This window comes from Pomacea canaliculata, linkage group LG5, assembly GCF_003073045.1.
Source record: "Pomacea canaliculata isolate SZHN2017 linkage group LG5, ASM307304v1, whole genome shotgun sequence".
Lineage (NCBI taxonomy): Eukaryota > Metazoa > Mollusca > Gastropoda > Architaenioglossa > Ampullariidae > Pomacea > Pomacea canaliculata.
In genome coordinates, this window is record NC_037594.1 from 28,599,522 (window position 1) to 28,717,878 (window position 118,357).

Here is a 118,357-nt window from a genome sequence, read left to right on the forward strand (position 1 = left end):
CAAAACAGTGAAGTCGCACTAGAAATAAAACTGTATCAGCATATCAATGTCTTGAAAACATTTCATGTAGTTGAAAATATTTCAGGGAGAAAAGCATTTGAGTTTAATTCACTACCAGTGTGATCGAACGTATAACAATAACGATAACAATAACAACCAAATTTATTAGTCCCAATGGGCAATTTAAATTAAATTGAATTTTAATTAAATTAAAATTAAAGTTTACTGTCTGCTTGTACAACAAAGTTTGATGCAAAAATCGTCAGACGTTTTCTCACACATCTGATAGCAAGGTACAGTCCTCTGGCCAAGAATGGATGGCGAGTGAAAACATGTCCCCGATTTTACCACATTATAATGATGATAAATCGTGCAACACCCATGAAGACGAATTGAAGCTGCAGAATTGATAATGTTGCTCTCATTTCTAGATACACTGTATTTCAATACTGCTCTGTGGTACATGGATAAATAAACCAATGAGTTTTTTTTTTGTGTCGAAAAGTCAACTACACTTTTCTGATCTCTCTCTCTCTCACACACACACACATAGATACTAGTACCTGATATATTTATGATGTGGGGTGAATATTTTCTGGGATGGTGGAGGTAGGCTTTATTTTTTCTGTTTTTCCCAAGCTTCTTTCATTGACCAGGTCAGTCCCCCAAAGAGTCGTATTTATCCCCAGGCTATCGATCTTGTCCTGAATCCTTTTGACAGTGTCACAAAGCCGTCATAAAATAACCGTCCTGGGACTCAAAAAAAGTACCAGGTAAACATGAAACAACAGAAAACCTGACACCTACAATTTGACACCACGATGAAGTTGTTTGCGAAGGGTCTGACAAACCGCCTTTGAAAGGAACAATCCACTCTCATTCGTCCTGGCAACGCTCCACCCCGCGCGCGCATGCACGCACGTTGACCAACACACGCACGCACAAACAAGCACACGTGGGAATAGAATGATTCAGTCTCTTGTTGTCTCTCATTGAAATATTGATAATGCACAACACAAGCGGCGGGAAGAACTTCGCGGTTCGATGGCGCGACAGGCAACCGCAGCCGGTCACGCAGCGCATGCGCAGCAACGTCCAGCAGACAGGTTCTGGCTGGCCTCAAGTGTGAAGTCATGTGTGACGACTTCCACACACCTCGCATGTCCCACCGCCAACGGCTCAGTCGACGACCCATCGACGATGTTCTGTTTCATCACGCAGGTGTAGTCATGTGCTTGGTTGTGAGAACGATGATGGGAGACAGAAATTATCGTCGATGCTTTCGCGTGAAAGTTATCGTCAGAGATCTGAGGATCGGGATGACAGGACATGAAACAGAAGAGACTGCAGGAAAGAGTGCATAAAAAATGAGAAGGTTTAACACGTCAGATGGAGAGATAGTTCGCTAAACTGATAAATAATCAGTTTTCAGTTTGGTAAAAAATTAAGTATGAAAATATGAATGTGCGTGTTGCGTGAGAAAAACACACATGCAAACGTGCGCGCGCACACACACACACACGCACTTACTTTCGAGGCATACACGCACACATACAGACACACCCAGAGAGCAATGTGTTGATTGATTGATCAAAAACCTTCACAATGCAATACACAATTAACTTGACCAGTTATTGAAAATAATAGGCAAATTAAATCTGTACAGTATCTGTTTATAACAAAAATAAATAGCAAGATTTGAACACACACATTCAAAATACTCTGCAAATGAAAATTACACTTTGCAGTATGCCATGGTGGTCGTCACGTGGTCGTCACGTGCAGAACCTGCTTACTATCGTCCAGAGCAGACATGAGTGGTGGACCTTGTCAGCTGTCCATCTTGTGCTCCCCCTCAGCAACTAGTACCTGTGAAGAAACGAATGACTACATCAGAAAGAATTCAATTTACTGCCTAAGATTTACATTAGAAAGAGAGAGAGAAGCATAAAGATACCTACTTTGTTTTATTCCTTCCATCTACATCACAAAGAGATGGAGCGAACGAGAGATTGGGGTCTTGTACAATAGGCCAGCCAGTGCACTTTACTAAGCAGTATTGAGTACTTATGTTTCCTGAAGCAGACATAAAACCATCCAATTACCAGCAGAATACCAAAATCGCCTTAATCTGAATGCGGCACACTGGGGTTAATAACTTCCAATTTACACCTGTAAATCATACAATCCCTCCCACCATTCTCCTTTACAGAAATACTGGCGACCGCGCGTGTGTGTGAGTGCGTGTACTTGCATGCATTCATCATTCTACTTCTTGAGTTTGAAAAATTGCAATATATCAGAGAGGTCAGTGGTGGATGTGAGCTTTATAGTTCAGTAAAGACAGTTTAGCCACATGTCTGTAAGGTCTTACCTGAGGACGAGAACAAATCGCTGTTTTACTTCTCACGAGGGGCAGAGCTGAAGACCGACAACAGAGAGACAGATGTTAATGAAATCCTAATTAGTACCTAGAATAATGCAGCATCTCTTAAGGTTAAAAAAGAAACTAAGATACCCAAAAATGTCTTAGAGCCAGATGATGCCCCATACTGATACCATAGTCCCTCCACCTTTCTTCTGATCTTTCACGAAACCAGTGCTTCATTCACTTTGAAGATTTACCAGAGTAGTTTGTTCAGATCACAATGCTGAGCTCATACAAATTCCAAAATGTTTCTCTCGGCCACCTCTCTCTTCCATTTTTGAGATGCAGCAGAGCAGAAGTATAATCATTGACGTTACAAATGTCCGTCAAAAAAAGTTTAATTAAATGTTCTCTAAGGTCTTCCATTGGCTGTAGGCGTAAACTATTGACATCTTTCTTCCTGTGTCAAAGAACACAAGTTCTAGTGAAGCTTCCTCGCGTGAAGGTTTTGGTCTGTGGTGGTGCAGCGGACATGGGCATGGTGCTGTAAGGAGTTATCTTCGCCTTAACGTAGAGACTGAACAAGTTTCCCCTTTCTGTCTGCACGAGAGTTAACACGCTTTGGTAACGAAAAATATCATCGTATTCGGCATCACTTTCGTCGGAAAGCAAAGTTAACATGATCTGGGATGTCCTCTGAGGTGTCCAGTCTGATGTCTGACCGGTAGGTCAAAGAATGTCCTTTCAACATCATTCTTCGACGGCTTCAGCTATTTTTGACTAAAGGAAATTAAAATTTTTAAAAATGGAATGTCTGGCGGTTTTGCATTACCATGGGTACCTAAGAGTGCATCTGTCGGGAGAAAGGTCACACGAAGTTCGACAAAGTAGACAGACGTTATGTCGAAAACACTGTCGGAGCTCTTGTTGGGTGAAGTCTCGGAGGTCTATATTTGCATGTGAATGTCCGAGTCGTGTCGGGGCTAACACATTTTTTTTTCACCTTTTAATCAATACACTTGTTCGAGATCTCATTGTGTGTGTGTGTGGCTGTGTGTGTCTGTGCGTGTGTCTGTGCGTGTGTGTGTTTGTGTGTGTGCGTGCGCGTTTGCGTGCATGCAATGTCTTCAACTCTGCTTCCAGATGCACAGGTCACGCAGAGACCTCGACCTTCTAAGGTAAACATAAAGACAATACAGGGTAAGCAGTTCATTAAGAAACAATGTCTTAAATTTTCTATTACTTTTTAACTCTTGCCTGCAGAGCGCAACTTCTTGTTCTCTTGACAGATGAAAATTATTTATTTCTTCTAAATACTAAATACTACTACTACTACGGCTGCTGGTACTGGTGCTGGTGCTGCTGCTGCTGCTAATAATAATAATAATAATAATAATAATAATAATAATCATCATCTATTTCTCTCGTCAGTTCCTCGCTGGTATTATGTGATTAAGTCTAGTTGTTCTTATAGGCTTCTAAGAACAGTGAAGGGGTGAGAAGGGTGAAGGGTCACTTACGCAGATTCCTGACAATTCATTCTGATTATGTTCCATGGCTTCTACTTTATTTGTGTTTGGATGTTTTTCCCTCAGACCCGATGCAGCATTCTACACACACTTCAATGACTTACAACTTTAATGCGTGTCGTCGGAAAATGAAACTATGTGTAGGGTTAGCTACAGTGTTGCACCAGCAATATATCATGCTTCGAATTTGCATAAGTGCCACACAGGATTATGAGCGTGGAGATTGTTTTGCATTTTTTTGTGGGGAACAAAAGCCACGATTTTTATTGTAGTTTTTATTTTGTTATGCATTTCTTTTCTTTTTTGTACGTCCTCGGATTATTTTGGTTTTTCTTGCGCGGGGAAGGGAGTGGTGGAGCAGGAAATATTTTTTGGAAAACATAAAGTAAGAGATTTTACAGGTCTGAAGGGAGATCTTGGAAAGCCGGTGAGGTTGACGAGGTGTTAACAACATTCCACAAACACGGACGTCCGTGTGCACACACCAGCGCGACTGCCGTCCGCGTATCCAAGAGACGAGTCTCTAAGGAGCATCGTCAGCGGCAATGCTGGCGAGAACTCACGAGAATGTGCGCGACAACTTCATTATCGCGAGAACTCTAAGGTTGTACCACGAACTTGTATTACTGGACTGCTGGCAGACGATTTTTTTTCCAGTTAACTAGATGTGTACAAAGCTTCCGGTTTAGTCACATTCATTGTTTAGGCTCGCCGAGACTAACAGCGGAGAACTTTCTATGAGGCGTTGGTCTCGTCAGACAGACAGCAGTCCACCTATACACGTCCATGATTGTACTGTTTCATTAGAGAAGTTGCCTGCAACTGTGAACAGTTAGCTTAATCGACACCACACTTACTAAGTTATGATTTTCCTCGCTGACCTAAAATTAAATTAGTTTCAGTTCACCGATCTAGAACTAGTTTCAGGTCAGTGGTTCAGCTACCTGGAAGATATTCGTAGGTTTTCTTGTCTGCCTGCTTCACCCGACAGAGTATGTTATTTCATCTGGTGTATTATTTAATTGTAAACATTATAGGTGTGTTCATTGGCCGTTAGCAGCATGTTTTCGTCCAGCAAAAACGATATCTGGGCCTGCGTCTCATTAGGGCTAGCGGACAACACCTGCGCAGACATTATTTGTTTAAAAATTTTTAATTTTCCCGGCATAATAGCTAGATACAGACTTCCACCTCCCTCTCTCTCTCTCACACACAACCACTGTAAACTTCAATGTTGTCTACAAAATTGCTACTGAGAACTCTAACAAGTTTCTGTGAAATTGCTATTGAGAAGCTGCGTACGTGGATGCATGGCCTTAGGTTACAAAGTTACACACCAGACCCTTGTCCGTGTTCTGGTTTGGATCACAGTCGCGCTTGAAATCAGGTGAGAGTGAGCAGAGAATTCCCCTGTAACGGTCGTTTAAATAATTATTTCCAGTCCTTGACATGCAGTCGGTTGGGTCGCAACAACCCGGCATGAACTATCTTCCGGTTGACCAAGCCCTTCGGGATGGGTATCCGACTCAGATGAGTGTTCGGGAAGGTAAGACAGCGCGTCGGAGAGATGTGAATCAACCCCAGAAAAAGATTAGGGTAAAACATTTATCTTGTTTATGTTTGTGTGCCTGCATGTAGCTGACAGGGACAGGCACACAAAAAAAATCTTGCAAACCCCAGGCTTACAACACTTGTAAACTTCTAAGTTAGCATATGAAATGCATTATTCCTATCGTTTAATCAGCATCGTATCCTTTAAGCGGTTTTTTTTTTTGTAATCAGTTTTGCTTTCTATAGCTGTTTAATTCTTGGTGACGGTTTGTCAAAGTGTAGAATTTCCGGTTCACCCATCTTGTTGCGATGGCAGTGCCTGATTGTGTCAATCTTAGATGACCCCAAGAGAGAATCCCGTTGAAACAATATAAAAAAAAATAAATCCAGAAAGTCGTGCAGTTAAAAGAAACCAATTTTATTTTTACGGCGATCACCGTGGAGTGACATGAAAGATCACATTGACTAGCTCGGTTGTGCGTGATCAAGTGGGTGATATGTAGAGGAGAGATTGCGCGCGCATGTCGTGTTTCTGTGTTCTTTAGTGTGCATGCATTCGTTAAAAAACAAAACAACAAAAACAAACAATTAAAAAAAAACCAAAAAACCCCTGACATGCACTATATTCTAAAGATAAAGTAAGAAGAAAGGAAGGTAGGAACAATAAAGGTCCACAGGAAGAAGGGAACAACAAATGAAAAGAGTTTATGTCTTGTGGGGATACACACAACTCTTCAATAAGATGGCAAAAATGGAGGAAGGCAGCTGAACATGTACCCCTAACCCATCCATAGAAGGCCTTTCTACCATGTACCTAAGTCATCTCTTTCATAGTTTTAGAGAACTAACACGAAAAGTCTTCATCTTTGCTCCTTTGCAGACACATGCAAAAACAATGCTACAGATATTGATCTTGAAAGGAACAAAGCAGTTTTAAGAGAATCAGTTGTAAATGAGGACATAGAAGGCCACCAGATGTTCAAGATGCAGGAGATAAATTTATTGGAGGTACAGCTCAGGTCAGACACAAAAATATGGTGATCATATTTATCAGTGAATGAGATGGTCAGTGTGATCATGGTTATTAGGAAACAAGACAGCCAGTGGAAGCATGGTTATTACTGAACACCAGGTGAAAGTGACACCTCTGGCAGGTGAAAGTGATCAAATAATGATTTCTTCCATCATAAACAACTTTGTTCTATGTGGGCAATACAGTGAAGCTGCATATCTTCATGCATACTTTGCATCACCATACTGGACAAACTACATCATATACAACACTCACATCCTACCATTCCATCATGCTAAACTCATTAACCTTTTTTAGCAGCAGTGTGAAAATTGCCATAACTGAAACACCAAAGAATATGGCACACAACATGGGAAAATTAAAAAAACTGTTTTCATTCTATTGCTATCAAATGAAAACACATCAGAAAACAATACATATCAATGACATGAAGTTACATGCATGACGCTGTGCCAGTCTCAAAGGTTTTTTGCATCCGAAAAAAGTGTCGGAAACCAATAAAGTCGTTCATTTCCAGCCTGGTCATCTACCCAAGCCATTCCTTCCTTGACTAGAAACTCCTGCCATAAAGAAATAACCAGTCATACATCTCATTTATAGCAAGAATAATAATATTATTTGAATGTTCCTTAATGCATTCTACAGGCTCTGTACAAAAATAGAAACAAACTGAAACACACAAATACAGAATCAATATAAACACAGCTCACATACATAGACAAAAACAAAGAGAAATATACAGACACAATAACACAGCATCAAAAGTGAAATCTTGTAGCCAAGATGAGGTGGAAAAAGGTTAATCTGAACACTTTGTCTGATATTTATTTTGAATGAATTTCTAGGAGCAACACAGTTCTACAATACTTTAACAATAAAATTACCTACAAAATACTTGCAAATTACCTAGCAATGATAACATTCAAAAGCTAATAAAATTCAGATGTACAAAAGAAAAGAATGTGTAAGGAAACCCAATGCTACACAGATGCAAAATTCTATAGAATATCTGAAAGTTTTACCAAGGCACGATGAGACCTCTCCTCTTCCCATTTCAGGTCTTTCATTACTTGTGACTTGCTTACATAACCTGATTTCTGAAATACAGTGGACAGTACATTAACTTCTCTTATGAGGTGCAAATGTTTAAATTAAAAAAGTAAATAGATCACTGAAACTCTATAAATGTTTTTTTTTAAATATCATGAAGGTAAAGACTGCATGACAATATATGGACTACCTGTGCCAGCTGCAAAATATTTGTGTGATCCATGGTTAGCTCCCCTGGCACAGACTGCACCAAAAGTGTGTTCCCCACTGTAAGCACTGTAAAGCCATTGCCTAAAATCCGCAATTTTTTGATAGCTCGTAGCAGATCATCACTGAAAATCCAAACAAAGCACATGATGATTGTGATGTACATGTGAAAATTTGCCAATACAAGTAATTAAAGTGTAAAGTGCACATTTAAATCATAAATATAAAAATCTCTTTAAAACTTATGATAATTGAAAGGATAAATTATGAATTTTTCTGCACACCAAAAATCCTTCTTTTTTAAAGTATTTTTGGGTAAGAACTGGAGAAATAAAGATTCAAGGAAAAAGCTAGTGGATATATTATTTTAGCAAACATGAATGCTGGCACCTGCAGACACTTACATACTGATGTCTTGGGAGTTTCGTCCTCTAGATGCCACAACCCTGTCTCTTAACTCATCTATGCTTATCAGACCTGAGGTGACAAGCAGCAATATGTAAGATATGTATACATGAAGAACCACTGTGTCAAAAATGGACTAACTATTTAGAAAATAAATGAATTATAGTCCTGAGAGGAAAAATGGCTTTATAAGAATCAACATGAGTTCTTTAAATACATAATATTATTGTCTTTATTAAAAAAAGAAGAATCTTACAGTAAAATTTCAAGTGCAATGTTCCTTTCTAATGAGTTTACGTTCACGGCTGAAAATTGTGACGGAGATAAAATAATATTTTTACTGAAATGAAAGTAATTAAGTTAACAATGAAAATTAAAATGTGTGAAATATGGTTATATGGTTAGTTTTTCTGTGCCTCTTACCTCCATTTCGATGGCTACTAGCAAGGCATACTTCAACAATCTGCACTCCAAGCTCATAGTAAAAGTCTCCAACTCCTAGCATTTCAGACCAGAAGCCCTTGCTTGCTGGTACAAATATGAAAAAAAAGATAAGATTACTGAAAGTGTTGACTCCTTTGCTGTACCTGTAAGAAGTCTAAACTTTGTCTGATCTTACATAAGATAAAGTGTCATTCAGGACACTGATACAAATGCTCTCTTTCAGCACAGGGTAAATATAGTTGGTAAGAGAAGCTGATTTAAACCAAAAAGCATTTTTTTTTAACTTTTAAATTCAGAAATCATATCCTGTGGTTATCCTGTGATTATCTGTGCCTTATAATAGCAAGGTTAAGCTTCAGGAATGCTAGACCTACAATTACAGAATACAGGCTAAGCAATAATATGCAGTTCCAACTCACTGTCGCTAACTGTTGATTTTCATCTAAATATTTTTTAATATATAAATAGTGAAAGCAAGTGTAAATACTAGCATTTATTCTACTAGATTTTAAACTGCTGCTTTAATCTAATCTGCCATTGAGTAAAGGTATAGGGTATCCAAAATTTGATTCTGTTGTAAATTCAAACATTCTGAATAAACAAAAGACTTAAAAAAACATTTCAGAGGAAATATTACAATCACACAATCACTGTCAAGTACAGTTTTAGGTATGAAAGCTTTAAAGAAGTCAACTATAATTATAAAAATTGAAAATAAATTGCTCACATGCCAGAGGATCAACACCAATTGAAGCACACATCTCTTGAAACTGAAGTCTGAACTGAGGATCCTTACGAATGTCATCTTTGTGTTTGGCAGCAAAGTCTTCAAGATTTGTTTTAAAAATTTCCATTTGCTTAGCCATCTGTCAAAAATAAATGAATAAACAAATATACAGCATGTCATCAAAAACGTAAATGTTCTTGAAAGTTACTAAAAATGTTTTTCATTGAAATGATAACATAGACACTGTGTACTTTCATTTTCAAAGTAAACAACATTTAAAACTTGCAGGTACTTACATGTGCAAATTGATCTTCTGCAATTTCAGTGCCTTTGTCTTTGTAACGTGCCTGAAAATGAAATGCATTAGTCAAAACTTTACCAATTATAATAATATCAAGTACATATTTTTATGATATTGCCCAGGTCTCTATTAAAATGATGACAAGCTGTTCAAGTAAAAACAGAAGAAGCATCTATGTCGATAAAACTGATGAAAGAAATAAACAGAAAACTGGTTGGATGATTAGATAGCTGACTTTTTAGTTGGCTGATTTGAAAAGGAAGAAGTTTAAGTTGTGAAACAATTAAGCATCCTCCAGTTTTTAACTACTGCTACAATGCAATAATATTAATGAGGATCGACTTGTAAGTAGTTATTTTTGCTTCTCTGACTGGACACTTGACATTTCTTTACCTCTTCGGGTTTTCAGAAAAACAATGAGGCAGAATGACTTCTTTTAATGAAATGTCATTTAATGCAACTAACGACGCGGACAACGTCCAGCGATTAAGTCCCACTGCCAGCTTCGATTACCATTATTATGTTGACATAGTAACCAGGCATTTCTTACTATTCCATAACAATAATGATTAAAATATCCATACTTGAGCTAGATTTTTGTTTTTAATTGCAGCTATTCCAGGTCCTCTTCTCATTTTGAGATGTGAGATGGGAAGCACTTGCTGAAAACAACTTAGAGGCACTGTCTTCCGGAAGTGGCGACATCGAAATTCAGGGGAGTCTACTGAGAAAACTAAAATAAGGTGCAAGTGAATGATTGCTTCCCTTGAATCATGGTACTCCATAAAGAGCGCTAACAACTCGGGGCCACTGAGGTGTAGTCGTTAGAACACTCGCTTGTCACCACTGCAGTGAGCGGCTCAGGGTTCAGATCTCGTCTCGGGACACTTTCTGTATGTGACATCTGTTTGGAGGGCTGGATGTTGGGGGTTTTCTCCGGTTTCCTTCCCCTTCCCTCTTCTTCCCCCATAGTGCGACATCGCCGCAAGGTGTAAGCACTTTCCTGCTAAATCTACAAACCGACTCGAGACGTAGACATCTTTGACGGTAACAGGCCGTTCGTGAGTTACACCTGTAAGAAAGGCAGTATTTAATTAACGCAGCTTGATAAAGTATCTGTGTGTTAGTTCCTTCTCTATGCTGCATTCATAAAGAAGGGATATTATATTGACTTTGATACTTGTAGCCGCAAGTAAATTCAGATAATAGGACTTGCATGGTTCAAACTGAGAGGAGGGAAAAACCACTTCCGCTTGATTTATTCGTTCACTCTTGCTTTGTAATGAATCGTCTCTTCAAGTCAGTATCTTTCAGGTGTCTTCAGTATTCACACACTCGATCATCTTTCTTTATGGCGTTATGGTCGGCTCAGTACGTTTCACAAACAGCACATTTTCATTTTATTTTAGAAACTAGAAAGCCATTTATAAAGAAAAATTCAGTAAAACCTACACACCAATCAATTTCTGGTAAAAGGCAAAACTTTTAGATCTATAGGTGTAGAAATTCACTATTTTTTCTGGTAGGCGTTTTCTAAACCTCAAACAGCTTTGCGCGCGGAAACCATTTTTAGAGTTTAGAAGGGTAATTAAAATGGTTACTATGCGATATTAAATTATTTGTTACTCTCTCTCTCTCTCTCACACACACACACACACACACGCACGTGCGTATTATGTTGTAGATAGAGAGGGAGAGATTTTCATGTCACGTGCAGACATTCACATGCAGCTTCAGTTCACACCAGTTTTTAAGTTCATGAACAATTCAATGCAGGGCTCGGCTGTTCACTAAAACTTTTTCCAATTAATATCAACAGTCAAACATGCGTGTGTGTGTGTGTGGTGTGTGTGTGTGTGTGTGTGTGTGTGTGTTTGATATCCCCTAAAGCTTCCTGACAATACAGAAAGTTACAAAGATGTAACCAAAATAAACCAAAATGACGGTCTATGTATTCAGATACATTGCTTCTGAAAAATACATTCATCGTAGGACTGTCATTTTCGTCTCATAAAGATATTTATTGCTTTTGTAAGTTTTAGGCTGTAGCAATGCTAGTCACAGTGATTGGGATTCTCATCTGTTCATGATGATGACGATGTTAGATCGAGTAGTCAGTTTAGTGTGGCTTGGCAGTGTTGACTGGAGCGGGTCTTTCGCAGGTTAAGCATCAGATAAAAACTCATCCTTCCTGTCTGTCGAGACTTCTCTGCTGCAGATGTCGTTGCCTGAGACATCGCTTACACAACTAGGCCCACATAGCTGCTCGATTTTGAGAAGAAGATTGCGGTTAACTTCCCGCTGGTTGTCAAGGTGATTGCGAGAGGTGCGCACGAGCTCCATCAGAGTGGCAAGGTCTGAGGCCAACGACCTCCGCTGGACACAAAGGGCTCCAAGCATGCGCTGTTTGCTCTCCGTCACGTGACGCAGGGTGTCAGCTGAAGAAGCAAGCAGACACGCACAAGACAACATATATATTAGTGCTGTTCTGTGGTAGTGATAGAATTTTAAATCTTCAATTTCTTCTATGCCTAGGTAAAGATAAAGAATCCCACAGTGAGTGGTTCACTGTCACTAGCTTACTACATGTTGAAGGCTGAGCTTAGCTCAGTCCTCTCCTTCCGCTGCCTTCACCTCCCCTGATAAGTCAGGTGCCCATTTCACACGAGCAGCTGCCCAGTGGTTCTTCAGCCGCAGATTTTAAATGTTAAAAATATATTTTAATTAATATAATTCGATGTTAAGCAAGAATTAAGTCATTGTCAGTCACCTTTCATTTTATATCGCATGAGGGATTTCAGCATGGTAGAATGAGAGTGATATTTCAGTAGTAGCTTTTTCTTGTTAGGAGACGATTCTTTTGTTTGCTTGACTTTAGTCAGCGAGTTCTCCTCCCACCCGTCAAGGCCCAGCATCTCGGAGCGAACTTCAGTGGTTTTGTCAGCGCGCCGGTCTGCTAGACACAGTTATAAGGACTTCATTGTTCATTGTTGGAGACCTGTACCTGACTTGCAGAACAGATATAGGCTCTAGAAAAAAACATCGTTTTTTCGACACTTCTTGAGCACACAATCTTTGCTACGCGATATACCTTAGAGTGACTGAATGAAAATGAGATAGGAAAGAGAGAGGAAGAGAGAGGAGAGGATAGATGAGAGGAGGTGTCGAGATGTACTGGGGACACCCTGGCAATCTCTCTTCATTTTCTAGCTTACTTCGACTGTTTTCAGGAGTTTTTTTGGAGAAGGGTTCAGGGTAGGTTTCCGTAACTCTCCAGAATATCGAACTTTCAATCTGTGTCGTGGTCGATAGACCAGTCTCTGAGTAAAATACCTTGTCGCCGTCTACCTCACCAGAAGAGAGGCTAATCAGGCATACATACTGCGAAAATTGGGCTTAGTATCCATCTCAAAGTCATGGTGTGAGAAAAAAAAACCATCATCAGTACCTAATCCCATCGTGTCTTGACGTTTGTTGTCTTTCTGGGAAGCTTGCAGTTGGGAGTCTCCGTCCTCGCTGGTAGGGGGATCTCGAGCTGTTTGGGAAAGCTTTATCTTTTTTTCGTCGCTTTGAATGTCAGCGAGACGGAGGACGTAATCAGCGACGAAGTTCACGCAAGAAGTCTTGCACTGAGAAGAGCGCGCGTTGGGGTCAAGCAGGTCAGGCCAATGACGTAGAACACAACCAACAAGCATCAGGCTGACGAGGACCTCATCAAGTCCCTTCACAGACAACCAAAGGACTACGCATGAGACAGTTCCTCATAAGTCATCACAATAGCCAAATATCAAGATTCTCCTCTCCCAAATGGCCCATGGGAAGTAAATTACGCAAAATCCTTTTGCCCACAATGGCCAGAATAAATAAAATTCTGATCTGGCACAATTTTATGTGTTCACTAATTTTTATCTTTTTACATTTTTCAATAGTAGACTACACCAGCATTACTATGTCAATATAATGATGCATCAAAATGGTAGTTACACGATAACGATTATCTTGAGGCATGAAACGATGTGACTTGGTTACTATAAATGCCAATTTTTAAAATGAATGTCAGAGATGATCTGTGCATGGTGTACAAGATGGGATGGACACAGGAAGTCCTGGTAGATTGTTTGGCACGGAAATGTACTCACAAAACCAGTGGAAGGCAATGGAGAATTCCAGAGGACAGGTTCGATTTCTGTGATCTGTGAGTCTGGCACTTCACTTGTATCGTCGCTTGTGGGACTGGAAAAGCTGGGTATGAATAACAAAGAAGATGCTTGCATTAATGACACTCAGCAGGACCCTATTGAAAAAGGATCTAACCAACCATCCAATACTAAAACAGAGCTTCACACTTACTGAAGACAAGAAACACACACAAGAAAGAAAGAAAATCACTGACTTCTCTGTCGCTTTCAGTTTGACGTAAAGGTAGCATAAGAGATGCTTAGCAAAGACTGCCAGGGAGAGAATCTGAAGCAAGTTAAATATTCTACCGCTGAGTTTCAGTAATCGCCCCTTTCTGTCTGACTCAGATCTGCTCACGTGCATGGCTGCTACTGCTGCTTCTGCTGACTTTTCGTCTAACTTTCTCTAACCGTGTCGCCATTTTAACCGCGCAGACGATCGATGAGAATGTAACAACGATATGACGTGTACACACACACGTCTACACACACACACAAACACAAAAAAACACATTTGACGTCAAAAGAGTCGTCACGTCATTAAATGACGTCACTGAGAGCTGCGTTGTCGTCACTGGTTGTCTGTTGACACAGACGACGACTTCACTTCCACCAGCGGCAGCAACATGTTGCCACAACGCAGCTGACCGCTGTTTTGACCGATGATGGCCAGCGAGGAGAAGAACGAGACAGCTGACGACGTGAGGCAATCGTTGTCTGACGGGGACTGGGTCACCCGACGTCAGCGAGGACAATGGCAGTGTCAGGACCTCCGGCCGGATGCCGCTGGGGTCGCAGTGGAGATGCAAAAGGACTGTGGGGGCGCACGTGGAGAGTTCGATACCCGTGATGGAGAAAGCATAGCGACAAGGTCTAAAGTGGATGCTGAGCTACTTGGTGAAGAATACGATTCGAAACGTAATGTATTTTGGTGAATTTTAAATCGAAAATACTGATTTCCGTCAACGGTTTCCTGTTCTGTCCAATCCTAGGACTGTATTCAGAATAGGTTTTAGGAATTAGTTGACATGAAAGTATTCTTGTATCTTTTGTTTTGTCGTATTTTATTGGAAAGGAAATGATCTTAGACAATCCGTTCGTAAAATTTTTTGACAACAAAGATAAACACTTATATGAAATGAAAGAATAAGTATAAATTACAAGTAGAGCTTCATTTTTAGCATATCAATACTTTTGTTAGGAAATTGTCGCCAATAATATTAAATTATATGGGTTGGTTTTGTTTTTTTTTTTTTTTTTTTTTTTTTTTTTTTTTGCCATATTCGACGATAAAGTAGGTTATTCCATTATGCATTGAAGCATCATTTTTTTCTCAGATAATTTTAAAATAGAATAATATTAATGTTAAACAAATGACCATTTTGTGGCTTAGTATGAAGAAGACCCTGATGTCAATGCACTGTACTGCAGAGCTGGACGCAAAGCTAATAAAGGGGTCATCAGCTGTGGACAACGAGAAGTTCACAACGCAAGATTCGAACTCCAATGCCTCCCCACGGTGCAAACTATCAAGGCGAACAACAACTTCTGCACCAGAGGAGAAAGAAAGGTATAAGGAGACAAACATCAATAGTTGCTACATTAAACAACTAAATACCCACTGCAACCTTGTTATTTTTTAATGGCAAAGTAGGCAAACGCTTGTTTTAAGCAATTGCTACATTGTGTTGCTACTGAACCCTGTCTCCAGGCAGCTGTTAGAAGCAGTGTTCACACCCTCTGCTTTGTCCCAGGTTACTAGTGTAGCCGCATTTAAAAAGCGAAATGAGTCGATTGGACAACGATCGTAAGTAGATAAAAGGGTGGGTCAGAATAAAAATTATTCTCCTTTTTCTGTTGTATTTTTTTCAGCCAATAGCAGACCAGTAAGTTTCTAGTAACTCAGATGAAAAATAAGAAACAATAACTTACGCTTACTTAAGACCAAACATTAGAGAAAAATAATGATAATAGTTTTGCTATTTTTCATTGGCCATTGGTTTGTATGAACCGAATGCAGCTATGCGCAATCTGTAGCAGCCAGGTGAAGGTGGATGGTCATGGCGGGGACAAGACGGAGACCGTCGCCATCGCGGTGATTGCCTGCATCGTCCTCTTCCCCTACGTCATGCTGTGGTGGTCCAGCCCCGACACCGCCTGGCCGGCCCTGGAGGTCCTCTGGGTAAGTGCATGTATATAAACTGAAACACAGTCTTCTGCAGTCTTCACCTACACGTACGTCTGTGCAAGCCAGTTGGAAATCGTTGTTTTCGTTATCATCTTCTTTATTATCCCTTACTCGTACTCACGACAAATGAGTATGTTGTTATTAATAATACAAATACATATAATTTGTATAACGTCATCTCCTGGTATTATGGACAGCCTCATGGCGCTTTACCAAAAAAAAAAAAAAAAAAACACGAAACAGCAACACATACCCCAAAAAAAGACACGAACGGACGCAACATATCATGCAACATTGTTGTTTCGAAAAAGCCAGATAATATGAATGATATCTAGCAAGAATATGATTAGGGATTAATAAATGTCATATGTTGTAACATTGTGGGCTGTCTGGTGCTCGTAGACCATCAATCGTGTCATAGAATATAGTGTAAATGTGTGTTTGCTCGAGTTTCGGGGAGTAAGGGGGATAAAAGAGTGAGAATATGGAGTGAGAGAGAGAGAGAGCGGATATTTATTATTTATGAATGCCATTATTCTTATAAGAAGCTAGGTGGTGTCTGCCCACGATGCCATATTGAGTTCCTGGCCATCTGTTCTTTCCACAGAGACTGGCATTTCAAAGCATAGCAGTTGCTTTTGCCACTGGACTAACGCTGATCGGACTTCAAGGTGAGTCCCATGCCTCTCAACAAAATCGTGACTTCTAGGATTTCTTTTGTCTACTAGAGAGAATGCTAGCGGGTACATCTGTGGGCATAACGCGAGTGCCATCGTATTTTGTTCTGTTTGTTTGTTTGTTTGTTTGTTTTTTGTTGTTTTTTTACTTTAGTGCATGATCATTGCATGCTGCTTGGTTGATGAAACCCGAATGAGAACCCACAACATGGGAGCCACACTGTCTTCATAACACTCCGCTTATCACTGCGCCAATGAACTATCCGACATGCACACATCAATACATTAATATCCATAAATAAATAATTGCAGTGTAAACACTTACACAAAACTAGCACAACAGATATGCACGCACACAATCTCTTTTTCTCTCTTTGCCTCTCTGTTTCTCCTCTCTTTGTTTCTCCATCTATCTTGGCTTATTTTGCTTATTCCCCTTCATTGTTAGCTTGTTAGTGATTTTTTTCGCTTGTAATATCTCAAACCATCCATACAAAATTCACGACTAAACAAAAAAGTCTACAGTATGTATTAAGTTTTTCATTGTTGTTGTTTGATGGTATTGTTGAACTGTTTGTTTACTCTTTCTGTTACTCCGCCTTGATGACAGTCTCTTATCCACATATCTGTAAAGCTCTCTCTCCTTCCCAGTTTTCAGTACTGTTCCCCTGGAAGCGTATACTGCTATCATTCAAAAGTGTGTTGCAATATTTGCTGACAGTGCATTTTTCAGGCCTTTTCTTCAGACGCTGGGTGGCCTGGTTCTTTCAGCTGAAGATAGATGCCGACAGTCACATCCCCGATGATGTCGCTGAGGCAAAAGCTGACATGTCCAGCCCTGACAAAATTACAGAAGTTGTTGGCGGGAATGTCAGTCCAGCAGGGCGGGATAACATGATGGATGCGTGCACGGTGAATTCTACTCACTCTGCCGCTTCTCAGACAGAGCCTGCTGACAGCACGCCACCCAAGACGGGCAATCGAGAGAAGAGCTACAAAAAGGCGATAAAAAAGCTTTACAGAAAGTTTCTGCTCATCCGCAGAAAGTGTCAGTCAGAGAGTAAGTTTGCCTCATTTTCAAGAATTAAAAAAAATATTAATTGCTGTTTTTGAGGAATGAATGCTGTAAGGTGGAATAGTATTAGACTGCTACGGTCAGTTTACAAATATGTATGTAAAATTGTTTTTGCGAAAGGAAGTTACTGACCAGTAAACTTTAGGGTGCCAGAGATTACGGCAGATGGTGATGATACACCATACATCCATGTACCCGTAAGACTTTGAAAAAACTATAATTAGTTCACAAACAGTCGGAGGGAAAGCAGTATGTATATGTAGTCGTAGGAAATCTATTCTAATTCGTACATCTATGAGGTTGTATAGCAATATGAAGCGATATACATCTATTCTAACCATAACAACATGGCTGTATGTCCTTCACGTCGCTGGGACGTTGACAGTGGTGGGGCTACGGCGCACGGACCGTGAGGCCAGCGACTTCCTGTCACGTGTACAGATGGCGCTGCCGGGGCTGGAGCGAGACAAGCAGGCGCTGCTAGCCGAGCTGGAGGCCATCGAGAAGCAGTACGAGGAGGAGAAGAGGCGCAACCACGACCTTCTGAGTCGCCTGCAGCGTCTGCTCAACCAGCACTTCCAGCGCATCGGCCAGTCGCAGCCTGCCGCAGCCTTGCAGGACCAGCAGCAGATGATGCAGAACAAGCAGCGCCAGCAACAGCAGCAGCAACAACAACAGCAGCAGCAGCAGTATCAACAGATGCAGCAGCTAAAAGATCTGCAGCAGCAACAACAACCGTGTAAACAGCAGCCACAACAGCAGTACGCACATTGGCAGGTAGAGTGCAGATATTATGTTTGTTGTTATCCGGAGCAACAAGACCATATCCTTCGTGTGGTGTCTTTGTATTCTTTTTAAGCGAGAAAATCTGCTTATCAACCTATCTGAAAATTTTTCTGGTTCCTGTGCTAGATGATGATTAGTAGGATGGACTGGCTTGTGGTGTGGACTGGACGCGACTGATAGATTTCAGCTGGTTGATAATTTAAAGGAAAGACAATAAACTCACAGATGAACCAAAAATCTATTTAAAAAAAATGAAGTGAATTTGTATACAGCAATTTCTGTAACACTTAATTCAGGCATGCTTTACTTGTAAAAAAAGCTTACAGACCTAAAATTTACCCTGGGCAGCTTGCAGCCAATCCCCAGAAATCGCAATATCCAAGCTCTCCTTCATCGCCCCCGTTGCCATGGCGACCCAGCAGCATCCTTCTGCGCTACAGGCGCAGAGCTTCTTGCAGGTGCAGGCGACAAGAACTCAGCAGCATTTTCCGCACCTGCAAGCCATCTCCCTCGTCCAGTCGCCAGGTGGGCCCAACGTCTGAGCGAAAGTGTTAACTAATTGAGTCACCTGACTGGTTAAGCTGATTAGGATTGCTTGCTTTCAAAGTTTAACATATATTTGTACAGCTACGTGTCAGTAAATAACATGTAACCATATTAGCTAGCTTGACCTCTAGATACAAATACTGCCATGATGATGCTAGACGATGATGATAACGCTCTTCTCTTGTATGTTTATATTGCAGTCGTACAGACCGCACCGCCACAGCAGCAGCAGCAGCAACAGCAAAAGACGCAGGCGTCGGTGCAAGTCAAGTGCCGCAACGGTACGCAGCTTGTCGGCCAGTCACCTGCACTCAGACCGGCACCGCCGCAGCCCAAGTGATGCGTTGGGCGGCTGCAGCCTGTGCTGTCTGCATCCTGGCGTGCAGCATGTGTTTTTTCTGATTGATCACTGTGGCTCGGTGTCTTGCTAATGGACGTAGTATCATGCAATTCCACCGCTTTGACCTCTATTTGCGCGTGTGCAAAATGTCTGTAGGTAAATTGTGTGTATGTGATTTTAAAAAATTTTTAGTCTATATATATCTCTCTATGTCTCCATGTAGGTAGGTAGTGAACGTTTAATTAAGGTGGGTGAAGTTGCTGACGAATCAGAGCACAGGAGATGCGAGATGAATCGAAACAAAGAAAGGAGTAATAATATATATATGCATAATCTTTAGAAGTAGGCTAGTAAATTCCAGCAATTGTATTTTTTTAACGTTTTTTTGTTTGTTTGTTTGTTTGTTTCTGGAGTTCTTTTGGAAACAGAATGAATGATGGATGCTTTGCGTGAAGTCGCGCCTGTGGATTATTCTGACAGCGTTCCTACAATTTCACGTTACGTCTTTACTACGTCCTTTTACTCTGCACTTGTCGGTGCATAATGAGCTTAGCACTTTATTAAGTAAAATAAATTATTTTTTTATTATTATGGTGTGGATATTTCATATTTAGAGCCCAGTGCTTGAATATTACTGATTGAAAGAAGTCGATTTTTAAGCGATTAATAATTTTGTAGCGCTTTTCCAATAATTAGCTTAAAGCGCTTTGACAGAAACGATATACAGAAGTAAACTGAACCACCAACAAACATGCATCCATATTTATAGGTATAACAGACATGCTCACTTCTACAACAGAAATATATACCCGCTTATACACGAAATAAATACAGACATTATATATGCTCGTGGTCAGGACAGGGTTGCAGTAAAGTCGGTGTTCTGAAAGTATATGTATCACTCAATTAAATATTCTATATATATATACTGAAAGTATATTTGTACATGATAAGAATTGATTAAATCTCTGCTTTTTCACGCTTGCTTTATTTCCGAAGATTTTCTTTTGTTTCTTTGTTCTCTCGATCCTATATGTCTGATGCAACATGTTGTTGAAGATGCAGTGCGCGAGTACTACAATATTGGTGCGTTTGTACTCTGAGGTTACGAATGTTGCAGCATTAATTATTGATATAGTAATGAAAAAGTTACTGTGCTGTTCCTACTGAAATCCTTATTTACTGACACATTTAAAACCTTGGAAAAGTCCCTATGCACTCCTTCCCTCCCGCTCCCCACGTTGTACAAACGTACATGTGACCCCACGTGAACTGTGACCCCACGTGACGGAACTGTACTGTAGGCAACTCCCGCGGTGTATTGTAACCCCGAGGTCATGGAATCCAGACAAGAGTTCACAAAGTCTGCCTGAGGTCGTCGTTGCTCACTGGGTGAAGGCCGAACTGTGGCAGTGTCGCTGTCGCAAAACATGTCATGACCCGTGTCAGAACATTTATTCGAAAAATCCGGAACGTTGACCCACTTCTTGCCGCGCAGCCGCTGCACAGCCGACATTTGCACACACGTCACAGCTGGCTACACACGTGACGCGCGTGTCGTGCTGTGTGGCTGCGTTGTGCACGAGGCGCGTTGCGTCAGCTGTCGAGCGCTGTGCGGCGAGAGTACACGTGCTACGTCACGCAGGTCTTTCGATTGCATCAGGACAACAGGGTAAACATATCGCAGGTATGTCAACAAGACACGCCAACCGTTGCTTCTCGCATCTGTAAGGTCAGTGACCAGACATCGTGCGATCCGTTTTTCATTCTCTCTTTCTGTCTTTTGCTTATGTCTTCTCTGTACATGTTTAGACTAGTCATGTAAGCATGCGACTGTACATTACCATCGGTATATCAAAGCGAGTGATGATGTGTGTGAGGTGACAAGTAATAAGAATGAACAGCCTGCAGGACAACAGGGTTCAGAAGTGTTAGTCGACGTGTGAACACACCATGAACATGGTGACAACAAGTGTTAGCTAAAGTGCACGCGGTCAGAATTACATAATTCAGGAAAGTGTTGGCTGATGTGTATGTTGTGAATCGTTCACTGTAATATCGTTAAATAAAACTTACATTGTCTGCTTTGTCTCTCATCTCAGTCACTTTGTTATCCACGTCATCGATGTTCGATTCTATAATTAAACTACCGACCAGCAGTTCCGACATATCCCCGTCCCCTGTACCCTGTATTCTAACCCGGATACAAATTAATCCATTTTCTAATTTGCATCTAGCGAAGATACTAAAATTATGATCCTGTACAATACTAGGAAAGCTCTTATGGTTCACCATAATGTATTGAGATTAGGAAGTGAATGATGCCGCCCTAGGTATGGATTGAATAATTGAATAAATACGAGATTTAAAATTCGTTGTTCTTCCCACAAGGCTTAGGGGCATTCCTAACCAGATTGGTCTTGAATATTTACACATTAATTTACATAATTATTTTTATAATTGTTCATACTATCATCATGTAAAAAATGCCATGGTCACATTTTGAAGAATATCTGTCTTGTTAAGGTATTCAGAGAGGTGTTGCTAGTTTACTCTCATTGTTGAGGTTACATTTACAAGTACAATGAGCAAGCACTCACCTGCCACCCCAGAAAACACTTCTACCGTCCCATAAAGAGCTTGGCCCATAAAACCCTCACTACTGTTTGTTTAAAAAAAAAATCTAGATAAGCGCGAAGCACCTTGAGTAAACTTTGTAACACGTACGCACACAATACAGACAGTCTCGAGTAATCAGAGTTCGCTTCTCGCAACTACTTCCTTTGTCAGCCGACTGACAGTCACTCGCAAACCTTGTGGTAACACCCTTCGGCACTCTACTTACTTACCTTCCACTTCGTTGGAAATTTGTGAAGGTCGGTGGCTCATTAATGCTTCTTCCTTGTAGGAAGCACTGGATTGTGGACAGAACGTATCACGTGTATCTGACCGGTAATGGCCACATTGAAACATAATAACACGAAGTGAGTTAATTGTCGCCTGGAAGTAGTTCCTTTTGGATTGTATAGAAAGAGTTATGTTTCAACGAAGACTTATCTCCAAGGGAAGCGACCATCGGTGGAGTCATGCCACCCGCAGGCTGTCATTCCATCATTTTGTAGCAAAATGCAACAAGATTGAAAAAAATACCTAATCTAAGACAATGCATAAACAAACTATTGTTGTAATAACTATTAAGAACATTGGGAGTGATAGTACATCAGGCGTTCATTCTCAAGCAGTTAGACGCATATTTCGCACATGTAGACGTATACAAGTATGTCTATATATTTGTATCGGTCTTTCTATAGACATATATGGAGTTGAAAGAGAGATATGTAGTGCAAGAGAGTGAAAGAAAGAAGGGGATAGACAAAGTTGGGTTTGTGCTCTCGTGTCAGATCTTTTTTTTTTTTTAATTTCTTATGCCCCACTCACCTCAACCATCTCACAACTATTGTTCAGCTCTGGTTGAGGGTCAGATCACAACATCTGGCTCAGACCTGAATTTTATCGTTCGTCCCCCGCACATCCAGCCCTGAGGTCACTGCTCTGACAGGCAGTTATCTTTCTTCCTCACCCAGCCCTCAGCCTCCTCCACAGAACAACCTCACCTCGTTTCTACATCTTAGTCTGAATTTCCTTTGTTCTTACAGTTATCCGCAGTTTTTTACCTGGGGACCTACTGTCGGTGGTTCTTGTTGCTCGGCCACAGACGACCCTTGGATTCGGCGTGAGGTGCCCTCAACCCATCCCACCCTACCTCTAACTTGTGCAGACCAGCCATGTGCGGCATCTGGGCCGTGTTTGGAAGCGATGACGACGTCTCCGTGCAGTGCAACGCCGTCCACCACATCGCGCATCGGGGGCCAGACGCCTTCCGAATCGAGAACATCAACCACCTCCGCAACTGCTGCCTGGGCTTCCACCGCCTCGCCATCGTGGACGACATCAGGGGCATGCAGCCAATGCGCCTCTACACCCTGCCCCACATCTGGCTCATCTACAACGGCGAGATCTACAACCACACGGGGGTCAGTTCTACACTGGGCCGTAATTAGGAAAGTCCAGGGGCCGTAATTATCTTTGTACCTCAGGATTTTATCCTGTAAATACCATTCAGTTAGAACAATGCATTTTAGTGGGCTACATGTTATTCTTCATTTCTTTTCAAGCAATCAGCTACAGAGTTATGTGCTAACAGGAGATAATACCTAGCTGCTTTCAGTTAGACATCCAGAACTTTCTGTGCACCTACCCAGACCCACTTCCTTGCTGTCTTTGCGACCTGTTGAAGTCCGTCATCCGTGTCGCAGCTGGACAAGCAGTTCGACCTGTCTGTCAGCACGGAGTGCGATGGCGAGCCCATCATCCACCTGTACTCCATGCTGGGAGCGGAGGAGATGGCCAAGCAGCTGGACGGAGTCTTCGCCTTCTGCATCCTGGACACCGCCAACCGTCGGGTGGTGCTGGGGCGCGACACCTTCGGGGTCAGACCTCTCTTCCGTCTGCACACGGACCTCGGCTTCCTCGCCGTCTGCTCTGAGGCCAAAGGTTAGAGAGAATGACAAGAGTTTATCGACGAAGGGTGGATTCTCGATCGTTCTGCTGTTTGTTTGTTTGTTTGTTTGTTTGTTTGTTTGTTTGTTTGTTTGTTTGTTTGTTTGTTTGTTTGTTTGTTTGTTTGTTTGTTTGTTTGTTTTTTATGTTTGTTTGTTTGTTTGTTTGTTTGTTTGTTTGTTTGTTTGTTTGTTTGTTTACTTTTTCGTCTCTTGTTTCCTTATTTCGTTTCTTTCTTTTTTTCGTTCTTTCCTTTTGTCGTGTTTTCGATTCTGAATTTTCCTTCTTTATTCATGAATAGTTCCTTCTTTTTACTTACTCTGTACTAACAAACATGCGTTCTACTGTGGTGAAGTGGAACATATTATCACTTGTATCGCCCTCTTGTTCATCCTCTATGAAAACGCTTGTCTTGCAAACACGCAGGGGACAAAATGTAGGCGCACGTGCTGTTATCTGTTCTGCTGCCAGACTACGAAAACATTTTTTAATGCCTTTAAGAGTTCAGGAGATCACTACAGACCTGATAAAGATGGCTGTTTCACACTGTCAGGTGTACTTTTATACCCTGGATGTTATCTTTGTCGCTTTCTAACATTAAGTTTAATCTATTTTTTTTCTCTTGCAAAATAAAAGGCCACATTACAATCTTTGAGTAGAAAAAGTACATTTCACTGATCATTGTTTAAAAAGAAACTTATTTCGCTTTCAATGGGTGGGAGCGAGTGATGAAATTTATTTGAACTACAAAGTGAATTTACTGTAAAGTTGATTCTTTAAAATAAAAATTGTCTTGCATCGTCATCTCCAAGAGAAAAGTCTCACTCAGAGAAAGAGCGCTGACTGTATTAAGAATGCCATCATCATCATTCATCGTCATCATCATCATCATCATCATCATCACGTTCATATACAACAAACGCAATGCACCGCACGATACAATATACAATAAAAGAATGAGAGGCACAGACCCTGAAAGAATAAATATGAGTATCGATGCTGGAAAGATTTGACGAAGAAACAATTAATTTTTGCCGCGATTAAAACCACGTTTTCCCAAGTCAGCAGCACTGTTCCAGGGTGTAAACTTCTCGAATGTTTTCAGGGTTGTTTGGCCTGTCTCACTCCCTAACCGATGAGGACGCCACCATCGAGCCGTTTCCTCCAGGTCACGTGGAAGTCTACGACCTTGACCATATGGGTCGCGCTTTTCTGAAGAGCCGGACCCGCTTCAACAGTCCAGGACAAACTCCCTTGTACAAGACTATGGAGGTGAAAATGGGTAAGTATACAGACCCCCTTCTGTACAAGACCCTGCAAGTGAAAGTGTGTAAGTATACAGACCCCCTTGGACAAGACCCTGGAGGTAAAAGTGTAATGGCAGTCAGGTTAGAAGGACATCAGTTTGCTGCAGGCAGTATCAGAATTGAATTATCTTGCAGCAAGCGATCTTTGCCCCAGTCTTAGAGATTTTCTGGTTCAGTTTATTTATATGGTGAAATCGGATGGTGGGATGGTTCGTTAGTCTGGTTGGTTGAAGTGTCTGTTAGTCCATGGCGAAGTCTGATAGAGGCGTTTGTTCCAGTTGACGACATCAAGAAAAACATTCGATTGCTTTTCGAGGCTGCAGTGAAAAAACGACTGATGTCAGAACGGAGGATAGGATGCTTGCTTTCAGGTAAGATTTATCGGTGAGACGAAAACACTGTTATTTATAATTACCCTTTAAAGGGCAACACGAGCGCTTGAGCTAAAATTGTTTGAAATAAAGCAAAAAGTGTCACGAAAACATAGTCGGCGATATTTTATGACGAAGAGGCACGAGAAATATTTTACTAATCACACCTGGATTTTTTCGAGAAAACAGGAAGTGGCGAAAAGGTAGTATTTCTAAAAATAACGTAGTCTGCATGAACTGACTTCAAAGAGGAAAGATACAATCTTCACTAAAAGACTAGGACACAATGTTCTACTAGAAGCCAAACTACAAATCAACCTCTGGCTCGTCCCAATTAGCATACACTCCACTTCCATCTTTCATTAGACTTTCATCTTGAGATTTGAAGACAATTCGTTGTTCTGCTCAGGCGGCTTGGACTCCAGCTTGGTCGCAGCCACCCTGGTGAAGCTGTCTAAAGAGATTGGCGTCACCTACCCGATTCAGACCTTCGCAACTGGCATGGAAGGCAGCCCGGACCTGGCAGCTGCTCGCAAGGTTCTATGCTTTGAATTTGTCAGGTTATTGTAAAATATTGTCAGATTATTTTAAAACTAGAGACCATCCTGATCGAGAAATCCTCACTCACCTGCTCATCTCCTGCTGTAAACAAGCAAGTAAATACATCGGGAGAAGGTAAATAACAGCAAGGTGTAGACAGTGAAAGTGAAATCAGAGGAGATGTGGGCACCACGAACCAGATGCTCAAAAAGAGGAAACAAGGAAAAAGTAAATTGTTTGGTATTGTGAATGAAGCTGCCCTGATGACTGTGGACATCAGCAATGACTTCAACTATCGTAGGACACCGACCTGACAAATTTTTAAGTATTTATAATATGTATATTTTAAGTGGTTTGCTAAAGTAAGTTGTTAAGAATGAATCCGTTTTCCCTCGCCACAGACCCACTTATGTAATAAGAATAAGAATATAATAAGAAATTTAGGTAGGAAAAAATTCTTAAATAATCCTTCTGTCCCAAAGTACCTCCTACCCCAGAAAAATACCCATGTGAAGGGCAGATGAAAGAAGCAGCCGGCGGTCAGTAAAGTGGTAAGTGCTGACAAGAAATACTATTTTAGGCGTCTCGGTCAATTTTAAAGTAATAGTCAATGTATAGGAGGCACCGTGGTGGCTGGGAAGATGGAGAGTAAATTTTGTTTAAAGGTGATGAGTTGTCATCGTGTCGGCCGCAAGGGGAGTTCATCTGGCTGAGAAATAACGAGGTACGAGGCAACCTGGTAGCAAGGGAGCGCACTCACTGTAGGGGACGAATTCTCTGAGGGATCACAGTAGGCAAAAGGACGGAGGAACAGAGATATGGCATGAAAGTGTTGAAAAGAACAAGAAATGAAAGTGTAGGTAGAGAGTTACATTAGATGATCACTAAATTAAGCCTGTTCCGACTTCACAAACTGAGGTTGTCAGCTCATTCATGGCGATATCTCAAGCCTGCACGAAAGAAGTACATTTTATCATTTTTTTTCTTGTTTTTGTTCTTTCTTTTTTGGCAACCGTCCACATGGATGTAGACCGCATGGCACGAGAATATCATTGAGCAAATCAGGCAAAACAGTCACGTGTTTTTTTTCTGTTTATTTTGTCAGCAACAAGGTCAGACAAAGGAAACAGCACAGAGTTACGGCTATGCAATAAATTATTTAATAAATTTGTTTCATGTTCAAAGACCTCGAAACAGTCTCATGTCCACTGGTTGCTAAACAAGAACCAAACAGCAATGCTACTGATCCTCACTGCTCATTTGTTCGTTCTTAATGATCTGTTAGTCCGCAGAAACTTTTTAAAAAAATCATTGTAAGGACACTATTTAAAATAAATAAATTATAGGGCAGGCTTTTTTATTCCTAGACTCGTTAACCCATCATTAATTGCACCTGATGCAATTTACTCAGTGTTTCGATGCTCAGAAGCGAAGAGCAAAGACAGCGACATAGTTATTTCCCTTTTCGTCCTAAAGAGAAGGAGGGAAAAGAGGAACAGGTAAATGTAATAATTAACATCAGGATGTGAGAATCAAAATATTTTTATTCACAGATTGTATTTAAAGTTGCTTCTTGTCATTAACGATTAGTTATACATCACGAGTTGCACTATTGCCAACAGCAGGAGAAGCGCTAGTCTTAGCAAACAGCGATAGTTACAGAATGAAGAATAACAACTAATGATTGCAAGAACAGTGGGAAAATAATGAACAAACGTAAGAACAAAAAAAAAAAACTCACAAAACTCCAAAAAACAAAAAAAAAACAAAAAAAACACACACACACAAAAAAAAACAAACAAATGAACGAACACATGAACAAACGAGTGAAAGATAGTGACGAATGAACAGGTTTAAAATACTCAGTAAATTTGTACTTAGCCACCATCGGTATATCCTCTAGCAAGCTGAATCAGACAATGAAAGATTGCAGCAAGTTTAATGACTGACATCAAACTCGACCCTCCCTCCTCCACCCCCGTGCCGACTTGCCTGAAACCGTTAGAACAGATCCTCCCTACCCAATCTGTGAACAGCGGAAAAAGACTGTTATCAACAGTGAGCCTCCCCTTGTTTGGGCTTTGTCTGGTGCACGTCAGACCGGAAGAGCCCGCAGGAGCTCACAGGCGGGGCGGGTCGACTTACATAAGCTTGACAAGGGGACTGACAGAGTTTTGTCCCTTTGCTTCCTTTGCTGTGCGGCAGCTTCGAAGCCGGCAACTCTTCCCTGGCGGTGGTTTCCAGAGTCTGGACACGGAAAATGTAGATAATTATGGGGTGGAGGGAAGGTGAGGAGGCGGCGACCAGAAAGATGTAGAGGGGTAAGGGGAGAGAAGACGTTTGCCTAGTTATCTCCCTTGAAGCCAACGGCGAAGTAGCGACGACACCGGACATCCTCTCTCTTTTCTATAGAACAGTACAGTTGTATCTATGATTATGTTTCATATTGTAGTTTATTTTTTACAGATTTTTTCACATTTTTAAATCTCCAATATATCACGATGATAATGATGTTAATGATGGAGGCTGTGGTTCACTTTCTCCTTGCAATGGGGTCAGGCCTACTCAAGAGCTTTCTTTTTTTTTTTTCTTTCTTTAAACTAATTTCGTTGCTCATGAAGCACAATCATCTTAAACGTCAAAGAGTAAAATTATTTAGGTTTTTTTTTTTTATCTTTCTCAGAATTTTATTGTTGAATTTGTATTGGACTCTTTTTGTCTCTCGTTGTCTGCTTCTGTCCGTGTCTCTGTCTGCGGCCTTCTTTAACACTCAGTGTCTCTCTTAAGTGCTACTAGGTTTTCAGGTATATTTCATTGTGACTTAAACACGTGCACAACCATTTTAATTGTTGCACATGTGATGATTAAAATATTTGTTTTCTATATACGACTTTCTGTCTCTCAGTGTCTGGCTCTCACCTTCCTCTCTTGAGACGCTCCTGTTGAAATAAATTAAAAAATCCTTGCTCTGATTTCTTTTAATGTGGTCTTTAATAATCTTTCCGGCTGGTGACTGTCGTCCCTAATGCAGTCTCTTGTTCCAGGTTGCCGACTACCTGGGCACAGAGCACCACGAAGTGATATTCACACCTGAAGAGGGCCTGGAAGCTATTCCTAGTGTCGTCTATCATCTGGAAAGCTATGACATCACCAGTGTGCGGGCTTCCGTAGGTACGAAGAACACACAAAAATAACAAACCTTGCATGAAACACTTTCCACGGGCTTTGTCTACTCTCGCAAGTTATTACTGAGTATTTCTCACACCTTCTATCCTATTATGTAATATTTGTTTTTGTCATTTGCTCTGTCCCATTCTAATAAGTTTCACACATACTCTCTGCGAGTCTCTCAAGTCATTATTGAGAATGTCTCACAAACTCTGTGCGGGTCTGACGAGTCGTTATTGCCATTTAGCGTGTCTTGTTTGTGCTTGCGCAGTTTGGGATTTGGAAAAAAAGCTATTTTGTTCTGAGCTCCTCAAAAATCGTATATAAAAACAAGTTTTGCATTCTTGTGAACCGTCCTTTATCGACTGAATTTATAGAATCTGTTAATACATGCTGGGTTAAAAGTGTTGTTTGTTAGTCAAACCGTATCCAGCAGCGTGTCTTGTCCTTCTTACGTGCACCGACGACTCACGTGACTGTCGCAGCAATGTTCCTGGTCAGCCGCTACATCAAGCAGAAGACCGACACCACGGTGGTGCTTTCTGGTGAAGGATCCGACGAGGTGGCGCAGGGTTACATTTACTTCCACAAGGCGCCCTCCGCCGGTGATGCCCACTCCGAGAGCTTGCGCCTGCTCGAGGACCTCTACCTCTATGACGTCCTGCGAGGGGACAGAACTACATCCGCTTGGGGGTACGATACAAATTGTGTGTGTGAGATAAATATTTATGTAGCTCATTAACACAACAGTAAATATTTTTTATCACTAGCTATATACAGTAGAATGGTTTGACTCTTCAGTATGTGATCACAGAAAATCAGAACTACTGTTCTTAGAAAGGAGTGACTGAAGTTCACTGCCACTATGCGTCTCTCCTACTGGTAACACAGTCTTAAGTTTGATTACTTTAGATAATTGACAAAATCGTCGAGCTTACTGTTAGCCGGCTTTCTGATGCCTACCTCCTGTTCTGCTTATGTCCAATATCTGTCCAACATCTATCCAGTAGAATCGGTTTCGTGGCACGAGGCTTGAGATAAACCCTCGTCTCAGAGTCTCGCTAGACGGGGAGGGTTGGGAAGTTTAAAGGTCAGGTCTACAATGGAGGCTGGCAGTGCTGGTCGCAGGTGTGTCAATAAAGGGCGTCGGCACGGTGTCCATCTGTCGTCTGCCTGTAAACTAGAACATCGGATGGAACACTTCTCCCAGGCCGCCATCATTTACAAGGGGCAAACCTGAACCGTGGAGCTGATTCGAGAAAGTGTGGTTGCTGTAAAATTATAGAGTGGCGATCACAGAGGATTCTGGGCGTGAAGACTTTGTCTCAGTTCAGGTCAAAGCTGACTAAAACTCGACAAAGTTTTTAAACATTGTGTTCAGCTTTACAGCATCCATTCCTCAATAGGACATGGATTCGTATTCGTCTGCGGATACTGTTAACCCTTCAAAGAACTGATGATTATTCATCATGACATCAAATTTGTTAACTTTTTAATTAAATTAGCATCTAAACCAACATCTCTGTGCACATGCGTACATCTGACATCTTGTGACACGTGTGCAGGCTGGAGATCCGGGTGCCTTTCCTGGACCACAGGTTCACCAGCTATTACCTGTCGCTCCCACCCGAGCTGCGTCTGCCGCAGGATGGCGTGGAGAAGCACCTGCTCCGCTCGGCCTTTGACGACGGTTCCTTGTTGCCTAGCGACATCCTATGGCGACCCAAGGAGGCCTTCAGCGACGGGGTTTCATCCCTCAGGCGCTCGTGGTTCAAAGTCATCCAAGATTTCTGCGAGGAGCAGGTGAGCGCGAGAGGACCACCTACATTTCTTACCTTTTGTTTTGTTTTCATTTGTTTGGATTATTGTTTTTTTTTGTTTGTTGTTGTTGTTTGTTTTTTGTTTTGTTTTTGTTTTGTTTGGCTTGGTTGTTTTTTTTTGTTTTTGTTTTTTTTGGGGTTTTTTTTGTTGTTGTTGTATTTTAATTGTGGCTGTCTCCTTATATTGAAAATTTTAGTACAGGAGTGGGAACAGTGAAAGCTTTATGACAGTAAATGAAATGTGTTTGTAATACAGTCTGACATATTTACGGCTCCTGACCATACAGACTTTCGAAGGGTTTGCTGGAAAAAAAGAGCCTTTAACTTTCAGTTCATTAACTTTAAGAAGAATTTTCCAGCCTTAATTTACAGCATTGTTCTATCCAACTTAACACCCTCGTCTACTAAAGAAAGGAATAAAACAGCTTCAGTCCATACGGCAACCACTTTCAGCGTCTCCGGCGAAACTAAGACATTGAAGACGATTTTTAAATCTTAAAGGTAGTGAGAGGGACTGTCTAACTCTCTTTCACACCAAACCCAGCAATTTCTTTCCCTCCCTGAAATGATGTGTTACCAGAATAAAGTGGTGGCATGCACGGACAGTATGCAGTCCTAGAATTTGGCCGAGTGAGCCACTCCTTTCCTGCCTCCTCGCCTTCCTTGTCATCTGCGATCTGTCCGTCCACGCCCATAATGCAACTCAAGATGGCATTACTGCCTGAACTCAGGCGTAATGAGAGGAGAATAATTGTAAGAAAAAGGAGGTGAGAGGGGCTGACTAGCTTACATTAACGCTGCTCTTACTGCGGCACTAAAGCCGTCATTTCGCATCAGTGATCCCCATTTTTTTTCTTTTAAAGGTTGGGAAATGTTTCAAGATTGACTTCAAATGATTTTCTTCACAAATGACGATTCTTACTGAAATGAATACGGAGTCCTAAAAACAGAAAAATAAGAAATATTACAGGCGATATGAAGCTCAACTTTCAACTAATTGCGGGTTGATTTTGAACTCCGAGCCTCGGTATTTTTTTTTTTTCTTTTTCCTTGTGCATGTCTGTAGTTTTATCCGTTCCCTTGCCCTTCCATCCTTCCCCTTTTGTTACACCAATCCTCCTCCTCCCCCACCACCACCACCACCACCACCTTGCCTCCTCTCTGTTGTAGACTAGAATGTAAAGCCTACGTGCCCTCTGTTAATTATTCTGGAATCACAGGAGGCAAGCAGGGGGCGCCGTGTGACCGGGGGTTCAAGGAAGACAAACGCCGCTGACGAGGCAAAAGAAAAGTAAGCGTCCTTCACTTGCCCGCTCTGCACTTCCATCATTATTTAAAAAATGAATGAGCTGGAGTCAATACCCTGTAGTCATTATCACAGTCTTTGCGCTGACAAGCCGGCTGGAGACGAAAAGGCAGACAGCGATGGAGGACTAACTATCGGAGGATGTGGGGAGAGCGTACAGACGCGACTACCTCCTCTCCCACACCCACACCCCCGACACCCACCGACCAAATCCCTAACCGCTTATAACAGAGACTGTAACGGACATTTTAACGGTCTGTTTCGGCCGTTCGCTAGAATGAAAGATTGATGCCAGACTCGAATGTGGAGTACTAGCGGGTTCCCATACCCCTTAAATCTCTTCTTACATATTTGTTTCCAGAAAATAATTGTTCTCTTAAGATGATTCCAGAAATATGCCTTCATTCTTTGCCATCCTCCTCCTCCTCCTCCTCATCATCATCATCATCATCATCATCATCATCATCATCATCAATGTCCACCAGTTTGCGTGTCAGTATCAAAGGAACCGTTCAGGATACATATACTCCACCATCCCCCCCAAGAGACTCTAAACACCACGTCTATGAAACGGTGTGGCTAACACAACGAAAGATTGGTCGGCCGAGCTTTAAGGATGAGACGAGGGGACGAAGGGACGAGGTGACGTGGACACGACACCGGCAGCCGAGAGATCACGAGGGACGTGTGTATCGACTTGATGGGACGCTGGAGATGCATTAGCGGGATTACCATTACCCCCTCGCGCCACTTTTGAAGAGGGCTTTTCAGGTAATGATAAGCCTGGCCACGTGCGAGGGTCGGCGTCTTCGTTGCCACCCGCTAAGCCGCTGGGATGCCGTCGAACCGTCCGTCCACACAGACACCCGCTTTTTTTCCAGACTGGAAGCCCTATTAGACGGCTCATGTGCAGCTTTTGTGCATCTCTCTCTTCACTAGGATGCTGATGATGCTCGGGATTTGTCTGGGTTTCATTTCCTTCTAGAGACGACTGGAGGGTTGTATTGGAGGAAACGGCTTTATGCACCGAGTTTATGGTAGACGACAGGAGCTAGACTGCATCTATTCCCTTGTCCTACAAATAACACAGTTGTAGGTTTGAGGAATCCCCTTGAATGAGAAGGACCTTCCTTTTCTGGCTGTCTGTTTTCATTGGTCTGAAAAAATCCTAAATTTTGTATTTGAAAGTTTTCTTGGGTCCCCAACATTCATTCATAAATGCTCCACATAACCAGGGACGATTTGTAGGAAGGAGGAAAAATATAATAATTTTATAATATAACTATCACTTTAGTTATGTTAGCTCTATAACTAAGTTCTACTCTCCTTCCCCATTTTGTCTTCTTACTCACGTGGTATAGTCGTTCGTTTCAATAGTCGTTCAGAAATGAATACTCTCCGCTCCACCACAGACGAACACTTGAAAGCAGGATACAGAAGTACATGTTCGTTCGTGAAACAAAATACAGAATTAATTCATTGTCCTAATGTACTCCTTGTGTATGAGGTATCAACTGCACTTACAGCATCACGAACACATTAACCCTTTTATCCCAATGTGGTTGATCTAAAAATACCCGGCTGTGCTGCGGGTCCAGTTACATGGCAAGATTCTTGCTTCTCACCTTTGGTTTGCCCATCGCCCTCGGCCACGTCTCCCTCCCACACCTCAGCAATGGCGTGCGTGACCGGCAAGTGGAGGAGAGGCGGGGTGTTGCAGCTGCCATTTTCCATGCCAGCGAGATTTATGCGTGCGTGTAGCCCGAGCAGGCAGGGAGAGAAAGGCTGTCAAGAGCTCAAGTCGAGAAATTACCCGTGAAATGTTCAATCAGCATAATAAAGGACGTGAAGGCAGTTGGGCATCAGCGCGGGAATCTGGGCTGGAGAGCTTGTGGAAGGGTCGTCGGCCCCTGTCTGAGATTTCTGCCGGTCGTGTGTCATGCGTGCGCACTCGCACGTGTGTGTATGTGTGTGTGTGAGAGAAAAAGGAAGGATGGGTTGATGGGATAACACCTTCAGCAAGTTTTCCCAAACTGTCATTGTTATTGGGCAAGAAAAATTAAAGAAAGATAAAGATGTTTATGTTTAAATTAGAAAAAAAGGTAGAAAAATCGAAGCGAATGAAAGGGATCGAATTCTGATACTTTTACTAGCCATCACACTAATCAGTATTCCAGAGATGACTACAAACCTGGGTGGAAGGGTAGATCCACTGGCTGGTATATTTCTTCTGTTTCATTTAGTGTTCCAGAATTTCAGGAGCGAAAAACACAACATTTCTCTCAAGTGTTTCTCTGAACATTTTCGACAGACTCTGTATCAAGAACCACGCGCGCTCACCCTCTCTGTCCAGTTCTTGTTTGTGGTTATGGATGGCAGCTGAACTCAGGGCCTGGAGCATCAAAACAGTTTATAGTACCGCGTGCTCGTGAACTAAAATATAATGTTGCTATTGCTTTCTGAGGGACAGGAGATACAGAGAGATATCTGGGAAATGCACGTGTGTCAGCAGCAGACGCTCTGTGTGAGCAATAGTACAGGTCACAGGTCATAGGTCACGCGCGCAGTGGGCGAGGGGAGTGACGACAAGTAAGAAAGCTTCAAGAGAACCTTGTCTTCCTATAACCTGGATAAGTGGTTTGTCTTGGTTTGTCTCTCTCTCTTCATCGCCGTCTTTCCTCCTTCTCTCTCTTTACCATTCTGTCCTCTCTGTTTGAGTTTTGTTTGTGCTCATCTGCAATAAATATTTATATTCAGTATGTTGTTACAAGTTTAACATGGTATAAACACGAAGAATAATTATTAAAAAATTAAGTTAAATACATTTGGACTCTTCCTTGTCTGCAGGTCAACGACAGCGAGCTGGAGGAGGCCGGGAAACTCTTCAAGCACAACACACCCAGAACCAAGGAGGCGCTGTTCTACCGCAAGCTTTTTGAAGCCAAGTACCCGACCAAGGGCTCATGGATCCCCTACTTCTGGATGCCCCGTTGGTCTACTTCAGATGACCCGTCCGCGCGCACCCTCAAGCATTACAAGCAGTAGAGGTCCCGGATGTAGAACAAAAGCTGGTCGTCGCATCCCTCCCTCTCCTCGCCCCCCTATGGTCGCCGCTGTGATCAGCAATGGCACACCGTGTCCTCCAGATCATCTGATGGGTGTAACCATTCCAACAGTTTCACGCGGTATTGTTGTCTTCAAGGGGATGAGATTCTGGAGGACTTCAAAACTGTGTTCTATATTAAGTTAGTCTTGAAAGTTTCTTTTTTCATTTTCATTTCTTCTTCCTTTAGACATTAATTAGTGAGTTTAGGACTCATAAAAGATTACTCGAAACTCTTTCACGGGGATTTGTTCTAACTGCAATAAAAATTTATTTTGAAAAGCATAACGAGAGTTGTGTTTTCGGGTGGTGCTTGCAATGGATGTTCGGGGTCCAAGAGGCAGAGACAGAGACAGATACCTGACATTAATCTCATAGAATTGTAGTCATGTAGACTGTCTGATTCTAACGACAACATGAAACCTATTTGTAATGCCACAATCATAGTAAATAGAAACTCAGTCTTTAAAGTATTTTTGTAACTAGTGCGTTGCCATAAAGATTTCTCTCTCAGGTTCTCCTTCGTTGTCACCGAGCGAAAACGTGGGAAACGGATTCCAAAGAATACTTTATGTAAATCTCCTTTCCCAGCAAGCTTCTTTCTAGACGGTAGCAGAACATTTTTGCAGACAAAATGGATCTGAATATTTTATATTAATATGTAAGGGGACGAAAGAAAGCTCCTTGAAGCCAGGCGATGTTGCCAGTGCCAAAAGAAAAAAAGTTCTAAGTATTGTTTCGAAATAGACCCAAAGTATGAAAGTCTTACAATATCTCGTGAAATGAATGTATGCAAAGATCATTTGTCCGTTTCGGCAATGGCACTGTAAGAGTTCCCCTTTCGGCATTTATTTCCTAGCTTTTGCTGAGCCGCTGCTGACAAAGTCTTCCAACAAAAGACACATCTCCTGATTTCCCTGCGAACAGAAGCACCGTAGGGCTCACTCTTAGAGCAGACCTTGTCTGACGTTAATGACGATGTGAGCGTACGCTGGACCCTTTTGTGGAACAAGATTATAGGGCCTTAAAGTCAATGCCCTGTCAAGAATGGTTGCCAGGCTGGCTTCAGGATCATCGGTGATCTATTGTTTAAGCCCCCGGCAGTCCATTCCCACTGAATCCAGTAATGGGTCAGGGGTCAAACCGCTGACGACGTCTTTCAGGCTGTGTTAGTAGTCTTCTTCTCTGGGTTTGCCCAACTCTTATGGAGATGAAGACTAACTGGATTTTCGTCCCACTTTCCTGTATTTTATCCACAGCATTTGTCTTGTGTCGCTGTAGTTACCTTTCTTCTCCTGACAAATCTGCGCCTGTTGTCCGTCAGTCACAGAAATGTACATAACATATACTGACAAAAACAATAACGCAGATTGGTCGAAATACATAAAAGGAATGCAGAATAAAAAAATGCTTTAATCTCAAAATATTTCTAAACATATTTTCATGCAAGAAATTTAAATGTTCGTTTGGTAAATGTCGGATGGATTAATTTCTCTAGTTTCCAATTAAGTGGCAACTTCTCTCCGTGTGTCCTCGAACTAAAAGCAAGCTCTGCTCGTCATGATTTAGCGAAATAAAGCAAATAACAGCAAAAATATATGACGAAGACACACGCATACCTACAGATACATATAGACACACTCATTCACGCATACGCCCACGCGCGTGCAAAACTGTAAATGAATCCATTGTTACAAATCCAGGTCAGCTCAAATCCTTTGCCTCATACACAATCAAAGGCATAAATCAACGAAGTCTTTCAAATACATTCGACTCCTATTACCGTTTAAGTTACAGGACTCTGCTCCTTCTCTTGCACTGAGCGGTTAAAGATATGTTTGGCTATAAAAAAAAAAGTTCTCAGCAAATATTTGCCAAACGTGAAGACCTGGAAGATTTCCAGACTTTCTGTTCACAGCATCTTTCTCATGTTCACGATAGGTGCTGTGTGTTCAGATGATTTCTGTCTGGTGATTCCAATGACATTTTACTTCCAGAATTGCTCTGCAAGCATGCTTTAGCAGCTTTATTAGTCAGTTTACTTTAAGAATTAAATTGTCTTTATTTCCTGCTAGAAAGTCGTGATAATGTGATGAGCTCACGTATCATATCGCTTGCTTTTCGACTTGATTTGAAGTCTTTGTGGGAAAAAAATAATTTTATTGACACAATATGTTTTGATGCCTGGAGAAATGTAGGGGAGAAGTTTGTCTCTGCTGACAATCGCCGTCTTCTTACTGTATCGTGGAGACAGATTATTTGATACAATATTTCAAATATTTTTACAATGCACTCATCATACTGCAAACAGTAAATCACAAACTTTTTGCAGCTCCTGCTTCGGATTTTTTGTAGTTTTAGCTCCTTTTTTGTTCTTGTTTATTTTTATTAGCTGTCATAAACCAACCAGTGAGTGTGTGTGTGTGTGTGTGTGAATAATTGCTCATCATGTCGTCAAGACATGCTAAGGATCGTTTACATGCACCCCATCCCTCCCTACCCTCCAGCAGAGTCGAACCTTTAGTTAGTCCTCCTAACGTGGTTTTCTTGTTCACAATATAACAAAGCCTGGATGAGACACACAAGAAGCGTTCATTAAACTCTTGTGGTCAGTTCCTGTTATTCCTATCCTTGGTTTCAAAAAGGAGGCTTGAAAAAGAGAATGGACTTTCGAACCTTCTTCGGCGTGTCTTTAATTTGTGTCTGATGCAAGAAGCCCTACGCAGACTGGCATGACAGAGAGTAAGCCAGAGAGGACAAAAGAAACCTCAGCGTATTTGTTAGTCAAACTTGTTCCTTGCTGTTTGAAGGAGCGAGAGGGTGGCGGCCATTGAAAGAAGTAGTCTTCCTGCAATGTCGCAGACTTGAAGTCCTCTGATACTCTCATTGTCATGGGCTGTACCCTGCGGCGTCTGGATTCCGGTTCTCATTGTTGTACACGAACCTATGTGGGGATTGAACTTGAGTAGGGGTGTCGCATCATTGTATATCTCACGAACAGTGACCTATGAGTGTGCAGACATTAAAATAATCGTCATTTGTATCCTCAGCCACGTCTAACCTCTCATTGATACAACTGCTTACATTCCGTCTACACGCAAAAATCCGTGAGTACAGAAAGAATGCAACTCAGAACTAACGAATAAAATTTAAAGCAACATTATAATTCTTTGCTAACTTCTCGATTTCGCCTATATCGAGACCCCTTGGGATGAAATCGTGAAACTACAGTTTTAAAAAAAAAACCACGAAGAAAGGGAAAGTAAAGTGTAGAAAAATTTTAAAGGTACTTTGTTACGAGAAAGGAGAACACTATACTTTTTAAAAGTAAAATCTGCCATTAACTTTTCTTCAAGTATGCAAATTTTTCCTTTAATGAGTCCTGAAACTAAAATTGCTTTCAAAAACTCATACCATTTGAGGGAAAGAGGTGAAAAGTGTTTTACGAGGAGAGAAAAAAGTATCAAACTTGACGAATCCTGGTTGGAAGTCAATGGATCGAGGATGGACAAAAACTCTTTCAATTCTTTAACATATTATAGACAAAAATATTTGCACAGAAATGACAGTTTTACTTGGCCAAAAGAAGGGATGATAATGATGTGAATCTTAGACCTTGATGTAATCAAAAAGCAAAAACGTAGAATTTGATTACCATTTTGAACACAGAGAAAAGCTGGCAATGCAGACAGCGGCTCATGTATCTAATTTGTCATTTATTAATCAGATATTTCAAAAACTAGACATGAAACGTCAGTTCTTTCTTCATCCTTGATGATGTGATCGTGTCTTGTGGTCGGTGCGAGGTGCATATGATGAAATATTCAAGGGCTGAAATCGGTTGAGGTTTGTAAACAAAATGAGGTTTGTATTTATGTAAAGATGTATATTTTTGTATAATAAGATTTTAGTTTTAGCTGCACGCACCACAAATACAAGGTGTTTATTTACAATTAGATACAAGTTGTTCTGCTCCGACAGACCTGTTCAGCAACATTTTTCTCCCACTTACTACATTCTTGAGATGTTTGTAAGCTTCGATGCCTTAAATAAATAAACAACAAATCCGTCTATTGCATGATTTGTACCCTACTTATGATATCAATTTTTTAAAATACTGGTAAGGATTAAATTACTGAATAATGGTATATGGTTCCAATACTGTTTATTCATGAAGGGATTTTAAAGCCAGTTCCTTCGCTTAATTCTTCCACCGTTTACTGAACGTCTGAGAACTGCCAGGACAAAAGCTTCGGCCATTAAAAGCAAAAGAACGTAGATAATGAGATAGGGAAGATTTGGCGAGGAGCTTAAAAAAAAATAGACGGAATTGTAAACTGGACTGCAACTTCCTGGAGTGTCCAAGACATTCAAGGCAGATGGAGGACGAAGCAATAAGCGGCCACTCGGATGGCCTTGCAAAAGAACTCGGAGAAGCACACGGAGGAATACAATGGCGAGAAAGGCGAGACCAGAATAGCAAGTGGTCCTCTAGCAAACATTTCCTCAATGCTCCCGAGAAAATGTGTCCAACAGGGTGTACGTTGCTGTCGTGAAGTGCATTTGAAACACAAAAGGCACAACAGACAAACCGACAATAAAAAGCACCACCAAGAACTGCTGCTGCCGCTGCTGTCGTTGGAAAGCCCTGCAGCTGAACCGGAAATGACCCCAGGCCTTTGCTGGCGGCTGCGCATGGAAAGCTTGGAGAAAGGTGTACCTGCTCGATGGAAGAAGGAGGGATAACTAGAAACATTACCTCGCGGTGTCAGGAACCACACATCCTGCTACAACCTGGCGTTACTATTTATAAACCAACCGTAAATCAGACGAAAGCGTCGTGACTGCCATTGTGGCGGTAACTGGAGTTTATGGGGAGGTGATTCTACTCCCGCACGAGAAACAATTCTATTCAGTCTTTCTGAAGAATAGTGCAGCAGAAGGAAACAATCAAAATAGGAATGCGTCAAAAGGTCAGGTGTGGGTGGAGACGAGAAGGCTAAAACCAGAAAAAAAGATCGAGAATAAAGAAAGAAAATCGGTATTTACAAAAACAAAAGAAAATACAAACAAAAGACGACAAAAGAGAAAAATATTCACATAGAGAGATTTGAAAGAGGACTGGTGCTTTTGTGAACGATCGTAGAACGGAAAGGTGCGCTGGGCACAAGGACAACGATATTCGGAAGAACTAAAGAATCAGTCACATATAACGAATGCTTATTTATTTAAAATGTTTGCTAGAGCGTAAATGTGTACTTGATTGTTTTGATGTTTATTTTCATCTAAAAAGACACGCTTTTCAAACTGACTGTGAGAATATGAGCTTTAGTTGCAATCCTCTAAAATTTCTTCACTCATTTACCCATTTATTCACTCGCTTGTTGATTTATTCTTCAATTCATTCCTTCATTCAATCTTTCTTTCATTTATTCATCACTTCATTTATTCGTTCGTTTCACATTACTTCATTTATTCGTTCGTTTCACATTACTTCATTTATTCGTTCGTTTCAAATGTTTACTTAATTATCGAGATGGTTGAAGACTGGACTGTTTAGTATTCATCTGGACCCCGCAGCATCGCCCCTTGACATGTCATGTTGATGTCATCAACATCTGCCCTCGTCACTGTGACAAGAGACGTGAACGATCTCTGTGTGAGTGTTCACTAAACAAAGCGCCTCCCCGGCCAACAGCTCTAGTGTCATGTTACGTCACGTGAGTGGACATCCGGGAAACACGTCCCCACCATGACACACCAGACACAGTCAGGGTCAGCAAGCACTTTCTCTTTTCTTTCTCCCTTTCTCGCATCTCGTACAAAAACAAAGACCAGGGCCCAGGTGCACGACGTATCGCGAACGTAATCGCTACGTGATTCTCACGTAAGGACGTGACGTGCATCCGGGCCCACAACGCTGAACACACCAGACGACATGATCTGAAATGATGGTGTAGCGAACTAAAGACTGTGTGGAAAAGAAACAGTCTTCTCAACTCTTGTTATTAACTTTGATGTTTTCTTTTATAAATTAATAATTATTACCCCGAAAAAAGAATTAGAATGGCATTAATTTAATTCCTGACCCTTTTCATAAAGAATAGCTCTGTTACAAACTCTTCTCATTTTTCAGCCAAGTCTTTTCATTTCACCACAACTAACTTTTTTTGTCTTATCGTCCTAATTTCTTTTCTTTAATGCTATTAGAAAATAAGATCCTATTACGACTTGTCAGATAAAAAAAAATAAGAAAAAAATCAGTCAGTAGGTTTGAGTAATGTGTGCTGTGTCCTCGTGAAATAATTAGTCAACAAAAACGTTTTCAAAGGTGTTCATCAAACATGATGAAACATTTATGAAGAAAAGAATTAACCGAAGTTTATGTAGCTCCATATACTAAGACCTTACAAAGCGTCTTCTGAAGTAGCGCCATCTACCTGTGAAGTATAGACATTTAGAACTTCCGGCTTCGTTGCTAGCGGCTGTGATAGTGTAATAAAGGTCCTAACATTGAATAATGATGTCGAATTGTTAACAAAGGACTCCGCTCTGTCTTAAGCACTTTAAGTTTTTAAAAAAATTCGAGAACTGGATGTTTTCGTGTTGGAGAAATTCGCATTTTCGTTATAATCTTACAGACATCTTGAATTTCATCATAACGGGCAATAATTTCTCCTTTTTAAACACATTTCATAAGTGTAGGACAATGTGTCTGTAGGCATGTAAACATGAGCATACATAGGTTCATGTGATGCTATAAAATTACAACAATTATTTTTCCAGCAGCTTTATGTCTTTCTTCGTCTAGACGCCATTAGACTACAAAGCTTTTTGCCGACCATGTTTTAGTACTTATTGAAAATCGGTTATCTTTTATAGAGGGAGGTATGGTTTTGAAGTTCCTGTGTACTATACATTAAATTTTCAGCCTGTAACAACCCTTACCAAAGGTCCACCCCATGTGATTGTTTCGCAAGATGTCGTGTGACTTGTGTAGTCGATGTTGAAGTAAGAGGTTTACTAGAGGCTACAATAAACTGCGCCAATAAGCATCAATCACCCTCCTGACTGCACAAGTAATAAAACTTGGCAAAAGACATCTGAATGAAAACATTCAAACATATAATTTAGGATGATTTTATCGGCTGCAATAAATAAATTATTATCATCTTATTTGACTGACAGGTTCATCGCAGGAGGGCTAGAAGTATGACAGAAAGATAAATAAACAAGCAAACAGAAAGTCAAATATAAAATAAACTAAAAATACGATTGGTGAGACGGATGAAAAACAAACGAGAGTAAGTGAAATGTCACGAAGATCCTCTAACTCCTCTTATGTCGCTCGCAGTTCTCAAGCGCATGGGGAAAGCAGAATGTGATCCATTAACTTCATTTTGCTCTCCAATATTTCCATCTGCATTTCCATTATAGATCCTCAGTGAAAAAAAATCTTTAAACGAACTCCATAATCAGATTTACATCTGCACTGTGTAACTTTGCAAAATAAGAGAAAAACATGTAAAACCTCCAGCGGATGTCTACAATTAGTCAGGTAGTCGTGTGGTCGTGGACAAAGGAAGCAGACGGTCAGCTGGAACGAATAAAAGTAATAAAGTTTAGGGAGAACTCTTAAGTTGCATGCTCTTCCCTGTGATGCCCCCAGGACTCGCGATACAGCAAGTCAGAGGTTAACTCAGTGAAAGCCTCCGACTTCGGACGGTGCAAAACGCTTTCCAGAAATCGCGGGAGCCACCGAAATGGCTATTTTGTATAGTTAGATTGAAAACTGAGGTAGGGAAATGTTTCTAGGAGAATACGGGAAACATTCCTACATGCAAACACATGTAAACACATGCACGCAAGCACACGACAAGCGCAGGCACACACACACACACGCGCGCGTTTTTATTCTTGTTCACAATCCATATTATTAGTTCTGTTTTCAATGGTGTATAGATTGGATTAATATCATAGCTACTAACCTGGGCAGATACATATAAAATGAAAAAAGTTTTTTATTTGATTTAGGGAGATCATTGTCTTTAAGTGTGAAGAAATAGCTGTGGCAAAAATATCAAAGAGTCATTCTCTCCTCGCAATGGAAGTGCACAGATTGTCGAGAAGAAATAAGCTTCATACAACCCTGGCGCCATCATTTTATTTCTTTCCTGTCATTCACCTTTGAACCAGCCTTCTGGCGTCCTTCACTTGGTGTTTTATTGCCATCTGCTGTCTTTGTGTCTACAGAAAGTGTTTGCAATTTCGCCAAGAAACAGTTTCAAGCCAGAATTTCATCTCTCCTGCGTGCAGTCTCTGCCATCTCATTTCGAGTTACTTTATTATTCTAGTTCCTTAACTTGTCTGAAGTCCCCGTGCATGATCTTCCATCTTCTCCTCCACAACTCTTCTGAAGTGTAAGTCCTGCAGGGGACACGTAGTCTCTACGGCGCCGGTTTTCAAGTGACCATCCTTTCTTTCTCTCTTTGGTTTGCTAAAGGCTTCAAAAACGTTGTTGTTTCCGTTAGTATCGACCTTAAAGTCCTTCAAAACATTGCTTTTTCCTTTAGTATCGACCATGAGGCAGTTATTTAGGAAAGATGACAGAGGTGCCTGAGGTCACAACGCAGATCCAATGGGGAAACAGTTTTCAACTGCGTGTCCACTTAAAGATGTAAAAGAAGACCAGAGGCTCTAAACGACCAAAATTGCTGCTGTAATGAATAAAACCTGAATGACCTGCGGCAGGTTCTCCCTCTCTACAACGGGGAACTTTATAACAAAGGAACAAAGACCAACGCTTTTGCCTAAAAATACCAGCAAAGGAGGTCACAGCAAACTGCTCGGACTTCAAGAACGTATTCAAATATTACAACTGGCAGTTTTATTTTCTTTTATCTTTTTTCTTAGAATTCTATCCTCCTCCTCATCATCATCATCATCCTGCTCCTCCTCCTCCACCTGATGATGTAGCAGCGGCAGAAGAAGAAGCAGCATTCATTATCAATCCCCTCTCTGCAGCTGTTACATTTACCGACATTCCTATCTGATGATAGATCGCAACGACCACGTGGTCGTCAAAACCCATTCGCTAGTCTGGGCAGCAGTCTTGTAATCCTAGGTCACGTGATAGCTGCAATGTTTAAAGTCTTTTATGTCTTGAATGGAACCGAATGCTTCGCTCAAATTTCAATGTTTAGTATCTAACCCCATTCATTTGAGAATAATTTTAGCACTCGGACTAACTGGGTGGCCACATCTGGTAACATTCAATCTTATAACAGCGTGAATACTAAGTCACCCTGTATCATTAACCGTGTACATACAGACTAAGCCACTATGTAGAAAGCTGGTGTGGCGATGTATCTTGTGAAGTGTAATCACTCATTCTAAAAGCCTCCTGCTGGCAGAAAATTCTGCAGATTCAAGAAAAAATACAGAGGTTGGCAACTGCTGAAAACAAGTTTTAAAAGTTACAGCAAAGTTTCGGGTGAACTTTTTTCCTGTCTTTGTTCTGTAGGCGTAGCAAGAAAAGAAACCACTTCAGTCATTGCCTTTTTTTAAACGCCTAATCGATTCTTGATTGCACGCGCAACAAGACACTATCAAGCCTCCGCTGGCATGACGTCACCGGAAGTCGGAGCCCGCTAATTTTGATTGGTTATATTCGGTCTGGTGAGCCCACGACCTGAAAGTCTGCTTCAGCGCGTTTTCTAGACGTCACGCGCTGATTTTAACACTTAGCTCGCTATTCCTAAAATGTCTGTGGCTGCCCTGAATATGAGATGCAAGGTAAAGCTAAACAGTTTGAAGTTCTGATTTTTTTTTTACGTTGAAATACCTGGAGGTTTGTTGTTCGGTATTTTGCTCACCTTTGTTTGCCTTATCTACTAATAAAAATGCCTTTTGAGAAACGAATCATTTTCCCAGGAGAAATAAAGGATTCGTTTCTCACTTAATTACCACTTATTAGCACTATTTCAGTTGCCGATGTTTATAAACATTGAAAAAATCCAGTGTCTTCTTGTCAAGCCAAGACGAGTCGTCAGAGTCTTCTTGTGACGTCAGTCTCCTTATGACGTCACACACACACGAAGTGTCTGAGGTCATTGTGAAGATTTGACGTCATTTTATCGTATGACGCACTCTGTGTGTAAGGCTTGTAAGACTCTGTCTGTCGGAAACTGATGAAAAGACAATTTTGAATCTTTTTCCATCTTTTCGTGGCAATCGGGTGCAGCACATTCTCGAGGCATGGTTGTCACTATGGAAACCACGCGTCATAGGGTCACGTGACGGAGAACGAGACTTCGTGGAAGCAAAAAAAGAGTCCCGTGTCATTTCTCTTATTAAACACAACATTCTACTAAAAACCTTCAACGTTTTCCACATGAACACACATATAAATAGACGAGATTCAAATGTATCCTACTCTTTACGCCATTTTAAGCAGTTTTATTTTGTCTTTACAATCCCTTTAAGATATAACTTGATGGGTGCCACCTGGCAGAGATGAAAGACGGGGATCATATGAGAATCTGGTTACAGTAGTCATTGATTCCACAGTTCGATTTCAGTTTTAACTGTGGGGACGGTAAAATACGTGACACTGTGTTGGCCTGAAATAACAAGGAACTTGTCAGACACATCGCGTCTCGCAGCGTCCTCACGACATTTCCTCGCCTACGTCCTCTTGACAAGACGAGGGCGTTCTTGGATGTGATGTTTTTGTTTGTTTTATCTTGCATCTGAGTGTTCGCGCGTGAGCTCCCAGCATTGATCTTCGCTGCAACTATGCACGTAACGACGACGTAAATCGAAAGCGAGGCTACTCCTGGCAGGATCTCACCGCCGTCTGGCTGATGACGTAGTGAGGGGGCTACCAATATCAGGGTCAGGTGCACGGAAGACTTTGGACTGCATCACCTCATTAAAAGTCATGAACGTACCTTGGACCACGTGCAGCTAATTACTCTATTAATTGAACTATTAATTTAACTATTACTCTATTAATTGAACTCTGCGAGGTTGTGCATCTCCCGACATGTGGACAAGATTAGAGCAAGTGGGTGCCCAGTAGATATTACATTTGTTGCACCTTATGGATAAGCCATAACTTTACAAAACTAAATTAGTTGAACAGCACAACAACGACAATAACGGTCATAAAACTGACATTCATAAAATATTTTGTTATATTTTTTTTATTTCCGTTTCGTTTAAATTACGGCCACACATATCTTTTAATCTTTTTCTGAGACATAAGGAAATGTGAAAAGAATATTATCCAGCTTAAAAGCTTTCAGCTTTGCTCATCATTCGCACATATTTTTTGAACATTTTAGAAATGATTTGGGGCGAGATGTACAAGTGTTTTGTTGCGTGTGAATGTGAGAACTCCTGGATCACATCCGTCTCGTGAAAACGATTTTAGTGCAAAATGCTTACATAAGTTACAAGGATGGTGTAATTTCATACTTTTAAAAAGTGTTTGTTAAGTAAGTTTAACACTAAAGAGATAGATATTTAGCATAGTTTCATCCATTGTTATATTACAGAATTTAATTTTTTTTATTTACACTTTCTCCATAATATCACCGACTATTGTCTTAAAAACACTCGATTGATGCCAGCAGGTAAGAGACCCGAGTACACAACAGAAAGAAAGGGAAGAGGTTGTCAGGTCAAGAAAAAGCAGAAAGAGCATAAAAATATCTGGAACAGTCTTGGGTGGGATTTTACTCTCAGATTTTTTTCTTTTTGATAGCTGCTAGCTATGTCCCGACGTTAAAAACTATTTGATCCCTACAAACTATTTTCTCGGAACTATTTTTTAAATACTTTCTAAAAGAAAAACGTTTGGCTTTTACAATAATGACACTGACTTTTGTCTTGTACAGAGCGAAAAAGCCATGAAAAAAAAGAAGATAAGAAACAAAATATTTGTGTTAAATCCCGTTGGTGCTGTTGACAGTAGCATGAGAGATATTTCTACACCATCTAAGATTCTGGATTTAAAAATTTGAACAATTTGTACATTTTTAGTTAATAATGTAAGTAAAAAATGACGCCAGATATTTAAGTTACAAGATCGAGAGCCGAAAAAAAAAACCCAGGTCACGCATGTTTCTCGTCTTTCTCAGGTAGTACTGTCTCACAGTCTCTTTCGAAGTCCTTTTTCTTCAACGGAAATAGTAGAAATAATTATGACTTAGATACGACGACCTCACGGAATCGAAAACCTCGGCACAGAATTAGTCAGCTAGGAGAACGTGGGCCGGCGAGCCTCGTGACATTTACTGCGCACGTCAGCAGCATAACGGTTCTTTCCAGAACTTCAAGCCAGCCAACTGTTTGAAGGAATACAGTGTAGGGAGGAAAAAAAATTTACTTAAAAGAGGGATTAACGTCAGTCAGGTGAAAACATTTATGATTCTAAGTCACGCAGGAAAAGGAAATAACTTCTTAAAAAGGAAATAAAAGATGGTTAGGTATTGTAATGGAATGATAAATGTTTATAGAATGAGAAAGGATAAGTGTCCTTAAGTGAAAACGTGCACGCGCACGCACACAAACACACACACACGCACGTACACACACGCACGCACACACACGCACACACACGCACACACACGCACACACACGCACACACGCACACGCACGCACACGCACGCACACGCACGCACACACACGCACACACACACACACACACACACACACACACACACACACACACACACCCTGTTCGCGCATGACAGAACAAATTTCAGCAGAAAATGAATCTTAATTTTTTTTTCTCACAATGCATCGAATTTGCAGTTTTGTTTGTCTTTCATGGTGTCTGCCAATGTTTGTCGTGGTGTTTGGCGATGTTTGTCTGTCGTGGCTCTGACAATGAGGTACATGGGTGACCCGGAGGTTAACAACGAAGACCTCTCCTGTAGAAGCAGTTCCTTAACTTGGTCATATAACACATTATTATGTACTGAAACACTACACTTGATCCCTTCTGTACCAACCCTACATTATCATCTTGCATGGTCTTGCATCAGCACGACACTTGCGCCTCCTAGCGAGAGAAAGCCACTCTGAGAAAATCTGTGGGGGTGGGAGACAGTACCAGTACCACTCTCCCTAAGGGCAATTTTTCCAGACGACCCCTTCTGGATGAACGTCTACCGCTGGTTAGGTAAACACCGAAGACACTTGCTGGTGTGTTCTTTAAATCTGCCAGAAAATCACATCGACTACGAGTTCGATCTCGCCAGAGGGTGGGCGGAAGTCTGGGGCAAGCTTAATATTCTGGGTTTCACACGTTGTACTTCTACCATCATTGACCAGAGGAGGATTCGAAGTAACCACTCTCAGTAACACAATGGTAAGACCCTCGCCAGCAAAAATTGTGTATGGATGGTCGATAGTTCAGACCTCACCTCCGGCAATGTATTTTCTCAGGATGTGGCTTCTGTTTGCATCACAGAGCTGACCGTGGACCTTAAAACACAAACAAACACAGTAGTATCTGCCTAATTTTAATCTTTGCTCCTAAAAGTGAGTGGGTGGGGTTCTTTTTAAATCACTGAGGAAGATGATTGTTTGGTCACGTGACGTCGTGACGCGTTACTTCCGTCGCTTGATGCCTACTACTCACTCGCTGTGCTATTTTCATCAATTTTTTTGTAGAAGTTAACCATGGCTCTTGCCCGATTTTGTTATGAGATGTGATGAGAAAATTTTCCCTCCGCTGTGTCACGTTGAAGTCCTTTGGCCCAGATCTTTCCGAGTCGTTTCTTACACGGTACAGTCAAATCATTTGTGTTTTTTCACATTAATTAGTTATATGTCTACTGAAATGTTGTGTTGGACTTGTAAAGCAATAGACAAGACATAAAACAAGATGAGCCTACTCAGGCGGATTTAGGAATATGCAGAAAGGTGTTTGCGCAGAATATGCAGCAGTCGTTGTGTTCTTTCTTGACCTTTGTCCCAGAATCTCTGCAAAATTCTCTGCAGCTAGAGGGCCAATATTGAGGAAGCTTTGCTTTTTTTTTAACATCACACCTCAGTCGTGAGGGGTCGCAATTTACTGGGTCTTTTACTGATGCCGGTCCCCTTGCCGCAGCTTGCCGCGGTACTTTATAAGCCTCGGCATCTTAAGCGTTTCTACATCGGCAACTTGCACAACAGCGTGAAACGTCTGGCAGCTTGTCTGGACAGTTGTGTTCAGCCGTGAAAGATCAGTCACCCCAGCGCTGATGCCACGTCAATCGGCCATGACTGGAGTCCCAGAGACGTCACGTCCTGGAAACGTGAGACGGCAGTCCAGCTTGACGTCACGTCCTGTAAACGTGAGACGGCAGTCCAGCTTGACGTCACGTCCTGTAAACGTGAGACGCAGTCCAGCTTGACGTCACGTCCTGGAAACGTGAGACGTTAGTCCAGCTTGACGTCACGTACTGACCGAAACGGTCAAAGCTCCGGGGATCGACAGCTTGGCCAAACGTTTTCTACCGAGTGCTGAGAAAACTGACTCCACAATATCCCACTTACTGACATCTCAACGACGGATGTTTGTGATGACGTGTCAGCAAACTGTCCTCACAAAACCTTTGACACCCGACTGACTGATGCCACGGCAGCTAGGAATGCTAAGATCAAGGAACCTATCTTGATGTTATTATTAACTCGGAGAAGACAGTTACCCGGTGCTCTCTTGCCACGTTTGTAGAAAAACTCGCCTCAACCTTTTATTATTTCCTTTGAAGATTCTTTCAAAATTATTTAAAATGAAAGCAAAAAACAAACACACAGAGATGCAGGAACTAAGAAGAAACAGACTCATCCACAAGCTTTACAAACTGTGTACATCTAAACTTAAATTTACAGCGTAACTACTAAAACAAATGCACATCAGATTTATATTTTTCTAAAAGAGGTTTTTTTTTCCATGCAGTGCCAAATAAACAAATAAAGAAGAAAATTAAAAATACAAAAAATTAGGAAGAAAGGAAGGAAAAAAGAGGACTTAAGGCACAAATCTTAAAAGATGCCCCCATGAATGTATGCTGTCGTTTTTGCAAGGAAGGACAAAAATAGAAAGATAAATGCCAACGCCAGCAACGAGCGTCAAAGACCACGTGACTGCTATCAGACAATCCTCTCTCTGCTCCTCAAGACGATGTCACAAAGACAAGCCTGCAGCAACGATGTAGTCATCAAGCTTTGCCTCCAAGGTGATTATTACTGCGCGCGATTAAAGCTGTCGTTAAGAACTGATAAATCCTTTTGAGACAGCTATCTGCATCTTCTCTTTGAAAAGCGAGCTTTCTCCCAGAGTTTGTTTAGTCGGCAAGAAATTATAAAAAAGCTCTTTTTCGTGCGAAAAGAATGTCATATCCTGCCTCTAACTTAAAAACTGCTACCATTTAAACCTTCGAAGCATGGATGTGTGTGGGTGGACTGCTGTCTGTCTGACAAGACCAACGTTTAGCCTCTTGCGAAGTTCTCCGCTGTTAGTCTCGGCGAGCCTAAACAAAGAATGTGACTAAACCGGAAGCTTTGTACACACCTGCTACAATTTAAAATTTACTTAGCGAGCTTTACTTTAAAATCCACTTCTTCAGAGACATTAAAAATGAAAGCAAGCTGTACAAAATAATTTGGAATACTGAATTATACCACAGACTCAACTCTCAGAAGAGAGTTTTTACAGTGAATAAAAAAAAAGGTAACAGAAAATCTTTCCGTTCACCTGACAAATCGTGACGTCATGTGTCTCCAGGGGAGAGAAAGAGTGTCGATCAAAGTGCTGGCCGCTGATTTTGTGACTTCATATTAGAGAGTGTGTCCCTCACATTCCTCCTGGCCTGTGACACAAACTGAAGAGCTGTCCTCCCCGGCAAGGGCGATAAGACATCTGAAATGACAGTCCAAACATTGCCGCAGACCCTGACGTTAAATAAACGTAAATGCCGCCTATTATCTGCCCCTGTGTTACGTGCCGCCTTAACTTGTCGTCCGTCCTTTCGCCCCTGGCTTGTCTGCTTACCATGGGGGATGATTTTAGCTTATTTCGGGTTTTTTCATCCCTTCAGCTCTGTCGCTAACGGATTTCCGTCTCATTTTATCCCAAGGACCAAACTCGAGCTCAAGAGGGGAAAAGGGAAAATAAACAAAACCACACGCATGAATACAATTACATAAATAAATGTAACATACATATTGCACGTTCTTTTTCTTAAACTCTTTAATGAACGAACAACAAAACCGTATTTATCATACCATTTGATGAATATCATGATTTTCTGACAAGCAGAAACAAGAACTTTCTAACAGTAATAATTTGAGTTCCCTCCAAGAAATTCTAGGGCAGGAGGGAAAAGTCTGCACTCAAAACATTACGAAAGCAAAATTTTAACTAAACATTGCCTAAAGTGGAGAGAAAATAATGTTCACCAAGTTGTTTTTGTATTTTAAAACACTTATGAAAAATAAATATGTTTGTTCATGATCACTATAACATGCCAGGGTATTGCTAACAAATTGTTTTTAAGATCGACAGCCAGTTGTATCTAATTCCATATAGAACGATAATACAGCCTTAATAGTAAAACGATGTAAATATCAATGTGATTAAAAAAAATCACGCTTCAGATGAGTCTACGTGTCAACAAGATATTTGAAAAAGGACCAGAAGAACTTGGTATCCACAAGGCCTCTTCTCTTGTGTGGCAAACTGAGCAGACACTTAAAGGACAAGCACCGAAGGTCCTCTTTCACCGGACAGATGTCAAATTTTTGGTGAAGTTTGACAAATTTGTCACTAAGGTCACAGGGAAACCGATGGTTTGAGGGTGAAGCAAGACCTCAGCTGCGCTCAATCAAAAAGCCGAAGTGGTAAGAAAATTCGATTTTAGGTTGAATTAGATGACCTACCCACAGAAACATTCTCGTTAAATGTGTTATTGTTGGATCGGTTGGGGGAAAGGGGAAAGGACCCAAACTACCCCAGCCAGTCTGTGCATGCATGTAACTACTCAAAGATACAGATGAGTGTAAAAAAGCTGTAAGTGGCTGCATTTGTCTTTAATTAATCATTGTTTGTCTCGGTGTGCGTGCATTTTTGTTTTATTCATTACTCTCTTCCCATTAATGTTTCATTATTAAGCTTTCCTTGTTTTAATTATCAGGTTTTTTTTACCAAAAAACGTTAATATCGTCTTCTAAATTTAAAATTCTTTCCTAGTGCTGTTTTAGTGGAATCTTGATAACATATTGCAACAATCCTAAAAGTCCCTTCTTTGTTGTTGCTACCAGCTTGAAGTGCCTTTCCAGTTATATGCTGTTATTCCTAACCTTTTTCGTCCACTTAATGCCTCGATCAAGAAAGTATAGTTAAACATTTCTGGTTCAAAGTGGTACCATAGGTGATTAGAAGAACAAGTTGTAAATTCTATCACATTTTCTTTCTTTTTTTCTTTCTTTTTTTTTTTTTTTTTTTTTTAGATTGTGTTGCCTTTACAGCTTAAGGTTTTACCAACTCAGAAAACTTTTCTTCTCCAAAAAAAAAAAAAAACCCCTTCCTCGATAAGGAAGTCAAATGAAAGATAATTACAGGAACCACAACCTCGATCGAATTCGAATTGTCTCCCCGCGTGTCGGCAGGATTGCAAGAGTTAGACTCCTTGACTACAGCTGAAGTGGAAGCTAGTACGTCAACTTAGCACTGGCATGGCTGTGGCCGAGGCTTGAATATTTCATGTGCAGGCGCCCGCTGGACTTGTTTGTCTGGCCAACAGATTGACCGCCGGCGCGGAAAATGTGAGTCAGTCGTGGCGACAATGAGGAGACGCACGCCTGAGTGACCAGGTCACGTGGCAGGCCGCCACCACCACCAGTCTCTAAGGTCTTTGGGAGAAAAATTGCGTCGGGGGCTTCCAGAGAAATTACACCTAGCACACAGTTACAAAATTTGATGTAGATGAGAGAAGTTTCGAAGTTTAATGGAGGGCGTGTCACTGGCCGTGCTAACGTTAACTGACCGACTGTTCATTAAAATGATTTCTGGAGATGATGTGTCTGTCATGGACTGCTGTGAACAAACTGCCGTTATTTCACGTGTGAATGGCATTCGTCAGTGAACACTGGTCCTAGTAGCAGCTTTAGTATTCACAGTGCCATCCAAAATATTCCATGTTTTCCTTGCATTAGTCACAAGCCATGCTCATTGAATGTTATATAAATGTTTGCAGTTCAATTGCTTTTAAATCCTGACTGACCTGCTGAAAAAAATGTCAAAAGATGGAGTAGAAACTCAAATACACCGTGGAGCAATAACCGGTGTAAGGAGGACATTCTTCAAAACATGAAAGCTCGAGAGTGAAGCATTAATCAAAACTTTGTGAGCATCATAAGATTTGAAAGCCCGTTGTAGAAAACAAGACACTTCAAAAGCAATCCAATCTGACTTTTATGAAAAAAATCCACGCTAAATTTAACTAAGCTATTTGCATTCTTCTTTTTTACCTTTGAGTTTATGAAACGAAGTTGTAGCTTTCTGATAGAACCTGTCGCTCAGTTTTACTTTTAGGAAAAAGGACATTAGCTGTGAAGATTTTAAGTCCAGTTCCTGCCTAACTTCTCTACAAAAGGAAAAAAATAAGCTTTTCGAACGAAACATACGACATCGAAGGAAGATAAAAAAAAAAAAAAACTTTCAGGAAAAAACGTTAAAAACGTTAAAAGCACAAAAATACACGAGGGCGAGTTTTACACTTGCTGTAAAGGTTCCTGTCTAACTCACTCTTTCCCCACACCTCCCCCCAGACTGTCGCACTTAATTTGTGCTTTTACAGTGCATTTAAATTGCAAACGATTTACCATAACGACTGGTGAATTCCTTAATGAGAAATTTACTTGTCCAAGGATGAAAATTAATGAAACATGTTTCAAAGGTCAGTCAAATATTTCCTCCGCAATATTTTTCTGTTGATAGTATTCAGCCATCATCACAGTTTGGCTGCTCACTCTTCTGTGTATAAAACCATCCTAGCTTTTCTCTTTTAAAAAAAAATAGGAGTATTTTTAAGTTATTTTACGCAAAACATCCCTAAGGTCGGCGAGGCTGACTATAAGAGTTTTTGGGGGGACCCACGGTGCCTGGGGAGGACTCCTGTGTTAAAAAATGCTTGACTTAATTTAGCAGTTTTTGAGAAGCAAATGAGTACGAAAAGTTCTGAACCGTTATCTTTTCGTGGCAGAATTTTCTTTCTTTCATTTCTTTCTTTTTCGCCTAGTCTGTTCTAATTTGATTTCTCAGCGGGGAGCTTGTGGAAAACCTTTTGAATTGATTTTTTTCTTCCGTTCTCTTACATGACATGTTGGTGGAGTTGCTCTTTCTTTCTCTTTACTCTTTCCTTAATTATCCTATTATTTTTTCTGAGTGACTGACTGACTGACTGACTGACTGACTGACTGACTGACTGACTGACTGACTGACTGACTGACTGACTGACTGACTGACTGACTGACTGACTGACTGACTGACTGACTGACTGACCATGGACTTGAATAGGTGGACTGCTGTCTGTCTGCCTCTTGCGAAGTTCTCCACCGAGAATAAAGTCATTTTTCTCCCAGATGTAGGTATTATAACTAAAGAGCATTAGGCCAAAGAATTATGGGAAAATATGAAGGAAGTCTGAATTTATTCATATTCTCGAGGATTCTTTAGCCAAGCCTAATAAAAGATGTGTTTGAATTGTTCTCTTTGTTCTTTTGACTGACAAAGAAAAAAGATGCTGAACAATTGTAACAGGTGACATTTTTCTCCGGTTAATTCTCCAGACACACCTATCGAGCACTAAGTGAAGAGGCAGGCATGACAATCCAGAGATCGAGTATCGAACAGCTGCCAGTTAGCGAGCAGAAGCCAGGCAGCTCCACACAACCGCCGTCTGCTCCGCGCCCGTGACGTCACGTGACCGTTGCTATAAGACAGCCCCCGACGCCAGACCCCGCAGCCTTTCATCGTAACATCAGGAGTAAGTGGGCAACGACTGCTGTCCACTGCTTCATCCTCCTTCTCGTCTGGTCGCTCGTCCCAGTCGCTGGCCAGTCGTTGCTTGTCCTGTCACCCTGTGATTTCCGCAAACGTCGGGTTGCCGGGCAACGCTTTTCTCCATCAGGTTAGTATGAACAGTGTTTTAAATCCTAAATTCTGAAATTTTATTTCCTGGTTCAAAAAAAATGTCTGGCACCGGCTCGGAATAAAGCAGAAAAGCTGCTGAACTTCCGTCTTTGGAGTTTCTGATAAATTCTTGTTGTTTGTTTATTTGTTTGTCAAGAGAAAAAAAAACTGTTGATTGATATTAAGAGCATAGTGACTGAAAGGCTAGGAAAGAAATACGTGCCAACTACATTCAAGGGATTAATTTTTATCAAATAAATATCTGAGTTTTTTGTTCTTCAATATTTTTTTTACGGTGTTGACTTTATAAAAGATTGTGTGCGTGCGTAAGTGTTTGTTTGTTTGTTTGTTTTATATATATATACAGGTGCATTATGAATTTCTGATTAGTAATTGTAGTTACTTTTTAAATGCTGTGAGATTATTTTATAAGCAAGAGGTTAGTGCGTATAAATTTTCATGATAATTATTATTGTTTCAACTATTCATCATTACTATTTGTACATCGCCATGAGCTTTCGCATAAAGGTTGGGATATGGTGCTATAGAAGCGAAGGTTATTATATATATACTTTTTTGTTTTAATACCTACTGAACTAATGTTATGACTAGTAATAACATATTCTTCATTCTCCATCAAGATTGCTTTGTACAGTCCGTGGTACGGACAGCTCAAAATATGAAAAACATTTCAACTACATTCACCAACATTTCCAGATTTAAAAGCAAAACCGTTCTGCAGATAGTTAACATGTTTAATTCACCGTGAAAAGCTTGCTTTATCAAGCTTTCATTCATTGACAAGCAGAATGAGTTTCTTGGGAAGATTTATTTTAAATTGAAGTTTCCACAAAAAAGGGAAGATGAGATTAAATGTTATTCAACTTTGGATTGAGTTTGCATCAGAATGAAAATAGTTTGATCTTTCAAATTAAAGATTCTTGCCTATGTAGCACAAGATTAACAATCTCTTGCTTAATTTTCGAATAAAGACAGGCCTGTACCCCAGGGGATGTATAAAAAAATGTTTTCAAAATGCCGAGGCCACGGTACAACTTCCAACTTAAATGAGAACTCACAAATGTGAACCTGGGACCGCGAAACAAACCTGCTAAACACAGAGAAAACATTCCCTTATCACACGGAAAAAAACATTTATTATGACTAAACGTTTTGTCATGTAAAAACACTCTTCCTGTGTATATACACACATTTATTATCACAACTAAAAAAAAAATTATGATCGCTTTTGTAAGATTGAACATTCATTCTGTGCTTCAGTATTTAAAATTTTTATTTTATTTTTTAAACTTGAAATTAGAAGTAATTACTTTTAAATGAGTAAAGTTGTGTAATCAAACATTTTTCCATATGTCAAACTCTTTTTAAAGCCAAACCCAAGCGGAACAGGTCTGGAATAGCATTCGACTATTTCAAATAAGGGGAAAAGGATAAGAATCTTAGCGGAAAATCTCACTTTTCAGAAGGACTTGCAAATGCTTCGGTGTCCATTCTTTCCGTACGAGTTAAATGGTTTTCAACCTGAACCTCTAAATAAAGCTACATAATGTGGAAGGGAATTTTCTGTAATCCATTAGTCATCCATTATTACAAATCACTTCCTATTTTAGGAAACTAATATGAAGCATTCAATTTCAAAATAAAGAAATATTTATTTAAAGGGATTCTAAAGGCGAAATAAAACTGCTTAGAATTGCGTACATCTCGATATTTTAGAAATGACTCTTTTTTTGCTTCCACGAAGTCTCGTTCTCCGTCACGTGCCTATTGTGGTTTCCAAGTGACAACCACTCGAGAATGTGCTGCACCCGATTGCCCGAAAAGATGAAAGATTCAAAAATAGCCTTACAAGCCTTACACACAGAGTCATACGATAAACTGACGTCGTAATGACCTCAGACACTTCTTGTCAGAGACTGACGTCTAAGGAGACTGACATAACAAGACTCGTCTGCTTCATCTCAGCTATCATTACTCGGCGGAAGGACACAAAGGTCGATTTCACTGGATTTTTTCAATGTTTAAAAACATCGGCACACCGAAATAGTGGTAATAAAAAACAAATCTTTATTTTCCTGTATTTGCTCTCGTGCTCTGTCTTTGTAACAATATATTTTACGCCTTTCCCTTAAATTAGATTTTCTTGGCATTTTTTATCCTTTGCACGAAAACACACTGTTGGGATTCTTTTGCGATCTTACCTTTTCAAAATAATTGCGCAGATTCCGCAGGAAGGTAGTCGGTACGACGGGCTTGGTGCGCATGCGTGCTGAGACCGATTCCATGCGCATGCGGAATATGGCCGTCACTAAACTGGATAATGGTTTATTAATCCCCTTGCGAGGATTTAAAAGTCCCCACGTCCCGACGAACGCAAAGCTTTCGAAAAAAATTGTTGTGAAACTGCATCTTCTAAAAAAGTTGAAACAGGAAGAGGCAAGATATCGCAAGGCATGATGTCACCTTGTTCTCGCCGACAACAACCCCCCGAAAAAAAACTGTAAGAGATAATAAACATTAAAAGATGATTTTAAGGTCAAGAAATTGTACTACAAATTACTAATTTGTATAAGTATAATGGGAGCCGAGGCTGTAGCCAAAGTTAATGATTGTTTCGCAATGAACATCTAACTCATAATTTCCTTCTCAACCTTTTCTCTCTTAGTTTCGCCAAAGATGCGCTTTGATTGCCACGTCTGACCTTTGCTAATAATGATGAAGTTTTTATGAATTTGTTTGTCTCTTGCCTCGTGCCCAGATCTCAACGAGCGAATTGCTGGGCGAGTGCTGCTCTGGAAGAAAATTGTTGCAGCGCAAGACACGGGAGGTGGGGAGGGAAATGTCTGGAAATAACTTTGATGAACAAATTACTGTACTCAGTTTTCGCAGCTTGATCTCGCTCGGTGCCCTGCGAGAGACTGCGAGATGTGCCTGGGGCTCGAGCCGCTCTTGAGCCTTTCGCAGGCTCCTTTAACTACCGGAAGTGGCTGGTGCAAGCAATACGTGGAAGATTATTGCCGAAGGAGACTTTTGCAGTACAAAAAAATGTATTTTCCCCATTTTTCCCCTGTTTGTTTCTGATCCGTGTTTGTGAGGGGATGTCTGTTTGCTTGCGTAGGCAGCTGAATGGATGTTTGTGAGGAGGGAGGGATAACTAGTGAGAAAGAGAGAAGGAGAAAGACAAATAGAGAACGGGAAAAAACAAAGAAAAAGAGAAGAAAGATTGAGAGAAAATGTTAAAGTGTGAGAATTAGAATGTGCACTAGTAGGTTCTGTTCTCTGTAAAGATGTATTTCTTTTTCTACATTTTTCTGTCTTCTTTCCAGCTTCTTGAGTTTTTCTGGACAATCGTTTGCTCAAATCAAAGCAAAGCAAGGATGAGCTAAGTTCTTCAGTAAACTTTCCTTTCCTTTTATAAAACACTTAAAGCTAGCAGTTAAAAAATACCGAGCACTAATTAATCGCAGCTGCTTTCAACTTTTTTCCAGTTTTCTTGTCTTCATCGGTCTTTGATGTATTCTTTCCATTTCTCCTTTATTCCGTACGCGTTTTGCTGGTGATAAACAAGTTGTTACCTGCTTCTTTAATTTGGTTGTTTTGTTAAAGTCTTCTGTACAAAGTAATTTGAGCACCCTAATTTTTTTTAAACTTCATCGAAAGTTGGATGTTTGGATGTTTATTCACCAGGATTCTGTAGACTCAACAGGGAGGGCCAAATGATGTTAGGGACTTTTTATTCGGAATCATCCAATCTCTGGTTTTATTGCCGGCTCTGACATTCGTTTGACTTTATCTAAAATACCTGCAGACACACTTGTCTTCCACTGGCACCCAGTTAAAGCAGCTGTGAAAGCAGGACTTTAATCTTTGTAACAGTCTGATCTTGCTTTGTTATTACCAAAAAACAAAATTTATCTGTGAACATTTTTATCAGCCCTGTCGTCAACAAATGTTAAAGTGAAGTTTTGTTTTCGCATAAAACGCAGTAGACCATCTCTGCCTTGATTGGATTTACAAGTTTCAAGAAATGGACGTGAAAATCTAATTAAGCAGATGGGCTTGGTGTTGACGGGGAAATAAAATGTTGTAGCCCATTATTTAAATGGTTGGTAAAGAACATTAAGCTGTTATTCTTCTTAGACACAGAAGATTCATTGCAATTTACGGCTTGCAATGTGAAATGTTGTATAAAAACTTTATTGCGACTTTGCTTCAAGAAAAAAAAATTGTTAAAGATTTTCATGTCTGAACATATCATCGTAAAACATTTGTCTACTAATTCTGATCTTGCAGAACATCCAAACGACAAAACTTGTGGTCCTTGACATTCTGACCTTTTTAACAAAGGCTCTTCAGGCTACGAAAACCCCGTCGGCATCTTTGATCTTAATGTCACAAACAAAAAAAAAAGTCGCAGCCTACGCAAAGGCTGGTTGCGCACGATGCTGGAGACACGTGACCGATGTCGCAGCTCTCTTCCCACGACAGGACTGTCATCAGTCACACTCATCCCGGCGCTCGTGTGCGAGGGCGTGCCCTTTACGTGCACGTGACATGAAAGCAGACTTAACTTCCAGCCTCATCCGATTCCTGCATCGTTTGCCAGTCTCAGAGGAGATAGGTGGAGATGGAGATCAATCTCTAAATAATATTCTATGGTGGAACATTACTGGGTTGATCAGCATGGATCCTTCTGTAAAGACATGACAACTATATATGTACCGATATCAAAGTTTTTTTTCAAAAAGTACAAATTTTTTGTGTCTGCTGTAAGAAAAATTTGTTTATGACCATACGAGGTCTACATATATGTAGAGGGATGCTACTTGACAAAACGAAAGTTTAACCTACATACATGTTACCAACAGGGGAGAGGTTTTGAAGGTTTGTTTCTAAAAATAAATAAATAAATAAATTCAGTCTGGTGATTGTGCATCAGTACTATGTTGCAACAAGCGCCAAACACACTCACTCATCCTATAACCAGCCTCAAAGTAAGTACATAGAGAACAAAGTATCAGTCTCTTGCGTGCCTCACACAACTGTACCAACACACAAACAAATCTTAATAGGCTTTATGTCTCTCTATGTCTGGGGAGACCTGCCAGAGAGGCATTTCATGATCGGTGGTAATCAAGTTCTATGCACACACACACACACCCATACGGTTTATTTACTATTATTTTTCATTTTTGTCCTCGTGTAGTCTTCTAAATAAATTTGGGAACCTTCTTATTTACAGAGGACAAAGTCTGTTTTTTTGCGTTTATCATTTTCCAAATTCATCGTATGACACGGATTCCCCCTGGGAAGCATTCCTTTTTCTATGCAATAACTTGCTGAGTGAACCCAAAACCCTGGCTGTTGTTCTTGGCCATAGTTATTGTCTGTATCGTTGCCAACTGCTCAGACATTCCAGAGCGATGAAAGAACAGTGATGACTAGATGGTCTGCAGCCACTCTTCTCCCTGGGGACTACTCTCCGAAAGATTTGATGAGGTTCTTAACACTGTCTGACAGCTAGTGGTCATTGTCCAGTGTCCTCTCAAGACCGATGTCGTGACAGATGGCCACCACTGAGAAGGTGTGACAGTTGTGGAATAAACTCCTCTCTAGAAGAATTTCTGCTTAATATACACAAGCACGCGCGCACTGAGTGACATTTCTGCCTGTCAGTGGGCGAGTAAATGATGAGGGAAATAGAGGTATGAAGTAGACAGAAGTGTGAATGACTAACTGAAAATGTTATATTTAACAAGACATTCCCACGAAACTGTGATGTAGCTTTGCTGACTGAAGGAGTTTGTGTCTCCTACCTGATATCAGTCAATCAAACCCATCCTGTAGTGTTGCTCCCTTTACCACCATTAGAATGTGCACGTGACAACCACATGTTACCTGTAATTATTTGTGTGATCTGGAGTTTGCCATGCAATTTGACTATTTCTGTTGAAGGTTTATTCTTTGTTTTGCGAAGATGTCCTGAATTGTCTTTGGAAACAATGGGTTCTCACCTCGAAACACACCTTCCCAGCTCTCCATTTATTCTAAACATCTTTTTCATCGCGCTCAAACCTTTCAGACATCATCAACAGACGTTCAGTCATCTAGCATTACGTGTTGTATGGAGAAAACACAGACCCATAAATCTGGATTAAGGAGCTTGTCAGAGGCTTTCTATAATTGTCTCTCCTACACCTTGGCTGGCAGAAACCAGACCTCTCAAAATAAACCACCTGACCTAGAAAAATCGTCAGGTGTAGAAACCACTGCGACAATGGCTGCGATGATACCGAGCTTTCTTCTTCCTGCTGCAGGATAAAAAAAAAAGTCGGAAAAATGGAGTTTGTTCAACTTTTGTGAAGTTATCGTTTAAAGTGTAAAGGGACGCAACACATTGCCGTTCTTTTTCTTCTCGCTCGTCTGTGTGTTAATTATCTGCCCTCGTCGTCGCGAGCTCATCAGCGGCAAGTTTTCGGGATTCTTTGAAGGGAGTGTCAACTTACCCAGAGTTCCTCTCTGGAAGGCACTTGCTTTCTCAGACGACAAAAAATCGTCTTAATTTGATATCCAGGTGTCAAAAAAATTTCTTTACGGATCACACGCGGTCAAAAATCATTCAACATATTTAATAGCAGACTGCTTTAGGATATCTTCGAGCTGTAGTGGTTCCAGAATTACAGGTTTTTAACATCAAAACTAGGCTCACGTTACTAGAATTTTAACATTGTTTCTCATCTGCATTTTGTATTTTTATGCGAAACAGTTTGAATAATTTTACTTTTTCTACCACCCGACTTCACGTAGAATTTTCTTGTAGTCATTACATCCTTTTTCAGACAGATATTTTTTAATTAGAAAGACTAAATTGTAATGTAAATTCTGAAATATTAAGGGATATGATGGATTCAGATCAGGTTTACAAAAAAGAAAGTGGAAGATATATTACATATTCCTGCTGCTGAAACTAAAACAACAAAAAATATTGTAAAAGGAGACGACAGCGAGATTGATGTGTAAGCTGAGAGAGAGAGACAGTTTTTTTTAAAATCCCACAAACTTTTCCAATCATCTTCTAATGATGAAATTATTTCTTAACACTGCACATGTAACAGTGTTAATTTTTTATGTCAGGGACAAGAAATGATCTTCATTTTATATTTAATTTAATTTTCGATCCAGTTTCCCCAAACTTTAAAAACTGCGATTTTTCATGCGTCTGAGGCTGTTCATGGGAAAAGGATTGCTTTCTCGACAAGCTTAGGAAAAATAAGTAATGAGCCGAAGGCTGTGGTCATTTCCGGCCGTGATTTTCAAGTTTGTTCATTTATTTATTATTTCCTCCGGGCAATCTTAGGAAAATTAACTAAATTACATTTAACGTGCTTTGCATCCCCCATCATAACATAGTTGTTATCCTCCTCATCGTCAACTTATTTACTTAATTTTCGTAGCCACTGTCATAGAAGAAGCATCAACCAGCAGATGCAAACACTTATCTTCATGTCTACCGTGGCCATGTCACGTGACTGACTTTGTGGAGCTCGTCTATTGTTTGATGTAACCCTCGATGTATCTGGCTCATCTGAGACACGAAGCATTTTGTCACGTGGTTAGTTTGGCATAAACTGTAGTTACTAAACAGAGGTAACTTACCTCAGGGTTAGCTATGGACATATACCCTGATTCTGAGCGAAGGTAAAGCAAGGTAACGGGTAAAGAAGTTCATTAGTAAGGTCCCTAGGCATTACAATAATCACTGTCTACTCTTCTCTTTTTCTACAAACATTCAACGTTGCTATTCTTCAGTTTGATTGTGTATTATTTATTTATTTATTTATTTATTTTGTTGTAAATAATGTTTCTGCTACTGAAGATGACAGTGCAATACTATGAAGCACGATGCCAGTTGATGACAGTCCGTGAAAGAAGATTCTCATCTGTCAATCTCTACAGGGCGTGTTAGACCGAATATTCACATCCTGGTTATGATTCTTTTTTTTTTCTTTTTTCTTTTTTTTTTTTTTTTTTTTTTTTTTTTTTTGTATGGTAGCACAAAAGCTTTATAATGAATTTGTCTGCTGTTTTATTGGAAAATGGTTGTTTCCTGCTATTCATCCTTTCACCCATTAACATGACATCTCCAGCAAATTATGAGATTCCAACAGATGGGCGTAATGGTGTAGTAATCAGAAACAGGGAAATTCACCCGTGTTGACACATTGCGGGTAGGATGAGTGGCAGGCCATTATTGTCAACATGGTTATTTAGTTTGATGCTTTAGTTTTCCGGTTCATGTTGCCACGACGACCACGATTTGTTTTCCTCGCACATCCACGTATGTGTGTGAGAGAGAGAAGGTAGAGGGGGCATGTGAAAGCACATAGACAAACGCATGAACACAAACACTCCTACCCTTCAAAATTCATGCAACACTAGTGTCTTGGCCTCATAGTCTTTAAAACCATTCAGTCAAACCAGGTACAGATGCAGACTATCTTCATAAAACGTGTAGCAATTTTCGCGAAGACATAAATCTTAGGCACCATGATTGGCATCCTTCAGAAGACGAAGAACAAAAAAAGCTAAAGTGCAGGTCTTGGCATGGGAAACATCCAGGACCTCAGGTATTCACCGTGCTGTATGGCAGCCGTAATGATGTAGCATTTCCAGCGAAAACAGCAATCCCAGTAAAAACTTTCGATTAGAAAATTAGCCGTGCACCCTGCAGTTCTTAATCTTGCTGTCAATGCAGACATATCTCCCGGGAGACACTTGCCGCCGGCATCAATCATTGGAGACCGACATTCCGCCATTTGCATGCCCCTACACCTGACAGAACCACCACCATCCCCATCACAAGTGAACAGGTTCCTTTCACGGCTGAGCAAAAATGTTGCTGCTGATTGAGCAGGCTCTGTTGGTGGAGTATTGACAGCTGAGAATGATGAGTTGTTTGTACTTCTACTACGTGATTGTCTTCAGCCACCAAGACGCAGAAGCAAAAGTTTTGGCATCGAAATTTCGGGATGACAATGTGGGAGCATCCTTGTGAAGTGTTTACTGTCGAGCAGAAGAGGCATCCTTGATCATTTGTCTGAACGCCTGCAGTTAATTCTGTGTGTTTGTGTGTGTGTGCAGACAGAAGTGAGAATAACGTGGGTGTGGATATCTATCAAATACCTTTGACCCCTCGCCAGGTGACAAATTTATTTCTGACTGTTTCTGGAGGACATTGCAGGCTTATGAATATCGCATGATACGTTTATTATTTTGAGGAAATATTGCAACGGCTTAGTTGTTTTATTTTTTCTTTTCTCAATGTAATGTCTTCTGTACATGTTGAAACGCCAGGCTGCTGGAAGTGTATGTTCATTATTATATTCTATTTGTGGGGTTGGTTTTTTTTTTTTTTTTTTTTTTGTTTTTTTTTTTTTTTTTTTTTTTTTGCATAACGTAAAATTTGGTTTATGTCTGCTGGTAGCACTAGCAGCCTTTTCAAAAGCAACTTTGCTCCAAACCCGAAGGTTTACACACAAGCCGGTTCGATACTCCTCTGACGAGGGAACTTTCCCACTCACCACCCAGAAGACTTTACCGTGAAATTTATACATGATTCCTGAGTGGATATGGGTAATACCCTCATAAACAATAGCACAAAACAAGCAAAGTCTTTAACACTTCCTTCTCCAACGACCGTAAAGGGTCGAGACTACTTTTTTGAAATTACAGTTATTCATTGTTTATTTGCATCGTGATGAGCAAAACAACACGAAAAAAAAAAAACCACGAACAAAAAGAACTGCTTGTACATTTATCTCTGATTCTATTTCAGATACACTCGCTGACCAAAGAAAAAAAAAATGGTAAAGAGCATCAGCATCTCCTTATGCCTACTCGTCGTTGCCGTTGCTATGGTGACGACAGTCAGAGCCTTCGGGGCCGACCAGCCCCAGCCGGTCCCTGACTTCGGCAGCCGCTACTACGACCGGAAGTTCCAGAGCTGGCTGATGAACAAGCGCGGGCTTGGAGACGCCGACTACGAGGGTTTCGGTCGTAGTTTCGGCGACGAGGATCGCTTCTTCAACTGGCGGGACTACTTCGCCAACGGCGTGTCCAAGCGGCAGTTCAGCTACACCCCGGGTCGCTTCGGGTCCTTCCGCCGCCTCTTCACCAACGGCCTGCAGGACTGGCGCAACACCTTCACCAACGTCAAGAAGCGATCCGTCAGCGACGACCACAACACCGCTGCGTGAAGCAAGCTGTAGTGTCGGGTATATTCCACCCCATCCCTCCTCACATGTCAGTCTGCTATTAGCACGCAGTCCAAGTTAACTGATTGTTTTTCAACGGTTTCTTTCTTTCTTTATTTTTTATTTGTTTATTTATTTTTAGTCACCCCACCTACCAAATCATGAACGATGTGCAAGAAGCGATCAGAGAATAGTTTACAAGATTCACACAAAAAAAGGTGTCAGACTTAGCTTACTCTGCGAGAAATTAAATTTAACTGTATTTCTGGGGTTGACTAAAGAGTGCATTCATTTCTTGACAGATTGAATTTTCAGTAAATTCTATTTTTGGCCTTAAAAAAAAAAAACGGTTTCAGGGTGTTGTGTGTTTACACTATGAATGGCGAGTGGTTTGAAAGCAAAGCAAGGCACGCTCAGTGTACACCGTAGAATACAATCAGTTCAAACCTCGATGCATCACTAATTCTGCATTTGACTTAATAAAGGATGTTACTTTTTGTTGTGTTTTTATTTCACCTGAAGGATGACAAGTGGGTGAACATTTTAAATTTTAATTAAATCTTACAAAGCTCATTTGAGATTTTAGTTCACAAAGTGCTTGCATACCTTGATTTTTGATTTTTTTTTTTTTTGCACTTCTCATTCGTTGACTGCTTAAAACTTAAAACTATCTGGAGAAATTTTACACACACACACACAACACACACACACACACCAACACACACACACACACACACACACACACACACACACCACACACCACACACACACACACCAACGCACGCACGCACGCACGCACACCCACATACATACACGGATATGGTGCAGGAGAGGGATCATCACACTAAGATCTATAGGTATGTGTATAAACACACATGCACGCTCAAACAAACATACACATATGCATACACATGCATCTTTGTGTATGTGTGTGTGCGGTTTTTTTAAGGTATTTATATACATATTCAACACTGCATCGTATTTTCCTTTTTATTGATGAAGTCTGTCTTCTCCGTGCCATTGTTTGTCCCCTCCTTCCTCTCACACACTTCTTTTACTTCACACAGTTGAGCGTTTTTGGTGTTTGAAGAAGATTGATAGTGTCTTCTGAGCTAAAAACGAACCTGATTATTTTCACTACTCACTCTTTATTAGGCGCAGGCGCGTAATGAGTTTATTTTGAGTTCATACAATTGTTGGGAGACTATTTGAGACAGATGGGTCAGTACAGTCTCTAGAGGGAGATGAAGCGTTTGTTGGCCATGACATTGTCTTCTTCTTCCTACAGACATAGGAGACGGTCTCAACATTGATAATCGAACCAAGGCGAGAGGTCGAAACGGATTCTTCCCTTGCTATGTTGGGAGAGGGGGCATCAGACTAGGACACCTTCGCTTACCCAGTCGTCATCTGGCCTTTTTCATGTCGATGCAGGTTCTCAAAGCAATTTCAGGCAACTGATTTCATTTCAAAACAACAAAGTAGCCTCTAAAATTATTTTAAACATCGGCATCGTTTGGGGGTTAGTACTTTTCATCTTTTGATATACTTAAATCGACATCTTGTTTGTATATCCTAGAGTCCAAAAAAGTGTGGGCTAATTCTTGCAAATACATGCATTTAGTGTTCAGTTTGTGCTTTTGATCCTGCGCGTGCTGCGGCCCGTTACTCGACCGCTAGCTGTCAGGGGCGAGAAATCTGTCGTGCTTCTGCAGGGACGACGATGAGCTCCCTTGTCTGACAGTCGAATTAAGCTGAGTATAGCGTATTACTGGTGATGGGATGACAGGAGAAAGACCAGGGAGGGAGAAGAGAGTATTGATGACAGAAGTAATTGAGGTTCATTAGCATCACAGTAGAGACCGAGGGAGGAATGTCATCAACCCTGTAAACATCCAGAAGCCTTTCTACCCAGCATGCAGCGCTCGTCTTACAGGGCGCGTGTCTTATTCACCTAGATACAAAGGTTAGGTTTTCTCGATCACTTAGTCAAAATGACTCCATGTATGCTTCTTCGTGCTATCACACATCCTGATCACATTAAATAAAACTACTGATGGTATATGATCGCATTAACTTTTAAAACAAGGCCAAACCATCGATTATATTTCGGTTTACCTATCTAAATTAAATCCGAACTCTCGAATAGTCAGAGGTAAAAAAGCTCCAACTTTATGGCTGTTGTCTTTTTAGTTTATTGGCTCTAAGTTTAAAGGAAATGGAGATCAATGACAGAAAAAAAGAAATATAAAGTACCAATGTAACACTTAATTATTGCAAGTCTGTTGTTGACTTTAAGAATGTGAAAGTCCGGCTGATAAACTGCTGCATGGTTAGCCGAGACCTGACAGCCTACAACTTACGACACGCAGAGTTGGCTTTGGTAAACAGCCAGCAGTCTACAGTCGTACCAAAGATATTAAATACTATTTACTATCTTTGGTCATACATCCCATAGTTTAAGCTTGTGACAATTTCGGATCACTGTAACCTGCTCATCCGCCAAATTTCTTCCATCTTTTCTGACCTAAAAAACACGGGCAATACGAAGATCGAATCGCAATAGTCAGCGACTATACATAGATAAGATGAGACTTATATGTTACTAGTAAGTCAGCTCTAGTTCTGTTCTCACATTCGTTCTATTCTGTTCCTTTTCTTTTCTGTGTCTACGTCACTAGAGAGACGACTAGAAACGTTTTCGCTCGTGTGTATCTGTTCTTTTTAAAGAATCCTGCCTTCTTGCTTTGGAATGTTATTTCTATTTCTAAAGATACTACTTAATTTCTATTCCTGTTGTAGGCCCTGATATGCTTTCGTTCATGAGTAACCATATACTTGTACCCGTTTTAAAAAATCCCAATTTTCTTACTTTGCTTCAGACTTGTGAGATTCAATTTGACATCTTAATATCTTTAATAAGGAGTTTTCTCTTTACAACAGAATAACATTGATGTAAAGGTTCGAAACGTAGTATTTAAAGGGAGGCTAACAGAAATAGTCAGACTTTTCTGTTCCTTGTCCTGTTTTCTCCCCCTTGGTACTCGTTCCACCTACTTTATTCAGATAGCTTATTACATTTCTTACATTTAAACGTATAAAAGATAAACATTAAAATAATATAGTATTGGCCTATTAGTTTCTAAAGCCCCTTGTGAGTTTGTGAATGAATTCCTTGACTACATTCCTCCCCGATCGGAAATTTCCGATTCTAAACTAAAGGTACACGTCACAACAAACGGCCGGGTGCGGTGATGGATACTGAGGTTCACTGAAAAAGACCTGTCTCGGAGACCAGAAGACATTGTTTTAGCATAATCTTGTCAGAAACAGGAAAAAAAAAACGGTACGGCGTTTCGTGATATCACTGAAATAGACAAAACTCGGAAATCAGTGGACCGTGGCCATCTCAAGTGACCCCAAACGTGTGTCGTTCTTGTACATATTGTACAGGTATAAACGTGGCAGCGAACTACGAAGAGATTTTACTTTAATGTCTTCCAGCAATCTTGCTAAAAGTTCTGTAAATGCTAAATTTGCACACCCCGTGCACTTGCTAATTTTGTAACTGACTTCATCTTGACTGGAACCAGAGAAGGTCAATGACTGTGACTGTAGCGAAGGGGAATCACATTGTATTTTCGATTTCTTCTTTCTAGTTGTTGTTAGATTTATTTCTGGCTGGGGAAAAGCCAGGTTCTGATTTAAGAGCTCAAGTGACGGAAACAAGTCTACAGTTGGTGACAGGCGGCGGACAGTGTCGGACAGCAGACGGTAGACAGTGACTTCAAGTCCTTCCAGAAGAGGTCAACATGGAGCCCGCGAGTGTGCAGAGACGCTGGTTCGGAGGTCCTCGAACAAATGAAAAAACTTTCTGAAGAGATATCAGGGAAAACTGAGAGTCCCACAGAAGAGGTATGCATGAAGAGAATTTTATCTTTTGTAATTACCAGACTTACATGTATGTCCATTCTACATTTTGAGGAAATGATTTTCATTTTATGAGCTACAACTACTTGAAAGTACAATGAATTGACTCGTTTAGCTGTAATTAAACGAACTGAAGTAAGCAAACTCCATGAACACTATATTAAAAACTACTTGCGATTCGCAGAAGTAGAAACCGCGATCTCAAACAAAACAAACATAGAGGTATGTACATTCATACATCGCTCAAACACTCGTTTAGATATGCACGCACTCAAAAAGTGAAAATGTTTGACATCTGAAGACGACTTCGTGTTTGAAGGCACACAGAGGACAATCGTTCCGACTGCAAACTGGTCTGGAAGTCACGGTTCCTACAGGGGCTGTGGACGGCGAACTGAAAAAGAAACCTCGGATGCAATGCCTCATCTTCCTTGCTTCTGTCATCATCTTGCCCGCAGTTGTTATGTTTCCAGATATGATGGAGCTAGCCATTCTTCAAGGCATTGGGTTGGAAGATGTCAGTACCTTAATCTCCCTTGCTCAGGAATACACGGATACATACAAAATCGTATACGGAGTCTTTGGTACGGTAACATTTGTTAAACCCTCGGAGTTCTCGTATTTGTCTTTTTGTTTGTGTTTTCCTTTCTGTGGTAGTACTGCTCTCATTTTCTGCCTCTGTCTTTTGAACTTATATGAGTGCTTGCACAAACCGGAAAAGGGTCATTAAGGACTCACTGGGAATTGACTTCCTACATCACCAGACGACAGAATTTCGATGTGTTTGCTACAAAGTGAAAAATATAGTAACAACGCTTGTCTAGTAATGAATGAATAAATCATTATTATTATTATACTTATACTATTATAATAAACACTATTATGTTTCGTAATTTATAATGTTTTTGAAGTCGATTTCTTTCTGAGTTTTGCATTTATTTCTATTGGAGTAGTATTGAGCGGCATTCATATCACATACATAATTAGCAGTATTCTGATCACTGTGTTTAATGTATAATATTACAGGTATAGTGAGCGGTATTCTCATCACTCTGTTCAACTACCGACCTGTAGCGGCGGTTGGGGCAGTTTTGTCATGTCTTGGATGTCTGATCACATCTTTCTTGGATCTGGAGAATGAGCAAGCTGTTACCTTCGTCTTCTGCATTCTACCAGGTTTTGTTTTTGTTTTTTGTTTTTTTGTTTGGTTGGTTTTTGGTTTTGTTTTTGTTTTTTGTTGTTTTGTTTTTTTTGTTTTTTTGTTGGTTTTTTTTTGCCTCAGTCAACGACCTTATCCTGCCTTAGTTCGGTCACGATTGACAAAACTTTCACGTTTGTCGACCTGCGACACTCTGATGTTTTGCCAAGCTCAAAGGTGAAATTTTGTAGTGACCGGGTAAAGTTCGGTGCAAAGTGATTTTTCCTACAGAGTAAATACATTCCTTTCTTTCTCAAACTACACGTCTCCAAACATGACCCTACAGAAAAATCAAGCTCGTGATATCACTTTTGTTCACATTATCTCATTAACATGTGATCCCAGCTGTCGCACTTGCTGTATCTGGATAAGTCCTTAGGCTAGTTGCACAACGTGTTTTGAAAACTTAAAACTGTTCTAAACAAATTCAGAAACTTTTTTTTCAAAACAACTCCTAAGCATTTAAATGTGCGGCACAATTGCTAACAAGTGCTGATGGGAATGAAAGTCTGTCTTAAGCAGATTTATCTTATTTAAAACAGTTTAAGTTTTTAAACAGTTCTGAAATTATGTTGTGCACAACAAAAAGCTAATTTTCTTAATAGATTTTAAAGTTGTTTTTAATTATATATATTCTGTGCAACTGACCCTTGATATCTGTTTTGCTGGTTCTGTCGTCTGAGCCCTAGTACTATTACTTTTAGAGAAAGGAAGGGGATATATTTACACAAGTTTTTGGAAATAATATCATGCGGTTAGTTTTACCCAGTCTCCAGGAAAAATTATTCCCCTGGCCACCAGACAACCCTATGGCGAATTACACTTGTCACAGTGAAGTTAGCTATGATATCACTTTTACATGAGGACGAGAGAGAAAGAGGTTGTGGACAGGACAGGGTCAGAAAGAGACGGTCAACGAGCAAGATAAAACTAGAGTTTTGAGTATAAAGATATTTTCTCTAAAATCTTGTCAATAAAAGTATTAAGGGTTGCTAAAAATCATTTTATGATGCAAGGTGTGTGTTGCAGGTGTGGGCAACAGCTTTCTGTACACCGCAGCGGTGGTGGCGATACTGGAATGTTTCGGGAACAAAAGGATGCTCATTGTCATCTTCACTTTTGTCTTGGAGATCCTTGTGGAGCTGATCCTCGCGCTTATTGCAGTAAGTACCGGGTATTCCTAAATTGCATTCTATTTATAATTTTGAGATTATTGGTATAGAACCCAGAGTCCCATTTTAAAAGATTTTTGTGTGGAAGTGCTATGTGCTCTCACCTGCATACAGCTGCCTCTTGCATATTTGTCAGCTACCTAACATGTATGCTGTGCTGAACTCGAGTTGGCGAGCCACCTTGGGGATCATGTGTGGGATCTACGGACTGTGTCTCCTGGCTTCCTCTGCTCTGGTCCCTCTCAACTTCTACATGAAAGACAACCCTCGTCAGAGTCTGCGCAGCCGCATCATGAACACTGAGGCCCTGCGTGTCTTCAAGTCTCCGCTACTCTACGCCATGGGTGGCGTCTTCTTCTTCACGGGAATAGGTGGGTACACCCTCGCTACAGCAGCAAACATTAGGCTAACACACTGAGGGATTACAGAAGACAAGAATCCTATTTAATAAACGATAAGCTTTGTAAAATGATGCCGTGAAATATGTTTATTTTTATAGATAAGAGGCTGAAAGATGGGTATGAGATCATCCAACAACTTAGCCACTGTTGATAGTAGCAAGTATATCAACTGCAGTATTTGATTAAAGATGGAATTTTTTTCTCCTTCAGGGCTCGATACTCCAGTAAAACAAGTAATGTACTGGTACATCTTCGCTCCCGTGATTCTGCTGGGTGCTGTCTTGTTGGCTATGATAACCAGCTGCTGCTGCTTCAGAAAGCTGTCAAGGGAGACATCCTTGGTCCTGATCACAGCCCTTGGTTTTCTAATGGGAATTTTGTCCCTGTCAGTCAAAGGGTTTGATGCTCTGCCATATACATGCGTCTACAGCGTCCTCTACGGCCTAGGATATGGTAATATATTGCCTTCCATCAGATATTTGAACATTTTTGTGATTTATTTGTAGAGTTCATGCTATTAAGATCATTATGACAGACACACGTTAATCTAAGAACAGTCTTTAGTAACGGTCTTTAGGGTAATGTCCAGAAACAACTTTGCGGCACAAAGTTCATTCAGTAAAAGTCCTAACATAAACCTTACCTAAACTGATTATTGAATCTTTCCATAAATAAGCTGGGGTTTTTGTTTTGTTTTATTTTATTTTTTTTTTGTTTGTTTGTTTTGTTTTGTAAAAATAGAGACAATGATTTTCTCACTCGATTGCATTAACTTTGACCTATTATACCTTTATAGGTCTGCGAGAACCTGTCACAGGAAACCTGATTCCACTGGTGATGGGATACGAGTACCTGGGGCTTACAGTCGGGTGCCTCACTTTTGCGTCGGGTGTTGGTTCCATTGTAGGGGAGAAGAGCACAGGTAAGCAACAAAGAAACATCAATTCAACAAACCAAAAAGAATTTGCTTTCAAATATTAAATATGCAGTGACATGGTTATGTGCAATGTTTTAATGTGCATCACAAGCAGGTGAATGAAATGCATACGCGCATGTGTGTGTGATTTTATATTTAGAAACAGTCTGATTATGTCGTTTATCTGTACAGGTGCTATGACCCGAATAGATGCACCCCTCTACCTGTCGGGCGCCACTCTGATCGCATCGTCTCTGATGGTGCTCGTCGTCATCAGACTGGTTAAAACTGCAGGTAGAACCCCGTATGAGACCAACAACGAAGGTATATAACTTGTAAATATTCACCGGATACTTTCAAAATCAAATAAATGAGATTTTTTCCCCGCTTTTTTTCTTTTTTTCTTTTTATTTTTTCCTTTTTTTCAGTTTCAATTTTATCAGTTGATAATATTTTCACCTAAGTTCCGGCAGTGTTTATTATTAATTAATTTACTTAATATGTTCAGTTTTCACTCCAGCAACGAAATCATATACCTTACAACATTTCCAGATTTTTTTATAGTTGTTATTGATTGAACTGGGTGACCACTTTATCGTTTAATATACAAGTAACAGGGCGTCCGGTAGTGTAGTGGTTAAAACACTCACTTGTCACCACTGCAGTGAGAGGCTTAGTGTTCAGATCTCGTCTCGGGACACTCTCTGTATGTGACATTCGTCCTCAGGGCTGGGCGTCGGGGTATTTGTCCGGGTACTTTGAAATCGCCGCAAGGAAGAAGCACTTTCCTATGAAATAAATGAACAAACCAACCAGCATACAGTTTGATATATGGGACGTTACACTGTATGGCTGGTTGTTTCTTCATCACGCAAACGTTCAAAAAGAGTTTTAAAAGTTATAAGACTGGATAATGTGCATGTGAGTGAGAGTGTGTGTGTGTGTGAGTGTGTTCACTCGACGCTTGCTTGCTAAGTTGGTCGTCGTTAAAAGGTTTTCATCATTTTCTTTTTGTCATTTTCGTCTCGCAGAGCAAGGTGTAGCAGATGTGACACAGCCTCCAACGACCGGGACGATCGACCTACCCAGAGAAAATCTTCAGAGTGTTTGAAAATAACACATTACACCTTGAAAATCTCAGTATTTGAATGTAGAGCCTCACATTTTGGAAATCCCGCCGTACTTTTAATTCATTTCACCAACTGACAGACAGATTACACGTGCACATGAGAATTCTGGATGTCATTTGTATTTAGCGAGAACAAATATTTTCACTTGCTGTAGAACTCCCTCTCTCTCTCACACACACACACACAAACAATTGGAAAATTAAGTTCTTCTGACGCCTTTATGCAAATATGAATATTGTAAAATACTCAGTGATGGACGTGTACTGAAAAGATTGTTCTGTTGTATTAACGAAATAGAAATTATACAGTCTAGTTTTTTTTTTATTTCTTTATGTTTGAAAAACGAAGATTAACTCCAACTAGTAAACTGTGTTTTGCAGTGTAACTGGTCCTGAAAGTTTTACAGTCTAGTGTTTTTCTTTATGTTGTGGATGGAGATGATGAGGATATTGGTTGGAGAATGGGAGGCCTAGGATGGCAGGCCAAAGGAATTTGGTTTTAATTTTTTAATGGGTTTTGTTTATTTCGCTGTGCAGTGGTTTGCAGATGGTGTATGAGTGGAGGGATGGGTTTAGTAGCAAGACTAAGATTGGTGTGAATAGTTTAGTTTTAGTTCATTGGCAAATGGCCTTGAGGATTGTTTAAGATGTCATTTTTACATATATTTGTGTTTATAACTGGATTATATTTACAGTGCTTTTATTATGGTGTATACTGAATTTGGTAGATACTCACACCCTTCATCTGAGCTCTCGCAACAATAACGAATCTCCGTGTGTATGTGGGAAAGGGTGTGTGTGTGTACGTGCACGTGTTTTTGTGCAAGAGAGAGAGGAATCTTCTTTTTTCCAATAAACTTCTTTCACATTTGTACAATTTATTAAAAATCGGAATTGTGTGTTCATCTTTTAAACATCTGACTACAAGATGTGCATTTTTGTGAAATTGAATGTTTATGAGACAGTTTCCTATTATATTTTTAAATAACATGCTTTGTATCTTAAAACTTAGTGTCACGTGCTATTCTTGTCACGATTGATAATTGTAATAATGGAATTAGTGTAATTTGCTTAAGTTGTTATTTAACGTTTTCATATATCAAACAAGCATTTTGTGTGAAGAAAATACAAAAATGTTTGCATATTGGTTTGATTATCAAAATAAAATAATAAAATGCTGTTATTTCTATTTCTAAAGATACTACTTAATTTCTATTCATGTTTTAGGCCCTGATATGCTTTTGTTTATGAGTAATCATATAATTGTACACGTTTTTAAAAGAAAATCTCAATTTTCTTACTTTACAGCAGACTAGTGACATTCAATTTGATATCTTAATATCTTTAATGAGGATTTTTCTCTTTACAACGGAAGAACATTGACGTGAAGGTTCGAAACGTAGTCTTAAAAGGGAGGCTAACCAATAGTTAAACTTTTCTGTTCCTTGTCCTGTTTACTCCCCCTTGGTACTCGTTACACCAGATAGCTTTTTACATTTGTTACTTTTAAACTTATAGAAGATAAACATTAACATAATATATTTATTCGCCTAGATGTTTCCAAAGCTTTTTTTGAGTTGTGAATGAATTCCTTGACTACATTCCTCCTAGATCGGAAATTTCCGATTCTAAACTAAAGGTGCACATCGCCACAAACGACCGGGTGCAGTGATGGATACTGAGGTTCAGCATTTTTTCGAGTAAATGTTCTAAATTATCACTGAAAAAGACCTGTCTCCGAAACCAGAAGACAGTGTTTTAGTATAATCTTGTCTGAAACAGGAAAAAATACGGTAAGGCATTTCGTGATATCACTGAAATAGACATAACTAGAAAGAAATCAGTGGACCGTGGCCATCTCCGGTTACCCCAATTGTCGTTATTGAGCAGGTATAAACGTGACAGCGAACTAGGAAGAGATTTTGTTTAATGTCTTCCACAATCGTTCTAAAAGCGCGCGAAGTTGCATATGCCGTGCACTTGCTCATTTGGTAACTGACTTCATCTTGAGAAGAACCAGAGATCGAAGGTCACAGGTAGACAGTGACTGTCATTAACCTCCCAGAAGAGGTCAACATGGAGCCCGCGAGTGTGCAGAGAACGCTGGTCTCGGAAGTTCTCGAACAAATGAAACATTTTTCTGAAGAGATATCAGGGAGAACTGAGAGTCCCGCAGAAGAGGTATGCATGAAGAAAAAAATTGTTTCTTTTGTAATTACCGGACTTACAGGTATGTCCATTTTACATTTCGCTGAAATGATTTTCATTTTATGAGCTACAACTACTTGCAAATACAATGAATTGACTCGTTGAGCTGTAACTGAACGAACTCAATCTGTCGTTTGAAGTAAGCAAACACCATGAATACTATATTAAAACTACTTGCTTTTCGCAGAACTAGAAACCGCGATGTCAAACAAAACAAACATAGAGGTATGTACATTCATACATCGCTCAAACACACGTTTAGATATGCACGCACTCAAAAAGTGAAAATGTTTGACATCTGAAGACGACTTCTCTGTGTTTGAAGGCTCACAGAGGACAATCGTTCAGGCTCCAAACTGGTCTGGAAGTCCCTGTTCCTACAGGGGCTGTGGACGGCGAACTGAGGAATAAAACTCGGATGCAATGCCTCATCTTCCTTGCTGCTGTCATCATCATGCCCGCAGTTGTTATATTTCCAGAAATGATGTGGCTAGTCATTCTTCAAGGCATTGGGCTGGAAGATGTCAGTATCTTCGATTACCTTGCTCACGAATACTGGAATACATACAAAATCGTCTACGGAGTCTTTGGTACGGTAACATTTCTTAAACCCTTGGAGTTCTCGTTGTATTTGTCTTTTTGTTTGTGTTTTCCTTTCTGTGGTAGTACTGCTCTCAAGATAAGATAAGACTTTATTTATCCCAGAGGGCAATTCTGGCAATTCTCATCCTCCGCCTCTTTCTTTTCAACTGATATGAGTGCTTGCACAAACCGTAAACTGGTCATAAAGCACTCACTGAGAATTGACTTCCTACATCACCAGACGACAGAATTTCGATGTATTTGTTACAAGCAAGATGAAAAATATAATAACAGCGCATGTCTAGTAGATATGTAATGAATGGTAGATGATGAAACGTAATTTATAATGCTTTTGAAGTGGATTTCTTTCTGTGTTTTGCATTTATTTCTATTTGAGGAGTAGTGAGCGACATTCATATAATATACATAATTAGCAGTATTCTCATCACTGTATTTAATGTATAATATTACAGGTATAGTGAGCGGTATTCTCATCACTGTGTTCAACTACCGACCTGTGGCGGCGGTTGGGGCAGTATTGACATGTCTTGGATGTCTGATCACATCTTTCTTGGATCTGGAAAATGAGCAAGCTGTTACCTTCGTCTTCTGCGTTCTACCAGGTTTTTTTCAAATTATTGCCTCAGTCAACGACCTTATCCTGCCTTAGTTCGGTCAAGATTGACAAAAATTTCACGTTTGTCCAGCTGCGACACTCTGATGTTTTGCGAAGCTCAAAGGTCAAATTTTGTAGTGACTGGGTAAAGCTCGATGCGAAATGATTTTTCCTAAAATCAGAGTAAATACATTCCTTTCTTTTCCAAGATACACGTCAACAAACATGACCCTACAAAAAGGTCAAGCTCGTGACGTCACTATTGTTCACATAATCTTCTTATTAACATGTGGTCCCAGCTGTCCCGCTGGCTGTATCTGGGTAAGTCCTCGGGCTAGTTTCTTGGGTTTCGAAAACTTAAAAGCTGTTGTAAACAAACAAATTTAGAAACTCTTTTCAAAACAACTCCTACGCATTTAAATGTGGGCACAAGTGCTGACGGGAACGAAAGTCTAGATTTAAGGGATACTCAAGGCATGTGATAAGGCTGTCAACGGTCAAACGTTTCAAACATATATTTAGTTACAATTACAGAGCACGAGAGCAATACAGGAGAAATAAAGGATTCGTTTCTCACTTGATTATCACTTATTAGCTCTATTTCGGTTGCCGATGTTTATAAACATTGAAAAAATCCAGTGAAATCGACCTTTGTGTCCTTCCGCTGAGTAACCACGATAGCTTCCAGAGATGATCAAGCAGAGGAGTCTTATTGTGATGTCAGTCTCCTTATGACATCACACGCACAGGAAGTGTCTGAGGTCATTGCAAAGATTTGACGTCATTTTATTGTATGACGCACTCTGTGTGTCAGGCTTGTAAGGCTCTGTCTGTCGGAAACTGATGAAAAGACAATTTTGAATCTTTTCCATCTTTTCGTGGCAGTCGGGTGCAGCACATTCTCGAGGCATGGTTGTCACTATGGAAACCACACGTCATAGGGTCACGTGACGGAGAACGAGACTTCGTGGAAGCAAAAAAAGAGTCCCGTGTCATTTCTCTTATTAAACACAACATTCTACTAAAAACCTTCAACGTTTTCCACATGAACACTCATATAAATAGACGAGATTCAAATGTATCCTACTGTTTAAGCCATTCTAAGCAGTTTTAGTTTCCTTTTCAATCCCTTTAAGCAGTTTTATCGTATTTACAACAGTTTTAGTCTTTAAACAGTTCTAAAATTGTGTTGTGCATAACAACAACAAAAATTTCTAACTAAATTTTAAAGTTGTTTTTTAAATTAGAAATGTGCTGTGCAACTGACCCTTGATATCTGTTTTCTCTGCACGTGGCATCTGTTTACAGGGCTGGCTACTTGCCGTAATATAGACTTAGTTGCTGACACTGCGTGAAACACCAATTCTCCCCCCTCCCCCCTTGATATCTGTGTTGCTTGTCCTGTTCTCTGATTTGGAGTGCTTTTACTTTTAGAGAAAGGACGGGGATATATTCACACAAGTTTTTGGAAATAACATCTTGAGGGAAGTTTTACCTGGTCTCCAGGGGAAAAAAATTTCTCTTACCACCTATGGCGAATTATGCTTGTCACGGTGAAGTTAATATGTTATGACTTTTACATGTAACGAATGAGGACAAGAGAGCAAGAGGTAGTGGACAGGATAGGGTAAGAGAGACAGTCAATGAGCGAGATAAAACTAGAGTTTTGAGTATAAAGATATTTGCTCTAAAATGTTGTTGTCAATAAATGTTTTAAAGGTGCTAAAGATCACATTCTGAAGCAAGATGTGTGTTGCAGGTGTGGGCAACAGCTTTCTGTACACCGCGGCAGTGGTAGCGATACTGGAATGTTTCGGGAACAAGAGGATCCTCGTTGTCATCTTCACTTTTTTCTCGGAGATCCTTGTGGAGCTGATCCTCGCGCTTATTATAGTTAGTACCGGCAATTTCATAAATTGTATTCTATTTATAATTTTGAAATTATTGGTTTATAATAGAACACAAAGTCTCATTTTAATACATCCTTGCGTGGATGAGCGTATGTGCTCTCGCCTGCATACAGCTGCCTCTTGCATATTTGTCAGCTACCAAGCGATAACTTGAGTTGGCGAGCCACCTTGGGGATAATGTGTGGGATCTACGGACTGTGTCTCCTGGCTTCCTCTGCTCTGGTCCCTCTCAACTTGTACATGAACGACAACCCTCGTCAGAGTCTGCGCAGCCTCATCATGAACATCGAGGCCCTGCGTGTCTTCAAGTCTCCGCTACTCTACGCCATGGGTGGCGTCTTCTTCTTCACGGGAATAGGTGGGTACACCCTCTCTAAGGCAGCAAACATTAGGCTAACACATTATTTCTGTCCACACTGAGGGATTACTGAAGGCGGGAATCTTATTTAATAAACAATTAGCTTTGTAAAATGATGCCGTGAGATATGTTGATTTCTAGAGATAGAATGGCTGAAAGATGGGCAATATCACCCAACAGCTTAGATATCTACTGTTGATAGTAGCAGTTATACCAACTGCAGTCTTTAATTAAAGATGATTTTTTCCCCTTCAGGGCTCGATACTCCAGTAAATCATGTAAGACACTGGTACACCTTTGCGGTCGTGATTCTACTGTCTGCTGTCTTGTTTGCTATGATAACCAGCTGCTACTTCTTCAGAAAGCTGACAAGCGATACATCCTTGCTCGTGATCACAGTCCTGGGTTTTCTAATGGGAATTTTGTCGCTGTCAGTCAAATGGTTTGATGCTCTGCCATACGCATGCGTCTACAGCGTTCTCTACGGCCTAGGATATGGTAATATATATTGCCTTCCATCAGAATATTTGAACATTTTGTGATTTATTTGTAGAGTTAATGCTATTAAGATCATTACGACAGACACACGTTAATCTAAGAACAGTCTTTAATAACGGTCTTTAGGTTGACTGTCCAGAACTTTGTGGTACAGAGTTACAGAGTTAATTCAGTAAAAGTCGTAACATAAGTAGAGTAAACTGCTTAATCAGTCTCTCCATATATAAACTGTTTTTTTTGTAAAAATAGAGACAACGATTTTATCACTCGATTGCTTTACTCTGACCTGTTATACCTTTATAGGTTTGCGAGAACCAGTCACAAGAAACCTGATTCCACTGGTGATGGGATGCAAAACCTGGGACTTACAGTCGGGTGCCTCACTTTTGCGTCGGGTGTCGGTTCCTTTATAGGGGAAAAGAGCACAGGTAAGCAACAAAGAAACATTAAACAATTCAACAAAACAAAAAGAATTGACTCTCAAATATGAAATACACAGTGACATTGTCATGTGTAATGTTTTTATGTGCATCACAAGCAGGTGAAGAAAATGTATACGCTTTTGTGTGTGTGATTTTATATTTACAAACAGTCCGATTATGTCGTTTATCTGTACAGATGCTATGAGCCGAAGGGATGCACCCTTCTACCTGTTTGGCGCCGCTCTGATCACATCGTCGCTGATGGTGCTCGTCGTGATCAGACTGGTTAAAACTGCAGCTAGAACCCCGTATGAGACCAACAACGAAGGTATATAACTACTAAATATTCACCGGATACTTTCAAAATCAAATTAATGAGATTTTTTCCCCTCTTTCAGTTTCAATTTTATCAGTTGATAATATTTTCACCTAAGTTCCGGCAATGTTTATTATTAATTAATTTACTTAATGTGTCCAGTTTTCAGTCCAGCAACGAAATTATATTCCTTACAATATTTCCAGATTTTTTTTATAGTTGTTATTGATTTAACTGGGTGACCACTTTATCGTTTAATATACATATAACGGGGCGTCCGGTAGTGTAGTGGTTAAAACACTCGCTTGTCGCCACTGCAGTGAGAGGCTCAGTGTTCAGATCTCGTCTCGGGACACTCTCTGTATGTGACATTCGTCCTCAGGGCTGTGCGTCGGGGTTTTTCTAATGCTACTCCGGTTTCCTCTCCACCCTATAGTGCGAAATCACCGCAAGGTGGAAGCACTTTCGTATTAAATAAATAAACCAACTGTCGCAAACCTGGGGCGGGAACCGTAGATCTGGTAGGTGATACGATTTCTATCACCGGTAGAACGCAACGTCGATACCCACATCCCAAATCCCGTCGACGCTTACAGCGTGCTATCACACTAAATTGCTTATTAATTAACACTTCTGATCAGCTCTAGCCCCCAAGTACGCATAAACCCGAGGATATTTAGTGTATTGAAAGAACGTTAATTATCATCACCAAACGACAAAAAGGGAATACACAAATACATAGAGCGGGTCAACGCACCTCTGAAATCAACTGTTAAGTCGACACACTCCTCAGGCAGGATTGCAGTGAAGACTTTAGACAGCTTCGAGCCGACTTCAGTCAACTTTACTCCACAAAAGTTCACAAAGACCCAGACGCTGATGTCACTCTCCAGAAGTTCTAGCCAAAAACTCTGAGCTTGCATCTAGATCTTTCTGTCCCAAACCCCGTTCCATTGGCCAGTCACGCCACCTGACATACCACAACCAATCACGCTTCACAGCCACCACGAGCCTAAGCTCCCACACGCGCCTGCGTAAATGACGTCATTTCTAGAAATAGAAATGACGTCATTTCTCAGTAAGCAGATGTGCAAACCCACACTACAGCCCTGCACTACTCTATCACGACACCACCAACATACAGTTTGATATATGGGACGTTACAGTGTATGGCTGCTTGTTTCTTCGTCACGTACATGTTCAAAACGAGTTTAAAAGAGAGCGTGCATGTGTGCCATAAAGTATAAGACTGGATAATGTGCATGTGAGTGAGAGTTGTGTGTGTGTGTGTGTGTTCACTCGACGCAGGCTAAGTTGGTCGTCGTTAAAAGGTTTTCATCATTTTTTTTGTCATTCTGGTCTCGCAGAGCAAGGCGTTGCAGATGTGACACAGCCTCCAACGACCGTCACGGTCGACCTACCCAGAGAAAATCTTCAGAGTGTTTGAAAATAACACATTACAGCGCAATGGTGTATGAGTGGAGGGATAGGTTTAGTAGCAAGGCTAAGATTTGTATGAATAGTTTAGTTTTGTTTTACTGGCCAATGGTTTTGAAGATTGTTTAAGATGTCATTTTTACATATATTTGTGTTTATAACTGGATTATATTTACAGTGCTTTTATAATGGTGTATACTGACTTTGGCAGATACTCACACCCTTCATCTGAGCTCTCGCAGCAATAACGAATCTCCGTGTGTATGTGGGAAAGGTGTGTGTGTGTGTGTGTACGTGCACGTGTTTGTGTGCAACAGAGAGGGGAATCTTCTTTATTTTTCCCAATAAACTGCGTTCACATTTCTACAATTTATTAAAAATCGTAATTGTGTTTATCTTTTAAAGATCTGACTACAATATGCATATTTTTGTGTAAATAAATGTTTATGAGACAGTTTTATGTTATATTTTTAAATAACATACCTTTTATACAACTTAATGTCACATGCTATTCTTGTCACGATTGATAATTGTAATAGTGGAATTAGTGTAATCTGCTTAAATTTAACGTTTTCATATATCAAACAAGCATCCAGTGTGAAGAACATACAAAAATGTTTGCATATTAGTTTGATTATCAAATTTCACGCAAGTTGGCTATTAAAACATGTGGACTTGCATGGCCTTCTATAATTGTGTGCAACACTGAAATATAACAGAGAGAGAGACTGAGCAAAATGGATATATATGCTAGCTTCTTAAAAAAAAAACTACCAGGGTCACAAAATTCATGTTTAATGCAACAAAGAACTGATGTGTGCGGTTAGGTAATTCCCAGCTTAATAGTAGGTATCGACATACGAAATTATTTTTAATGAGTATTTTTTATGTTAACGTGAAAGTACAAGAAAATATAAGAATGAAAACGAAAATCCGATTATCTTCATTAGTTTTGGAGATACTGCTGTTTTAAGAGATTTGTGTCACAGCTATAATTATTTATTTTGGACCATGTTTGAAGCTCTCATATGTAGCATCGTGAAATCTTAGACCCCCTTTGCATAAGCTACCAACGCTGGATTCTACTCAACTGACTGACAAAATAATCTGCACAAAAGACATACTGGAAAAAACACATTAAAATTTGAAAAAAAAAGTTTTGCGAGTAGTCATTTTGCACTAAGACACCATATTTCAAGTACTCCATTTCAAATACTAATTTACTAAATACACCTAAAACATATTTTTTAAAAGAATCATTTTATACTGTTGTCCTATTCTTTTTAAAAACTTGCAAGGTCGCTTTTGTGAGATATGCAGCTTCAAATATTACAAACTTATCAATTTTTCAGGTGGAAGGTTTTTACAATTGTAATTTTTAAGAAGTTAAACGACGTTTGAAACAAAGTCTTTAGTAAGTTTTGGTCGTGGATGAGAGTGGTCATCTGGTCTTTGTCATGTCGCAATGCTTTTGCTGCATGTCGATGCAGGTTCTCAAAAATAAAAGAAATTTCAGGCAACTGTATTCATTTCAAAACCCCAGGTACGGCATTTCACTAACACTCGCTTTCAGAAGTTATCTCCAGTTGCATGACATGCCGTGATCACTAGAAAAATTTCATTTCACTGGTAGCAATTTTTGATGTTGGGTTTGCCTAGCCTAGTCCTGCTGCATTCTTCGTCTGAAACACATTCTTCCTCGCTTTTCGTCATCTTCTTTTCGTTGTCATCCTCCATGTCTACATCGTCTTTTAAAGCCTATCAAGATACGGGTGACAGGACCGACTTGTCTTACTGTGAAGCCTGTCTCATCCGCGCTTCAGGAGGCCTATAAAATTATTTTAAGCATCGGCATCGTTTGGGGGTTACTACTTTTGATCTTTTGATATACTTCAATCGACAGCTTGTTTGTATATCCTAGAGTCCAAGAAAGTATGACCTAATTCTTGCATATACATGCATTTAGTGTTCATTTTGTGCTTTTGGTCCTGCGCGTGCTGCGGCCCGTTACTCGACTGTTAGCTGTCATGGGAGAGAAATCTGTCGTGCTTCTGCAGGGACGACGATGAGCTCCCCTGTCTGACAGTCGAATTAAGCTGAGTATAGCGTATTACTGTTGATGGGATGACAGGAGAAAGAAGAGGGAGGGAGAAGAGAGTTTTGATGACAGAAGTAATGGAGGTTCATTAGCATCACAGTAGAGACCGAGGGAGGAATGTCATCAACCCTGTAAACATCCGGAAACCTTTCTACCCAGCATGCAGCGCTCGTCGTACAGGGCGTGTGTCTTATCTGACCCTGGATAAAAAAAAAGGTAGGTTTTCTCAATCACTTAGTCAAAAAGACTCCATGTATGCTTCTTCGTGCTAACACATATCCTGATCACATTAAGTTGACTACTTATTCTTCCAGCTGCAGTTTTCTGGTAAAAGAAATATCAGGCGGATTGTATTTTCAACCTGCCACAAGAACAAAGTCCTACAAAAATTATCACCTTTCTGCACTTAAATGTTGTTTACTATCATCTCACTGTACTCCAAGGTTCGAAACGTAGTATTAAAAGGGAGGCTAACAAATAGTCAAACTTTTCTGTTCCTTGTCCTGTTTTCTACTCTTGGTACTCGTTACACCTGATAGCTTTTGACATTTCTTACATTTAAACTTATATAAGATAAACATTAACATAATATATTTATTCGCCTATTTGTTTCTAAAGCTCTTTTTCAGCTGTGAATACATTTTCAATTTCTTTTTTCTAGTTGTTGCTAACTTTATTTTTGGCTGGGGAAAAGCCAGGTTCTGATTTAACAGCTCAAGTGACGGAAACAAGTCTACAGTTGGCGACAGGCGGCGGTCAGTGTCGGACAGCAGACGGTAGACAGTGACTGCAAGTCCTTCCAGAAGAGGTCAACATGGAGCCCGCGAGTGTGCAGAGAACGCTGGTCTCGGAGGTCCTCGAACGAATGAAAAAACTTTCTGAAGAGATATCAGGGAGAACTGAGAGTCCCGCAGAAGAGGTATGCATGAAGAGAAAATAAATTGTTTCTTTTGTAATTACCAGACTTACAGGTATGTCCATTTTACATTTCGCTGAAATGATTTCCATTTTATGAGCTACAACTACTTGTAAATACAATGAATTGACTCGTTGAGCTCAAAGGGAATGAACTCGATCTGTCGTTTGAAGTAAGCAAACACCATGAACACTATATTAAAACTACTTGCTTTTCGCAGAACTAGAAACCGCGGTCTCAAACAAAACAAGCATAGGATACACGTTTAGATATGCACATACTCAAAAAGTGAAAATGTTTGACATCTGAAGACGACTTCTCGTTGGTTAAAGGCTCACAGAGGACAATCGCTCCCACCGCAACTGGTCTGGAAGTCCCGGTTCCTACAGGGGCTGTGGACGGCGAACTGAGGAATAAAATTCTGATGCAATGCCTCATCTTCCTTGCTGCTGTCATCATCATGCCTGCAGTTGTTCTGTTTCCAGACATGATGTGGCTAGTCATTCTTCAAGGCATTGGGCTGGAAGATGTCGATACTTTGTACTCATTTTTTGGGAATACAGGAGTACATACACAATCGCCTACGGAGTCTCTGGTACTGTAACATTTGTTAAACCCTTGGAGTTCTCGTTTTATTTCTTTGTTTGGTTTTGTGTGTGTGTGTGTTTTCCTTTCTGTGGTAGTACTGCTCTCATTCTCTGCCTCTGTCTTTTCAACTTATATGCGTGCTAGCTCAAGCCGGAAACGGGTCATTAAGCACTGACTGAGAATTGACTTCCTACATCACCAGACGACAGAATTTCGATGTGTTTGCCACAGGCAAGTTGAAAAATACAATAACAGCGCATGTCTAGTAGGAATGGTAGATGATGATGATGATGATGATGATGATTGTTATTATTATTGTTGTTATTGTTGTTGTTATTATTGTTAAACGTAATTTTTGATGTTTTTGAAGTCGGTTTCTTTCTGTGTTTTGTATTTATTTCTATTGGAGGAGCAGTGAGCGGCATTCATATCACATATATAGTTAGCAGTATTCTCATCACTGTGTTTAATGTATAATATTACAGGTATAGTTAGCAGTATTCTGATCACTGTGTTTAATGTATAATATTACAGGTATAGTGAGCGGTATTCTCATCACTCTGTTCAACTACCGACCTGTAGCGGCGGTTGGGGCAGTATTGACATGTCTTGGATGTCTGATCACATCTTTCTTGCATCTGGAGAATGAGCAAGCTGTTACCTTCGTCTTCTGCGTTCTACCAGGTTTTTTTTTTTCAAATTATTGCCTCAGTCAACGACCTTATCCTGCCTTAGTTCGGCACGATTGACAAAAATTTCACGTTTGTCCAGCTGCGACAGATGTTTTGCCAAGCTCGAAGGTAAAATTTTGTAGTGACAGGGTAAAGCTCGGTGCAAAGTGATTTTTCCTACAGAGTAAATACATTCCTTTCTTTTTCACGGTACACGTCTACAAACATGACCCTACAGAAAGGTCAAGCTCGTTACGTCCCTTTCATTCACAGAAACTCATTAACATGTAGTCCCAGCTGTCCCACTGACTGTATCTGGGTAAGTCCTTAGGCTAGTTGCACAACGTGTTTCGAAAACTTAAAACTGTTCTAAACAAATTCAGAAACTTTTTCTCAAAACAACTCCTAAGCATTTAAATGTTCGGCGCAATTGCTAAACAGTGCTGATGGGAACTAAGTCTGGCTTAAGCAGATTTATCTTATTTAAAACAGTTTTAGGTTTTAAACAGTTCTGAAATTATGTTGTGCACAACAAAAAGCTGATTTTCCAAATAGATTTTAAAGTTGTTTTTTGATGACAAATGTGTTGAGCAACTGACCATTGATATCTGGCCGTGTTCTCTGAGTTGTAGTGCTTTTACTTTTAGAGAAATGAAGGGGATATGTTCACACAAGTTTTCGGAAATAACATCTTGCGGGCAGTTTTACCCAGTATACAGGAAAAAATACCTTGGCCACCAGACACCATATGGCGAATTACACTTGTCACAGTGAAGTTAGCTGGGATGCTATAAGCGGGAGAGAAATATCCAAACTGCATCGACACTTTTACATGTAACGTATGAGGACGAGAGAGAAAGAGGAAGTGGATGGGATAGGGTTAGAGAGACATCAATGAGCGAGATAAAACTAGAGTTTTGAGTATAAAGATATTTGTTCTAAAATCTTGTTGTCAAGATACAAATCACATTCTGAAGCAAGGTGTGTGTTGCAGGTGTGGGCAACAACTTTCTGTACACCGCTGCGCTGGTGGCCATACTGGAATGTTTCGGGGACGTGAGGATCCTCATTGTCCTCTTCACTTTTTTCTCGGAGATCCTTGTGGAGCTGATCCTCGAGGTTACTCCAGTTAGTACCGGCTATTCCTTTAATTTCATTCTATTTATAATTTTGAGATTATTGGTATATATTAGAACTCAGAGTCCCATTTTAATAGACTTTTGTGTGGATGAGCGTATGTGCTCTCACCTGCATACAGCTGCCTCTTGCATATTTGTCAGCTACCGAGCGATAACTTGAGTTGGCGAGCCATCTTGGGGATCATGTGTGGGATCTACGGACTGTGTCTCCTGGCTTCCTCTGCTCTGGTCCCTCTGAACTTGTACATGAACGAGAACCCTCGTCAGAGTCTGCGCAGCCGCATCATGAACACCGAGGCCCTGCGTGTCTTCAAGTCTCCGCTACTCTACGCCATGGGTGGCGTCTTCCTCTTCACGGGAATAGGTGGGTACACCCTCACTACAGCAGCAAACACTAGGCTAACACACTGCAGGGTTACAGCATTACTGGTGTACACACTGAGTGATCAAAGAACGCGGAATCCTATTTAATAAACAATTAGTTTTGTAAAATGATGCCGTGAAATATGTTGATTTTTAGAGATAAAGAGGGGTATGAGATCATCCAACAGCTTAGATATCCACTATTAATAGTAGCAGTTATATCAACTACAGTCTTTAATTAATTAACGATGGAATTTTTTTCTCCTTCAGGGGGGCTCGATATTCCAGTAATACTGGTAGGAATCTGGTACACCTTTGCGTCCGTGATTCTACTGTCTGCTGTCTTGTTTGCTGCCTTGCTTGCTATGATAACCAGCTGCTGCTTCTACGGAAAGCTGACAAGGGATGCATCCTTGGTCCTGATCACAACCCTGGGTTTTCTAATGGGAATTTTGTCCCTGTCAGTCAAATGGTTTGATGCTTTGCCATACACATGCATCTACAGCGTCCTCTACGGCCTAGGATATGGTAATATATTGCCTTCCATCAGAATATTTGAACATGGTTGTGATTTATTTGTAGAGTTCATGCTATTAAGATCATTACGACAGACACACGTTAATCTAAGAACAGTCTTTAGTAACGGTCTTTAGGTTAACTGTCCAGAAACAACTTTGTGGTACAAAGCAGATTCAGTAAAAGTCCTAACATAAGCATTACCTAAACTGATTATTGAATCTTTCCGTATATAAGCTGCTTTTTTTAATCACTCGATTGCTTTAACTTTGACCTTTTATACCTTTATAGGTTTGCGAGAACCAGTCACAAGAAACCTGATTCCACTGGTGATGGGACGCGAGTGCCTGGGACTTACAGTCGGGTGCCTCACTTTTGCGTCGGGTGTCGGTTCCATTATAGAGGAGAAGAGCACAGGTAAGCAACAAAGAAACATTAAACAATTCAACAAAATAAAAGTATTTGCTTTGAAATATTAAATACGCAGTGACATGGTCATGTGCAATATTTTTATGTTCATAACGAGCAGGTGACGAAAATGCGTGCCGTGCGATTTGATATCTACTTTAGAAACAGTCTGATTATGTCGTTTATCTGTACAGTTGCTATGGAGAGCGCCCTGAAACGAGTAGATACATCTTTTTACTTGTATGGCGCCGCTCTGATCACATCGTCGCTGATGGTGCTCGTCGTCATCAGACTGGTTAAAACTGCAGCTGGAACCCCGTATCAGATCAACAACGAAGGTATATAACTTCCAAATATTCACCGGATACTTTCAAAATCAAATTAATGAGATTTTTTTCCCCGCTTTCAGTTTCAATTTTATCACTTGATAATATTTTCACCTAGGTTCCAGCAATGTTTATTTTTAATTAATCAACTTAATTTGTCTATTTTTCAATCCAGCAAGGAATTATATACCTTACAATATTTCCAGATTTTTATAGTTGTTATTGATTGTCGCCATTGCAGTGAGAGGCTCAGTGTTCAGATCTCATCTCGGGACACTCTCTGTATGTGACATTTGTCCACAGGGCTGGGCGTCGGGGGTTTTTTCAGGGTACTCCGGTTTCCTCCCCACCCCCCCCCCCAAAAAAAAACATAGTGTGAAATCGCCGCAAGATGGAAGCACTTTCCTATTAAATAAATAAACCAACAAACATACAGTTTTATACATGGGATTTTACACTGTATTGCTAGTTTTTTCTTCGTCACACACACGTTCAAAACGAGTTTAAAAGAGAGCGTGCACGTGTGCCATAAAGTATAAGACTGGATAATTGCATATGAGTGATGTGTGTGTGTGTGAGTGTGTTCACTCGACGCATGTTAAGTTGGTCGTCGTTAAAAGGTTTTCATCATTTTTTTCTTTGTCATTTTGGTCTCGCAGAGCAAGGCGTAGCTGATGTGACACAGCCTCCAACGACCGGCACGATCGACCTACCCAGGGAAAATCTTCAGGTTGTTTGAAAATAACACATTACACCTTGAAAATCTGAGTATCTTAAAGGTAGCACCTCTCACTTCGGAAATCCCGCCGTACTTTTAATTCATTTCACCAACTGACGGACAGATGACACGGTGCATATGAGAATTCTGGATGTCATTTGTATTTAGAGAGAACAAATATTTTTATGTGCTGTAGAACTTCGATTCCATACCATGCTTTGATGAAAGGAAAATGTCTTCTTTCCTCCCTCTCTCTCTTCTCTCTCTCTCTCACACAATTGGAAAATTCAGTTCTTCTGACCCCTTTATGCAAATATAAATATTGTAAATACTCAGTGATGGACGTGTACTGAAAAGATTGCTCTGTCGAACTAACGAAATAGAATTTATACAGTCTAGGTTTGTTTGGTTTTTTTTTTTTATTTCTTTATGTTTGAAAAACGAAGATTAACTCTAACTGGTAAGCTGTTTTTTGCAGTGTATCTGGTCCTGAAAGTTTTACAGTCTAGTGTTTTCCTTTATGTTGTGTATGGAGATGATGAGGATATTGGTTGGAGAATGGGAGGCCTAGGATGGCAGGCCAAAAGAACTATAATCTCCGTGTGTATATGGGAAAGTGGGTGTGGGTGTGTGTGTACGTGCACGTGTTTGTGTGCAAGTAGAGTGGAATCTTCTTTTTTTCCCAATAAACTTCTTTCACATTTGTACAATTTATTAAAAATCGGAATTATGTGTTCATTTTTTAAAGATCAGACTACAAGATGTACATTTTTGTGAAATTGAATGTTTATGAGACAGTTTCCTATTATATTTTTTAATAACATACCTTTTATCTTACAACTTAATGTCACGTGCTATTCTTGTCACGATTGATAGTTTTAGTAGTGGAATTAGTGTAAGCTGCTGAAGTTGTCATTTAACGTTTTCATGTATCAAACAAGCATTCAGTGTGAAGAATTAACATACAAAAATGTTTGCATATTGGTTTGATTATCAAATTTCACTAAAGTTGGCTATTAAAACATCTGGACTTGGCCTTCTATAATTGTGTGCAACACTGAAATATAACAGAGAGAGAGAGAGACTGAGCAAAATGGATATAGGCTAGCTTCTTAAAAAAAAAACTACCAGGGTCACAAAATTCAGAAGGTTTAATGCAACAAAGAACTTGTGTACGTGTGCGGTTAGGTAATTCCCAGTTTAATAGTATAGGTATCGACAAACAAAATTATTTTTAATAAGTATTTTTTATGTGAACGTGAAAGTACAAGAAAATATAGGGAAAAAACTAACATTTAATTACATGCAATTGGAGAGTGAGAGACGATCGAGTTATTTATAATAGCAGAAACATGCACCCGAGTATCGTCCGGACTGCGAAACTGGCGTCACTTTGAAATACCCACGGTACCCTTTCTCCCCTTCTTGTCACGACTTCCGCAACTTCACACATTTACAATGGGACAATAGATGAAATCAGTGAAGCATGTAATGGTGAACTATATATATATACATGTATTTCCATTGACTGAAACCAGAACACACACATATACCGATACGTGCTCACATTGAATATACATGTATATATATTACAATAAAATAAACAAACTTTTTTTTAAATCTTTAAGAAGCGTTACTTTGAAAGAATATGTTAAGAAGAAAAAGTGTAAAAGTGTTATCGAAGGCTGTGAGCGTTTTTAATAATTATATCAGTCTGTGGTTGAAGCCTAAGGAACTACATCCCCTAAGGCAGGGGTGTCAAACACCCGGCCCGCGGGCCACATCCGGCCCGCTATGACATTTTACCTGGCCCGCGAAAGAATTTTATTTAATCATTGTTAATGGCCCGGCGACGGTGACAGTTAGAAGGCAAAGAACAGAAAAGTTCCCGTCGAGCACAGCAAGCGAAGGGATGAGTTTAGTGAAGTTTGTACAGACCACCAACAGTGCACTGGTCAAGTTACCACCGCTCCTGTTGATGACCTGAAGGGAGGGTGAAGGCGGGGCCTATAAATCTGACCTTTGACACGGGACACCCTGCCCTGAACACGGGCCGCGGGTCGAAGATTTTTAGTACCTGTTAACTTCCCTGAATCGGTCCGAGATCAAAGGGTGACTAGGGTCAACCCACGTGTATGATCAAGGCACCTCAGCAAAAGACTAATAGAAACTCATCACTGTCTGACTCTGCTGGCGGCGGAAGTCGTCTCGATGAGACGTTAAGTTGTGAGAAGCAAACTTGTGGAGATCAAGTTGGTGGCCGTCAGGCATTGCTACAAGGTTCGTGGGGTGGGGGGTAAAGGTCTAAACAGCCTGGAATGTGAGGTCAAATGTCGTGTGCTGTAGGCGACCTTTCTATTACCGGTGCGTCCCACGCGCTGAGAGATACACAGGCTGAAACACGTGACCTTTATCGGGCAAAAACGTATTAATCTCTTCTGACAAACTTTCACATAAACATCTCTTGAGTATGAACATCTTTAATTCGTAGCTCGCCCGTGAAACGTGTTGACTAGACAAAAGTAGAGCTAAGTAATCATAAACACTGCAAAATCCCAAATCCATTTCCGATTGTAAGATGTAGTAAATCGAAGTCTAGTTGCACTTTATATACATGTCTCGAGACAAGAAACCATCAACATCAGTGTCCTAGAGTAAGCGTTTGACAAATGTGGGACAATAAAGGAAGTGTCACTAACTAGTTAATACTTCGATCATTTACAATGCAAATGTTGTCAAGACTTAAAACATGTAGTCGTCTGTCAAGAATATGTATTTTTTTTAATTTTCTATTTCCATGAGGTTTTTATTTAAAATGCGTTTATTGAAATTATGTAGCTGTATGCTAAAGTCAGCCTGCTCGTTTGCAAAATGTGCCTCAGTGGTAGTGTTGAGACTAATTTTTATTACTTTTATTGATTCGGTGGCTAACTGATCTTCTATCATTGTGTTTGGTTAGTGCTTCCTTTCTTTGACTAATAATCATGTTTATTGTTTGGAACATGCTGCAGCTCCATGACAGAAACTATAGACAGACTAAATCCCCCGCAGCCATACAACATATTCTCAAATAACAAACACTTCTACAAAGATAATGGTTTACACACATAGAAAATTACAGACACAGTCATGCACTTTTATGGTCAAGACATGGTCACAGGGAAGTCGTCGTCCTTACAAGATGTGTCTTAAACTTAAACTTAAAGATGGAAAGACAATCAGAATCTGCATCGAGTAGTGTTAAAACAGTTATGCATTTTAACAGCACATGCACCTACTTCTCTGCACCATACATGTTCATTTAGCAAAACTAGTTTCGTGAAAAGGAATTTATTGCATTTAGAATATACAATCTGCGTGTGACCCAGCAAATTCCTTTTACCAATATACATAAAAAAAATTTCAGATCTTTCAGATCTCCTCTCAGCGTTAGAAAGAAATATTTTATTTACTTCCCAAAATTAATTTGATTATATACAAAGGAAATGGGGTTTCAGTTTATTCCATAAAGAATTACGAAAAGATGTATTTTTAAAGGAATCATTTTAATTGCTTCTTTAACCTAATAATCACCATTTGTTTAAATTTAAAAAATGCATTTCAGAAAGAACTAACTCGTATCACTCTGGTGTTGGTTGGCAGTTTGATAGCAAGTGATAGAGTGAGAGAAAGCGACTGTTCCTGAAAAAAGTGAGGTCTACATCACTTCATTTCCCCACGTCCTGAAAATGTTCGGGAAAACTCTTTATATACATATGTACACAGAAATAGAGAGCAAAAACTAAAAACAGGAGAAAAACACAGACGCAGACAATGTCAATGCTGCTTCAATGTCTGCATGTGTCCAACCACGTAAAATGCAGTTTTACTCTAACATCACATTGGTGTTGTCTTGATGTCTCACCTGACTGAGCAGACCTCAAAGTTTGGCTGAAAACCTTGTGAACCAATCCCCTCCACATCTCTTAGTTGACTAGATAGCCTTGTTACAGTAAAACAATGGTGTGAGCTAAAACACTCTGGGGCTTCATCGTAGCACTCTAAACTGTCTTGGACATGTATTGTTAATGACCTTACAATGAATTAGTAATTTATAACACATGATAGACCCTGGTCAATATTCAAGTTGCTTAAACATTTCAAACAAAGTAAAGACTGAACATTTCCTTTTGTCTGCTGATGTGTAACTAGGTAGAACAGACGACAGTAATTATTTCAGTGTTGTATTCAATCTCGCAATCTTTCTTAAGGACATGATTGAAACACTCTCTATCCTAAAAATACTGTTTCCTTTGACTTGAAAAAAAAACCCACTGTTTCTTCGACTTAAATACTACTGTTGTTTCTGCGATTTAAAAAATGTTTCTAATTTCTTATAAACTATATTTTCTGTTAATTCAGAGCACCATTGTTCTCTGCCAAGTAAAAGCACTTTGATTTCATGTCACATGAAATTGTTTTTCGTTGCTAAGCAGTCGAGACTTGCAGCTCATAATACACATGGCGCTCAGTGTCTTACACAATACTTGATCCTCCAGAATTGGAGTAAATTTACGGAGCATCCAAAGCGTCTGTAATCGAAAGTACAAATCATTTATTGATAAGTTTGTTAATAATTAATTGACACATCAGACAGCAGAGGAGGTAAATCTCACTACTCACTACTACCAACACAACAATTATTAACACTATTACAATTAATTTCTCCTCATTTATGCATCACCATTATGGTTATATACATTTCAATAGTAATACTTAACATAAATATAAAATCTGCATGTGTATTGATAATTGATAATTCTATCCCAGTCTGTGAGAAAATTTGCAATCACGTATTATAGAAGTAAATATATGCTTCTCTTTCCGTCTTTCACATTGGTATATGTTGAACGTTAGTCGATAAAATTTCTGAATTTTCGGTTTCTTTGACAAATAATTTTTAGAAAAGGAGATAATCGAATAAAAGCATACGAGATATTAGAAAGTGGTTTTAAATTAAACAGAAACACTCTTCAGCGAGGATACATGTTAGAAAAGTATCAGAAACTGTAATACAATGAGAATAAATTTCCATTTAAAACTCTTTGAATTTCAGACATTAATAAGAATACATGGGAAATATACTGATTATTTTCACTACCTTCATTCCTCACTGATTTCATTGTCGTCTCTGGTTTTTAGACACTTTTCTTTTTCATTGACGGGATCACCTTTTTCCACGTCATGGTTATTCGTCTGCTTTGTTCTTCGTTGGTGTCTGCATGAGGTTAATTAAAATAAATGAATATAGTTGAAATAGGGTAAGGCAAACAAAAATGGCTTAAGCACACACTCTTTCTCACTGTGTGTCTCTGTCTTTCTCTCTCACACGTGTTTGAACGCCGTGTTTATGCAATGTTTACATTCGTCTGTTATATATACAGACTCATCCCACTGGGACTTGTCTCCCCCTACCTCATTCCCTGTGTGGTGTGCGAATGCTTGTATGTCTTGTGCTATGTATTCAGTTTTCATTGTCGACACCTGTGTTGACCAAATAAATATGTATGATTTTGTTATAACTACAGTACAGCTTTTGAGAAAGTTAATAGAAACTCACAGTCTCCTCCAAAAGAAAGCTGCAAGAATGACAAGTACAAGGAGGACGACTATGACAAAGGCAGAGCTGACACCAACAGTCACACCATTCCCCTCTTGTCCACTCTGAAGTTTGTCTAAAAATAATAAAAATTAATGCATATATGAATTATTTACTAAAAACTTGCATTTTTAAAACAGCTGGTTTTAGAAAGAAATTTAAATTCTAAATGCTAAACTATCAACCATTACCCATTAGCATGCTAAACGACTCCTATATTACTCATTACCATTACCATGCTTAGCATCGGAAATTAGTTAAATTGCATAACATAATTTTCATAAAAAATCTTCATGATAGAAACAGAAAGTATTTTACAAGCTACACCTGGTTAAACTAGCAAAACAAAATGCATTATTTATGTATGTGTATGTGTGAGTTGGCGGGTGGATGTAGGTACAAGCTGCTGCTCATTTACACCCATTCTGCCAACATGCTAGGCTGCACTTTAAATCAGCTTTATACATAGTTCTCCCATAAAGCAGACCTAAAAACAAATAAAGATTCAAACAGAGAACTAAAGATTGGCTGGCTTCACAAGTTAAACTCTTAGTAAAAGGGAGGTAATTTATGAGATGTAAAATGACCAAATATTTAAGTGTTTACAGTACTATAATTGTGTGAAAATTATTTGGTTTTGAAGAAAGTTTAGTCAAACCATAACCACTTCTTGTTCTGTATTGCGGCCTCTTCCTCAATAATTATCACAATTTTATTTATCTGCTGCAGAGGTTACAGAGGATCCTTCGCTGATAATGTGTAGAAGTCTTTTCTTCCTTTTTTATACATTTTTATTTTACTTTGTGTGTGCGTGTGTGTGTGCTCGTGGGTGTCAAGCTGAGGTGAACCAGAGCGTCTCCGCTAGGAACACATCAACTCACTGACAACCACTGACACAATGATATCATCTTGTGTACATTGTCTTCCTTCTCTCTTCCTACATTATGTGAGCTCAGGCTCAAATCACAAGAGGTACTTACTACACATTAGACGCTTATTACAAATCAGACTTTAAATGCATATTAGATACTCACTTGTGCTCCCTGGTCTTTTTTCACTTTCAATTTTTGGGTTGCCATTGCCAACTCCATCTGTAAAAGTCAAACCTACATGAAATTCCAAAAAGGTTGTACTTTACTCTCACTTTGCTTTCTTTATAATTGTTTTTTAAAAGATTTATTTAAGTAACTTCCATTAAAATTCTTTGAGAAAATATATATCTTGAAGGTCACATTCAAAATATTGATATTTTATATCAAATTTCAAAAACCGCAGTTTCACTTTCGTACGATTATGTATTCTGCTGATTTTTGGTAATGACCACTATTTGCTGATGTGAATATACGCCATCAGGATCTTTTCACGATGTTCTTATTTATTGTCAGCTAGTTTCGTTTTTATCAACAACCTGTGTGGTAAAGTGTAAATCAAGTGTGTATGTGTGTGTGTGAGAGAGAAACAGTCAGAGTTGGTCTGAGGTGAACCAGAGCGTCTCCGCTAGGAACACGTCAACCCCTCGACCGATCAGATGTTGATGAACATTAACATTTGTTTTTTCCTCAACATTGTGAATATATCTTACTTGACAGATTACATCTGATGATTTGTTCGTGAGCCACATCAAACAGAATTTCTCCATCAGTCAGACATTTTTGTGCAGTGTCTATGAGGACAGAAAAGTTGTTGCTCGGCTGCTCGTCACACGTGTAACCCTTGGCTGGGTCACAAGAAAATTGCCCGTTGCGCCACTCACACGTTGCGATGACTTCTGAAACAACGGAATCACCTCACTGAGGGCGCCTTGTGTATAAACCGTGTATATAGTCCAAACAAACAAGAATAAGCTTGAAAAGGTCTGGAAATTAAATTGTGTCATGCCAGAAATTGTGTCATTTCACTTAAAAAAAATCAAAATAAACTAACTTACCTTCCTTTTGACCAGGATTTTTGTACTCGATCCTAAATTCTCTCCTCTCTTCGACGATCTTGTCATGAAAGGAGCAGCTTACTTTTCTGACACAAGTGGTTTCATATTCTGTATTACACTTGTCTGAAACAATCGGTTTCAGCCATGCACTCACTCATGTTTTAGAAAATTATAATAGAATGAGAAAAAAAAGCAGTGCTGATATTATTTTTATATCAAAATTGTTTCTAAAGCAGACATAACACAATACACAGTTTACAATGTTGGAAATCCTAAGTGATAAATTACAGTGGTAATTGGATAGGCCTAAGCATTTATTTTCTAAAAAATACGAACATCGCCTTGTGTAGTCTGGTAGATTGGTTTATTGGTCTATTTTTACTTTCGTCAAATTACCTCGTGTGAAATTCTTGTGTTTTTTTGCAATTAGTTTGCAGTAAAAAACACCAGTTGAAGGATGTGCGTAGAATTCTATTGTTACTCTCCACAGCTTTGTGACTGTTATTTACTAAGTACTGATGCTCGTATGATCTCACATACAATAAGTTGAATAATAATTTTAAAAGGGATTACCTATCGCAAAAACAGGAGACCAAGCAAGTTGACTGGTGATTACAGCAGTCAGTACCACCACCAATCTGCTCATTTCCATTCCTAAAAAATAAAAAATAAAAAATAAATAAATAAATAAATAAATAAATAGTCACGCATGACATAAATACCGATTCTGAACATTTTTACACTAAATGCTGTTAAAGGCAAAAGCAAACACAGAAAAACGTAAACATTATCAATACAACACTTGAAAAGATTTCGCAAAAACGCTAAAGAGTGCAAGAATATATATCTCGCCGTAGCAGGATTAGTTGAACGCTCGTGTAAAAAGTCCACAAAGGTAATAAATAATTATGGTGTTTACAAATCAAACTTAATTACCTAATCAGAAAAAGACATTTTGATGATGTATATAGCTTACATTCAGTGTTCAAACAGCGGAAGACTTCTTGCTTCTATTTGAATCCACTCGTCTAGCAAACTGATCTGACTAACCACTTCTTGCGTTTACTACCACTGGCGTAAGCCCAAATGAAAATATAAATTCAACTAATTGCTCATTTCCTCTACTTGCAAGGGTTAACTCTTTCTTTACGCATGGCTAAAGGCGGCCAAACCCCCCTGTACTCATGAATTTACCCTTTTTATATAGACTGATACGTCGAGTCATCATACGTCGCTGTCATTAAGTCATCCATTTGTGGTTTTTCGTCCAAAACTAGTTTTTGCCGACCATTATTTTACAGCTGTATTATTCAGCCTCATTACTCTTTCTTACACTTTTTTGTTGTTGCAAATACTTGTACCACTGCCTTTATTCGACTAGCTAAAAACGTGTGAAAACATAAAAAATAGAAAAGGCAATTTTGTCTGTATCTTTCTTAGTCATTCAGGCAATGACTCAAGATATTTTTAGATTATAAGAATAGGCCTAAGCCTTATTCTAAGCATATGTAACACCAACCGCTCCAGGCGTCTATTAGAAAAGGCCTGTCTTATCTAAAAATAACCACAACGTCATACAACAATCATAATCTTAACTAGTGTCTGTTTCGTAAAAGGATGCATATTACAATAAATAATTGTACTATTGCTTAAAATACATTTAAAAATGAAATAAATGTAGTTTTTATATCGTGTCGCAAAGACGTTCCTGGTGTAGCAGTGTTAACAAAACTCGTTAATTTTACTTGTGTAGCAAAACAGACAATCATATATTTTGTATAATAAATGTTTATCAAAGTCAATACGAATATATATATATGGAAGCAGGTTATAAAATAGAAAACAAATTTTTTTTTGATCTTTTACATCCAGGGTATAACAGGGCTCGAGTCTATGAAAAAAGGCCTAAGCTATCATTAATCATCGTGTGTTGCTTTCAGAAGAAGTATCTGTTGTTCGCTTAAAATAACAATTTCCACAAATACACTGGAGCTCTAATAATTAGTTTTCTCCATTATCTAAAATAATCATCGACTCGGTTGAGGTTGATACTAATTAAAAGACCTACCTCCGCTTCAACTGTCTTCCTAACCTTCCTCTTCTCGCTCAACAGCTCGTCTGGACCAGTTGCATAGGCGTTGATTTGTGATCACGTGTTATCTTCAGTCACATGAAGATAATATTATTGGCTGCAAAGTCGATGGAAGGCGGTGCTGCCCCCTAGGCGAGAGACAAAACCGTAGATAAAACCTAGCCTGAAAATAAGCCCTAGAATATTTGTTATAATATCCATAATATATATTCACTCGTGATATAAGGCCTAGTTAAGATCATCAGCCAGCAAGTCCATCAAAACTTATGACAGGCGTAGTCAATTTTAAGTAATAATATATTAATAGACCAATAAATAAAGTTATCGATTAGTATTAATAATTTAATGCTTCAAATAAATGGTAATATGATATTTATGACGATGTTTCAGACGAAGATTACTGTAAAAAATAATTGTAGACTATTGTGCATGGAAATTAGCCCTAAACCCTTTTTTGGAGCAAAAATGAATATAAGATCCGGACTTATTTGTGCTGAAGCACTGTAAATCCCGCTCTAGAAATGTGCACAAGTTCCGGCTGCCCTACTTTCTCAGAAACTCCTCTTTATACGATTACTAATAAGTCTTCTATACCGAGCGTCCCAGCCTGTCAATGTGTGTGTGCGCGAGCCTCATCTCGGCCATATTTGGGCTTAAAATGTTGATTTAATTTGGATATTATATGTCATATTAAGTACAGATTATTACTGGTGTTTTTCTATCACGTCGTATAAAAACTCTAGAGTTGCCAGTGATACTGCTGCTAAACATCGCAATCATTCTAAAGTATATACAGTGGCTTCTTTCGATGAAACCAATTATCAGCAGTAAAACACAAAAATTCAAATAACAAAGTCCACCTCTCTTCACTGGGAGTTTATTTAGCAATAAGGTTTCAGACATTTTTAAAGACCTATCTATCTTTAAGCTTGACGCTTTACAACCTGATGAAGAGGTCGCGAAAGGGGATTCGCCGTGTCGCCGTGATGACGGTCTAGTCATCCATTAGTCATCACTAGCCGAGACCTTGTGAAATGCGTAGATCACATGGCACACCAAGGACTTCGAATGTTCGCAATGTAACATTAAGTACAACACACATTCCCTGATGGTGGGAGTATAGCTTCTCCAAGGACAGGGGATTATATATATATACCTACCAACTAGAATTTATGTGCAAACTGTGCATGATACGTGTGAACTGAATTATACACGTGGACTGTGGATGATAAGTGCCAACTGTGGAATACTGACTGTCCAGTTCCTGCGTCGTCAAGAGTAGATGACTGCAGCCAAAGAGATAAATATCCGAGTATAAACAGCAAACAACGGTGTAGAAATAATTGCTGCTTGTGTATTGATGATTTGTGTCTTTTTTTTGCCTAATTATATCTTCTTTTACATACATATACTGATGCAATAACATCACATGTCATAGCAAATAGTACTGAGCAGAGCAGAGCACGCGATTGCTAAATCAGCCCGGCCATTCAGTGAGGGAGAGTTTGTGAAGAGTTGCATGATAAAAGTGTGTGAAGTCTTGTGTCCAAACAAAAAGCAAATGTTTGCAAATGTAAGCCTCAGCAGAAACACGGTTGCTAATAGGATTTGTGAGATGGCCACTGATGTGAAAACACAGCTGATCGAAAAAAGCAAAGACTTCGTTGCCTACTCTCTTGCAGTCGATGAAAGCACTGACATGACGGACACCGCACAACTCGCCATCTTCATCCGTGGAGTCGATTCAAGTTTAAATATCACAGAAGAAATGTTAGACATAAAATCCATGCATGGAACAACGACAGGGAAGGACATTTTGACAACGTATGTCAAAGTATCACTGACATGAACCTGCCCTGGAACAAACTTGTTGCACTTACAACAGATGGAGCGCCGGCGATGTGCGGCCCACAGAGTGGACTAGTTGCAAGGATGCGGTCACATATCCAAGAAAATTGTAGTGGGGATTTGATAGAATATCACTGCACAATACACCAAGAATCGTTGTGTGCTAAAGTCCTCAACATGGAGCATATTTGTATGAGCAACTTTTCTCTGTGATGAAGATCAACAAAACATCACACAGGAGTAGTCTTACTGATGCACACTTGCAGTCCATCCTGAGAATCTCCACAACACAGAAACTTACTCCAAACATAAACGAACTTGTTGCCAAGAAAAAATGTCAAACGACCACTTCTGACAAAGTAAATTAAGAAGAAAAACTGTTAAGCCTTGGTTTGTTATTACTTTAACTTTGTTTTAATGTATGATTTTGTTTACACAAAATTAATAACAAAACGTTTAGTTTTCTACTGTTCAATAAAAAGTTATCGGACTTAAATAATAACCTTCGGCCGCCACCATGTGTACGATGTGAGATTTGGCCCCCTGGGTAATTGAGTTTGACACCCCTGCCCTAAGGAGCTCTTAGCTGTTGAAGAGAAATAAAGTACGACTGCTTCTAACAGGTTTCCGGTCATTCTGACTTGCATGTTTCATTAGGCAACTTTGCTGTTTTCTTGTTGACTGACTATACTGCTGTCGCACAATGGTAAGTATAAAATATATACCTTTCTAGATATCCGAAAATCTGCATATTATTTAAAATTCATTTATTAGTGCGATAAACCCAAAATGTCAGGTCTAGTACCAGTTTTCAACGACTTTCGTCTTCAATACTAGTCAGTCTTCAGTTTCAGATCACAATGTTCACACAACCTTAAAAGTGGAGTATAAACTTGTACAAAATGCCACAGAATTTTGTGGCTGATTTCCCCTAGTGTCATTTGCTCTTTTTAAATTATGTAACACTGGATTCTTGCTTGATTTCTAAGTCTAAGTTATTTGAGAATGCTAGATGCATTTTTAGATTGATTGAGATTCAGTCAAACCTAGTAATATTGGGGGAAAAAAAAACAACCGTGACTAAAAAATGTACTTTAGTGATATATAATTCGTAACATTTTTGTAGCCATGAAGCATTTATTTTTGTTTAAAGGTTCTGTAAATAAGAGAAATCAGTAACATGGGACAAGTATTATATTGCTGATAATGTTATTAACAACTAGTTTTCTCTGCTATCTTTTTCAAGAGTATTCTTGCATACAATGGCGCAGCCATTATTGCAATGAAAGGCAAAGATTGTGTAGCCATTGCTGCAGATCGACGTTTTGGAATACAAGCACAGACAGTTAGCATGGACTTTGATAAAGTCTTTGAGATGGGCCCACACCTTTACATTGGTCTCCCAGGTCTTGCCACAGATGTGCAGACTGTGTAAGGTTCCCTCTTGATTTGTGCCATATATCAATTTGCTGCAGTATTGTAAAATGTATTTCAATGCTTTACCGATATTGATGGAAACTATATCATTATTTATTAATGCACTGATATTATTTCATCTGCTTGAGCAGTATCATAGTGTGTGTAGACAATTTTTCATGTAGCATGCATTTGGAGTAAATGATCATCATGTGGCAGCACTGTTACTAGCTTTTAAATTGATGTTAGGCTTTATTTTATCTTTAATTTACCATGTATTTCATAAGCGATAGGCTAAGCAAGCCATCAGTTTTTGTATGTTAGGTGTGCATATTGTAAAAGAATTTTTATGTTTATGATATACAAATTTTATTTTAGGGCCCAGAGGCTGAAATTTCGGTTAAATCTGTATGAACTACGAGAAAACAGGAGGATCAAACCAAAGACATTCATGAGTATGGTGTCAAACTTGCTGTATGAAAGGAGGTAAGAGCATTTGCATACTGTTCTATTAGTGATACATTCATTATAGATATTGAAACTGTGAAGTTATTCTCTGATGGAGATGATGGCTGCTAAAGATTGCTTTTGCAGTGTAGAGTGCATGGGGTTTTGATATATTGTTTTTTAATAGCTCCATCATGTATTGTTTGTAGGAGAGGGCTTTCTTTAGTTGGACTTTTTTTTACCATTAACTATACCATTGTCTAGTTACCATTTAATTGTTTTTTGTTGTTTTTTTTTTCGTCACAGATTTGGACCATACTTTGTTGAACCAGTCATTGCTGGCCTGGACCCTAAAACTTTTGAGCCTTACATTGCATCAATGGACCTGATTGGCTGTCCCATGGAGACAGAAGACTTTGTTGTCAGTGGCACATGTTCCGAGCAGATGTATGGCATGTGCGAGTCTCTGTGGGAGCCAGACCTGGTTGGTGTAACATAATTTGTCTCTCTCCCCACTTCCTGCTTTCATAGGCCATAACTAAAGTCCATAGCTGAGTTGCACGAATTGAGTTTCACTGACTTTAAAAACACTTATCCATAGATAAATGCTGATACATCCAGTCCTGAGAGCAAGCAAATCAGAATGGTTTGTATGCTCATAGCTACAGATCTGCTGTCCCCGTAATCTGGTGCACTTCCCACGAATGTGGCTGTAAATAAATTACAAATCCTGGTCTATTTCAGTGCATCTTTGCATACTTAAGTCCAAAGCTTTAACTTTGTGCAAATGCTTGCAAACACCAAATGCTGTTTCAGGGGCCAGACGACTTGTTTGAAACCATATCTCAAGCACTGGTCAATGCCTTTGACCGTGATGCTGTGTCAGGGTGGGGAGCTGTTGTGTATATTATGTGAGTTTTTCTCCTTTTAAAATTTGACATTCTTTGTTATTTGAAGCTAAAAACATAGCAAAGGAGCAGATGTCTTCATAATGAACATGTAAACCAACAAACACTAGCTTTTGCTGATGTGTAAATCTTGACATAAATTCCTAAACATCAGTTACTTTAAGACAAGTTTTATAATCCTCCCACATCAGTCTTTTGTACTAAGAATTTTCAGAAACTGGGCAGTTATCTATATTAGCTGAGAGCCTAAACTTTTTTTTTACTTTGCTTCTCAATTCCTATCAATTTTTTTTTTTAAAGTTTGAAAAGCTGTGATATGCTTTTGAAGGTCATTGTTTGGACTTGCCAATTTATATAGATGAACACTATGATATGCTGATGCATCAGGTGTGGTAATACTTTGTTTTCTTTTTTTAGTGAGAAAGACAAAGTGACCAAGAGGCTGCTGAAGACCAGACAAGATTAATGATAACATGGCTTCCGGCAGTTTTATTCTTCGGATTTACTTTTCTGGATGCTTCATGTCTTCTCCATCAACTTCATAAAGACTAAAACTCTTGTGTTTGAAATAAAACTTGTGTCCATCTTATCTTCTTTTCTTGCTGGTATGAGTGCAGATGCTGCTTACAAATGAAGTTTCATTCATAGAACTAAGCTAAATTGGAAACAAGCGTGCAGAAGGATCAATGCCTAATCATCACAAAACAAACAGGAAATACCAAAACCACACGAAAAAGCAACTATGGTTGCGGATCCTGTGGTAAAAGGTCCAAACAGAAATGGATGTGGACAATTTGAGCAGGCATATTGTGTCTATATATTCTGCATATTCACCTAAGTCTTAGGTGAACAACATAAAAGTTTCATCCAAGTTGTCCCAAGGGCAATAAACTGAGCAAGTACTTCTTGATAATTGAATTACCCACTGCTACTAGGTGTGGAAGGTAGAGCCCAGCCTTCTTCTACTCAAGAATTGAATTACCCACTGTTTTGGAAAAAAAGTCCTTGTCTTAGGTCTAGAACCATTAGTCGAGGCTCCCCACTGTGAGGTTACAGTCACTTCTGAATAAATAGTTTCAGAGCTAGCGCTGGGAAGGAAACATTTCAAAATGACAAAATCAGAAGCAAACAATATTTACGAACATTTTATTTTGATTCAAAAATATTTTGCAAGCACTTCTTCCTTTCTTCCTCTACACTGGTAGACACATTTAATGCAGTGTAGTTTTCTTTACAATACAATAGTCTACAAACAATAGAGTTTTTCTGCAACAATGCATAATTTAAAAAAAAATATTGCTGGAAAAGATACCAACAAGCTAAAGACTAGCATTAAGTTTGATGAATTAAGAATGTCTCAAAGTCTGGCAGCTTTTTCCATCTTGTTTTGATTACAACCACATTTTGCAGCATGAGTTACCTATTTGAATTTAGAAATTCAGGAAACAGACATGTATCCACATGCAATTTATAAATAGTTCATTGTTTAACAAATGATCATCTCCACCTGCCTCAGAATGGGCACTGGATTGCAACTGAATCTGCATGATTTACGAGCTTTTCTTACACTTTGCAGAAAGTGGACTGTGTGGGTATAGCTTCACAAACCGGCCCAGAGCCCAGATAGGGAAGACATTGCGATAGCTAGTGTAACTGATGGCACATGACTTGTTGAAGACACCACTGATATTTTCCTGAGGCCAATCACCATTGTCTTCCTGTCTTGATATCAGCAGACGTACACCCTTTTCAATGACTGGTAAAACAGGACATCTGCAATTTATTTGTAGAGGGGGAAAAAGCAAAATCATTTCTGAGGTTTTGATTCTCATTAATTTGTTAATTAAAAATCCTCTATAATAAATGAATAAATAAAATACTGCCTGAAAGTTTGGGTCATAAAAGTACTCATGGGGAGGAAAAGGTTTTTAACTCATCAGAGATGGAACCAACCAGCACTTGTAGTAAATGCTGAAACTCTGGTACATTAAAAAAGAAGTAGGTGTATTACACTTCACGTTTCTTAAATATCCACTTGCGTCCCACATCTGAGCACTAAACAAACTTTTCCTGATGCACTTACTCGACTGACATAAGACCAAGCAGTGCCCAGGATGTGTTAACAACCTGGGATGTCTTGCTTTGAATGTACGTTCGCTGTTCGCATGACTCAAAGTTCTCACCCCAGCCGCCATCCTCCATTTGTTTGCTCACCAGAAATTCACAGGCTTTTGCCACCTGTTTACCAAAAAAATGTCTGCATGAAGTATCAACATTTTCAGTTTTATTTCACAAGAAATGACATGCCATAGTACTGAGATATATATACATCTACACACACACAAACTTTCTTACCAATAAATCATATCCAGCAATAAAAAAGTTGCTACTAATCTGCATTAAAAATAACAGTGAAATTGACAACTTTGTGCTAAAACGATTTTTCCTTTGTTTTTTGCTGCTACAAAATCAAAATGTCCATGTCTTCTTAATCAGCAAAACATTTTTAAATGCTATATATTTTTTTACGAAAAATTATTTCACACCAACCTGAGGGTCAGTATCTCCATTTTGGTATTTTCTTCCACAGTGGGCAAAGGCCTCCAGGCCAAACCAAGCAGCATAGGTAAAGCAAACACCCCATGAACCTTCCCATGATCCATCTGGCAACTGTCTACTACATATGAAATTAAGTCCATCTTGAATGGCTTGTTTAATCTCTGCAGCACGATAGTCTGGAAAATGCTCACAGAACTCTACCAAAGCCTGCATACATGCTGAAGTGCATTCGACATAAGTGTAGTCTATCATAATGTCACCTGTAAATAAAAGAGTTTGAGCAAATTAAAAAAAAAAGAAAAACTCATAAATTCAGAAGGTCCATTAAGCAAGTTTACTTTACAAGCTCATGATTCAAATGTATATTATGAGCAAAACAGAAATAGTTCAACACATATAGTTCTGTATTTTAATAACATCTTTACAGGGTTTTTTTTTGTTTGTTTGTTTTTTTAAATTGGGGGCAAACACTGCAAGTTGGTAAAGTGAATCTTGTCATCCACTTAATTGTGAACAACATCTAAAATATGATTCATTAACAAACGACATCGTTAGCATATTCTGACGCTGTACCGATACAATACAAATAAAATAGTCAAAGATTACCAAAGACTTCTGATGGATTCAGCAGCTCTAACAGAACTCCTCCACGTTTGTCTTCATAAGTAGCCCAGCCACCATCATCACATCGCATGTCCAGCAACTGAAAAGACATTTTATCACTTTAGCACAAAAGTGGAAAATTTAGCACCTATTTCACCATGACACTTCTTGTCAGATCATCACATTGTCCTGTGCAGGCCTGTTAATATCAATGGTGCATTATTCAATGTTATTAGTGAGAGTGAATTCCAGCCACCAATATCACCTCATACCATTTACCACTTATAATAAACAGAAAATCATTTACATTCCTTTTAATTTCTGATTAATAGTGCACACCTAATCCATTAGATACAATCAGTGTCATGACCAAATTACACTTACGTTGGAATTTGTACTAACTGACAAGGACTAAATTAAGATGCAGGATCGACAGCACTTTAGCATATGATCCACTTCATTGCACCATGTGTGTCATTTAATGCTGGGTAGGAAATCTTCCAAGGGCCATTTTGATATTGATACCATTTGCAAGCCAATCATACAAAATTATCTAGTTAAAAATTAGTCTGCTCTATTTAGTGAAGCTGTAATATTGAGTACAATCCTGGCACTGTTGTTCACCGAGGTGAAACGCATGCATAATTCTCCAAAATCGTCCATACAGACCACATGCAGCTGAGGGGAAGCATGTCTCTGTTCTGTCATGTACTCATAAGTGTCCTATATCTCATAATGGACATTCCTTGCTTATCCCTCAAAATTTATGCTATTATTATTGACTTAATATACATTTTTAGGTTTCTATAAAAGACACATAGATTTACTTAAATCTGTGGCTACCTTGTGGGCCCAATCATTCTATTTAATGCAAACATTACTGTGCTTATCATTGCCAGTGCTCCTTTGTACCACAAAGCAAAGATGTGTCTTTATACAGACATCACCGCACTTACCACATCGACTGCTCCATACAAGCGTTCTTTAGCAACATGAAGATCTGAAGTCAAGAATTCACACTTGTTCTGCAGTTTGATGAGTGCCTTCAGACCTTCTGCTGTACAGTCTGATACTATCCATCCACAGTCTCTTGTGCTAAATGGGAATCCATCCTGGACAAGATTTAGTCACCAAAAACACTGGTCAACACTGAAATTATTACTGACTTAAAAAGGTCCTACCTTGGAGTATCTTGGTGTGCTGAACACAAATATGACCATGAAAAATTTTTATTGACTCTCGTTTTGAAGATATTTGATATAGTTCATTTTCTCTGTTTCACCATGTAAATTTATCCAGTAGGACTTTAACATCCTAAATAATCCTAGAATGATGTTTTATTGCATCACATTGCCTAATACCATCATGCACACATCACCCAGAGTTTACTCCATCATTTTCTGATGCAAAGCAGAACTACTGCCAGCCGTCTGGTGAAATAAGCTGAGATCAGCAGTGTACTATATAAAACGTGAGCTAATTTTGCATTTTGATTGTCATATTCGTGTTGAACACATAAAAATTGATAGCAAATGACTAATTTTATTTCAGTAACATGACTTTAGTAAAAACTTTTGACCAGTGAAATTTATTTCAAATATATTGCTTTCTAAAGGAGAAAATGTTCAGTAACAAAAAATAAAATTCTCAGCATCTCAAATTTTCTCTCTCAGTAACAATGGAAATAAGGGATACAAAACCTGCAACAGTAACTAACTTTGTTCATTTGTCGGTAATATTTCTTGTAGTCTGGTGGGTTTTCTGGAATCTGTGTAAACTTCAGAAATTCATGTGCCTTTTGCAGGCATGGCTCAAATTCTTTGATGCTATGAGCACCAGCCTAAGATAAATTAGAAAAAAAATGATATCTTAGGCTTATTTACTTCAGTTACTTGCACACATGTTGCATGCACACACACGTACGAAAAAAACATGTACATGTGCCCACATAGCATGCTTCCACAATTATTCATGCCCACACAATATTGTGACCTTATAAAATTAGAAGATAAACTATTTTATAATTATATTATATGGGTATAGCACTCTAAATGTGTTGCCAATTGTGCATTCACACTAAGAATAAATTTGTGCAAAACTGTAAAATAAATATATATGATGTTTTGACATCAAAACAGCAAACTACTTTAAAAGTATAAAATAATAAGTGTATACAAAATAACACAGTAAACAATTATTTTAAAATTTTATTTAAATTACAGGAAACATTTCATCCCAGCTAGCGACTGTTAAAATACTGATTTATTTCTGTGAGTTCAAAATTCACAATTTGTTACCTCTGTCAAGGCTGTAGCAGCAAATGCTGTGTCCCAAAGCTGAGATCCATTTGTACCCTGAAAGATATTTGCAACAATTTATTGAAATACTAATTTACTATGACAAATAGTACACTTGTAAAGAGTGTTAAATTATTTATTTCTTGGTCACCAAAAGCAACAGCACAACTGATACATAATTTATCAATACTTACTGTCATTTTCATGCCATCCAGCCCAATCCTGACAGAAATAAGAAAAAATATTATTAAAGCCTCTTCACACTTCCTGGCATGCTGAAATAGGAAAGGAAGAGAACAGGTATGTGATTTTGCTGCTGGATTCAGAAAAATAAGTCTGGAAAAGAATGAGGACTACATGTCATATAAGATTACAGCATATAAAATATGTAAGGGAATGTGGCAAGACCTGTCCAAAGTATATAATCCAGGTTTGACACTCTATCATAAAATCAGACATTTAAATTATTTTTTTATAAAGAAAAATATATATCTGTACCACAGATAATCCTGCACTCGTTTCTGGTGCATTTTAAAATCAGGATGATTTGGTCATCAACTGTCCAGCGTACAAGCATCTGGATGACTTTTGAGATCTGGACATTCGAATGTAAATGATCATTTGTATAATAAAACTTACTTTATGCAAATAAAGTGTGAATATACAAGCAGGTGTGCGTGTAAACTGCATGTTTACATATTCTTTGGTTTAACAATATTTTGATAGGCATTGGCAATTACAATGTTCATTCAGATGTGAACTTAACAGGCTCAAAACAATTGTATAATTGACAAATTTTATTTCTTCTTCCTTGATTGTACTGTGATTCCTAATATGTCTCTAGATAAGTTTATTTCTAACATCTACTGAAATGCATAATTTTTTAGTAAGCATCAGCATGAGCTATCAATATCTTTCCTTTTGGACTGTCCATATCCTCATCTGCACCTTTATTAAAATTTGACTACTGTAATTCTCTCTTGTCTGGCTATCGTCTTTATCTTCACAACAAACTCCAACACTTCCAAAACTCTGCAGCACAACTCATAGTTTAACTTGTTCTACTTTGCTTCCACTTCTTTGCAGGCTCTGCTCCTTCTTACTTATCCAACCTTCTAAATCGTTACACACCAAGCAGTCATCTCATTACTTCTGAACATACTTGCCTCCTTTCTGTTAAAAATTCAGGACAAAAACTGTTGATAAGTGTATGTTTGCCTTTTCAATACCAACATTGGAACTCCTTCTCTTATATGATATGCCATCAGCAAATAAACATGCCCTTAAAACACTTCTGGAGTTGTAGGCCAAAAAATTTCAGTCTAGTTATTGTTCCACATCTACTGTACCTTTCACTTTTTAAAATTTGTAGTACAATTTCAACACAGTCATATTGTTCATGTACTTGATTAGTCCTCGGAGAACGATGCTAATGTTGTGGTAGAGTACTATACAAATGTATATTTATCATTCAGTGTGCCAAAACTGTTATGTATATCCAAGTGTAACTATGGAACATTCAAAATGGTATAGAAAAAAAACCGCTTCATCTAACAAGATTATTTATAACAAATATTGGTAAATTTGCCTACGAAGAAAAAAATAAAAACTACTTACAGGTCCAATGCTAATTCCATTAGTGAAATGATCATCTGCACATATATGTTCGTAGCATTCCTGTAAAGCCTTCTCTCTCAAAACCTTGCTGTGGAAAACTTCATACCAGTCCATCACATCTACAGATGAAACACAGCACATTAGAGTCCTTTATTTAAGAGCCACTTTTATCCTGAAGCAGTAAAGCAACCTGTAACTTCAAGCACCGTGCAAGCAAACATTCACTGAAACAACTGTGTAGAACTTAGATCTTGTATTTTTTACTGGAAATGCAAACACAATAAAAACATTGTTCAAGTGCTATTAACAGACTCTGCTTAAAGAAAACCATTAATTTATAATCAAACTCTTCATTATAATCTCTTCAGATATGATATTTGGAAAGTTTTTAAATACAAATAAAAAAATTGTTGATGAATAAAGATCAGAATGCACAGTAGATGGCTGATGTACTAACTTTCCTTCTCTTTTAAAAAATGAGATTAATCTTTTTCCCACTGAGAAAAAGTTATTACAGCAGACTTTTAATCTTTATCAGTGACCAAATCTTGATTCTGAGGTGCAATACTAAAAAAGGGTATATCATATACTTACAATACCCTAAATCAAGTAGCCAAGAATGTGGTGAATACAAGTCTGCTTTTGAAACATTGTTTTTCTGGGCATTCCAGTTGATCTGGTCGTATGCCAAAGGATAAAGTTCCTAAGCAAGAATATGATATGGATTGAAATATATCTTTTGTTTTCCACTTCGCTGGTCAGACAATTACCAGTCTAAATAATCAGTACAAAAAATAAAAATAAAATTTTAGTTTTCAAATCATAGTAAATTCAGATAAAGAAAAATTATTAGCTTCTCCATCCAGCACCTCCTTTGGAAGAGAGTTTAACCTGTCACGGTGAAGATTTCTGATACTGTTTATTTTTGTGCCACAAAAGTGGTGTAGTTATACACAGCTCATAAAATCCATAATTTCAAAATTATTAAAGACTAAAAACCACACAAAGTATAAAAGAATAACTCTTTAAAATTCAGAAAAGCAATGTTTTTAGCTATTTAATATTTCTTTAAGCTGTTGCTTTTCATTTTCTAGTAGTAACTCCAAAAGAAGGCATTATAGCTCTAGCTATGAGTAGGCTAGAAATCCAAAAGATATTACAAGAAATAAAAAAGTCTGCAGTCTCAACAATCGACATACACATAATGACAAACAGATTTTTTAATATTCAAAGAATGAACTTTTAAGTTTTACATAAATTCACATTGCCTTCTCTGTTCATTGTGTAAATCTATGTCAAAATGACAATGACTACTGTCATTAAATACTGATCCAGTATACAAAAGTTGCCACGACAGTCCCATACATTTGTCCTCTTCTTTGCTGCCTTATTTTTTCTTAATAGGAAACACACACCTTCTAATATATGTATGTAATAAATTCACTAACAAAATCATTAAACTATTTACAATATTTTGACCATTACCTGTCTCAGTGATCGTATAAGATCATCTTCAGGCGCTGTGATGCGACGACCATAACAGTAAGCCATTGGGAGATAAACCTGTCTGCAGTGACACCATAGTCTTGATGGGTGAAAGGGTAACCACTGCGGTAATAACCTGAGACAAGAAACTTAAAACTTAACATGATAGTGGGTTTAAAAAAAAAAGCGTTCCCCATGACAAAGGTGAAATCTGTGACAAAAACCCTGAAAATAAGGTAAAAATTATGAAAAATTAATTTGACATCTATTACTTATTTATATATCTCATCTGGATAAACATTTTTGCAATGGAAATCATCTTTAATTTATCAGCTTTTTTTCAGCCCTATCTTGAAAGACTATGTGCTGTGACTCCCCCACACCCTACTCAGTGACTGGTGTGACATATCAGCTATGTCCTTCAGAGATAAGGTGAACAAAAGTTTGTTTTCATCACCTTTTTCCTTCTGAAAAAAAAATACCTCAAATAAATTAAAATTAAAAAGTGACACTGTCACCATTTTCATCCATTTCACCAGCTCCCATAAATATTGACAGCAATTTTTCATCCAATCCATCAATGTCAAAAGTTATAGAAAGCTTTGGTGATGGTTCTTCATTTCAGGATACAATTCTATTGAGGATGAATAAGGCATTACCAATTTTCAAACCTATGAATGGTAATGAGAGTGATCAAATAGGAAAGATGATTCCAATTTTCGCAACAGCCTTGTCAATGGTGATGGAAGAGGTAATTAAAGTTATGAAAGCCTCCCTAGAGTCCCAGCAACAACTACCATTAAAAAAAAAATACCAGCTGCTGTGTGAACAATGACCTATGAGACTGACAGACTTCAACAATGCAGTCGTCAGTGGTCAGTCATTTTGGCATTTTGAAAGATGCGGCTAAGAATGAAAAACAAGTCTTTAGGGATGCTGCAGTGGATATCTTTGTCACTCACATCGCTGTAGTTCACCATGCAGGAATGGAAATCAAAGAAACTCAACTGTGCTGATCTAGGTTATTTCTAGGTGTCAGCACAGTGCAATGACGATGAAAAAAAAGGAAACTGATAGGTAAGCCCAGTTATGAATACATTATCATCACTGGTAGTATCGTTCCTCTTCACATGAAGTTGCTCAGTCAAGTCAAGAGATTGGGCTATATGGGGTGGACTATGGAGAGCAAAGTAACCAAAGAATTTCCTCCATGACTTGTCTCCAGCTGATCATGTGAAACCCATAGTCATCGAGATCCCAGATAACCTCTTCACCTTCTCTTGGTCTGGGAAATTTGTCCAAAATTCCTAAAACTGATTTACTTAATAAGTTTGCACCCTGCCCTTTGATTCCATTTAATAAAATTTAGGTTAAGCTGCTTTAAGCTCTCTATTCCATAAGTAGGATATAGTGATATACCTAGGGATTTAAGAGCATGTCTCTTGTATAATCTAGATGAATTTCATTATATCTTTCTGTGTGAACACCTTCTGTTAACTGTTAACTGACCATGTACCTCTAATACATATACTTTCATGTGCTTACATTCTGCACTCTGCAATAGTCAAAAATCAGTCGCTTACCACATTTCTGGAAACAGTGAATGCAAGCCATCCCAACTGTACAGATTAAGCACAGCCAGCCAAAATTTTCCCCAAGATGGTATTGCACAAGCACCTCCTGAAAAAAAAAAAGCAGAAACAAAAATATTTACTTTCAGTGAATTTGTAATTTTAAGTAAAAGACTAAACAACAAAAAGATAGGTGACAATTAAGCATTTGTTAACACAGATTTTTATACCATGCTCTTTTGTGCTAAAGCTAGTGTATGAAACAAACACTGCAAGTATAAGGTATTAGCAAGTTTTAACCAAACAGCTCCTCAACAAAATCCAAAGTAATGAATCTACTTTACTACATTAATAACAATTTACAAATTTACTTTGCATTCAGCCACTGATCACCCTTTGTAAATGTTAAAATCCATTACTTACCTAGTTCATGAAGCAGGTTTCTTGCTTTTACAAGGTCTGGGTCATCCTGGTCAACCCCTAAAAGTCTCATGGTGACATAGTTTAGGGCACAGCCAAAAACTGTGGGAGGTCCTTCTATATGTCTTAAACAGTCAAAAAATATTCCCATGTATGATATATCTGCACATATTTCTAGGTGCTGCTTATATTCAATGTGTAGTCAGAACTTTTTATCCAGACAGAAATCTCACTCTATTCCCACATGTACAGTTGTCTTTCCTACTGAATCTTAGCACTGATCACAAATCATTCTCCATCCCATGACAAACGTACCCTTTTCTTTAAAAATAACAGTTAGATACAGGTCATGAAATGATAGGAAAATAAAGAAAAAATGTTTTTATTGGCAGACAAAGAAATCAAAAAGCAGATATTCGCTTTAAAAAAAAAGGTTGCCATTTATTATGCCATCCCTTATTTGGATGAGTCAGAACAGCTTTTAGAAATTTCATTATGTAATGGTAGAAACAGAGTAGAATGGTATGAAGAGAATAATTAACCATTTGGTGATATATGTAGAGTATTCACAGGTACTAAACATACTACTGTTCTCTAAATACTGCACAGCATTAAAGAAACTTGCTTGTAACAAATTTTTTCTCCCTTATTTTTATCTCACCTGTTACTATTTAGGAAATACTATAGATATGAGGTAATATTTGTTCTCGATTGATCAAGTCAATGAGTATTATATGTAGATAAACAACTTACAGACCCCAACCACCATCTGGGCACTGAACAGAGCGAAGGTAACGAATCATTTCCTTCTTCTGCGGCTCTGTAAATAGCGTATTTGTCATGTAGCAAACTATGACTAGACCTGAAAGGAAATAGGATAAATAAGATTATCACCTCATGATAATGATATGTTGACAAAAAAAGATGACATTTTTTAAAAAATAAAGTAGTGTGTTCTGCATAATGCAGTTCAAAGCACAAAAAAGTAACAGGATGTACAGTGTCACATAATGACTTCTATTACCCAATAATGCAGCCACTGTTAACATAAAACAGTAAATTGTATTTGACTGTCTGTGGATACAAACTAATTAAAAAATACTAAAGAAGGACAGAAGCCCATTTTTCGAGATGTCTCAGATATTTTGTCATCTTACATCCAGTGCTTTCCTGCCTTCAAAAAGTAACTCCCCTTTTTCTAGTTTGCCTTACTAAACGATGTTAATTTGGTTGCTAGTTTAGTTATGATCATTCACAACAAGTAAGAAAATATTCCGTGGGTCTACCTGGCATGAGGAAAAGAGGACCACCATAGTCACCTGCCCAGTGACCATCCTCTGCTTGTAGCTTGCTGTAAAACAGTATCCCATTATACAGTGCTTCATCTGCTGTGTCTGCTTGTGGAAGAGGTGGTGCAAGAACACTCTGGAATATAAAGATTTCAGCTCATCTTCCCCAGTGAAAACACATAATTTTTCTATTATGAGAATCTAAGTAGGCAATACAAACTGCCTAAATAAAATACAACATAGGATAAATCAATCCCAGAACATCACAGATTTATCTGGTGATGCATCTAGCTACCATTGAAATGTTCTATCACAATAGACTTTCCAGGCACTTACTGTGTCAAGCCCCAACGAATGAAGTTCCAATAAAGTTTGCTCTCGTGCTGAGGCAACATCTTCAACGTATGTCCACACCTGTCGTCCATCCTTACATGTTAAGCGCCATTTTGTGAGATCAGTAGCAGGTTTAGTCTTGTAGGGACCTCCACGATTACGCCTCATGTTATTTTCATATTTGAACTTCATTGTGTCACTCTTAAGATTGAGATCCCTTACAAATAAATATTAAAACCATTAATGACATAATTGTCTTTATCATCTACATTTTTTTTCAAACAAAAATTTTAATAGTTTCAAGAATTTTACACCAAAATTAAAATTCCTGTAAGCCTTATTATTCTAAAAAGTGATTACAACATCCACAAGCATGTTATAGTTTTATAACTGTGTCTTATCAAGGTAGGAAAAAAGCCTTCAAAGAGGGTCTTTGATCTTTTTTTGTAGGTTTTAATTTTAAAGAAACAGTTTAAAGTTAATTGATCATGTTCATGTACACACAATTCATAATTAACATTGCATTTCTTGTATAAGTTAAATTAAGCTTCATATATATCGACTTGTATAAATATGTACATATTAAGTGAAACATTATCTTTTGTTTCATATTTTTTCTGTTAGTTTTAGTTCAGTATAAATGCAAAATAAAAGCGTTTACCACTAAAACGTTACTTTCTTGTGTTCGGTTTACATCTGAATGCAGTCAGACGACACACAATCACCAGCTGTTTTGACTCGGGAGACTTCAATCCACCAATCAGATTAGCCCTAAGTCGTACTCTGGACGGCTACGGCCAAGCTCGCGAAAGCGGCCCTTCGTCCTACATTAAAAATTGGGTGAAATACCTTAAGATACTGTGCATGCAGGAATGTAATTATGACATTAATGACAAAACATTATTTTACGAAAACGCGTACAATGTATTGTTTGTGTGAGCTACACTTTTGAATATATAAATCCCGTTGAATGAAAAGGTTATCTAGGTGGTTACTGCATTAAATGTTTATGCCTCAAAGAAGTGA

The 118,357-nt window shown here is 39.3% G+C and overlaps 10 protein-coding genes across 17 annotated transcripts; 6 read left to right on the plus strand and 4 right to left on the minus strand.

The window, feature by feature from the left end:
* Nucleotides 1–5,849: 5,849 nt before the first annotated feature.
* LOC112565213 (vacuolar-sorting protein SNF8-like) lies at nucleotides 5,850–10,351 on the minus strand. The gene is made up of 8 exons (XM_025240543.1): nucleotides 10,200–10,351; nucleotides 9,611–9,661; nucleotides 9,315–9,453; nucleotides 8,567–8,671; nucleotides 8,143–8,215; nucleotides 7,722–7,863; nucleotides 7,504–7,578; nucleotides 5,850–7,041 (listed from the first exon to the last, which is right to left on the minus strand). Exons 1-8 carry the CDS (start codon nucleotides 10,248–10,250, stop codon nucleotides 6,940–6,942), a joined length of 738 nt encoding a protein of 245 aa, XP_025096328.1. The 5' UTR covers nucleotides 10,251–10,351; the 3' UTR covers nucleotides 5,850–6,939.
* A 1,204-nt stretch (nucleotides 10,352–11,555) lies between these two features.
* Nucleotides 11,556–14,255, minus strand: LOC112565145. Of its 2 annotated transcripts, none has more exons than XM_025240459.1 (5): nucleotides 14,009–14,255; nucleotides 13,755–13,857; nucleotides 13,064–13,337; nucleotides 12,386–12,568; nucleotides 11,556–12,053 (listed from the first exon to the last, which is right to left on the minus strand). In XM_025240459.1, exons 1-5 carry the CDS (start codon nucleotides 14,155–14,157, stop codon nucleotides 11,779–11,781), a joined length of 984 nt encoding a protein of 327 aa, XP_025096244.1. In that variant the 5' UTR covers nucleotides 14,158–14,255; the 3' UTR covers nucleotides 11,556–11,778. The 2 variants fall into 2 exon arrangements, with proteins under 2 accessions (XP_025096244.1, XP_025096243.1); XM_025240458.1 differs by having other exon boundaries at nucleotides 12,386–12,571.
* Nucleotides 14,256–14,349: 94 nt separating this feature from the next.
* Nucleotides 14,350–15,451, plus strand: LOC112565146. Its single transcript, XM_025240461.1, has 2 exons — nucleotides 14,350–14,711; nucleotides 15,225–15,451. Exons 1-2 carry the CDS (start codon nucleotides 14,456–14,458, stop codon nucleotides 15,434–15,436), a joined length of 468 nt encoding a protein of 155 aa, XP_025096246.1. The 5' UTR covers nucleotides 14,350–14,455; the 3' UTR covers nucleotides 15,437–15,451.
* A 350-nt stretch (nucleotides 15,452–15,801) lies between these two features.
* On the plus strand, nucleotides 15,802–19,951 carry LOC112565148 (protein suppressor 2 of zeste-like). 2 transcript variants are annotated; one of them, XM_025240462.1, is made up of 6 exons: nucleotides 15,802–15,975; nucleotides 16,589–16,652; nucleotides 17,380–17,718; nucleotides 18,119–18,510; nucleotides 18,868–19,044; nucleotides 19,266–19,951. In XM_025240462.1, the coding sequence occupies exons 1-6, from the start codon at nucleotides 15,808–15,810 to the stop codon at nucleotides 19,494–19,496; spliced, it is 1,371 nt and encodes a 456-aa protein (XP_025096247.1). In that variant the 5' UTR covers nucleotides 15,802–15,807; the 3' UTR covers nucleotides 19,497–19,951. The 2 variants fall into 2 exon arrangements, with proteins under 2 accessions (XP_025096247.1, XP_025096248.1); XM_025240463.1 differs by having other exon boundaries at nucleotides 17,392–17,718.
* An 867-nt stretch (nucleotides 19,952–20,818) lies between these two features.
* Nucleotides 20,819–35,865, plus strand: LOC112564948 (asparagine synthetase [glutamine-hydrolyzing]-like). The gene is made up of 10 exons (XM_025240120.1): nucleotides 20,819–21,092; nucleotides 23,062–23,439; nucleotides 23,722–23,959; nucleotides 25,071–25,247; nucleotides 25,551–25,643; nucleotides 26,053–26,180; nucleotides 29,228–29,354; nucleotides 29,837–30,044; nucleotides 30,917–31,154; nucleotides 35,325–35,865. Exons 2-10 carry the CDS (start codon nucleotides 23,191–23,193, stop codon nucleotides 35,520–35,522), a joined length of 1,656 nt encoding a protein of 551 aa, XP_025095905.1. The 5' UTR covers nucleotides 20,819–21,092; nucleotides 23,062–23,190; the 3' UTR covers nucleotides 35,523–35,865.
* Nucleotides 35,866–55,586: 19,721 nt separating this feature from the next.
* Nucleotides 55,587–66,542, plus strand: LOC112565281. Its single transcript, XM_025240647.1, has 2 exons — nucleotides 55,587–55,769; nucleotides 65,628–66,542. Exon 2 carries the CDS (start codon nucleotides 65,656–65,658, stop codon nucleotides 66,046–66,048), a length of 393 nt encoding a protein of 130 aa, XP_025096432.1. The 5' UTR covers nucleotides 55,587–55,769; nucleotides 65,628–65,655; the 3' UTR covers nucleotides 66,049–66,542.
* A 2,757-nt stretch (nucleotides 66,543–69,299) lies between these two features.
* Nucleotides 69,300–91,917, plus strand: LOC112564761. 5 transcript variants are annotated; one of them, XM_025239822.1, is made up of 10 exons: nucleotides 85,200–85,452; nucleotides 85,935–86,155; nucleotides 86,485–86,747; nucleotides 87,275–87,424; nucleotides 88,406–88,539; nucleotides 88,692–88,914; nucleotides 89,184–89,441; nucleotides 89,721–89,846; nucleotides 90,032–90,175; nucleotides 90,823–91,917. In XM_025239822.1, the coding sequence occupies exons 3-10, from the start codon at nucleotides 86,582–86,584 to the stop codon at nucleotides 90,900–90,902; spliced, it is 1,281 nt and encodes a 426-aa protein (XP_025095607.1). In that variant the 5' UTR covers nucleotides 85,200–85,452; nucleotides 85,935–86,155; nucleotides 86,485–86,581; the 3' UTR covers nucleotides 90,903–91,917. The 5 variants fall into 5 exon arrangements, 4 of the variants coding, with proteins under 4 accessions (XP_025095603.1, XP_025095606.1, XP_025095605.1 ...); XM_025239818.1 differs by lacking the exons at nucleotides 85,200–85,452; nucleotides 85,935–86,155; nucleotides 86,485–86,747; ... (2 more) ...; nucleotides 88,692–88,914; nucleotides 89,184–89,441 and adding exons at nucleotides 69,300–69,960; nucleotides 70,295–70,559; nucleotides 71,002–71,151; ... (1 more) ...; nucleotides 72,482–72,716; nucleotides 72,957–73,199; XM_025239821.1 differs by lacking the exons at nucleotides 85,200–85,452; nucleotides 85,935–86,155; nucleotides 86,485–86,747; ... (4 more) ...; nucleotides 89,721–89,846; nucleotides 90,032–90,175 and adding exons at nucleotides 69,305–69,960; nucleotides 70,295–70,559; nucleotides 71,002–71,151; ... (3 more) ...; nucleotides 73,543–73,668; nucleotides 73,855–73,986.
* A 2,045-nt stretch (nucleotides 91,918–93,962) lies between these two features.
* Nucleotides 93,963–100,630, minus strand: LOC112564392. 2 transcript variants are annotated; one of them, XM_025239165.1, is made up of 8 exons: nucleotides 100,515–100,630; nucleotides 99,020–99,100; nucleotides 98,447–98,569; nucleotides 98,102–98,287; nucleotides 97,554–97,610; nucleotides 96,481–96,595; nucleotides 96,022–96,138; nucleotides 93,964–95,452 (listed from the first exon to the last, which is right to left on the minus strand). In XM_025239165.1, exons 2-7 carry the CDS (start codon nucleotides 99,096–99,098, stop codon nucleotides 96,024–96,026), a joined length of 675 nt encoding a protein of 224 aa, XP_025094950.1. In that variant the 5' UTR covers nucleotides 99,099–99,100; nucleotides 100,515–100,630; the 3' UTR covers nucleotides 93,964–95,452; nucleotides 96,022–96,023. The 2 variants fall into 2 exon arrangements, with proteins under 2 accessions (XP_025094951.1, XP_025094950.1); XM_025239166.1 differs by lacking the exon at nucleotides 100,515–100,630 and having other exon boundaries at nucleotides 93,963–95,452.
* A 2,309-nt stretch (nucleotides 100,631–102,939) lies between these two features.
* LOC112565212 (proteasome subunit beta type-3-like) lies at nucleotides 102,940–105,744 on the plus strand. The gene is made up of 6 exons (XM_025240542.1): nucleotides 102,940–103,092; nucleotides 103,633–103,817; nucleotides 104,181–104,288; nucleotides 104,556–104,733; nucleotides 105,066–105,160; nucleotides 105,575–105,744. The coding sequence occupies exons 1-6, from the start codon at nucleotides 103,090–103,092 to the stop codon at nucleotides 105,621–105,623; spliced, it is 618 nt and encodes a 205-aa protein (XP_025096327.1). The 5' UTR covers nucleotides 102,940–103,089; the 3' UTR covers nucleotides 105,624–105,744.
* Nucleotides 105,745–106,287: 543 nt separating this feature from the next.
* Nucleotides 106,288–118,039, minus strand: LOC112565055 (lanosterol synthase-like). Its single transcript, XM_025240299.1, is given in 19 exon segments — nucleotides 106,288–106,930; nucleotides 107,241–107,395; nucleotides 107,708–107,976; nucleotides 108,323–108,419; nucleotides 109,276–109,431; nucleotides 110,037–110,159; nucleotides 110,617–110,673; nucleotides 110,811–110,838; nucleotides 111,115–111,169; nucleotides 111,172–111,211; nucleotides 112,234–112,352; nucleotides 112,828–112,936; nucleotides 113,719–113,854; nucleotides 115,302–115,398; nucleotides 115,713–115,834; nucleotides 116,463–116,571; nucleotides 116,996–117,134; nucleotides 117,335–117,548; nucleotides 117,993–118,039. Coding segments are annotated over 18 exon segments (2,223 nt in total). The 5' UTR covers nucleotides 117,524–117,548; nucleotides 117,993–118,039; the 3' UTR covers nucleotides 106,288–106,707.
* Between the last annotated feature and the right edge of the window lie 318 nt (nucleotides 118,040–118,357).

Bases quoted from the DNA above. Each gene is read 5' to 3' on its own strand.
- LOC112565213 (XM_025240543.1), bottom strand. From the start codon at position 10,250: ATGAGAAGAGGACCTGGAATAGCTGCAATTAAAAACAAAAATCTAGCT. The intron at 8,672-9,314 runs GTGAGCAATTTA...TATTTGTACCAG, and splicing joins TGGTGTTGATCCTCTGGCAT to CAAGCAAGGGCTTCTGGTCT. The intron at 7,864-8,142 runs GTAAGTGTCTGC...TTGGATTTTCAG, and splicing joins AACTCCCAAGACATCAGTAT to TGATGATCTGCTACGAGCTA.
- LOC112565145 (XM_025240458.1), bottom strand. From the start codon at position 14,157: ATGCACGTGAGCAGATCTGAGTCAGACAGAAAGGGGCGATTACTGAAA. The intron at 13,338-13,754 runs GTGAGTACATTT...TTGTCTGTGAAG, and splicing joins CATTGCCTTCCACTGGTTTT to GGACTTGATGAGGTCCTCGT. The intron at 12,054-12,385 runs GTGACTGACAAT...TTGCTTCTTCAG, and splicing joins CATGCGATATAAAATGAAAG to CTGACACCCTGCGTCACGTG.
- LOC112565146 (XM_025240461.1), top strand. From the start codon at position 14,456: ATGATGGCCAGCGAGGAGAAGAACGAGACAGCTGACGACGTGAGGCAA. The intron at 14,712-15,224 runs GTAATGTATTTT...ACTGTACTGCAG, and splicing joins TGAAGAATACGATTCGAAAC to AGCTGGACGCAAAGCTAATA.
- LOC112565148 (XM_025240462.1), top strand. From the start codon at position 15,808: ATGCAGCTATGCGCAATCTGTAGCAGCCAGGTGAAGGTGGATGGTCAT. The intron at 17,719-18,118 runs GTAAGTTTGCCT...GGACGTTGACAG, and splicing joins CAGAAAGTGTCAGTCAGAGA to TGGTGGGGCTACGGCGCACG. The intron at 18,511-18,867 runs GTAGAGTGCAGA...TACCCTGGGCAG, and splicing joins AGCAGTACGCACATTGGCAG to CTTGCAGCCAATCCCCAGAA.
- LOC112564948 (XM_025240120.1), top strand. From the start codon at position 23,191: ATGTGCGGCATCTGGGCCGTGTTTGGAAGCGATGACGACGTCTCCGTG. The intron at 23,440-23,721 runs GTCAGTTCTACA...TCCGTGTCGCAG, and splicing joins AGATCTACAACCACACGGGG to CTGGACAAGCAGTTCGACCT. The intron at 25,644-26,052 runs GTAAGATTTATC...TGTTCTGCTCAG, and splicing joins GATAGGATGCTTGCTTTCAG to GCGGCTTGGACTCCAGCTTG.
- LOC112565281 (XM_025240647.1), top strand. From the start codon at position 65,656: ATGGTAAAGAGCATCAGCATCTCCTTATGCCTACTCGTCGTTGCCGTT.
- LOC112564761 (XM_025239818.1), top strand. From the start codon at position 69,907: ATGAAAAAACTTTCTGAAGAGATATCAGGGAAAACTGAGAGTCCCACA. The intron at 72,337-72,481 runs GTAAGTACCGGG...CATATTTGTCAG, and splicing joins TGATCCTCGCGCTTATTGCA to CTACCTAACATGTATGCTGT. The intron at 89,847-90,031 runs GTAAGCAACAAA...TTATCTGTACAG, and splicing joins TATAGAGGAGAAGAGCACAG to TTGCTATGGAGAGCGCCCTG.
- LOC112564392 (XM_025239166.1), bottom strand. From the start codon at position 99,098: ATGGAAATGAGCAGATTGGTGGTGGTACTGACTGCTGTAATCACCAGT. The intron at 98,288-98,446 runs GTAAGTTAGTTT...CCGTTGTTTCAG, and splicing joins AAATCCTGGTCAAAAGGAAG to AAGTCATCGCAACGTGTGAG. The intron at 96,596-97,553 runs GTGAGTATCTAA...TATTATTTTTAG, and splicing joins AAAAAGACCAGGGAGCACAA to ACAAACTTCAGAGTGGACAA.
- LOC112565212 (XM_025240542.1), top strand. The intron at 103,818-104,180 runs GTAAGGTTCCCT...ATTTTATTTTAG, and splicing joins GCCACAGATGTGCAGACTGT to GGCCCAGAGGCTGAAATTTC. The intron at 105,161-105,574 runs GTGAGTTTTTCT...TTCTTTTTTTAG, and splicing joins GGAGCTGTTGTGTATATTAT to TGAGAAAGACAAAGTGACCA.